This window comes from Megalobrama amblycephala, linkage group LG23, assembly GCF_018812025.1.
Source record: "Megalobrama amblycephala isolate DHTTF-2021 linkage group LG23, ASM1881202v1, whole genome shotgun sequence".
NCBI lineage: Eukaryota > Metazoa > Chordata > Actinopteri > Cypriniformes > Xenocyprididae > Megalobrama > Megalobrama amblycephala.
In genome coordinates, this window is record NC_063066.1 from 24,427,903 (window position 1) to 24,572,081 (window position 144,179).

Genomic DNA, 144,179 nt, shown 5'->3' on the forward strand with positions numbered 1-144,179 from the left:
CCGTGGAAAGACGTCAATAAAACAGCTTTTAAATAATGTCAAATAGCGTCACATTTACCTCAGAAAAGCCATTCACGGTCCAAAAACTTGTTAGTCAGCTAGAAAAAGAAACTATTTTTAGCATTTTGACTAAATACATGCACTATGTTGCCTAATAATTATATTTTTTACTTAACCTGTTCTTCAATATTTAATGTATGTTTTCAATAAATTTGAATGTTTTATGATACCTAATGCATTAACAAATCTTAACAAACTGAACTTTAATGTAAAGCTCATCAATACTGTATTTCAAATGGAAGCTCTGGCAGTGTCTTTTAAACTTTTTCTCTCCATTATGCTGTTTAAAGCCTGTATGATTTTCTGCACATTATGCATAAAGTCTTCCATAAAAGTAGTCCACTCTCTTTGTGCACTATATTCTTAGCCTTCAGAAAGCCATACAATCGCTCCATGTGGGACATTTAAGTAATTATTCCTTGAATATCATTGAAAAACTTGCCCTCCACCATATTGCTTAAATCTCATTCCCAGTTTGAAGCCAGTAATGTCACATGCCATTGACTCTCGGATGTTTTGTTATGGATTGCAACACACACAACACAAGTATGAATGAGTCTTTTTTACATATGAATTAGTCTTTTTAGATTTAAAAGCCTTGAAGTTGGGGGAGATTCAGAAAAAACAATCAAAATTTCAGTTTTGTTCCTTACACAAAGCTGTCATATGGTACAATATTTATGTCTCACACTCCACACCCATTCTGATCTTCTCTCCATGCATCCATTAACACGTCCTACAACCCCCTTCTCCCTCCCTCCTGTACTTCAGGCCTGTGAAAAGGATGTGTGTTGGGTCTTCCGGAAACAGAAGACAAGGAAAGCACCAGGCCCAGACTGTTACACCAGCCTGTCTGAAATCCTGTGCTGACCAGCAGACCCCCACCTTCACAAAGATCCTCAACAGATCACTGGAGCTATTTGAAGTTCCTTCCTGCTTCAGATGCTCCACCATCATCCCCATCCCAAAGAAAACCCAAATCGCAGGACTTAATGAAGCCCTTAAGTCCTTAATGAAGTCCTTAAGTCCTTAAGTCCTTAATGACTTAATGTTAAGGACCTGATGCCTTAACATCTGTGGTCATGAAGCTTTGAGAAAAAAAGAGGAAAAAAAAGACTGGGGTTACACAACCTGTACTTACTAGAGAATTACAGTTAGAGTTTGGTTTAGGGTTAGTTACTTGCAATTATGCATAATTTACTGTTATTACTACAGTAAGTATACATATAGTAACGTGTTACTGCAGCACTGTAAAATTAAGCGTTACCAAGACTGGCGTTGGCCTACCTGAAGAACATTACTGGACCCTTGCTGGACCCTGTGCAGTTTGCTTATTGAGCAAAAAGGTTTGTGGATGATGCGGTCAACCCGCTCTCTGTGCCCTCCTCCATCTGTCAGTGGATCACCAACTTCAGACAGGCAGCAGCTAGTGAGGCTGGGAAAATTCTGATCCAACACCCGCACTGGCACCCCCCAGGGATGTGTACTTTCCTTACTGCTCTATTACAAGCTCCTGAAGATTGAGGACGACACTACCCTCATTGGCCTCATCCAGGACAGTGATGAGTCTGCTTACAGAAGGAGGTTAAGAGCTGGCTGTCTGTTGCAGTTATAACAACCTGAAGCTGAACACGCTCAAAACAGTGAAGATGATTGTAGACTTTAGGAGACACACCCCAGCACTCCCTCTACTCACCATCATGAGCAGCACTGTGGCAGCAGTGGAGTTATTTAGGTTCCTGGACACCACCATCTCACAGGTCCTGAAGTGGGAGTTAAAAAGGCCCAGCAGAAGTTGTACTTTTTTCACCAGCTGAGGAAGTTCAACCTTCCACAGGAGGTCCTGATGCAGTCATACTCTGCAGTCATTGAATCTGTCCTCTGCACTTCTATAACTGTCTGGTTCAGCTCAGCTACCAAATCAGAACTTAGAAAACTACAGCAGATAGTCCAGACTGCTGGAAGAATCATCGACACACCCCTCCCCTCTCCAAGAACTGACCGCTCACACCCAAGCCACTTTCTCTTTGAACTGTTGCCATCTGGTCAGCGCTACTGAGCACCGAGCAACAGAACAGCCAGATAAAGTTTCTTTCCTCAGGCCATAAATTGCCCAATAAACACAGGTCAATAAACATGAAATAAACAACACTGCTTATTCTCATATTATTTAGCACACCAAACCTCTTATTTACATTCCCTTGCATTTGTATATAACATATCTGCACATACATACAGTATATTATCTATTGTCTGTTTTGTATATTATGTATTTAGGGCCTGAGTACTGATGGTGTGAGGAGCCTATTGTTATTGTTCGGTCAATTCTTCTTCTTCTCAGAAATGAATTGCATTTTTGAGGACTTAAACATGCTTGAAAACTCATGAAACTTTGCACAAGTGTCAGAAGTGGTGAAAATGTATGTCTGATATGGGTTTCAGAATTAGTTGTGGCAAAATGGCTCGATAGCACCACCTACAAAATTTCAATTAAGCGCCCTTCGCGCTACGTTTCACAAACAAGTATGAAATTTGGTAGACACATGTAACAACCCAAAGCCTACAAAAAAGTCCCTGTGTGTAAAATCTGAAAACCCAACAGGAAGAGAGATATATAGAATTTTCTCTGCAAAGTTTTTGCAGTTTTTGCCAGTTCCACATGTTGTACTTTAACAAACTCCTCCTAGAGCTTTAATGATATCAACATCATATTTAGTCAGTCTAATCTAAAGTTCTTTGCGATATTAAATTGCGAAGATCTAAAGTTTTCACTTAGGGGCGTGTCCGTGGCAGCCTGACAATATTCAATGTTTCGCCATGAAACAGGAAGTTGTTGTAACTCGGGCATGCAATGTCCGATCTGCCCCAAACTTCATGTTTTATTAGAGTCCTGGCCTGAAGACATCTACATGGCAATATTCAGTTACAGTCATAGCGCCTCCTGTGGGCAACAGGAAATAATGTTTTAAACTGTGATTAACTCCTCACAGAGATTTAACCAGATCAACATCATATTTGGACCGTCTCATCTTAAGGCCTTAGTGATGTTAAATTGCAAAGATCTTGAGTTTCGCTGAAGGGCGTGTCCGTGGCAGCCTGACAAAATTGGATGTTTCACCATGAAATAGGAAACTATTGTAACTCAGGCATACAGTGTCCGATCTGCCCCAAAATTCACATGTGTGATAAGAGTCCTAGCCTAAAGACATCTGGCATGCTTTGCACTGTAATCCACTCCCAGAAACACATTTGTATATGCCATGAAGAGCCAAACATGCTAGTAACACGTTAAATCATGCAACACTTGGCTAAGTGCTAATATATGCGATTAACGCCACGGAACAGGAAGCTGTTGTAACTCAGGCATACAATGTTCGATCTGCTCAAAACTTCACATTTGATAATAGTCCTGGCCTGAACACATCTACATGGCAATATTCAGTTATAGTCAAAACTGTGGTACATCAAAATGACTTTGCCATATTTCTCCTCTATTTATCCACTTAAATCTGTCTTGTCGCTGTCATTCTGTCTGTACTGTAGAAGCTTCTGTCACCAAGACAAATTCACCAAGACATACATGTGTAAACAAAGCTCTTTCTGATTCTGAATATTTCTATATCATGCAATACTAGTATTGCAATGCACTCTTCATTTTCTCTTTTCTATTCTATCTTTTCTTTGCTGTAACATATTTCATTTGAAATTATCACCTTGTAAAGAATTTAAATTCTTTAAAACTTGCATGAGCCATGTAGCTCTGTCAGTGTGTCTGTGTTTGTCATGCTCTGATTAGTACTCTGCTTTTCCTTGATCTAATGAGACTGACCAAATACATGGATCATTTCTGTTCCCTTTAAATGGCACAATTATTTCCAGTCTTCAATAAGCACAGATGACCACATATTGATAAACCTTTCATCTCCAAGGACACATTGGTCAACCTTTCATCTCCCTTTAAATAAATTAAATTATAATTAACATTTTTTTTTAAGGATAAAAAAATCTATTTCAGCTCTGTTCTTGCACAATACTATTAAAGATTATAATTAACAACAGAGCCCAAACTATTAAATTCAGTTGCTATTTAATTTTAGATATAATAATCAACACTCAAATTTAAAAATGTTTTAAGCAAACGTAAACAGTTGACAGAGAAAATGCGTGTGTAACAGTATAATGAATCATTGCATCAGGTCCTAAAGTGACAACACAGAGGCCTAATAAATCTGCTGCCAAATTATAGAATAATACCCATGGTATCGATGTCAAAATTGGCCAGTGAAAATGTTGAGTGGCTAGTTACATTGGAAATTCATGTCAAGCATGTATATAGATTGTGTGTGTGTGTGTGTGTGTGTGTGTGTGTGTGTGTGAGTGTGAGTGTGAGTGTGTATTTTTGTGATTTATGAGGGCACAAATTTGTATGATGCCATGGGTATTACACTGGTATTAAAACGTAAACATGAAATATGAGGACATTTCATGAGTTTTCTGTGATGGGTAGGTTTAGGGGTAGGGGTAGTGGTAGTGTAGGCGGATAGAATGTACAGTTTGTACAGTATAAAAACCATTACGCCTATAGAATGTCCTCACTTTGATAGCAAAACAAACCTGTGTGTGTGTGTGTGAGAGAGAGAGAGAGACCTTTTTTTTAGTGTATGCATGTGCACAGGCCCTAAACACACTTTCCTCTTCTGTATCCAGAGCTCTTACAGTTCCCATTATTTGTTACCGAGTGTGCTTTTGTCACCTCATCCTGGCTGTTTCTTGCTTGGCAAAGGTCTGTTTAGTTGTGGGGGACACGAAGGACCTGTGTACGAGTCACAGATGCTTTGAAATGCTCTGCGGATATGCTTTGAAACCGCCTTCTATCAAAGGTAAACTGACTGAGATCATTCAAGCTCTAAATTGGACTGGCAGTTGCTTGAGTCCCATCAGCTCTCGAATGCTACAGTACATCCGAGAGGAACTCTCACTAGGCACTTGAGGAATGAGAGCTGAATGTAAAGAACTTTATTGTGACATTTCAGCTACCATTCTGGGTTTTTTTTGTGTGTGTCTGTTTAATATCTTATTGTAACTTCTTTGAACAGCGATTTTATAAAAATCATGCAAAATGTCTACGTAATGTCATGTTATGAGTAAGCATTCAGCTTAAGAATATGGGTTTTTTATATGGCTTCTCTCTTAACGTCTATCTCATCAGCAGGAGGCAGGTGGATCTGAGTGGCTGATGATCTGGCAAAATCGTTTTCTTTGTCTCTAGCATGGACTCGCCAAACCCTTCAGGCCTTTAACAGGTAAAGTAGTTTTAGTTCAGCATGATTCACCAGCTGCCAGTCTCCATTTAGATCCTCTACAGAGAGAAAGAGTGAGAGCAGGTGTGTGGATTAATGATGTTTTATACAGGGCTTATATACGCTGTGTTATATGGCTATTTTCTTGTTGGTCTGAGCTAACAGGAAAAGGTGAATAAATAAATGAAAAGAAATCCAATTTACTGGCTTTTACTGTTGCATCTGAATTTGGCAATTTTCTATAATCTCAGGATTCACTATGGTATATCTGGGCTTATAACAGCCGATAATCAGCAGCTTGTTGAGGCCAACAGCAATTACCCATATGTTTACTTACTTTCAGTTGTCCCCACTTATCTATGGCTCTGATTCATCATATTCTCTTCCATACCTTCACTGGCCTCTGTGAGACGTCCTGCTGATCTCTGACGTTCACTTTAGACTCATTCATTGGGTCAAATCTCTAAAAACACACTGGAAATATGTGACATGGCTTTCTGTGAACCATTACAAACAGCATCTGCCATCTGTGTTGGATTCCCCAACAAAAGAAGGGATTTGCCTCACAAACAAGGCTGCAAAATACCAGAAAATCAGAGTATTAGTGGCACAAAGAGCATTTGGAGATGGGCGGGAAAATAGGAAACACATCCACAAAATCCTAACAAAAGATTTCTGGCAGTCATCTGCCCACACAAACTGACAATTTTGAGAATAGCACCTGCAGTGGAATAGAGGAAGGACCTCAGGAGGGATTGGCTCTGGGTTCTGGGTTCCTGTCTGGCTGCCTCATCCCCTTAAAATCTCCTCCTGACCCTTCCAAACGGAAACATTTCAAGCAATTGCAGATATGCTGGAAAGCTAAGAACTGGAGACATATCAGAGCATCTGACTCATCTTGGACCCCTCTTTTCCACTTTTTTAGATTTGCAGTTTGGTCCAGTAATTACCTTTGTCATGATCAGATGTCTGCTATTGAGATAAGCCACACTGAATCATAAAAGCTATCCTTAAAGAGAGGAAAAATAGAATTTATACCAAACAGCATGTCTACATTTTAATGCATATGGATGTTACCCAAGGATTCAATGAATGTGGATGTGGCATATATAATTCACAAAAAGTTGCTGCATTTCATTTCAAAGTCTCTGGATGCGAACTCTAGTCATGTGTAGCCAGAATGTTGATTATTGAGTCTGGACTACTTTTTGGCATATTCTGGCCAAGAATTTGCCCACTTTGCAAGGACGAGACCAACCAAACAAACCAGAAAACAAACCAACCAACCAAACACAGGTCAATTATATGATATTTAAGAGTGTGTTTATTTATCTCAAATGGTTGATTTTACAATAAAAGTCATAGAAATAGGGATAGAGAAACTGGCTTTTAATTTTTGTTTGTTTGTTTGTTTGTTTAGAGAAATTAATACTTTTGCTGAAAACTTGTATTCAGCAAGGATATATTTAGTGAAGACTTATTACAAAATAATCTAATAAATACTGTTTAAAAAAAAAAAAAAATTAAGCAGCACAACTGTTTTCAACATTGATAAAAAACAAGAAATATTTCTTGAGCACCAAATAAATATAACATAATGATTCAGAATTGTCATTACAAGATTAATTTAAATAATTGCATATTGTATTATTTTAAAATTAAAATAAGTAATTATTTTTAATGTATTTTTGATCAAACAAATGCAGCCTTGGTGAACATAATTTCTTATTATTGATGCCTTACTTTTGAATGCTAGAAAATATATCACCGCTAGCAAAATAATATATTTTTTTTTATTTGCATACAAAAGGCGAGTCTGATAATGTATAGTTACTAAGTTACTAAAATGCTGTTGCATGCTGCATGTAATATTGATGAGATAAAAGAATGAAAAATTGAAAGAAATTAATTACTGACTGTGAGTGTTGAGAATGACGTTATTCATGATAAATGTCAATATGCTAAGCACTCAATTTCCAGTCTGAAAGGAGCCTCATTGTACTTTGATCTCTCAATAATTCATTGTCTCATTTATGGAGAACAAACAATTGGCCTCTGTTAAATAAAGAATGGAATAGATTACAGAGTGTAAGGCAGCAGTATTCACAACGATAAACCCAACCCGAGCAAGAAAGTCAAAATGTTTCTCTTTGATGATGATACGTTTCTCAAAAGGACAGTGATTACAACTTGTGTGTGTGTGTGTGTGTGTGTGTGTGTGTGTGTGTGTGTGTGTGTGTGTGTGTGTGCGCGAGAGATCAGAATGTTATAGCAACTATTTAATTTGAAGGCCACAGAACACAGAGGGTTCTTTCTGAAGGGGGCAGTCAAAGCTCTCAGTGGGATTCAAGGCCTTGTATACACAAAGCGGATGTTGCTCTCACTGGTGGAAATCAAGATACATTCACAGTTGACAGATGAGATATTTTCCCCAAAGTCACAATTTCACAGACTCCTTATTGACTCTGCAAAGCTGATGTTTATCATGATATTAGTTTGTGTATTCAGCTCCTCAAACAATTTAACATTGCTTGATAAGTAACTTCAAAGGAACAGCAAGCATTATACCTACCTACTGTAGCACTTTTTGATTTCAGCATGAACAGAACACAATATAAGAAACAAGATCATAGATAATTATATCTGAAGAACCAACATGCTGATAAGCTTATTATTCCGAGACCAAGTTTTCTAGCCAGAGCGTCCACCAAAAATGATACAGACCTTCATACTGTTTTCACTTGGTGTGATTTATATTTTCTAATTAATCTGACTTTCATAATGATGAAAAAACTGTGATCAACCAATCAGAATCAATCATTCCAGAGAGCCGTGTAATATGTTGTTGGATGTATCTGCAGCATCTGATTGTTATAAACAACTACAAACACAAGCAAGGTACAAGAGATGAATATCTTGGGAATGAATATATTCAGTCAGCAATTTACAAAATTGGACAAAAATGAAAGTAGTGAAAAAATGGAATACACTGACAGAGATAGTTGTCAGAACTTTCATGTTAAAGGATTAGTTCACTTTCAAATGAAAATTTCCTGATAATTTACTCACCCCCATGTCATCCAAGATGTTCATGTCTTTCTTTTTTTCATCAGTCGAAAAGAAATTAAGGTTTTTGATAAACATTCCAGGATTATTCTCCTTATAGTGGACTTCAATGGCCTCCAAACGGTTGAAGGTCAAAATTACAGTTTCATTGCAGCTTCAAAGCATTCTACATGATCCCAGATGAGAAATAAGGGTCTTACCTAGAGAAACCATTGCTCATTTTCTAAAAATAAATAAATAACTAAATTATATACGTTTTAACCATAAATGCTCATCTTGAACTCGCTCTCTTCTTCTTCTTCTTCTTCTTCTTCTTCTTCTTCTTCTTCTTCTTCTTCTTCTTCTTCTTCTTCTTCTTCTTCTTTTCTTCTTCTTCTTCTTCTTCTTCATTCTTCTTCTTCTGAATATTTGAACTGGTGGTGGCGCTATTAGAATTCTGGCAGTGTAGACACTGCTAAGTGTATTACTGCCCTCCTCAGGTCAAAGTTTGAACTAAATTGTCATATACAATATGCTAGTGCAAATATATATCAATTAGTTCAAACTTTGACCTGAGGAGGGCAGTAATACACTTAGCAGTGTCTACACTACCAGAATTATAATAGAGAAGGAGAAGAGAGCTAGTTCAAGATAACCCTTTATGGTTAAAATGTATATAATTTTTATTTTTTTTTAGAAAATGAATGATGGTTTCTCTAGATAAGACCCTTATTTCTCGTCTGGTATCGTTTAAATCGCTTTGAAGCTGCAATGAAGCTTTATTTTTGACCTTCAACCATTTGGAGGCCACTGAAGTTCACTATAAGGAGAAAAATCCTGGAATGTTTTCATCAAAAACCTTAATTTCTTTTCAACTGAAGAAAGAAAGACATGGACATCTTGGATGACATGGGGGTGAGTAAATTATCAGGACAATTTAATTTGAAAGTTAACTAATCCTTTAACTATTACAGCGACAATTTTTTAGGCATTATAGGATCTGGCATTTGGTAGTCTCAGCCTCAGAACGTTGGCTGCAGGTCAGAACCACTTCAGGAGTTTCAGAGTAGTCATCAGATTGATTGAATTCTTAAGGATTTCTGGGAGACTTTTGTGTCACATTCTTTAACAGTCTACCTGGCAACAAACCCTCTGTGATGCCAAACCACCTCATAGAATAAGAATGCCTTTATGCTTACAAATGTGACAATAAACACGCTGAACAAAATGAACTGTGATTGGTTGATTTACATGTCAGTCAGATGGCCTCTGGGTGGTCTAGGCCAATAAAAGCTGCTATGGAGTCCAGACCTTCTGCTTTTCCATAATTCTTAAATGAAAATATAATTATTACCTTATACAATAATGTAATTTACTGTAGAATCTACAGTATTTTTGTTAAAATTACTAATATATATATTATTTAAAAACAGCTCTTTTTCTGTTTGTTATATTTTTGAGATCTTATGAATTCTAGTCTAATGAGAAATCCCACATGAACACATTTGACCCTGGTTCTGGAGCATGTCTGCTGTGGGACTGTAGCCAGAGTCTCTGTTATTGGGCAGAAATAGAGATGCCTTCAGTTCAAAAGATTAAAAATTATTTCCTGATTCACCAGTGCATTTGAACAGCTGCCTAAATCTGTTAAAAACAGTTGATCTTTGGGCTGCTTCCAGACAAATTCTGCACACGAGCCAGAATCTTTCACCACCAAAACATTCCTTTGTGCCTTATGTTTACCATTTGCATTTTGACACTTGCATGCTCTTTTTATTTAGTAATAATTTCAGCTCTAATAGTGCTATACTCCTGCCTCTGGCACCAGAAACGAATAACCAATCCAACGCTCGATATCTCATAGTCAGAGTCCCATTAACATTGTATTCATCATACTTATTCCCAGACCTCTTGTGTTAATTCAGACAAACGTTGCTGCAAATGCTAAAATGAATATTATTTCTTTAATGCAACTGTAGCGCTGTTGTCTTATATCTAAGAATGATCCAAAATGACAGAGGCAGAGAAAGAGAGAGATTTTAATTTGGCATCAGTGGTCTCCTACCACACATCTGGCTTGGTTTAACAAGCATACAAGAGACAGAAGCGTCTTGTGTCTGCAACCCACAGCATTAGCAATATTTCCCTAATGATAAATATCTGGCATGGGTCCAAGTCTTGTTATGAACGCAGTGTTCTCTCTTCACTCTTATAAACACGCAATCACTCATTCTGTAGCATGTTCAGTAAAACTGGTTTCCTTCTAATATATATAATATATATATTTGAAATTTTCAGTTATAAATATTGGGGTATATATGTATATAAACTACATTGTTTCTTTTTCTTTGAATTTCATTGCATTTAAATTCAATTTTCTGAAATACAAATTGCAATTCTGGATCTTGTTTGCTACCTCAATTCAATTTTAATTTCCATCAAAAGGCATTCTCAGTTCTGTTCTGAATGGTCCACCATGGTGGTCTGTAGAGACACTACTGTATCCTGTCTCTCATATGATAGTGCTATGTGACACACACCCCATCTATCCCATCACATCTGAAAAATAGCGGTGGTTAATAATTCGTAACTGTGACAGAACCCATGAAATGAAATGGCAATAGGAACAGGCCAACAGAGGAGAGGGGTTGTCATAGAAACTGACTAACGTTAACATAAGTCTCCAAGTTGCTGATGTAACTAGCTGAACTTAGACTTCAGAGCATTCCTTTGAACCCATAAAATGTTTGTATGTATTTGAAACCAGTAGATTATTATACAGAGTACATTTTGATTTCCACTATAATTAAAAGGCTTTTAAGCTTATGTCCACTACATTTTAAGTGGTACTGCATTGAATGAAGTGCATGCTTGCTGACTACTATGTTGTTTCCAAATTTAGAAACTAGAAACTGAGGTTGCTTTGAATTTGAACATGATCATGCTGAGAGGAGGTTTGCTATATTCTAACAAAAGATATTCTGCAACCAGCACTTTGTTGTGTTACATGGCACACAGAGACTGTTGACGCGTTTACAATCGTTTTGACTGGGTTTTGACAGGCTGAGCATCCTACATGAGCTCTGCAGCTCTGGTAAACTAAGCAGGTTAGCACCTGTGTGTGTGTGTATCATACACATTGTGTTTTCAGTTCAAGACACATGCTATATCCACACTGGTGACAGTCAAACTCACATAGTCTCTGCAGTATTCAAGTTTGCATAGGGATTTTTGTGTTTTTTATTTTTTAACCAAGCAATACCTATTGTTATTTTGCAGATACAAAGATGGCAGATTGTAACTTAATGTTACAAACTTCTGTACATCTATATAAAATGTAAAATCTATAGCGTTGAACTAGAAATGCAAAATACAGACAAATTTATTAAGACGAAATATTGATTCATGTGATTAGACGTGGTTAATTTGATTTATGAATCAGCACATCATGCAATTAATTCAATTAAAATTCTTCAAACAAGCATTATACCATTGGACCTGTGAAGAGAGGATTACTATTACAAATGCAATTTTACATTAAAATACCATTAAATTTACAGTTTTTGGAAGTGAAAAATAATGTCATTGTATAATTTACAGTAAAAAAACGTAAATTGACATTCCCACAATTCCCTGCGTGACACTTCATATTTGATGAATTTTCACGAATGTTACATCTAATGTTGTTAAATTAACATTTATTGCATTTCATGTGTGTTACCGTGATGGTAGGGCTGGGCGATATATCGCATGCGATTGTCACGCGCATTTCGTCAGTAAAGCCGGTTCCCTGATTACCGCTAAATCGCCATCACCTGCTTTCAAATGGAGCGCCATTTAATAGACAAACCCGTACGTCACTGAAAAGCCACGCAATATCGCGTTCATATCGCAGATGAATCGCCTTCGATAATGAACGCGATATTGCGTGGCTTTTCAGTGATCTATCTGTCTATTAAATGCCGCTCCATTTGAAAGCAGGTGATGGCGATTTAGCGGTAATCAGGGAACCGGCTTTACTGACGAAATGCGCGTGACAATCTCATGCGATATATCGTGCAGCCCTAGCAGCTTACTATGTTCTAGAAAAGAGCCCCTAGATATTTGGTAAAAAGGCTTTGTCAAAAGGCAAACATTATAGAACTGAGCCAAAGCTACTGTAAATGCAACTGTGACTCCTTCTTAACACATTGCAATTAATATAGCCTATCTTAATAAAGAAGCAATGTAGAACAGTCAGGTTACTGTCACATCAGTAAGGTGGAAATAAAATAAAATAATTTGCTTGGAAAGGTCATGTAAGTGGCTAAATTTAGATGTGTTAGATCCCTCAACTTAGCTGGATAGTTTGAGGCTAATTTGGCCACAGCATATTGACAGTGGACTAATTCATTCTCAAGCAAATTTTTAACTCTGCCATTTTGCAAGTAATGCAGTTCTTGTTACATTCCCGCTGTATTATAAAGGTCACAAATGTCCAGAAGTCACAAAAGTTAGCATGCAATTCATCTTGCCAGTATTTTTTTTTTTTTAACGCTTGTCCTTTATAATTAGGTGGGGAAAAAGCCATGTAAATGCAGTTTTTTTTTCTTTTTCTAAAGTTATTTATAAATGTATTTCACTGTGAAGTCAAAATGGTTTGCTTGACAATGAGTAATTAAATAAATACAATACAAGACAAGACAGACTGACAATATAGTTGTCAAGCACACCTCAATAAACAAAACCTAATTCTCCACTTTAAACCAGGACAATATCTCATTACAAAAAACACATAATTTAACAAAAGCATGTTCAAATACTGTAGTTAAAACCACAGGTTTTCAAAATCACTGGAGAGATTCTGTATGGAGGAATGGTCTCTGATTTCTTGTCAGGTGTTCTCCAAACTCATCAGGCATTATAGGTGAAGACTCAGAGCTGTTATCTTGGCAAACGGACGTTGCAATAATTGGGTGCCAATAATTGTGGCCAACGTGAACTAGAGAAAAACATTTATTTCATAATGAGCTTTTCCCCCCATTTTCAATTGTTTTACTTAAATGATAGGTTAGAATTTTGTGATTTAAAAAAAAAAAAAAAAAAAAAAAAAAAAAAAATTTTATGAAAGATCAAAAGGATAAATAATGCAGATTTATTTTCACAGCCACCTTTGCTCATATTTATGGTGACCGGGAGGGGACATGTTCGGTTCATTTAGTTTTGTCGTGGCCACAATATATAAACTCGTGGGAATGTAATAATATGTTGTGGCCACAAGATATTAATTCGTGGGAACGAGATAATAACTCGTGGCCATATCATTTTGTCGAGGTAACAACATCCTTATGTCCTGGCCATGCAATGTAAAGTCATGGCCTTGAGATCATATGGTGAGGGAACGATATATTTTTCTTAATTTTTCTCCTGTTGCCCATAGTGAGAATTTTTCTTTTTTTTTTTTTTTTTTTCTTTTTGCAAATCGATAAGTATTTAGTGTTGAACAAGTTGTTTTTAAATGAGGAGTAAGCTATGTCTCCTGTCTCATAATGTTTCTCATGTGTTTTCAGTTTGCTCGTGCACTCAACTGTGCGTGAGACGGAGTGGAACACGGGAAATGAAGTATACCTTACCCCTTTTCCACCAAGGCAGTTTGAGTGCTGGTTCGGAGCCAGAGCCTAGTTTCAAATCAGTTCTTTGTCTTTCGACACACAAAGCACCAGCTCTGAACCAAGAAAAGTGGTTCGTAAGTAGCACCAAAACGTTGCTGGGCTAGAAGTAAGAACCGCTTGCGTCAGGGGCTGGGGGCGGGGTTACCAAGACCAACAAGAAACTTGTGACCGCCATTTTTGAAATAGCAGCTAATCGAGCTAATAGCAGCTCCATCGTAATCTCCGTCTATATACAAATTACGGCGAGCCGTGTTTGGATGCCGATGCAGCGTGGACCGATTCGGCGGGTGCCGCGGATCCGCGGGAGCTTTTGTAGAGCATATGACTCCTTGTGCTTTTGGATCGTTCTGGCGGAGCATTGATGTCATGCGCCGGTCGCTTTGTGAGAAGCCGATGCATCTCAAACGAGCCTGGTGCATTTGTGTTTGGCGCTGCGGCGCTAGCTTTGCTGTGAAATATGAGACGTATACAGTGACGTAACACCTGGCTCTGTGCTGGCTCTCTAGCCTGTGGAAAAGCAAACCGGTTCTTAGAAGGCTCGTCAGTTGAACCAACTCCGAACTGGCACCAAAACATTGCTGGGCTAGAAGTAAGAACCGCTTACGTCAGGGGCTGGGGGCGGGGTTACCGTGACCAACAAGAAACTTGTGACCGCCATTTTTGAAATAGCAGCACGATTGTAATCTCCGTCTATATACAAATTACGGCGAGCCGTGTTTGGATGCCGATGTAGATTCGCAAAGCCATGAGCATCAACAGTAGTGAAACATCCGCGATTGTTGATAGAAGGCTTGTTCAAGATGCATCGGAGCAGCGCAGACCGATTCGGCCTTTCGGCGGGTGCCGCGGATCCGCGGGAGTGTTTGAAGAGCATACGACTCTTGCTTTTGGATCGTTCTCGCGGTACTTTGATGTCATGCGCCGATCGATCTGCGAGAAGTCGACGCATCTCGAACAAGCCTGGTGTGTTTGTGTTTGGTGCTGTGGCACTAGCTTTGCTGTGAAATATGAGACGTATACAGTGACGTAAGACCTGGCTCTGTGCTGGCTCTCTAGCCCGTGGAATATGAGGGGTGAATTCAACGAAATTTGATGATTGCTAAGCAAACTGAGAGGAGAACTTACGTGTATACGCACGCCAGCCGTCTGTCCAAAATCCCATAGTATTCAGGCGTCAGACGTAAGATATGAGACGTTAGACGTCACGGTCACGTGTTGGAGCTGCGCTCAAAGTGCGCGGCGGCGATGGCGGCGACGTAGTTGAGAAAGTATATTTTTTTTACTTTGCGTCTGGATAACGTACGTGTGGATAAACGTCTGGATAACGTACGTGTGGATAAACGTCTGGATAACGTACGCGTGGACTAACGTCTGGATAATGTATGTGTGGATAACACTAATGATATTAGTTTTATTCCTATTTTGCCCAAAGGAAGCTTTAAGGTGTAAATGTTCATAAGTTGGAGGAAGCATTACAAATCTGTCTCCCTGATTGAAGCTTGGCCATTCCTCCGGCCACCTCTGTTGAGCAAGCACCGAATTAACGGCTGACTTTTCTCCGTTCAAAGGACACACCGGCACAGGGGAATTCCAGCTGAACTAAGGCCTCCACCTCTTAATATGGAAAATAATAATAATAATAATAACAAGCCCAAAAATGCATATAAGTGGCCATGGTAACACTGCAAGTGCGCGCTTGGCTTGAAGCAGCTAAACAAATAAAACACAACAGAGTCGAGCTCGACGGTCAAAACGTGTTTATTTATTTATTTATTTTTTTAAGCGCATGTTTAGGCTACTTGGAAAAATAATGGAAAAGTGCTGCAATGGCATAAACAACCTTAAGGTTAGAACAACAAAATAAACAAATATATTGCATGGTTATACACGCTAGTTTGAGATGTGTTGCATTAATTATTATTGGAAGATTATTTATTTGTTCTCATGTGCTTGCATTCGATTTTTCTAATAAATTGAATTATTATATTTAAGCTTTAGTTATATTTTAGGTGATGTTGCTGGGCAAGTGAATTAAGAACAGTGCTCAGTCATAAAAAAAATAAATAAATAAATAAAATGTGTGTGAGTGTGAGGCGCCGGCGCGATCACTTATATTTTCTTATAAAAGCGGGGAAAAAATTAAAATACTCAGACATTTATGTAACACATTTCGAATCTGTGAAGGGTTAAATAGGCCTATTGTTTTTGTACACTCACAATAAAAAGAAAAATTTGCCTGTAAAATAAAGAAAACAAAAAGAATTTCCTTTCTCTGGACTTCTCAAAAATGAACCGAAACTCAGCATATATAGCAGTCTATTACTTGTCGCATTTTGTTCATTTCATTTTGTTAATATGTTTATTAGGTCAAATAAATTTGCGCATAGGTTATTTATTCCTTTAGGATTTAATCCTGTTTTTCTCCATTCAGAAGCGCTGCTGCCCGATGATGATGATGATGATGATGATGATGAATCCTCATGTTCTGTTGTTTATTCTGCTATTTCTTCATGTATGCTAAAACGAATTAAACCCCTGGGATTTTATTAATGGGTCACAGACAGGTATCCATTGTAATTTCGTTGAATTCTAATTTTATTTTACTTTGTCGGTTAATGAAAAGATAATGATCTCGTCGGTTGAAAGTCAGGGGGGAAAAACGAAATGACATCGACAAGGCGACATTTCTAGTTTTCGTTTAGTTTAAGTTTTTTAACAATTTTTTTTTCTTCTTATATTCAGGTTTATTTCGATTAGCATAAATGTTTTAATAGTTTTAGTTTTTGTTAGTTAAGTATAATAACCCTGCCTGGGAAAAACATCCACAGAACTGCAGTCAATTTTCCAGCTGTTTAAGCCATGAATATTTACAAATATTCACGAACTATTTATTGCCATCTGGGACACAATCTCAGGCCGGGAGTCTCAGACTCGTCGAAGCCAAATACAGTTATTGATGCTCGGGAAGCTAACAGCAATTTCTTAACGATCAGCATTTTATCTGAAAGAGGTTCACCTGAAAATGTTGTCCAATAGAGGGAGCCACAGGATAAGGAATATTTTAAGCTTATATTCCTTATTTTTAAGCTTATTTGTTTCCATACTTTTGAATGTAACCATTAAATTTCTTTAACCATGTTCTGACAATATAGTTTTACTGTACATTGACATATGTGAAATGCTTATCCCATGAATAATTATTTTAATTTATTCTAATATGCTGCCTTAACTAATAGGCTATGAAAGTTTGTTCTGCATGTATATTTATTTTTTCCAGTATTATAGGATAGCTTAAATTAAAATTTCTATTAAAATATTACAGATTAAAGTGTTTGATAAACACTTAAAGGCCATAAAGGCCATAGCTTGCTCTCTGGATTAATCTTTTAATTTCGAATTTGGTCTTTTAATTTAACTGTCTTTAATGAATCATGCATTTTTTATATATATATATATAGGCTAAAGGATTTCTATGGGGGACAAAACTCTGAAACAACATGTTTTACTTGGATAATGCAGTAATATCATTGTAGTGTTTATGACAGGAGAAATGTGTTGATTAGTTGTCTATGGTTGTCATTGTAGGACATTAAACCCAAGCATTTTCAAGTTAAGCAATAGCACATCTTTTAATGTCAGTTGATTGGCTAATAGGCCATGTTTTCGTCAACATATTTAAACAAAATTAGGAATGGAGAAATATTCAGCGATTTTGAGGTGCTAAAATGTTAAATGTGTTTTTTTCTTTTTGCTCAAAACAAAGCAAAAACACCAATTTACAGAACTTCAGACAATATACAAAATAACTGGCAAAAGTTACTTTAGACATCACGGCGCAGACGTCACGTAGCTTCTCACACGGCTTCTCAGGCGAGTAGGGGGGCGACGAAAGTGTCACGCTTCTTATCACGCGTCATTGGTCACGGCTTCTGCTCACGGAAGGTACGCGACGATCGACACGACTGATTGCTTAGTTATTAAGGTAAATAGCAAAACGACACCTTATATTGGAAAGACAAACCGGTTCTTAGAAAGCTCGTCAGTTGAACCAACTCCGAACTGGCACTAGCACTAGCTCTGAACTAGCACCCGGTTCGTGCTGGTGGAAAGGGGGTACCTGAGTATAAGTATGAAGTATAACCACTCCAAATTGTAGTGGACTATTTTCGCAGCTAAAATAGAACAAAAAACAGGCAATATAGCACCTAAAACGTAAGTTATTAATATTAACTACTTGTTTACTGAACTGTTGTATGAAATTAGTGTCAATTTCAATCAAGGTGATATTCAGGAATTCAGCACTTTCGTTCGTGTGTGGCTTAACTTTATCATATGTCATAAATAGCTAGCTATAAAACCTCAGATTGGGAAAATGTTTAATTGTCCCGGGACTGCGGGACAAGTGGATTTTTTTTTTTATGAGAAAGAGAATTTTACTTGCCTGACCAGATAAGTAGCTTGATTAAAATGTCAATAACAACCAAAACGCGAGAATGATTCATTTAGCTAAAGAGCTATAGTGGTAGTGGATAGTAATATAGGCTATGTAGCCTAATATTGCGATGACAGCCAATAGGCATGTAGGCTAACGCACGTTAGCCTGACTACGTCAGACTTCCTACTTCCGCTCAATTTCATTTCGCTTCTGTACTCAGTCTGATACAGCGTCAGAGCTTTCTGTTTACCACCGGTCTGGAAACAGCCGGGCCAATCAACGAACAGAGGGCGGGCTGAGAGCCGTGACGTAGATGCTAAGCGTCGAGTTTTACATTGTAGGTTAGAGAAATCGTTCTTCTCTATTATGCCATTCCAGACTCTGTCTACGAAGCAAAGTGAAGTAGCCGAGTCTGGTATTACCAGGCTAAACGCACGTAACCTCTTGAGGAGAATTCAAAACAAATGAGCTCTGCTCACACAAAGAAACTCAGTTATCATGTTGCAATAAAAATGAAATATGTGGGGGTTTTATAGCTAGCTATTTATGACATATGATAAAGTTAAGCCACACACGAACGAAAGTACTGAATTCCTGAATATCACCTTGATTGAAATTGACACTAATTTCATACAACAGTTCAGTAAACAAGTAGTTAATATTAATAACTTACGTTTTAGGTGCAATATTGCCTGTTTTTTGTTCTATTTTAGCTGCGAAAATAGTTCCAAACAAAGCAGAACCAGCGCATCTCGCAGCAACGCTCAGCCGTTTCGAATGATTCAGCATTTTAAACGAATCGGTTGAGTAAAGATTCAATGGCCCAATCATAAACAACTGCTTCATTCTTGATTCAGCCTTTTGAATGAATCGTTTGAATAAATGAATCAGTGGCTCACTCATTAAGACGGTCACTTTCCGCCATCTACTGGCGGTTTAATTTCGTATTTAAAAGTATAAATTTCCCACCAACATTTCTTATTTGTATGTTCAAAAATATATAAAGAATCTCATAACATTATTGAATGCAGTTGTTCTTTTTCAGTGTAAATTATTTAATTTGGTAACAGCCCTATAGTGTCTTACTATTTTAATTGATCAAATGTAAGAATTTGAAATAAACGATAACATAAAAAACATAAATTTAATTAGATTGGGGGAGGGGGGAAATGCCCTTTATAAAGGTTAATTATTATTAGGGGCCAAGCACCGAAGGTGCTTAGGCACCTATTGTTATTGTTGGCGTTCCGTACGCTTATTATTATTCTTCCGCTTCTTCTTCCGCTCTTGAAGTCTATGGCAGCCCATAGAACCGCTTGCGGGAAAGTTGTGAAATTTGGCACACAGTTAGAGGACAGTCTGACCTTTGTCCATAGCAAATTTGGAGTCTCTAACTCAATCCCTCTAGCGCCACCAGCTGTCCAAATTTGCACTTATGTTTATGTTAATAACTTTTGAACCATAAGGGCTAGAAACAAAATTCTTTTTTCCTCTGATTCCTTGGGGCAAGACGAATCGATTGCACCATATGACGTCATTTTCCGTCATGAAATTTTTTCCGCCATCTTGAATTTTCTGAAAAACGTACTTTTTCGAACTCCTCCTAGGCCGTTACTCCAATTTTCACGAAAATTGAACCAGATCATCTTTAGACCATGCCGACAAAAAGTTATGGAATTCAAGTTGATTTCTCAAACCGTTTTCGAAAAACACACAAACGAATTGTACGTAGTGCTTGCGAAAATAGACATAAGGCTGTATCTCCGCAACGCTTTATCGTATTCAGACCAAACTTGGTAACTGTCATCACAAGCATGACCTGAGGCAACATGCAGCGTTTCGGCGCAGCGCCACCTAGTGGTGCGGAGATATGAAAAATGGCTATTTTTACTTATAACTTCTGATGGGTTTGGCCAAAAATCATGAATTTGGTCTCGTTGGATTCGGGGCATCATGCCGAGTCGAATGATATCAAATTTTCCCATATCGGACATTTTGGCTGTCGGCCATTTTGAATTTTGTGCTAAAATGCTGTATTTTACGAACGCATTAGCGTATCGTTATGAAACTCGGTATGGGTCATCAGCACAATGTCCTGAAGGAGCCTGAGAAGTTTCGGACCAGCGCCACCTTGTGGTCAAAAGTTATAACAAAATTTACAAAAATGCTAATAACTTTTGACTATATTAACCGATTGTAATGAAACTGGTCTTAGTAGATTCCTTGGGTCATGCTGAGAACATAGATATGAAATTTGCTATAGTCAGCTAAACTTCCTGTCCGCCATATTGTTTTTCTTTAAAAACCTACTTTTTCGAACTCCTCCTAGACCGTTGGTCTGATTTTCACCAAAATTGAACCGTGTCATTTTCAGACCATGTCGACAAAAAGTTATGGATTTCAAGTCGATATGTCTAACCGTTTTCGTATACCAGAGCAAAGAATTTGAGGCATGATGCAAAAACGACTCTTGAAGCTGTATCTCTGCAATGCTTTATCATATTCAGACCAAACTTGGTACGTGTCATCACAAGCATGACCTTAGGCATCATACAGTGTTTCGGCGCAGCACCACCTACTGGAGTGGAGATATGAAAAATGGCTATTTTTGCTTATAACTTCTGATGGGTTTGACCAAAATTCATAAATTTGGTATGGGTCATCAGGACAATGCCCTGAAAGAGCCCGAGAAGTTTTGGACCAGCACCACCTTGTGGTCAAAAGTTATAACAAACTTGACAAAAATTCTAATAACTTTATTTTTCTAATTGCTCACAGCTGCTGTTGGTCTGATGCTCCCAGCCATGTTGTCTGGCTTCTTGTGCCGTTTTTGTGCTTGGCCCCGTAATTGCTGCTTGCAGCTATATTTATTATTATTATTATTAATTAAGGAATTATTATTATTATTATTATTATTATTATTATTATTATTATTATTATAATGTAAGGAATATTAATAAAATACCCCCAGGGTAAATAACATAAATATGCAGATTTAAATATGTCATTGCTGATAAAACACTGATGAGAATGTTGCTTGTTTCAGAATAATTTATACTTACAACACACAAAAAAATCCTATTTTTTTCCCCAGGCAAGCTAGTTTTTTACTCTGACAAGTAAATGACCAATTTAGTTGTCCAAGGGACAAGCACAAAACAAGGCTCAATGTCGAACTCTTTATTTTGTATTTATATTCTCTCTTTTAATGGTAGCATCACTCTTATATTTTATACTGACACTAAGGAGAAGGCACAGGCCTACAGAAAGATTTTATTATCATCAGATGTGCACACTACCAGCATCTATAGAACGATTTTGATCAGCATTTTCGTCTCCATAGCAGAGGGCTCTCTCAACTTGTTATATTTTAGTTTGTCAATTTTGTAGTCTTTGCATACACATGCACCCCTCGAAAGCCTGAGACCAGAGAGCCCCCCCACATAACAAATCCCAATTTAACTCGGTGTATATATATAATAAAGACAGACAATGTGTAACTAAAACAAATGAGAAAAAATTACAACAACAGTGCCATCTATGAGGTATTTAAAGCCTATGATTCATGTTTCATAATAATAATAAGTTATTTATTTTCTCATTTGAAATACCTCATATGCTTTGACCTAACCTTTAGCAGTGAACTGATCACAAAAGACTATATGCTACAGTTTTTGTCAGGTTGCTGGATTACTTCAACATTTTCACTCTTCAACAATAACAGCCTTTATAACCGCCATCAATTAAATGTTGAATTCTCTGTAACATTTTATTCCTTTTCTGTGTTCTACTGAGATCAGTTTATTTAAAATTTTTCTTCAGGCTTCTTCAAACATTAAAGCTAACATATGTAGATTTTTTTGCCGCTAGAAGTCAACAAAGGCGTAGCTTGATGACGCCGAGTTTGAGCGCGGAATCTTGGGAGATGTTGTCTTCACCTCACAGCCAGTGGAAATGAATCGGGATGGGACTCGAGCAGAAATCATGTTCATGGATGAGATTATAAACGTTACTGTAGTATGAAGCAGAGCAGGGCCGAGTGATGTTGGAGCTGAACAAGGACGCTGAAGCGATTGCTAATGAGAGACGAATGCGACATGCCTCGCGCGCATTGGAGCTCTTATTATGCTGCAGTCACTGCTTTGTTTCTTCCGATCAAGCGTATGAGGTAACACAGCGCTGTTTATCATATTAGATACATTTGAATGTGTTGAAAATGATGTTATGATGTTACTCTGTGCGTTCGCTTGGTGGTTGCTGTGAGACACTTGTTGCACACTGCAGTAAGACAGATCGATATTAGATTATCATATTAATAAATGCTGGATGGCTTGTGCTGATAAATGGCATGCAATTAATTTTAAAATGTATTGTATGATGGAGAAAATGCTGTATTACTTAGCAACTTGACAAAATTGTGTTTTCTACAAAATAAAACCGGAAATCAAGGGTAATGCAGATGTGACGCCATTGACAGGCGACTCCCGGACAAGTCCTGTATCCTAGGTTAAAATCATGATTTTATATGATTTACATGATTACAAATTGTAGGAAACATTTGGGATATTGTAAGTACTCAACTGAACAAAATATATAACACTGGCCTAGTGGTTTTTGGATATTTTACTGCAAAAATCTTACATATTGTGCCTTTAAACTAACTGGTGAACTGAATTAGATCTGTTTTCAGATCAAAAATATATTATAATAAATAATTAAATAAATGATTCCTCTTCAGTTTAATTTCAAATTATAGTATCACAAAAACAACAACATTTATGTGTTAAAAATGTATTTATATCTACATGGTAAAATTCTCTGGTATTTCCAGGTTGCCTATGAAATGCAAATCCTGTCTTGAGCAAATATGATCCATTAGCTCACAGGCTCTGGTTCATTACGAAACACATCCATACTGCTAGAAGAGCATGACCTTAAGTTAATAGACAGATAGCATCAGCCAATCAATACGGCTCATCATGGGGCTTATAATCCGTTCCACTGGTCTGAGGCAGACGTGCCCTATCAACTAAACTGACAGGAATCTCTTTCTGAAGTGAATAAAAGAAGATGTATGTTCATGAGTGCATCAGGAAAAAAATCAGATTCAATTGATCCTTGTCAGATACTTTTTTCAATATTTTTTTTTTTTTTTTTTATTCTTCCTGAAAATGTGCTTTAAGTGCAAATCATCAGCCTTTTTGTTGTTGTTGTTGTTGTTTTGTGGGGAGGGGATATTTCAGTTTCATAAGTGGAGAAGTGGATTATTTTTTAAGAGAAATACAGGTAGGCCTATGCGATTAAGCATTTGAAAGAGGATGTTTTTCCCTTCAGTTTTCTGAACTACAGTAGGCCGAGATACTGTGATCCCTAAAGGTTTAAAAGTCCCACATTAGACTAGGCCACATTCTAAATCAAATGCTCTCTTCTTAATCTTCTTCTCTTTTGGTTTAAGGAGGGTATTCCAAATATGTCTGGGTGACAAATGACGGTGAAGAAAAGCATATTTTCAATTCAAGCCATTAATCCGTATCCATAAATAAAAACATTTCCCATTTACAACAACAAATTCTCTACCTCTTTATTTTCTACTTATCCACAACAACACTTCTGCTCTATCTTTTGTACTACTCCGTGATTACGCTTGAAATTCAGTGTAGTTCTACGGCTAATATTGTTAGCTTCCGTGAGATATATTGCTTGTGCTTTTCCTCATTTGTAAGTCACTTTGAATGCAATTGTCTGCTAAAAGATTAAATGTAAATGTCAGTTCTGATTCATGGAAAGACACAGGAGAACTTCTATCATATTCACATTTTCTTTTCCAACTCAAAACACATCCCACATCCAGTGGAAAAGTACAGTATGGTCCTAAAACCTGCAGCTAATGATCATGTTCTTCTTGGTTTATTTTATTAGATGTAGCCTAATGGTTGTATGACTCTTTACAGCACCACATTCTCCCACTCAGTTGTAAAGGAATGATGAAAACAGCAGAGAAGCTATATTAGACATTTTTTATGAGCTATAGTATTCCCTTGTGCTATGAAAAGAAAAAAAAAAAAAAAAAAAGTACAAATAAGTAAAAATATATTAAGACAAACATCTGTCTAAATAGTGAATTCTATATTCTATAACCTTTGGTTCACAATTGTCTTTTTACCTATTTGGTTCACAAATGCTATTTTTGACAGAAATCAGACATAAAATGTGTGTCCTTGCAAAACATGACACCCCCCCAAACATAACAATGTATAGCTTTACATTACATTAAGCAACACATCATAAATGATTATGTCAGTGATGATGATGATGATGATGGACTTGATTCTGTCTGCTTTGGTCCTTATCCTTTTCTCAACTAACACCACAGCAACAGTTATTGTGAGCAGACAGATGCAACCATAAAGGGGTAATTTACTACTGGCAAAATGGGCTTTCAATAAAAGTTGGCTGCCTATGCGGTAGAAAGGCAAGAAAAAAAGTGCTACCTCTCTAAAGAAAACAGAGAAAAAGGGCTGATGTCTTCCCTTTTGCCAAATAGGTATAGGAAAACTTAATGCCAACCATAATGCACTGGGCATGTTGCCGTCCGAGGCCACTCCAAGTCTGCTCCTATTGTATAGGCTTGACCAGAATTAAAGCTTGAGTAGGAAATACTTCTTAGCAAACCTAATGATTTTGACTTTTATTGTTCCTCTGTGCAAAAATTCAAAGAGTAGATGTTTAGTGTGAGGTTTGGTCAATTAATTTGGAAAAAGAGGAACAGGGAACACTTTTTTTCACCTTACAGTTTCAATCCAATTCTGATTAAACCAGATCGGAGGTGATACCGTTCAACATTTATGATCTGATGTTTCTTTTTTCCTGAGCTGTGACTACCACTATGCAAATCAAAACCCTTAACTCAGTGTTTTGCTCTGAAAAGGACAAAAAAAGCTCTTCCTTGCTTCTCATGGTTAAACGAATGGATCATTTCTGTGGCAATGAGAAACGTGCGTGTGAACCTGCTGTACTAACAAAGAACTTTGTGTTCTGGGCTCTCAGGGAAGATAAATATTTTTACTTGTGATTTGCCAGACTTTAAATTCGGAACATCCATTATTTACCAGAAGACAATAAGAGGGTCTGATCTTTAACTATGATATAATCAAATAATTTACATTTCTAGGTAGCTTATGCTGTGACATTTATTCATGGATTCAATTCAATGTTCAGGCTTTCAACAGAAGCTAAAAGAAACACAATTTACCCACATTAAATTGAATGGTTTTCAGTTGTAAAATACACTCTGAAAGGGGTTTTAGCTCTAGTTGAAGGGGGGAGGAAGAAGAGAAAATAGAGAAATAGAGAAAATCTTCAATGATGTGATTGATGGTGGTAAGGCTTATGAGAGGAATGAAGACTGGCAGGCTAATCACACAATACACGGAAGAGTCACAAAGTCAACAGGAGGACCATGAAAAATGCTGCTTGTGCTCCCTTTTGAGGAAACTTGTGCTGCGTCAATGACACTTTGGTAATGTCTCTGCATGTTTGCATCTGAAGCATGTGTGTCATCTTGTCTAATGGCGAGACAGAATGTCAAAGGTGAGTGACGTGAGGAAAGCATAAAAGCACATCTGGAATAACCGGTGTTAGCTTCTTTTTCCCTCAGCAAGCACTCTGTGCTCATACCTGTGAGGTTCATCCTATTTTTTGTTGTCTGTCCTGATTTTGTGCAGCACAATCATATATTTCAAAGGGTAAATAAATTAGCATTCAATTGTGTGCAGTTATGTGTTTGGGAGTGGATCATGCTCTGTCAGACTTCTGTCACTCTTCGAAGAGAGTGTTCAAGAGAGGCTGGTGCATGTCTGCAAACGATATCTATTAGGCAGGTATACCAGGCTGATCTGCTGAGGGAATTGGATGATGGCAAGGGGGTGGGGCCCAACACGGTTCGAGAGTTGCGTTGGGCCACAGATTTGTTTCTCAGGGCCACCAAGGAGACCGCTAGAGCTACTGGGCGGTCTTTGGTTAAATCTTTCTGATATAAAGAAGGATAGAGCCTTTTTACTTGACACTTCGCTTTTGCCACCTGGCCTCTTTGTCGACGACATGAATAATGTCGTCAAGAGGTTTCAGGAAAGTAAAAAACAGGCAGAAGTGTTTAAGCATTATCTCCCTCACCGTCCCCAATACTCTGGGGCTGCTGAGTGTGAGCAGCCCCAGTCGTTATTTCCTTAAACAGGACACAGCATAAGGAGAGTGTCGCTTCTCATGTACACCCACAAAGATCATGGGGCCCAGGACGACACTCTCAGCTCTCGAAGAAGGCTTCAGCTTAAAGAAGTCCTGACGCCATCAGTGTAAGACTTCTGAGTGCAGCTCCCTCCAGAGCGGTGTACACCTCATTATATGGTCACTCCGGTGCCCTAAGGGGGCTGTTCTGCCAACCCTGCCACCCTCGGTGCCTCGCACCCTCTGAGGATGGACAAAAAGTCAGGAGGCTGGTTCCCTTAGTAGATTATGTGGCAAAATGGAGGCTTGCTTCTGCCAAACATATCTTGATTTGTAAAAAAAGGTTACAGAATCCAGTTTGGTTCTCATCCACCACATTTCAGCGGGGTGCTACACATGGTAGTACATCCTGAGCAGGCTCTGATGATGGAACAAGAAGTATGGAACAAATGCCTATTAGATAAAGAAGCTATAGAGTGGGTTCCTCCACACAAGATTTCGGGTTGTACAGCCAGTACTTCATTGTTCCCAAACAGGATGGAGTGTTGCATCCTATATTAGATCTTCATCTTCTGAATAGTTTAGTCAAGAAGCTCAAGTTCAAAATGTTGACTTTGAAGTAGATTGTGACTCAAATCAGATCTGAGGACTGGTTTGTCATAATAGATCTAAAGGATGCAAACTTCCATGTCTCCACCCTTCCAAAACACAAAAAGTTCCTAAGATTTGCTTTCAGGGCCAAAGCATACCAGTATTGATTTCTTCCCTTTAGGCCTAGCTCTATGCTCTATCACCCCCCCCCCACCCCACATTCACAAAATGCATGGATGCAGCTCTGGTGCCACTCAGACTGCAAGAAATTCATATTCTGAACTAATATAGACAGGCTTATTCTAGCAGAGTTGGAGCAGATGGCAGTTCGACATCGAGATGTCGTTCTCGCCCACTTGAAAAAGTTGGGGTTGAGACTGAATGCCAAGAAGAGTGTGCTTTCTCCAGTTCAGAGGACCACTTTTCTTGGTGTGGTGTGGAATTCAGTAATAATGCAGGACATCCTATTGCCTGTTCATGTTGCTGCGATCCTCAAAGCCATAAAAGAGATAAAGCTAGGCCAGTTACTCACTGTGAAACAGTTTCCAAGACTGTTGGGTCAGATGGCAGCTGCATCCAACATGATACCTTGCAGTCTAATGTACATGAATTCGGCCTAAAGTAAACCCTTGCAGTGGTGGCTCAAGACCAAGTGGTTTTCCCCGAGGGGCAACCCACTTCGTATGAACAAGATCACGTGCCAGTGTCTCCGTGCCTTGGTTATATGGGGGAAACCTTGGTTCTTGTCCCAGGGTCCTGTGTTAGGAACTCATTGCCATTGCGTCATGCATAGGACAGATGCTTCTCTCACAGGCTGGGGAGTGGTAATGGAAAGTCGCTCAGTTTAGGGTCTGTGGAGGAGTTATCATCTTTTGTGGCACATAAATTGCCTGGAGATGATGGCTGTCTTCATGGCATTGAAGCTCTTCCTCCCAGACCAAAGAGGCCATCATGTGCTTGTTTGCACAGACAATACTATGCAAACTGTCGCACCAGCTCCTCCTGTGGTCCCTAGGAAAGATTCTCTCTCTGAGAGCGGTATACATCCCGGGGTACCAGAATGTAGGAGCAGACATCCTGTCGAGACAGGGGGTGAGGTCTGGGAATGGAGACTTCACCCCGAGGTGGTGAAGCGTATATGGGAGGTTTACTGCAAAGTGGAAGTGGATCTGTTTGCGTCTCAGGATACAATGCACTGTCCACTTTGGTTGTCCTTAACACACCCAACCCCTCTGGGCCTGGATGCATGGTACGGACAGGGCCGAGGCTGCGTCTGTTAGCATTTCCCCCAATTTACTCTGCTCCAAGGAGTTCTGGAGTTCTTCTTCTTCTTCTTTTTTTTTTCTTTTTCTTTTTTTTTTTTTTTTTTACTTTTATGAATCTGTCAAAATTGGTGTATTAAGGGGGACAGGTGTTCCTCTGCTGCATTTACACCAATCATTTGATATGTGTTCCCATAGAGACTGCCTGCTACTGCTTCCATTACTTTGGCATACTCAAAAAAATATTGACAGAAAGACTCACGCTGAGCTGGATCTCCTTTTTTTTTTTTTTATGAAGAAGTACATTGAGAGCAATAGTTAGATTGATATGAATGTTTTGAAAGAGTTTGAAAAAAAAAATGTACTTTAAAAGTTAATGTTTGTAATTTTTAAAATGTTAAAATACTTTCTTTTATACTGAAAAAAAAAGTAACATGCTTGGCCCGATCATAATTAAATCTGACATTGTGTACAAAAGCCCACTGCAACTGGCCTTCACATAATGAAAGCACTTTGTTTCAGTAAAGAAGGGTGGAATGTCTTTCTAAACTTGATTAAGTCTGAATTAAAAAAGGATCGATGACAGTGTCTCTGGTTCAGCAAGTTGGAATAATAGCTTTGTATCCATATCCATTTTCTGGTACTTGGCTGTGGATGTTCCTCACTGAGAGAACAGTCATTCATTCTTTTTTGCAAAAAACAATTTTTTCATAACTCAGTAGAGAGACACAGATACATGTAGAAATAAACAACTCCAACTGTTACATAATCATGCCTCTGCGTGATTACGTTGTGAAGCTCTCGTGAAATCAGTCCAATGCCGTGACGGAACGGGATTATTTGGTGTTGTCTGTCTGCATATATACAGCGATCTCTTTGTTTGAGGACAAGAGTATCACAAGCACCTAATAAATATAATATATATATATATATATATATATATATATATATATATATATATATATATATATATATATATATATATATATATATATATATATATAATTACGGGGTGGAGGCTGGAGATACACTCAAGCTGTGTGTTATGTGTTTAGGAGTGGATCATGCCCAGTCAGCCCTTGAGCAGGCAGCAGCATTTCAGAAGTTTCTTCCATCCTCCTGCTGGGCAGGAGCAGTCTCGGCTGTTTACGAGCTCTTCACACTGAGCACAACAAAAGCAAAGTGTCACTGCCTGTGCTCCCCTGCAGAAAGTTTCTTCGGACCTAGAGTCCCTCATCGACAGCTATCTTCTGGAGATTCCTGTCAGGTAGGACCTTCTGTCTCAAGCGGGTGACACGATACTTCCCGAGTTGTGAAAGCTGTGGGCCTGGCCCCTGAGGGGTCTAGGTACATAGAATTTGGTCTCTCAACCGAGGTTGTGGAGACCTTACTCCAATCCAGAGCTCCCTCCACAAGGAAATCGTATGAAACTAAATGTAAATTGTTTTCTTCTTGGTGTAGAGAACTTCAAATAGATCCTGTCCATTGTCCTGTTAGTTCTGTACTAGAATTTCTGCAGGATCGTTTTTCTGCAGGGCTATCCCCCTCCACATTAAGAGTTTATGTGGCAGCTATATCTGCTTACCATGCTCCTATAGGTGGTTCATCATTGGGGAAAGATCCCCTGGTTGTACGATTTCTTTGTGGTACTCTGAGGTTGAGGCCTGCACAACACACAAGGACCCCGGCCTGGGACTTATCTATTGTTATGGAAGGTCTGGCTCCCTTTGAGCCCCTCAAAGAGGTTTCAGAAAAGTTCCTCACCCTAACGACTATCTTCTTACTTGATGTCTCCTCTCTCAAAAGAATTGGAGATCTACAAGCACTGTCTGTTGCTCCTTCGTGCCTTGAATTTGCACCTGGTATGGTGAAAGCCTTTCTTCATCCTAGACCTGGTTATGTACCCAAGGTCCCCACCAATGTCCCAGGGCCTATTGTGCTGCAGGAACTTCTGTCCTCCACCATTTACTTCTTCAGATCAGGAAAAATTTAATCTGCTATGTCCCATCAGGGCATTAGATGCATATGTCCACAGATCTGCCCTGTGGCGTAAGACAGACCAATTGTTTATCCGTTATGGGTCTCCTAGGAAGGGGAGTCCTGCATCCAAGCAAAGAATGAGCAAGTGGGTGGTTGAGGCTATCTCACTAGCTTACAAGTCTGTCGGACAGCCCTCACCTTTAGCTGTCTGGGCACATTTGACTAGGAGTATGGCTGCTTTGAAAACTTTAATCTCAGGGGTTCCCCTTCATGACATTTGTGATGCGGCAGGCTGGTCCTCACCGCACACTTTTTTTAGGTTTTATAATTTGGACTTTGGCTCCACTCCGGGGTCTGTTGTGCTTTCGTCTTGAGATACTACAGACAGGCACTTGGCAATATGGCGTAGTGGGGATGACGTTCCCAAAGCATCTCGACGCAGCTCGAGTTCAAATGAAAGGGAACGTCTCGGGTTACGTATGTAACCCTGGTATCCTAAATAGGGAACAAGATGCTGCGTCGCCTTGCCATACTCCCTGCATGCCTGTGAGTGACTTGCTTCAGCCTATCAGAAGCTAGCGTTCTTTGTTCTGGGTATGCTTTGTAGTTTCCTGGTCTGTGAAGTCACCTGCCTATGACGTTCTGTCACACCATTGGACCGATTTCATGAGTACTTCACTACGTAATCACGCAGAGGCGTTCCCGAAGCGTCTCGACACAGCGTCTCGTTCCCTATTCAGGGAACCAGGGTTACATACGTAACCCGAGACGTTCTTCTCTTCACTAATCGTTTTAAGAATATCTCGTATTATTTAAGCACTTCTGTATTTTATTTACATAAGCAGTTGTATATCTTAAATGTAAATTAAGCTGCATTAAGGGAGAAGAATCACAAACTCTGCTGTACATGTTTCCTGTTAAATGAAGAGTTTGTTGGCACCAGCTCAAATCTCCATAGGTGAAGTAATCTCGGGGAACAGATGTGCATACTGAATTTCTATCCTACTTCCTACCTTCCCTCCTTCAGAGGATTAAGATAAGTGACTAGAGGAGACTCTTCTCTATAAATACATATTCAAGGTGGACCAGAAACGATGCTTCAGCAAGTTATTTAGTTCACTTATACAGTGGGGTCCAAACATCAGAGAACACATTGAAAATCAAGGGATTCAAAATCGAATTTAAACCTATATATATATTATTATACACACACACACACACACACACACACGCACACACGCACACGAGTATCTCAGAGATGACTAGGTCATTGTTTAAAGCGACTGTGGAAGTCTGCATTATTTTCCTAATTTCCGATACTTCATTGGGATCATAATGGCTCCCGAGAGACAATATGTGTCTTCACAAACTGTGTGGAATGTCTGAGATGAAAGGTGTAGTATAAGCCGGTATCTCTTTGCCACAGCTGGATCAGGTGCCTAATTAGCACTTGCTCATTTGAGTAATGAAACCAAACCTCTAGCTGACCAAATAACGAATGTGTGATGCACGCCAGAGTGATATTATGCATCCCAGGATGCCTAGGTGAGGACTGGCAGCAAGAGTGGCACCAGCTGGTACTCAAAAGGGTGTTCGCTGTGGGAGACAAATGAAAATCTCAATCGAGCACATCAGCCAGACCATTCAATGCACTTGAGCTTGGAACACACAGAGACAAGCCATGATAGAGCAAAGCAATCATGAATAAAGAAAAGCATGACTGCAGGGTAATTCAATTCTCCGAATGTAAGGAACAGAGTCACAGTTGTATCAAGCTCATTAGGATGTCATAACATGTAAGTAGTTCAAATTAATGTATAACAACTTGTGTACACAGTATTTTCTCGTATATTATGTGGTTTGATTAATTATACATGAAAATGTGTTTCTGATGCCTATAAATTACAACCGTTTTACATTTTAGCCAATTTTAAACACTTCCAGAGGCATAGTAAATGAATCGTTTAGAGGAGAGTCATTGAGGTTTACTGGCTAACCTGAAAGTCCTTCTGGGATCAGATGTCTGCAGTTTTCACCCTTGGTCAGCAGTGACAGAGTAGCATGGATAAACTGTTTCTTCATTGGGATTCAGGAAAAAGTATCAAAAGGAGAATTATTATTATTTTTAAATCTACACCCATATTTTCCATAAAACAACAGCTCATAGTCATCACATCTGGTGAATTGGTGAATTGGGGAAAGGAAGGAAGAAAGGGAAGGAAACTGAAGGAAATGAAGGAAAGGAAGACCATAATATGCAACTTGTCTTCTATATTCAATGCCATATGATATTGTGTGCATGTCAAACCAAATATTCTTCTACTTAAGAACTGCTGTGACTGGATCATTGAACGACTTTCATTTGACAACTGGATCATTCTTTTGAGTTTTTTTTTTTTTTTAAATAAACTGATTTGGTTCACAATTTTTTTCCAAATTATTTGTTCGTTCAGAGTTCATCTCACTGCCTTAATCTAGTCTAGATAGACTAGATAAATGGATGGTTGGATGGATGGATGGATGGGACAGTTCATTCCCCTCAAGGTAATGTTCAGCTCTATACTACTTCAGCTTTTACTGCTGAAGTACAATTTCTGGTCTTTTCTTTAGCCGTGGGGCAGCTGGAGGGGCTCTTTCTTAAACCTGAAAATATCCCCATTCCCCAAATGTTTACTCACTTCCCCAAATCACTTAAATTATGGATAACTTGAAAGAAAATGCCAGGCATATTTAAGAAGCTACACCTCTAGATGCCTGAATATATATATTTTACTAAAAGTACAAAAATAACTTTTACAGGCAGTGATAGAAGGCCAACCATTAGTAAACCTGATGCCATGATGACCATAAAGGGGTGCAAATGATTTTAAGTCATCATAGGTCACATCCTATAGAGCAGTTAAATACAATTATGACAATTGGAAGTAATTTATGCAATGCCCTGATTGACTGGTAATGTAGTTTTAATCAGATACATATCTGATATCTAAACATAAAAACATCCGATTCCCTTTGGAATTTCAAGCCACCACAAGGCAAAGACGACATGTTTGCCCAGAAAGACATGCAGACATGCCTGTATGTGCACACTAAAACATTCAGGAGCACAGAAACTGGTTTTCAATCTCTGCCCCATGAATTTTATAAAACAACTTTGCTACTGAAAGCTGCATTATTTCTCAGCAACAAGGTGATAACTTTGCTGTTTTTGTAACTAAACTCACAAGCTTTACTATTACACACAGACTCTATACAGGTGCAAACAGTTTTCGTTAATTCATTAAAATTCGTTAAAATAAATAAATAAATAAATAAATGTAATCTTACAGAGCTACTTTATTTCACTGCAGAATTCTACATCTTACAAGCTGCTGATAAAGTAACAAACGAAAATAACCATTATATTACCACTATAGCCATTCAGTCAGATTTTGTGCTGCATCCATGACAACTTATGTTGGCAAATAATCATGGCCACCCAACATGAATTATATAAATAAATTTAATGCTGCCATTCAAAACCTGAAACACAGATATCAGATACTAGTCGTGTCTAAAGTGAATGCAAACAGGCAGGACAAAAAAAAAAAAAGGTTAAAAGATCTGTACATTCAGACTTGCAGTATAAACGCAGCCTACTTCTTCATTCTATCATTGTGCTAGTGTTAACTGTAAACATAATGAACTGTCTCATAATCACATTAATCTATCAATCCATACCCATCTGAATTTAAATTAGACAGAGGGAAACGTGAAAGTCATATCCCATGAGCAGAACGTAGAAAAAAACACTGCCACAACGTTTTTTCAACGTTCTTCCCCAGAAAGAATTTGCACTGGGGCTTGCCGTTATGGTCTGGCATTTGATTGATGTCCTAATAGAGGCCTGCTGCCTCTCTGGAAGCTGAGAGCTCATGCTCTGCATTCATCGCACAAGAGAGCCGCATAAACACTGCCGTCTCATCAGTGTACACGGCTCTGATGAAACAGCGGGAAAGAGGGAAGTGCCCATTAAAGAACATATGTAAATCTAACATCAGTTTATCAGCAAGATCTCACAAATAATATGTTGCTTCAAGGAAGGATGAAAGCGATGTCAAAAGATGTCAGGAGGAGGAGTCCAAGTAATGACAAGCATTGAAGATCAAACTCCAGACTGCAGCCGCATGGGACTTGCTGTGGGTACAGTAAACATTTATGTCAACGCTAATTAAATAGAGTTGAAATATTGGTCATGTCATAGGAAGAGATGTTTATTTTATTTTTTTTAATGTAAACAAACATAGCTGAGGGGTGAGACATAGACTGGAACTCTTTATAAATGATAAGGTTTTCAGTGCATTCACATACTTGCAGCAACAAAGCGTCTTGAACACATTCATTTTCAATAAGAGTATGCATTTTCTAGAAATCATATTTGAAACTAACATGCTAATAACATGCTAAAAGATATAGAAATAGTTGGGGATCATACATACCTATGCATCCACAAATCAATAATCAGTAATCATATTTTCCCAGGTCTTCTGACAGAGCTCAGTCTACAACACTAAACACTGTTAAATGAACAGATCCCATCAAATTTAGGAATTTGTTATAAGGTGAGGCCAATCGAGGAGGAAACCTGTTATATTTTGTAGACCGAAGATTTAGCAGCTCTCTCTTTTATGAGTCAGCTCCCATGTGAGCCAAGCAACCTCCAGCTGCATTGGATGTGTCAATGGATGTGGCAGGTTACTGTCTGGATGACTTTGGTGGTGTTATTGTACAAGCCAGTAAAATATATGCCTAATCCACAGACTGGAAGCAGTATAGTGGAAGAAACATTCAATTCAGCAAAGCTGGGAACAAAAGGCGACATAAGGATATACAATGTTAATGAGTTATAATTAGCTGCCTATCAGATAAAAGAATCTCTGAAAACAACCAGTGTTCATTTACATAAATTATAGATGCTGAAAGGGTCATTTTCCTTTAAAATTTTTTGAAAAGAGGACATCATATTATATCCTGTACGTTTCAGAACTGAAAACTTCCTTGTTAGCCCAAAAACAGCCTGTAATGTTACAAGCCCTGCGAAAGACTCGCCCTGGAATGTGCCTATTGTAATAGATAGGTAAAAGTCTGTCTGTGCAGAAGAAAATCAACACTTACTTCACCATTGCAGCTTTGGCTTGCCCACTGGCGTTAGTGAGATGAAGAAGAGAGGTGAGCACAGGAACATTCACTGTACTAAAAATAACACCTTCTAAAGGATCCTAATTCTAGGAATGTAGATATTTAATTTATTTTCAACAATGTGATTGCCTCAGTTGAGCATTATTTCTTTTTTATGCAGTACATTTCACTGTGGATACTTTGGAAAATCAGTCACAATTTTGGATCAGGCTTTGCAAACAGATGTTTACAATATGGACTCGACAGTAATGCAACAGCATGTAAGTAACTGTGTTAATTCTAATGACTGATCTGTGATTTTTGATTTGTATGTTTCATGTACAGTCAGATGTTCTTTGTCTATGTGCCAGTAAACCCAACCTGTGATGAATTAATGGTCAACTTCACATTGTTTCTCTTAGTAGGATGAAAATAATCTGTTATATAAACTGTGATTAAATTATACTCAAAGAACGCTCCCTTTGCAATCACTGGAGCTGACAATCAAACAGCACGAGTTTATCAGTGACTGAGTTCTGGACTTGTGCCAAAACTCCCGTAATAATCAACAAATTTCTTATTTATGGTATGTTTGCACTGTTAGTTATGAAAGCATTTGTTAGTGTGCAGAAATTGAGTTGCAATGACGAGATGACTGCATTCATGTGCTCAACATGTCTGTGATTGGCCACATGCTCAACACTGCAACCTTTAATGCCACAATCTAAATGTAATGCCAAAGATCTAAATATAATCAACACTTTACATGATTAGTTAATCTTGAGAGCTGTAATAGTAAAAATATGCTAAAAGTTTTCGAGAGAGTTATAAATATAATACTTAGCTATTTCATATACAAAGATGTTAGCCAATCACAGCAGTGGGCGTTTACACTGAAGTCTCACTGCAGACATGCCCCTTAAAACAAAGCATTCAAATCATAGTAGGAAAATTACCTTTTATTTCTAAATTATGACAGTTTTTGATGTAGTATACAGTATACAGTAAGTACACCACAGGAAACATTCAACAATAAAACAATGCAGTGCATGGATCAAATATTAAAATGGAAATATACTACCTCACTTATTATAAAAAGATGTGTAATAATCCATCCCATAATACCTCAACATAGTACAGACACACGCACATACACACTTCATGTCAGTGCACACTTCTGACATGATGAAGACCTCTCACAAATTACCTGCAGCGTGTTTCCAATTCCTGGTTGTTATTTTTGTGGTTTGCAATGAAAAATTGTTTCATTTGGCCAAAGTGATTATGCTTTGCAACCTGAGGAACTTATTGATTTGATTTACTCACATATGATCAATATAAACAATGTGTAGCTATTTTTCAGCCTACTGAGACACCCACACGTGTGGTTTAAACACTGACATTAACATGCTTTATCAAGCTATAGCATTGTTATTTGTGAATAAAACATTTGGCACCACAGAGTTCAAAATGTTAGTTCACCCAAAAATTAAAATTCTGTCATTAATTATTCACACTCATGAAGTTCCAAACCCGTAAGACATTCAAGGGGTCAGAGAGCTCTTGGATTTCATCAAAAATATCTTAGTTTGTGTTCCAAAGATGAACAATGGTCTTACGGGTTTGTTATTAATGACAAAATTTTCATTTTTTTAGGTGAACTAACCCTTTAACTCTTTAGTTTAACCTTGGTTACAATTCTCCTTACTGCTTATATTAGAATCTTTTTCTGGCGTTGTGCACCATAGGGAACATTTTTGCTTAAATGTGTTTGTTGCCTAGAAACATTCTGTGTCAACTGATTTGAAAAGGAATGGATATACTACAGTATACAGTTCAGACATGTTTTTGTAATTATTTTATTTTCATAAAATCCTTTATCTAGTACTTTTTAGTTAAAAATTATCATTAAAAAATACTAATATTTAAATAAATAAAAGCCTATAAAAGTGTTTGATTAATTTCCTTTTATTGTCACACAGTGTTGCCTCCACACGACATACCATAAGGCTGCCCTGATCGATTATTATTTTTAAAAATTGATCTTACTAATGATTTTAATTTTATATCATAAAAGTGAAACATTTTTAACATCGTTTTTATAATGCATGCAACCGAGGGTTAATTAACAAATACGTCTCATTAGCAAGAACTTTCTTTTACATTAACACCAACAAAGTTATCAGTTTCCATTATCAGCATTAGAATTTGCAGTGAAGATATAACCTCTAAGTGTTCTGTACTTATCTGATTCTTTCTAATTCTGTCTGTGTCTCTCTCACAGCAGCCTGCAAAGCAATCTCCCTCAATTCACCTGCGATTCTAATCTCACACATTCAACTTCCCTTTCTCTTTTTCTCTCTGTCTCCATCTCTTGCACACTCACTTCCAGTACTGCTAAAGACGGAAAAATAAATTACAGTAAAAAAAAAAGTGCGGGTTTAAATTTAATCTTTCAAAAGTGCTTGTTCATGTCCTGCATATGCATTCTTTTTGCACTGAAAGCAAATTGAAAACTTTTATAAGAACACGAACAATGGAAGTGAAGACAATCTTGAAAAGATATAAGACGTAGACTAGCTGGCATCTTTATATTAGGTGCCAGGGGGACTGGGCCTTACTAAACTTGTTTTATGTGCACAAAAAAATGACAAAAGTAGTTTTTTTTTTTCTCTTTTTGATGAAATTCTACTTGTTACATAACGTCTGTTCAATGGAATTGAAATTCAGAGCACACATTGACCACAAAACTGGACTAAAGACTGGATCTAAAAACTTCAGATGATGCAACACATATCTCTATCTCTGAGAGCTATAACTCTGTGTAAAAACAACAACACAAAACTTAATTATGATGCTAACGGATAGAGGCCTCTAACTAAACACACAATCATTCAACAGCCTCAGGATGTAAGACTGAAGACCATTATTGATTAATATTATGTTATTGTTAATATTATGGTTCATAGGATTGACTCTATCCTCCTTTTCTAATTACTGAATCTTACACTCAGTTGCATGTGGATTTCAGTGAAAGTGTTTTAAACTTAAAGGCCCACTGAAGTGCCTTGGAATGCGTAGCATTATTTAATGGATGCATCTGAAAACTGAAAAATCTTGCCTTCAGAGGACGCATTCCAAGGTAGGAAGACATCAAGGCACATCCAAATACAATGTTAGCTTCACTTCCTGTCTCATGAGATACACTATATTGCCAAAAGTTTTGGGATGCCTGCCTTTACTTGCATATGAACTTTAATGACATCCCATTCTTAATCCGTAGGGTTTAACTCCCTCGGTTCGGCGGTCACGCCGGCGTGATCACCGCGTTTTTTTTCTAACTAGTGTGAAAGAGACTCAAAATACTCTGTTAATGTTGCACATACAATTAAGAGCTATACGCCATTTTAATCTGTGGAATATCTTCTTTTATTTGTGTACACTCAGAGTAAAAACAAAATGTTGTGTTTTTTGTAAAATAAAGAAAACTAACATGATGCGTGATCACTCCTCTCCCTCTGAATGAACTCCAATCTGATAGTTCTCAGAAAATTAACTGTAACTTATGAATACTAATGACAAAAAAAAAAAAAAATGACACTTACGTCTAAGGAAACGTTGAAATGTCAGGTTTTAAATCATGCAAGTCAAATCGAAAACAAACATTCTGTGTTTATGTAATCTGTATGAAAAGAGAGCCATGTCAGAAGTCTGTGATTCAGCTCATTATCCACTAATGCGGCCACGCCCACGGAGGGAGCGCTATTCAGACGCAAATTCTGAGTCAATACATGCATTCATCATCTCAATCGTGTATTTATTGTCTTGAAAAGTGTTTTGAATAGCCATAGTTAGTGATCTCTGGCCTCTGTTAGTTCAGTTAGTTCCTGGATTGCCTATTCTTCTTTAGTGCTCAGGCATTTGTGGACTAAAAGTGCACAGAGCGCCCTCCGGCTGCAAGTATGAATTGTAAACACAGTATCCAGCGTTCACAGTGATAACAATAAATATTGAATAAATATTACTCCTCTGTATAGAAAATTGACATAAACATGAGAATCCATCAATATTTCTCCAAATGTGCATGCTTTTAAGCTAAAAGCCTATATGAAATGCCATAGAGGTAACATAACTGTTCAGACACTTTGTATCATAGAAATGCATTATATTTTAATAATAGAATACCATTATTTTAAATTGTAATAATATTTCACAGTATTGCTGTTTTTTCTGTATGTTTGATTTACATTATGATGAGCTGAGACATGATCAACAGGGTTTTTTCACAGCCTATCTGACTGAAAGGCCTCATTATTAATGCAGGTCATTAGAGCTCTTTATCTGATTCTATTGTCTTCTCAGGTGAGAATCATCCATTATTCATGATTATTCACGCCTCCACGCATACTGTGTTTCTTGACCAAAGATGTTTTAGAAAATTTTAATCTCTCTATTGTTTTATATGAAGGAGTAGGAATGATAATTTTTACATAATTTTGAAGCAAAAACTCTAGTCTACAACCTCCAATACCCAGAAGTCTTGTAAACACAGATTTAATATATATTTTTTGGCTTTATTTCAGTGACTTAAGTTTTTTGTTTTTTCAATAACCACGCATAAACGTTATTCCTTCAAAAATACAAACATGTACATACATGTTCCTTACATATTATTGTAGCCTAGTTTGTGCTGAATACAGTGTAATGACACTTTTTCCATTAATATGTTTATGAACAACTGAAAAAAGCACAAATGTCAGGGCATGTCAAAACTTCTCCAGGCCCCAAATCAGCCTCAGACCCCTGAGGGTTAATATAGAGTTAGTCCACCTTTTGCAGCTATAACAGCCTCAACTCTTCTGGGAAGGCTTTCCACAAGGTTTAGGAGTGTGTTTATGGGAATTTTTGACCATTCTTCTAGAAGCGGATTTGTGTGGTCAGGCACTGATGTTGGCGAGAAGGCCTGGATCGCAGTCTTCGCTCTAATTCATCCCAAAGGTGTTCTGTCGGGTTGAGGTCAGGACTCTGTGCAGGCCAGTCAAGTTCCTCCACACCAAACTCGCTCATCCATGTCTTTATGGACCTTGCTTTGTGCACTGATGCGCAGTCATGTTGGAACAGGATGAGGTCATACCCAAACTGTTCCCACAAAGTTAGGAGCATGAAATTGTCCAAAATGTTGGTATGCTGAAGCATTGAGAGTTCCTTTCACCAAAGCTTGCGCTATTGTGCTGTAGATCATTAAACTGTTACTCTGCCTCAGAAATCTGTCAGAAATCAGTTTCGTGAGGTACATTCGTGCGCAATTGCTGCCTGCAAAGTCATTGTCTGAGGCAACAAGTCAGCTGCCTACGTTTTTGGATGCAGCCAATGTGTTGACGTAATTTCCACTGAAACAGGAAGACAGGGCAGGACATATAAAGCAACTCCTCCCCTTTTTTTTAAATAGCCAACAGCGTTTCGTTTATATCACAGCTTGGCCAGAGCCATTGAGCTCGGTAAATCCTCAGTTTCCTTCTAATCTCTAACCGTTTCTCCACCTAATCTCCTCCAGAAATGAGAAGCGTGCAGCGTGATGTCATCATTGATCCAGCTTGGCGGAAGTGAGAGACTGAAAGTTTTGAATGCTTATATCTTCTAAATATGAATTTGTCATTGTTTTGGAGCACACTAGCTTATAGTTAAGAGTAAGGCTAACATATTCATACTAAAAGCCAAAAAACTTCCATTTTGATTTCATGGTGACTTTAACCAATGTAAAGGTCACTTTAGGAATGCCACTCAAATACCATGCAGTGGTTTGTATTTGGTTAGCAAAGAAGTCTTATGTGGGAGATGGTTCTCTGAAGGTTATTTCATGAGTCCTAGCAAATAGAAGATGAAGAGGAGAATGAATATTAACTTTCATCAGCCCAGCAGGGGAGCCGTCCTTGCAGAAAAACCTGAGGGCAGGTCATGACAGAGATAACAGAGGTGGACAGCGGACTGTGCTTCAGAACAGTTGATACTGTATACAGTAGTTGCTCAGTAGGTCAGATCGTCCTCTGTTTTGCTAGTGCTAATGTAGAGCAAAAGATATAAGTGCTCCTGTTTTACCAGCACCAGGTCATGTTATCTTTGGTTCAGCAAAAGGCTGGTTGCACAGAGTGTAACAGGAGCCTCAGAGAGTCAGAACAACTGCAGCTGATATGAGGCATTGCATGTCTATCAAAGCATTTCAAAACCATTAAACTGTTCACTGGATGAGCACGTTACACTACCGAAATCATCTCAATGTGCGTTATGCAAATTTTCCCAGAGGTGCTGTATAATTAAGGGAGTAGATATGATTTAATTAAGACCACTATAATTACTCGTGCAAGCCATCCCATGTGAGAATATGACCCATTTCATAAAGGAGAAAGGAGGTAGTCATGTAGAGCAAAGGCTTATTTATGTATTCATTCATTTATGCAGTCCAAGTCAATATGTATATCTGACATAAGAGTAATTTGTTCATAAATTGAACTACGCTGGTCACTAATTCGAATTCACAACTTGGGTGATTTCTTTTGCTGCGATGCTGAAGAGCAGCAAGGAAGAACCGTTGCTGAAAAGCAGTACAGGAAACACATACTGTAGCACAACATACTGTATGTTAGTGGTGTTTCTTCAACATATTTGCGAAACAATTATTGTAGGCCTGCTTATAACAGGATTACAGGATAAGAGCATATTTGTTTTGAAGTGTTATTTCACTCTAATGCTCAAAGCAGACTTAAACAGTATTGGATCCTAGCTTAATGCCTTCAGCGATGGAACAACACTTCAGAAAGTGACGGGTGCCGAAATAGGCTACTTCAGAAGATGTCCATTCCTATTGTAAGCTGAAAGTTGGAAAACTTTTCTGAAAACCAAGCTGACTTAAGGCTTAGATTGGAGTTGAAAAATTCTTAAGCTTTTCAAAAGTGCCAGTAATTGCTGCCTCAGAGCAGCAATATCCCGCAAAGAGCTGGAATCCCGCTGGAGGACTGCCCACAAAGAGCTCTCTGTCAGATACAGTGCGATTAAGGATAAACTGCCGTTCTCTGGGCTTACCACATAACGTAACCCATAAAAAGCTACATAAACAGTAGAGACAGCAATGCTTCTCAGCTATTCTCAGTGATTGCCAGTTGAACTATGGATTATGGCAGTCTAAAAGAGGTTTCTGCTACCTTTCTTCCCACCCAGTCACAAAACTGTAGACAGAAATGTTAATGAAAAAGACAACATTTTGATTAACATGTTATTAACACGTTAATGTAATATGTTAACGTAGGATAATGACATTGATTTTCCTGTTAAAAAGAAATGGTGGATGCAGACAAAATTTGATGCTGGTCTAGCTGGAGGACCAGCAGTTGTTCATTATCGAAAAATAGTTGACTAAAGCAGTGGTTCCCAAACTGGGGTACGTGAGGTGACAGAGGGGGTACGCAAACAAAATGCTGAGTTTGGTGTTCATTTAATTCTAACATTAAATGTTTTTCTAACAGACACAATGCCGTAAATACATGACATCCAAACAAAATATAATGCCGTTCTCGACAATGTACCGGTAGCACTTACTAACAAATAGCCTGGAACAGAAGGTGCATAGAGATCAATTTAAGATTCAAACTCTTCATTTAGAGCATACCTTTTGTGAGTTCTTGTGTTTAATGTTAATAATATTATATGAACAAGAATGCAAATCCAAATATCCACATGACTGCAAATGTGACAATGATTTTATATGTTTGATTTTACCCCCCAAACCAGCTCAGTGGAAATCCCACCCTGGAGCCGATTCTAAACATTTCATTGGCCATGTCAATTACAGTAATGATTGCCTACACTCAAACCTGATCCCTAAACCTACCCGTCACTGTAACCTCAGCCAATGAAATTGGTTGCAAGGCTGGGATTTACACTGAACCATTTGGGGGGAAAAAAAACACGTATTTATACAACAGTTCAGCAAACAAAAGGGTAATATTAAGAGATGTTCTTCACAGTATTGTCAGTATTTGCTCTATTTTGCAATGAAATAATTCTTCCGTTGAAAGCCACAGCAGAACTATACAAACAGCGGTGTTTCGAATCTGCGGCTTTGAACAAATTATTCGTGAAAGTCATTGATTCAATGATTCATAATACAGCCAGCTTTGTTACTGAATGAATGAAGGAATGAATAAATGACTCGATGACTCACACATTAAAACAATGACTTACCGCCACCTACTGGCGGTTTTAGTATTTGAAAGAATCACTTCACATTTTTAATTTTTTTTATTTAAAACATTATTGATGTTGTAAAGGTATTTATAAAGATAAAAAAATGCACTAGAAAGTCAATTTAGGGGGCAAATATTGACATTTCTCGTCATTGTTTCATGGCACAGTCTTTTTTTCTTTTATCACATTAAATACAAGCTGCTAACTCAAATTCACAACTCAAATATAAAATATAATTTATTTCACTGCAACGCTGAAGAGTAGCAAGGAAGCACTGTTGCTATAAACAGGAACAGAAAACATACTGTAGCACAACATACTGTATGGTAATGGTGTTTCTTCAAAATATTTGCAAAACAATTATTGTAGGCCTGCTTATAAAGGGTAAGAGTGTAAAGACACTTGTTTTGAAGTGTCATTTCATTCTAATGCTTAAAGCAGACTTGAACAGTATTGGAATCCTAGCTTAATGCCCTCAGCGATGGAGCAACACTTCAGAAAGTGACGGGTGCCGAAATAGGCTACTTCAGAAGATGTCCATTCCTGTTGTAGGCTGAAAGTTGGAAAACTTTTCTGAAAACCAACCTGACTTTAGGCTTAGATTGGAGTTGAAAAATTCTTAATGGAAAAGGTTGGTAAATGCCTCAGGGGGTACTCCACTCTAAAAGTTTGGAAACCACTGGACTAAGCTTGCTGATTATGCTAAATAAGAATCCTGATAGCCTCCCAACAAAACATGCTACTAGTTTAACTATGCAATCTGTTGGGATTGGGCCTTACTAAGCTTGTTTTACATAAAAAAGAAAAAAGAAAAGAAAAAGAAAACAGCATTTTTTTTTTTTTTTTTTTTGAATGTTATTAATTTGGATCACAGACACAACAAAAAACAGACAGGACCAGCACCAGAGGAAAGACAAACTAGATTTTAGATGACAGATGACCATTAGATGACACAAAACATAAACACAAAACTCTATTGTGATCCTGCAACAATGCTGTAGAAACATTTGCAGTGACAGTTCTGGCTGTTCAACAACCTAGAATTAGGCTTCATTTATTATAAAGCCCTGTTTAATGATAGTTGTAGGATAGAGTGAACATATTTAAAGTTTAATGAAACACATAGGGTTGCTGCAGACGGTTCTGATTAAGAGGGCAATATGGGAAAACACATTGTTGTGCAGAGTGTTCTACAAGAACACTCTGGACATGATGCTGTGCAACCCAGATGCATTTGTCCTAACACAATCTGGTTTTTAATCCACTTACTTCTAACAGAGAATTGAGCACGTATAGACCAAAGCTCAAATGCGACAAACCAGCTGACTATTGCAAACATCAATAGAACAGCAACATGATTTTTTTTACTTGTTCAAAGCAGGACTTGTTTATCTGACCTCTTAAAATACATTTGGCAGTTTTTATCCCCCAGACATGACAGCTACAAGCTGTCTCTCTCACCTTGAATTGATCAACATGACTACGCTTGAGTGCTTCACATTATCCTGGGCTTTTAGCATACAGTACAACAAAAGTATCTTTGAGGACCAAATGGACTTTAATATTTAATTAGAGGCACAAATGACTTTGAAGACTAATTTATTTCTGCTCTTGTATTAGATTAGGCACTCTCCAAATGATTTAACAGGTGTTTATAGAATGTCAAGTGATACTTAAAACTTTAAGAAAAGAAAAAAAAAAAGAAAAGAAAAACGAGTGTCCCTATGCCCTGTGTTATTTTATCTATAGAAGTCATTCCTGTGAGATCCAGGAGACAACCCATGGGATAATGTCTGACCTTTAAAACTTGAGGAGGAGAGACGGGAGACCAAGATCATTATCATCCCTCAAAGAGTCACCTTTCTTTCTTTGTTACCTGCAGTGTAGCACTGACCACAATTGCTGATGGTCGACCACCAGCATCACCTTGTTTTAGCTCTGAGATGTGATTGCTATACCCCTCTATGACCTTTCAAAAGCTGTAATCTTTAACACTCGCTCAATTACTTCCATGACTTCAATGTCATATCCAAACTGAAGTTTCAATGCTAACAGATCAATAGGCAAATGTATGTGAATACCCTCTTAAATTAACAAATTTGACTATTCCCTTAATATGAATGAAATTAATGAAATTAAATTTTAAAGGGGTGGTTAAGGGGTGGTTAACATGACGGCACATGCTAGTCGAGGAGTTGAATCAACTCCACAGCAACTACATAAAAAAAGTTGTAACTTCTTCCTGAGTCTCTCCATCAGTGTCCGAATCCAGATTGAACAATGTAAGGCTGAACACCATCATTGACAATCATTTTGGCTGCATGAGATTCTCCAGCTTTGTTGTTGTTGAGCAACCGAAGTGCGAGCTGTTAAAGCTCTGCCCTCTTCTGGAAAGCAGCTAGGAGCAGCAGCTCAAAATGGCATGTTTTTGCTCACACCCAAAGAGGGGCAAATTTGATAAGCTATAATAAATGATCTGTAGGGTATTTTGAGCTGAAACTTCTAAAAACTAATTCAGGGGACCTTTAGTCATTACTTAAATATATATATATTGTTGTGAAATAAAAAATCAAGTTCTGAAATGCTGTTAGAATTTTTACTTGTAATTGTTATTTTATTGAGCTTGGATGACACACAATGCCTATTGATTCGATATACTATCAAGACTTGTCATAGTTTAACATTTTCAGTTAATCAAAAATGTATTTAATTTTAAGTTCTGTTAATGTAAAATACAATCTGATGACGTGTAAATGTGTTTCATTGTTTTGAGTTGTATGAACACTACTTTTAATTTAGACGAACTTGTTAAGTGAAACTGGGCTGGGATTTATATTTCCCATCATGCTTTGCCCATGGCACTTGAAAGGGAGAGTAAATGCTAAAATTAAGTGTTATATAATGTTTTTTTGCACAAGATTAATGGTAAGGGAGATTTAGCAGTAATTAGTGTTTTGTTATGCTAATTTAGAAGAGTTTCTATTAATGTAGGTTTTTGGAGATTTACCATCATGGTGACAAGCGGTGCTTGGTAAGTTCATGTTACTTAGAAATGTGTTTTTATTGTGGCAAAAAACATCTTCACCTTACTTAAAACATTATGTTGGATCAACTCAAAATACTGCTTTGAATTAATGTAATTCTTCCAATTGGCTTAAGTTAAAAATTCTAGTAGAAAACGTTAACATATTTTTTTTTTTTTTTTTTGTTGAACCAATGTTTTATTTTTTTAGAGTGCAGACACATTCTGGGGACACCAGAGACTTATATTACATCTTGTAAAAGGGGCATTATAGGTCCCCTTTAAAGGGTTAGTTCACCCAAAAATTAAAATTCTGTCATTAATTACTTCGTTGATCTTCGGAACACAAATTAAGATATTTTGGTTGAAATCGGATAGCTCCGTGAGGCCTCCATAGCCAGCAATGACATTTCCTCTCTCAAAATCCAAAACTAAAAACATATTTAAATCAGTTCATGTGAGTACAGTGGTTTAATATTAATATAAAGCGACAAGAATATTTTTGGTGAAAAAAAAAAACAAAATAACGACTTATTTAGTGATGGCCGATTTCAAAACACTGAATTATTTAGTTTTTTTTGGCGCACCAAAAATATTCTTGTCGCTTTATAATATTAATATTGAACCACTGTACTCACATGAACCGATTTAAATATGTTTTTAGTATCTTTATGGATCTTGAGAGAGGAAATGTCATTGCTCCCTATGCAGGCTTCACGGAGCCATCGGATTTAAAAAAAAAAATCTCAATTTGCGTTCCGAAGATTAACGAAGGTCTTACGGGTCTGGAACGGCATGAGCATGAGAAGTAAATTACAGAATGAATTTTCATTTTTGGGTTAACTAACCCTTTAAGCAAGAACATGAGAATGGTGTACGGGTGTTCGCATACTGTTTTTTTTCAGGAACTTACAAAACCACAAAGAAAACGTTCAAAGATGACAGAAAGCCCTCTCCCAACTCATACTCATAGATATTCTCACTATGTGAATTGTAAACCACTCTGCCATCTTGAATGTAAAAAGATCATACAATATATGACAAAAATGTCTCTGTAGGCTTCAGGTAGTGAGCTGAGATGGTCTGACGGAATCCATGTATTATCCCAGGCTTATGCATTTAGATCTGTCATTAAAGGACTGAGATGTATATTTAAAAAAAAAAAATCCCAGTCGACAGAGTTCTTCTCATCCATTTTGACAATAATCCGGTTGATATCCCAATCCGACACTAGTTCATTCGCTTGGAAGCTTATAGGCTTTAATAAAAGTGCATAACTTAACATTTTGAGAAATATCACAAGGCAAACATCTATCCAAATGAAACAATTTATAATAATAATAATAATTATTATTATTATTATTATTATTATTATATTTATTATTTATTATTAAATCAAAATACATTTTCTCATTTGGGTATATTTTTGCTTTGTGGCAATAATATTGAAATGTAATAAAATAAATAAATATAGTTTATTTTACATACAGTATAAGAACAAAGTAGGGCAAATGCACCAATCACTAACACTCCAGTTCAACCAATGCGAAATGCACTGAACTTAGACTCTGCTGTATTTGAGTTAATGACATTCTTTTTAGCTCAATCAAGTTTCTTTTGTAGTATGCATCCTTCACAGCCTAGCAAAACTGATAAGACCGGGAAGTGCACATTAGCAGACAGCACAAAGCAGACAAATAAACAGCAAGTGCAATTAGTCCTTATAAATTCACCCCCAGCGTATTTCAGGTATCTCTATATAGAGATAATTTCAGTCTGATTGAGGAGCTGAACAAACTGTGTACGAGATGGTCTATGAGTGCTGAACCAGACAGCTGGAGGAGTTCATCTGTCAGAGCAGAGATCAAAGGGTCTGGATGAACTGTAGCCAGAGCTGGAGTGAATCTGAAAAAATACTGTCATCCTTTATGCATGCAGGGATAACACAGACGCTAGCTCAGCAAGGACTTCTAAAGTACCCAGGTAAAGCAATCTGTTAGCAGTGGCGGCTCGTGGGTTTTAAAATAGAGGAGACACACTAAATTGTAGTGGTCTGGGGATCCACTGCTGAGGATTATTGTTATTATTATTATTCTTAGCTTAACTGCTTTAAATTGGCTTTTTGCTCACTTATAGATAGGAAATTTAAAGAAAATATACGATAATATTAAGTAAATATAAATATAAATATAATACAAATATAATTTCACTCACCTAGCCTTTCACTTGAAGCAAACATCCATCCCTTAAAGGGTTAGTTCACTCAAAAATAAAAATTCTGTCATTTATTACTTACCCTCATGCCGTTCCACACCCGTAAGACCTTTGTTAATCTTCAGAACACAAATTAAGACTGTTTTACACAATTTTAGATTAAATCTGATGGCTCCGTGAGGCCTCCATAGGGAGCAATGGACACTTCCTCTCTCAAGATCCATTAATGTACTAAAAACATATTTAAATTGGTTTATGTGAGTACAGTTGTTCAATATTAATATTATAAAGCGACGAGAATATTTTTGGAGAATATATTTTATTTAGTGATGGCCGATTTCAAAACACTGCTTCATGAAGCATCGGAGCATAAATGAATCAGTGTGTTGAATCATGATTCAGATCGCGTGTCAAACTGCCAACGGCTGAAATCATGTGACTTTGGTGCTCCGAACAGCAGATTCGACACACTGATTCATCTGTGCTCCGATGCTTCCTGAAGCAGTGTTTTGAAATCGGCCATCACTAAATAAGTCGTTATTTAGTTTTTTTTGCCGTTCCAAAAATATTCTCGTCGCTTTATAATATTAATATTGAACCACTGTACTCACATGAACTGATTTAAATATGTTTTTAGTACCTTTATGGATCTTGAGAGAGGAAGTGTCTATTGCTCCCTATGCATGCCTCATGGAGCTATCGAATTTCAACTAAAATATCTTAATTTGTGTTCTGAAGATTAACGAAGGTCTTACGGGTGTGGAACGACATGAGGGTAAGTAATAAATGACAGAATTTTAATTTTTGGGTGAACTAATGCTTTAAATGTCTGTGTTAAAAGAGTGCATTGCGCTCTCTAGTGAAGCTGACTGCTGTAGCCAACTTAGGCGTTGAGTCTTCCCCAATTTTTAATTTGTATACTGTTTGAATGATAGCTTGGTAAATTTGTTGCCAGTCAAATATTCAATATTGCTACTCTCCATAATCAAGATACTTGGTACAATATCAGTGCAGCGGTTGCAGTTCAAACTAATATCACATAATTTACATCTCTTCGATGATTGGTTGATTTACCAAGGGAGGCTAGTCTCCCCTGCGATGTATCTTTTCTCAACTCTTGAATGGTGATTGGCTATTTTTTTTCCAACTGAGGCACAAGACAGAGCCTGGTGTCATGAGAAATCAAGCCCCCCACCCCCAAGGAATCGCAAAGCCACTGGAAGGCAAGCCTGCAACCTTTAGCCAAAAAAGCGTAACAGCTAATGCTAACTGGCGATACGGGTGGTAGACATTGGCGGTACGCAGGGAGGAGTTTTGAACAGTGACACGATAGGCTGAGAGGGGCCGGCACGTGATTAAGTTAGCCGTTACTCTTTCTCCAATGGTAAGAGATACAGACCCTCTTATCTCTCTATAATAATACGATCTCTGAAGGAATAGGGTCTCCTTTAGGACCCAGGCAGTAATGCCTGATCAAAAGTTGTTATTGTGATGTCTTGACTAATTGACCTATTTCACTATTGTATAATGTTTATTACATTATGTGCAAAAACAACATGCTTGAAATATAAAATGAATACCTATGTATTGCATAGTAAAACAAACTGGAAACAGATGTTGGAAGTAAAAAACATACCTAATATAATATAAGCTAAGCTAGCAAGCTAATCGAGTAGATGCATGCTATGCTAGTACATAAGCTAACTAAAAAAAAGTAAGAATGAGAAATGCTTGATTTCACAACCTATAGCTTCAGTTATATACTAGTATATGAACCATGTAATTTAAAATAAATTAATGGTGATTATAACACATTTTAAACAATATAAATCATAATGTGATTTTGCAGGAATTATAATCAGGTGTTAAAAATACTAACAATTAAGAGTCTGTTGAACCAATGGGATCACTCGGGGTCCTAAAGGAGACGCGATTCGGCAAGTTTGTTACAGAACAGTGGTGCTTTCGATTTCAGTAACATGTTATGGTGCTACAGCCATGAAATTACAAACAAAAAATACACATTCTGAGACATGAAATGAAACGAATAGCTGGGAACTTTATTAACATTAAATCATCATTCTCTCATTTTCACCTCAAAATTTTGGGTAGGCTGTGCCTCCCCTGCCTCCCCTGACAAGCCGCCGCCACTGACATTCCCATTCATTTTAAAGACAGTTGCTCAGCTGGTGCATACAGTCCTAGAGGGTACATCCCTTTATGCCTTTCAGAATACACAACTATCAGCTATTTCTGAATGGCAGTTAATGGAGAAAAATTAGTATATTTTGCCTATATTCTGTAGTTGAAACATCTACCAGCAGACTCATGTTAAAGGCAGGGTAGGTAAAAAATGTATAAAAAACTTTTTTTTCAAAATTTGTTTAAACTTTATTTATATATCAATACATATTTAAAATGTAAGTACTCTGAAAAAGAAAGTATAAAAATCGAGTGTCTGTAGACCTCTCACGACTGTTTTAAAGACAGCTCATTATTTCCATTCACTCCACCCCCTCCCTTCTGGGCTCCTTCCAAAGCCACGCCCCCAAAACGCATGAACGTGCGACTCCGACCACTGAGCTGGAAGACGCGTTATTTACCTGAGACGAGCGGAGAGGAAGGAGCACAGTGCATGTAGTGACATCATGTCAGAATCACATGTAATAAAAATAACTTTATAATTATGAAGATAAACATAATTTATTTCGCTAACGAGTTAGTTATCTATAAGGCAAAGCTAAAAACAGGTTGCATGATACACGTTTTTCCATTACCATCATTTACACTGTGATGAAGATGAATTTCGTGTAAGATTCATAACATATACGTTGTTCTACAGATAAACAGAGTAACATACACTCAAATATCAACTCACAACTGCATTGCAGACACAAAATAATAACACACACATACAACAAAGTGTGTACGACACACACAGATACAAGATAAAGACATCAGTAAACATAGGTAGAGAATATAAAAACAAAACAAAGGCGAAAAAAAACGTGCAGGTAAACTTACAGGTGAACACGGTAAAAGAGTTAGACAGAGGGTAAATATAGTTCTAAGAAAAGTTCCTAGATGCGGAGTAACGTTAGGCCTACTATCTGTTAAACATGTATTTAGTTATCTAAAGCAAAATTATGCACAATTCAACACTATAGCTATCATCTTGTGCTAGGCCTATAGATTATTTATCGTCTCTACTACGGCTCGCTAAGTAATGTTATGTTAGCTATATTACGCAGCTAAGTGTGCTAATGACACATGCTTCATGAACAAATAAACAAAAAAATATGTATGATCAAAATACAAAAAGAAAGATTTACCTGTCCAGCAGAAATAAAGCCATCAAGGAGTCACTTTTCAGCCCCTTGAGTTCCCTCAGTTCTCGCCATCGCTGGAAAGCCACGCCGATATTAACTCGCGTTTTATTTCTTTGTTTATCCAAAGACTTTTTGTTCATTGCCTTTTCTTGTACTGTTACTGTCTTCCTTTTTTGCCTGGTTTGCCTTCACTAACTGCATAGGCCGGTACTGTGAATTTTGCTTGCTGTTTCTCTGCCATTGTTTTTGTATTCCTAGGATCCATGCCTCTTGAATTCCCCAAATCAAACGTGCGCGCGCAAGTGGGCAGGTCATGTGTGGCAAAAGGGTGGTTGCCATGGTTGCGAGAGAGTGACAGCCGCCTAAGCCAATCCTATGTTTCGTCCCGGATGGAAATAATGAGCTGTGTTTAATACAGATTAAACGGTCTAGAGTCACTCGATTTTTATACTCTTTTTATCAGAGTTCTTACATTTTAATTATGCATGTATATATATAGAAAGTTTAAACAAATTTGGAACAAAATTTCTTACCTACCCTGCCTTTAAGTATTCAAACCTTGACATCCACTTAATTACAAAAAACACTTTTTTTTCTTTTTTTTTTTCTTTTTTTTGTCTGTCAGTGGACTACATATCCCAACAGTCTGACAGATAACAATTAATGTGTCATGTGATTGTAGGGTAGCCTGAACCTGTAATGTCATTTTCCATCAGACCACTAGGACTCATGCTCAATCACTATATTTTGCCGTATCTGACACTAAAGACTGTTGTACATGAAAAAGTAAGCTATAATTTTAGATGTAAATGCTGTGGAAAGAACAGATCCTATCACTTGCTGTGGAAAGAACAGATCCTATCACTTGTGAACCAAAGAAACCTTGATGTGAGTGTGTGGGGGTGGCATGCATTTAAGGTGCGAGTCTTCCTTCCTTTTTCCAACAAAGGAAATGTCAAAATAAAGGAATGATCTAACATGATCTAAATCTATGCTAATGCCATGTTTCATTTGGTTTTGAATGTAGAATGTAAATCCTCCAGAGTTGGCTTCTTGCCATCTGTGGCCCTTATTGTTGAGTAGTGTGAAATTATTTGCTTGTTATACTCTACATGAATAATTCATTCTCCAGCTACATGTTTTGAAGGCTTGGTTAATATTAACCTCGTTATGGTCATAATAAAGTTCAGATTCAACCCTCCTTGTTATTAGAGTATTTTAAGCAGTATCTCAAGAGTCATTATTTGTAAATATCAATGTGAGATCTCCGATCAGTAATATGCATGTTTCTTTAAAAAGCCATGAAAAGAAGAGTAGCTATTTTATGCTTCAAATTCAAAATATTGCCAATAAATGATGGAAAAGATTCACTTTAACATTCCAACATTTTTATAGCTAACACTAAAAACACTTTAGACTCCTAAATTTATTTAAATTACAACAATGATTGAATCAGAAATGTACCTTTTCAACAAGTGTGAATTTTATTTGCGATCAGAACATACATTATTGGCAAATGTATTTATACAGGTGCTCTTCAGTTTTGCTCTAATGGTTATGTGAGATGGAGGATAACTACATGTGTCCTAAAATATTCAACATTTAAACGTCTCTGCACTAAATGGAATCAGTAAATTTCAGTACTTGACATGAACTAATGGGCTCATATCCTCCAAACTGCTGTACTCATCTTTGGGATGTCAGCTGTATACCAATGAGCTGCAAATCTTATGGAATGTCATAACATCTTCTCTTAATTAGGTGGTCATGAGAGAAGCTTCTACAGGGTAGCTGCCACTGGACCTTTAAGTGCTTTGAAGAATAAAAGTGTTGTAGTGTTTCTATACCATAGAAACCACATTAAAAAAAAAAAAAAAAACTTCCAATTAACCCCTCCAAAAAAATCATGAACAATGTGCTTATATATATAAAGTGTGTGTGTGTGTGCCTGCATACCCTTTAGCCATGACTGTATTCACAATACAGCACACCTAGAGTACCTTACAGCTTTTATAAAACGGTTACCAAACAAGAGATATACAATACATTGTTTGTGTTTCTGCTGACAGTGACAGCAAATGACAAGAAAAACGCTGTGTCCGAATGTATGTACTTTCATACTATATAGCAGGTGAAAAATGAGCCAAGTATTAATTCATAGTATTCATAAAACCATATGTGAAAAGTACCCTGATGACCTACCACTTCTGGCGAGATTATGATGTGTGCATTTGATGGACACTTTACTATCCCACGAGGCCAAGGGAGAGGATTTTTTTCTACCAGACCACCTTCTGTATTAAATTTAATTATAAAAAAAGGTGTAATGCCACTCGCAGTTCAAGACACGTACACTACGCCCTACATCTTCCATATTCAATGTACGAAAAAAGCGTAACTGTTACTTTTTCGTAAGATGAATACGGAAGGCGGTCTGGCCAAAGCTAGATATTTTACATTATAACTTGTTAAATATGGCTATATTTCTTACACAAACGCATCGCTTCGCTTCAGAAGGTCTTTATGAACCCCCGGAGCTGTGTGGAGTACATTTATGATGGATGGATGCACTTTCTTGAGCTTCATACTCATTGGTCCCATTCACTGCCATTATAAAGTCTGGTTGTGTCAGATAATTTATTAAAGGTGTCCAAGAATGCTTTTTCACAAGATGTAATATCAGTCTAAGGTGTCTCCTGAATGTGTCTGTGAAGTGTCAGCTCAAAATACCCCATAGATTTTTTTTTAAATTATTTTTTATTATTTAACTGCCTATTTTGGGGCATCATTAACTATACACTGATTTTGGCAGCGCCGCCCCTTTAAATCGCGTGCTCCCTGCCACACGAGCTCTCGACTATATTACAGTGCATTTACAAAGTTCACACAGCTAATATAACCCTCAAATGGATCTTTACAAGATGTTCGTCATGCATGCTGTATGCATGCTTCGAATTATGTGAGTAAAGTATTTATTTTGATGTTTACGTTTGATTCTGAATGAGTTTGAGGCTGTGCTTCGTGGCTAAAGCTAACATTACACACTGTTGGAGAGATTTATAAAGAATGAAGATGTGTTTATGCATTATACAGACTGCACGTTTAAAAATGAAAATAGCGGCGGCTCTCTTGTCTCCGTGAATACAGTAAGAAAAGATGGTAACTTTAACCACATTTAACAGTACATTAGCAACATGCTAATGAAACATTTAGAAAGACAATTTACAAATATCACTAAAAATATCATGCTATCATGGATCATGTCAGTTATTGTTGCTCCATCTGCCATTTTTCGCTGTTGTTCTTGCTGGCTTACCTTGTCTGTGCACAGATCCAGACGTTAATACTGCCTTTCCTTGTCTAATGCCTTGAACATGGGCTGGCATATATGCAAATATTGGGGTCATACATATTAATGATCCCGACTGTTACGTAACAGTCGGTGTTATGTTGAGATCCGCGTGTTTTCCCGAAGTCTTTTAAACAAATGAGATTTATATAAGGAGGAAGAAGCAATGGGGTTTGAAACTCAATGTATGTCTTTTCCATGTACTGAACTCTTGCTATTTAACTATGCCAATATAAATTCAATTTTTGATTCTAGGGCACCTTTAATATAACTCAGATTGTGTTCATCAGAAAGAAGAAAGTCACCTAGGGGTTGAGGGTGAGTAAATCTTGGATCAATTGTCATTTTTAGGTGAACTAATCCTTTAAATAACTGTTCCAGCAAAAACAAACCATTACTAAACCAGTTATCATAATACATTCATAGATTTGTTCTTAAATAAAATGTTCTTATTGTCCCAAATAAAACACCTCTGTGGTGAGAAATTAGGCTTATAAATTAGAGCCCAAGCTAAAAGAACTTGTCGATGAAACTTGGAAAGTTTTATAGGGAGTTTGGATATATCATAATTACACATTAATAGAAAATGAATACCACCAAGTTGTGAACAAATTATTTGAGGAAAAACAATCCAAATAGAAGCTGGTTTTGATAGGTATTGATTCAACCAATTAATTTTAAATGTATTGGTGAGGGAGTAAAAATCAATGAAGTTCAAACCACCATTATAATAAGGGTTTAATATGAACGACTTTCTCATATAGTGAGATTTATTTTTCCATAAAAATTTTATTAAGTGCGACTTTGCAGTCAGCATTTTCGCACAAAGGTACCTCACAAAACTGATTAAGGACAGACTTCTGAGACAGTGTGGTTTAATGATCTAAAACAAAATAGAGAGATCTTTGGTGATATCTAAGGGAATATTTAATTGACAACTACTAATTTTTCAGTAGAAATGACATCAAAAGTGGAAAATGTTGGTAAAAAATGTACATTTACACACAAACTGACCACCATGCTCACCTTTCAGACACCATCTTTATTTTTTAGTATAACCGCCACAAAAAGGAAGTTTGGGTTTGTGGGATATCAAAGGCAGCAAAGGATACATCTATGCTGCCTTCAAAATTCGATCAGATGAAGGTCTCTCAGGAGACAGGATGTGATGCTAACATTGGATTCGGACGTGCCTTGATGCTTTCTTACTTTAGCATCCTCCGAAGGCAGCATTTTTAAGCTTTCGGACACAGCCATCGACGTATCTCCTGCATGTGAAAACTGGGGGAAGGGTGTGGCCTCAAAATTAAAGGTAAATGATGCAGAAATTACGCCAGCAGGGGTCAATTATACTTCATTACATCAGTAATAAACGGTTACTTTTGCTGCAATACATAACACATAGAACAGTTCTGACAGTATATTGATCGTTTATTTTGCTACGGGTGTTGTGCAGTGTATATAGAGTTCAGATTTGAAATCCAGTAAATAAGTATTTTTTGATTTGGTGATTTATCTGAGATTTGAGTTTTCTCTCTATATTTGAACTTTTGATATTTACAGAGCCTCACCATGCTTCTGTCAGTGATTACCACCTGCTCAGCACTGCTTTAGGCCACATAAAAGAGAATATGAGATCACTGAGGCTTTTCTTCCATTATTTGAACCCTGCTCATTCTATTATTACATCTGAAGTTTATAAACTATTAACGTACAGCTTAATGAATAATGCATTGAAATGGGAAGAACAGCTCCATCATAAGAAAAGATGGGCTGCACATCATGACTAATGTAGTACATATGTGTTTTCTGTGCAAACAGAGAGGATGATGCCATTTCCAGCCTTGTTACAAGAGAAGCATGCTCAGCTTCCTCAGTGTGAATATTACTGTCTTATTTCCAATTAGCTGAACTTGTGAAAAGAACTGTAAAGAAGTAAATATGTTGATGTTTTCAAACATCTGGATCTTAAATTGTAGTAACATTAATATAAGCATTTAAATTAGAATATTATTAGACAAACCATATTTAGTCTAAATGGCTAGCTTTGGAATGGAGGAATGTTAAATGAGAATTAAAGAGAAATGACATCAAGCAAAACCTCTCGGATGTCAATGTTGTACAGTTGTGTACACTTGCAGAATCTGTGAAAATGTGCAAAATTTTAATAAAATAAGTGAGATAATACAAAATGCATGTTATTTCTTATTTTGTACTGTCCTTAGTAAGATATTTTACATAAAAGATGTGAAAAAAAAATAGCTGAATTTATTAAAATAACCCCATTCATAAGTATGTGAACCATTGGTTCTTAATATTGTGTGTGGTTACCTGGATGATCTACTACTTTTTTTTTTTGTTTTGTGATGGTTCTTCATGAGTTTGTTCTGAGCAGTTAAACTGAGCTCTGTTCATCAGAAAAAAATCAACAGGTCCTGCAGATTCCTCAGTTTTCCAGCATTTTTTGCATATTTGAACCCTTTCCAGCAGTGACTGAATGATTTTGAGATCCATCTTTTCACACTGAGGACAACTGAGGGACTCAAACTCAACTATTAAAAAAGGTGCAAACATTCACTGATGCTCCAGAAGGAAACACGATTCATTAATAGATGGGGGGGTGAAAACATTTGGAATGTGAAGATCAAAGTAAATTGTATTTAATTTGTTAAGTATTGTTTGATTCCTTCAGTTGTACTCAGTGTGAAAAGATGGATCTCAAAATCATTCAGTCACTGCTGAAAAGGGTTCAAATATGCAAAAAATGCTGGAAAACTGAAGAATCTGCGGGACCTGTTGAATTTTTCTGAAGAACAGAGCTCAGTTTAACTGCTCAGGGGGACTCATGAAATACCATCACAAAACAAACAAACAAAAAAAAGTAGTAGATCATCCAGGTAACCATTAAGAACCAATGGTTCACATACTTATGAATGGGGTTATTTTAATAAATTCAGCTTTTTTTTTTTTTTTGTCTTGTGGATTATATCTAAACATCTTTTATGTAAAATATCTTACTCAGGACAGTACCAAATAAAAAATAACATGCATTTTTTATGATCTCTCTTATTTTGTTAAAATTTTGCACATTTTCACAGATTCAATAAAATGACTATACTTAACAGAATAGATCAAATATAATGAGTATATTTTTTCTAAATTTCAGTTATCAGTTATTGTCAGTTAGCTGTGTCCCAGCACTGGGGTTTCAGCAGGAAGGGCAGTTGATGTAAAAACGCACTCTGCAAGATACTTTTAAAAATATTGCTTTACAATATTGTGTTTTTCCCTAAAAAAGTAACTTACTGTGTTACTTAATTACTTCTAATGTAAAGTAATATGTTACATTACTTTTGCTTTGCTTTTTCATACCTGGGCTGCTTGCTCGTTTTGCAAACCTGAGTACAGTTTTCAAAACTGTGTGAATGGATTGCGAAAACGTGCGCACATAATATGAATTTGTGGGTACAGATTGAAAAACTAAAGGTACAGTTTATAAATCTGAGCGCACAATTAATCTGTGGGCACAATTTGTTAAACTGAGGGAACAATTTAAGAATCTGTGAGTGCGGTTTATAAACTGAGGGGATGGATTGCAAAACTGTGACCACGGATTTGCAGGTCTTATTTTTTCTTTTCCTCGAGGTGACTTCCCGGGCTCCGTATAAAGGCCCTTTCTAACCAAACTGAAATAAATAAGTTGAAGGAAATTAAAATTCACAGAAAAAAATATCCATATTTAACAAGTTATGAAGTAAAATATGTAGCTTCTGCCAGACCGCCTTCCGTATTCAAATTATGAAAAAAACGGAACTGGCGTCACGCCAGTTTCGTAAATTGAAAAGGGAAGGCGTAGGACGTACAGCATAAGACCGAAGGCAGTCTGGCAGAAGCTACATATTTTACTTAATAACTTGTTAAATATGGATTTTTTTTTTTTTTTTACACAAATGCATCGCTTCGCTTCAAAAGGCCTTTATTAACCCTCCGGAGCCGTGTGGAATATGTTAGCGATGGATCGATGTGGATGGAGACACTTTCTTCAGCTCATACGCATTTGGTAGCGCATTACTGCCATTATACAGCTCGAATGCGTCAGGATATTTATTAATATTTCTCAGATTGTGTTTGTCAGAAACAAGAAAATCATATACACTAGGATGGCTTGAGGGTGAGTAAAGCTTGGGGTAATTTTCATTTGAAAGTGAACTAATCCTTTAAGCTGTGCTTCCATTCTGGATTGCAGAAGAATATGACAGAAGAAAGTTCAACATTTTTGTTTCAGCAATAAAAAAGTGAAACGCAGATGTGATGTTTATCTAAAGTCATTTTTGCTTATTAGTATGATTGAATTGGATCACCAAGGGTAAGCAGGAAAGACATTGGTTAATAAAGTGAGACTAAATACATAAAGTATATTTGTATTACTTAACATTTAATTATTGCAGGTTTGCATAATATTCTGAGTTTTCATTTCCCTGTTATTTTGAGAAATACTGGGTATGAGATGAGTAAACGCAAACGTTTATACAGTGCACAAACGCCTCTGCACCTTACGATTTCTCTCAACATGGGGACTGGAGAGGTATCAGTCAATACATGTTAAAACAAAGTAACTTACGGCACTTTTTGAAAAGGTAACTACAATAAAGTTCACTAAAAAGATATTTTGTAAGTAATGTGTTACTATATTAGTTACATTAAAAAAGTAATCTCACTATATAACATTATAATTCCTTATAATGTGTTACCCCCAACATTGTATATTTATCAAATACATTTTTCCGTCTTCATTTGATATCACATCTCATGCACTAGCCTGGAGCAAGAGTTTATATACTACTAGTGCTTGCGACTAAAATTGAGATGAATTGGAATGCTAAATGAAAAGCTCTCTCCAGGTATGCTAGACCTCCTTGGTTGCATTAAGTCTCAGTGGGATTTACGACTGATCTTTTCACAGATTTGAGGGATAAAGAAAGGGGTTTTTTTTAAAAAAAGCAAGTTTGTGGACCTAAGCAACAGCTGCATCCAAGCACATCATCTGGATAAACAGAGAAGACTGCTGCTGAGCTGCCACTGATCTCTAAATTGTGATCCATTGATTTTACGCGCTCTCACTCAGGAACTGAGATATGAAGATGTAGCAGAATTGAGAAAAATAAATCAAGTTTTCCTTTATTTAATCAGCTCAGTTTAGCTTTTTGTAGAGTATTTGAATGATAGGCCTCTTCAGTGTATGACACCCTACAGGCAACTTGCATTGACATAATGTAATGCTTCACATAAATTCTGAAGACTCTAATAGTCATTCTGATCTCCAGCAGCTGATAAATATAATATAGGAAATAGGATTCTAATCAGTGATTTCATTTCAGTTCTATCTATTGTAATCTCTCTTTCTTATGTTAACAATAAGTCACAGGAGAAAATCAAATGTTTGAATCATATCTGTTTCCTTGAATTTATACTCAGGCTTGACACTATGGGCCCTATAATACACCCGGCGCAATCCGACGCAAGGTGCAGCGCAAGTGTGTTTGCTAGTTTGCGTCCGGCGCCGTTCGCGTTTTCCCGTTCAGCGCCACGTCCTTAAATTAGTAAATGCATTTGCGCCAGTTAGTGCGCCCATGGCGTGCTGGTCTAAAAAAGAGGTGTGTTCAGGCGCATTGCCGGCGCATTGCTATTTTAAGGAGCTGAAAATAGACTGCGCCATAGACCAACTCAAACCTGGTCTAAAGTCTAAAGTCAATGGCACAATATTTTTTTGTTAGAGCGCGTTGGTAGAAACTGCGCCTCTGGGCTCGTCCACAGTGCGCGTTGACTTTGCTTATTACACACAGGGATGCGCATCACACAAACATGCCAAATATTAAAAACAAAAGGATTACAGTGTAAAATAATATTATTGTGTAGGCTACATAAATATAAAAATGTAACTTCGTTTAACTTCTAACTAAATGTTTAACTTCATGCACGAGCAGATCGGTTTCTTCGCTTGAAAAGCATTCAGCTTTTCCGCCAACAAATTCCGCCATGTAAATAGCAATCTGCCATGGCGCGAGCGCATCTCGCTCTTAAAGGGAATGGGAGATGACACTCTGATTGGTTTATTGAACGTTACGCCCATTACTCATTAAGAGAATAGGGACAACCCATTTCAAAAATGCGCCCCGGCGCACGGACCATTTTTCCGTCGTTAAAATAGCAAAAGTGGATTTGGACACGCCCTGAGTGCACCTGCGCCGTGCGCTTTACACTTTGCGTTTAGATCGTTAAAATAGGGCCCTATAATTCCTGCATCGCTACTTGGCAGCAGGGCTGAATCACTACCAAACTTTATATCCCACTGGCAAAACAATTTCACATTTTAGCTTATTTGTGAACTTAAAGTCTGAATTTAATATAATAAAACAGGAAGACTGGCCATCATTAAATAATAAACAGAGAAAAAAAAATCAGGGATGAACTAGTCATAGAGAGCACCCAGATTTCTTGAGATGAGCAAGTTGGCTGTCGAAACCAGAATTTATATAGTGTAATTTCTTTAACTTGTTTTACCGCCTAAACACACTGTTGATTTTTTTATTTACTGTGTTCAAGTGTGCTGCCTTTCCAGTGTGCAAAATAACTATTATGAAAATTTAACAATACAGCAGACAACAGACTCAACTGCATTGTCCTCACCCATTGCACGCAACAATGACCATAAAATTTGATGTCAAATTTGATTTGATTTGCAGACAAATAGTGCTTTTGAGTTGATTATTTTTAAAGGTGTCGTAGAACGTCTTTTAAAAAGATGTAATATAAGTCTAAGGTGTCCCCTGAATGTGTCTGTGAAGTTTCAGCTCAAAATACCCCATAGAATTTTTTTTTTTTTTTCATTTTTTTAATTGCCTATTTTGGGGCATCATTAAATATGCGCCGATTCAGGCTGCACGGCCCCTTTAAATCTCGTGCTCCCCTCCCCCGGAGCTTGCACTTGTCTTAAACAGCATAAACAAAGTTTACACAGCTAATATAACCCTCAAAATAGATGTTTACAAAGTGTTCATCATGCAGCATGTCTAATCGCGTAAGTATGGTATTTATTTGGATGTTTCTGAATGAGTTTGATAGTGCTCCGTGGCTAAAGCTAACATTACACACTGTTGTTGTGTTTATGAATTATACAGACTGCAAGTGTTAAAAAAATGAAAATAACGACAGTCTTGTCTCCGTGAATATAGTAATAAACGATGGTAACTTTAACCACATTTAACAGTACATTAGCAACATGCTAACGAAACATTTAGAAAGGCTATTTACAAATATCACTAAAAAATATCATGATATCATGGATCATGTCAGTTATTATTGCTCCATCTGCCATTTTTCGCTATTGTCCTTGCTTGATTACCTAGTCTGTTGATTCAGCTGTGCACAGATCCAGACGTTAATACTGCCTTCCCTTGTCTAATGCCTTGAACATGGGCTGGCATATGCAAATATTGGGGGCGTACATATTAATGATCCCGACTGTTACGTAACAGTCGGTGTTGTGTTGAGATTTGCCTGTTTTCCGGAGGTCTTTTAAACAAATGAGGTTTATATAAGAAGGAGGAAACAATGGTGTTTGAGACTCACTGTATGTCATTTCCATGTACTGAACTCTTGTTATTTAACTATGCCAAGGTAAATTAAATTTTTAATGCTAGGGCACCTTTAACGAATCTATCAAATAAATCAGTCAGTCTATAATGAACAACATAGCATAAAATTAAAGCATTATATTTCCTTTATAAATTAAATTAACAGCAGGGTCACTGTCTAGCATGTGACTGAAGGCTTGAAAAATACCTTATGCTTATACATGTATATAAAATACTCTTTCTAAGGGGCTAAAAGTGTAAAACTAAAAAAGTAAAAAGTACATTGTTGTTGTGTAAACGTACCCTAAACCTAAATCTCTTTCAAGAAAAACTGACCAGCTGTAACCTGCCATTTCACTGTGTAGGAGGAAACATGTATATCTGTGTTTAGCTGCTTTAAATGTCTCCAATGTTAAAACCAAACTTACAATCTTGCTGATTGTTTGTATATGCCGTGAGGTGCTCAACTACAGAAGATGCAGTGATGATATACAGGTGGCATTTGAAACACTTCTGAATAAAGTGAAAGTCAGGTGCAGTGATGACTGAAGGAAGGGACGTTTGGAGGAGAATGTGTGTCTGTGTATAGAAGACAGAAACAGTGGGCTACATCCTACACCATCTGTTTCCTCTCCTTCTGTCCCAAAGGGATGTGTCTGGGAGTGTGCGTGTGTGTGTGTTTTAATGAGCACACAGGTGAGAGAGATGCGATGGAAGAGCTTTAAAGTCCGTGTAAAGTCAATTCTGAGAATTGTTTCCAAACACGTTATAAATGTTACAAATGTATTGCTGAAACACATTACAAAGACTGTGTACTAGGGCTGTGCGATTTATCACACAATATGAAAAATAACATTGACATTGCACTTAAATGCGATTCATAGTGCGATTATGAAATCGCAAAGGCTGCAATTATTTTTTTTTTTAATGCGCAGCTTGTCAGTGAATTATGGCTCCAAATGCTAATCCATCTGAAAGCACTGTGAGTTTGAGTCGCTTATACTGTACATTTAAAAAAAAAGCAACACGTGTCAAACATCTTTCTAGACACGAGAAGCATTTATTAACATCTTGTCCAACAAAAGACAACATTTAATAACATGCTTTTACTCCAAACTCACTTCATAACAGTTGAGCGTCCTGAGAGATGATATGGCTTCTTACACAGAACAAGGCTAATCGTGTGTTTATTAGTCATGTTTAATCAATCAAAGCATTTCAATCTTCTGTATATTCAGGATTTCCTGGAATGACATGTGTTATCTACTTCTACGACAGGGCATATTTAGAGTTTCTGCGCAAGAGCGCCCTCTGGCTTTCAGATGGAGAAGCATTTACTACTGATCACAGAGCCGTACAGCTCTGACAAGCTGCGCATGAAATAATTGCAGCCTTTGCCAAATCACATGCGGATCAATCGTGATCTTTAGGTTAGGTTTATTCAGTGATATTATTGTAAATATTTTGATTTGAATAAGAGTTAACTCAGAGATTACCTTTTTTCAGTATAGTTTTGCACCATAGCATTGCAGATCAGAGGCACATGTTTGCTCTTACAGGCCAAGATAACCCATCATAATAAAAAAATACTATCTATGAATAAACAAAGAACACCACCTTAACCTTAGAAAACCTCTTAGTGGCTAAAGTCTTGTGTTTGAAAATAAGTACATAAAAATGGTATTGCTGCTAGAAAAAAAAAGAAAGAAAAAAAAAAGTATAATTTTGTAATCTATTATTTGCCTGCACATGAGCTGCAGGTTCAAATCACTGAGCTTTTGTGATTAACTCCCTCATGTAAATCTAGCAGGTCTAACTTTAGGTTTAACTTTATTTTATTCATTTATATATTTATTTATTTTATAGAAGAGCATATTTTAACCTTAATGTCATTAAACCTCCATTTTATCATTCACAATTGCCTGGCAGTTAATTGAAATCTTTTCCCTTTAAAGCTTTTGATCAAAGGTCACTGTTGATGAGAAAATGGACAATATGCAACTGAATAAAAAAACAATATGCAACTGGATAAAGAAGAAACAATGATCTGTAGGACCAATATGAATGAATAAATGTAATTCTGCTGTCAATGGGTTCAGTAAAAGAGTATGATAAAGAGAGGGCACAATCTCTAAAATCAAAGAACAAAAACTGCTGTTCTCTACGAGTAACAGGCCAATATCTTATAATCCACCTTTCTCGAATGCTAATAAAGCAAAACCCTGTTTATGTGGGAGCGAGGAGAACAAATATTTACACATTAATGTCAATATGCTTTCTGCAGATATGTCTGTGATGAAAGCAAATGGATGGCAGTTCTCAGACTCGAGAGCTAAGCTCCTTGCCGAAGTATTTTATGAATCAAATGAAGGGGCAAAATTTAATCCACTTCAAGCCATAAATTCACAAGCTCATAGGAATAAATCCATTTACCAGCAGCATCCTTTGTGTAAACACAAGCAGAAAAGTGTTTGGTTGAAGTGATAACTAGATCAAGAGCAAAATTAGCATTACAACATTATTCTGGTAAAGTAAGACATATTTTTCTGTGCACTGGCTAAATGGAGCCAAATGTGTTTACTGGAACAAACAAAAAATGGACTAGAGCATTCATATGTAGAAATAAAATGACAAACAAACTGTCAATTATTTCTTTCTCTTTTTGAAACAGATTGGAGAAAGTCATTCTGGACTGTTCCCTTCAAATGTAATGGTTGTTTTAAGTCACTGTGGAGTGCCCACTACCATTCAAAAGTTTGGGGTCAGTAAGATGGGGTCATGTTTCAATTTAAAACTATTACCTTTTGAACAAGACTTTAGATATAGATATAGAGGCTATAACATGAGCAATATTATATGGCTGTATATCAACATGGCTGTGATTCGGCCATAGCAATCACAGTGTGCTGATATACAGCCATGTCGCATGGCTATTCATGTGATATTGCGTTTATACAACAGTTCAATGGCACAAATGGGTAAATAAATAAGAACAACAACAGAGTGTCTTTAAAAACCCTCTTTTGTGAGGAACTACTTCCTTCCACCATCGATTCAAATCTCAAGTTGACAGTTTAACAGTTGAGCCCAAGCCTTCATTACTAATTCTAAATTGTCACTTTATAACTAGTAACGAAGGAATGTTGAGTCGCTTCATTGAAACTCACTGTAATATGTAGAGTATTATGAGAGAGAGATCACCTAAGTGAGTGGATTACCTGTATCTAGCTGATATTCTTCAGGTCAATCTATTTATAATCACAAAAGGAGTTTGAATGTCTTTGTCCTTTTAACATTTAAGACATTCCCATGACAGTGCTAGTCAATGCATTTGTCAGGTGCGTCTCATAAGATGTTAAAAGTAATGCTGCCTTCGCGTGCTCTCGGAATTATTGTAAATACAAGTTTCCTAGGTAAAAATTGCACATGAACGCCATCCCATTTCGAAACTTGAATGCGATGAGTTCGTAATCATGACTTCAGAAGTAGGAATTATAAAATTTCCAATAGCATGTGAAGGCATAAAAAAAAACAACGTCCTTGTTTGCTTGTTTCAGTCCATTTCAATATAAAAGTCTTTGTGACTGACTGTCTCACTCATAAAGACAGTCTTTGCCGCCATCTCATGGCGTATTAATGTAACTTCATTTTTATTGTACAATAATATTTAAATTAACAACAATAGCCATTATAACAGTATAAGAAGTAAAATAGGAAATAAGCACAAGCAAACAGTTCAGTCAAACATACAAAAGCAGCACTCTAGTTAGTACAGGACTTAATCAATGTAAATATAAAGTTATTAAACTTAATATAGCCCTTAAACCAAATCTATTAGCTCTTAGATTAATAAGACCAAAAATTGCCCATTTGATATACCAAAAATAAATTGCCTCATGTTTAAACACTATCTACATAAGAGCCAGCAGCAAAATCCTGAAGGACTGGCCGAGATGAAGCTGTTCTCTGCGGGTACTTGTGCGCTGAACGGCCTGGATCTCGTATCTCTGAAAGCATCTAAACAAATTTTAGGCATTATGTTTGCATACAAATCAATATATCTGAGGTCTAAACAACTATATTCTCACCTAAAAATAACTCTTAAAACTACATTATGTTACAAAATACAGTAGTATCTATACAAATATGGTGGGTTTGCTCGTCCGCCATGACACTCACTGTAAGAATGCTGACAGCGGAGTGATTCAAACGGTAAAACAGTTCCTGTGGCGATACTGGTAGAATATTGCATGGCTGGAAAGACCTCTCAGCCAATCATATATATATGGGGCCTGCATGGTTAAAAAAGGTATGTGGAGATGATGGTTCAATCATCTACTCAGAATATTCAATGTCACATTTTCAATAAAAACAAGGAGGAAAAATGAATCTCAGTGATTGGAAAAGGAGGCAATTGGAGGCTACTAACGCATCTCCACTCCTACCTTCTCCTACAGCCTACAGTAATAAGTGAGACGAACTCAGAATAGAAAAGTTAACTGAATATTAATAGATATTCACTGGAGAGTCAGTATGCCCTCTGGCCTTCCTCTCTAACCACTCTCCTCTGTCTAACCTCCTCAACTCTCAAATCTACCTGTGTGCTGCATGACTGGTCATTAAGCTCCAGAGAACAGAAGCAAGCAGAGGAGAAGAGAAGGACAAAGGCATCACTTGAACACACAGCCCAGCAGACTACACCTTAATTCTCTACATTTGTGAGTCACAAACTGATTCAGAGCTCATTAGCTTCAACAATCTCAATGGTGGAAGGTCAAATGAACGCAGGTCTTGAGGTCTGGAGGTGATCTGTACTGAGGGAAACTGGTTCATACCTCAGGTGATTCATTTAAGAGCAATATGACACAGCTCCACATGCTTTTTTTGACAGTTATATGGCAGTTAAAAATACTTAACGTGTTTTGGGAAAAGTGCTTGTAAATGTACTTGAAATTAGTATGCAATTTTGTTCTGCTGTGTTTTATAATGTAAGAAGCTATTCTATGCTATGCAAGTCATTTTAACCCTCTATGGCATAGTGTTGCCCTCAGGCAACAAACCACTTTTTTGGACTGTTCAGTAAAATGATGGGCTGAAGTGGGTGTAGCCTTTTGTTTGGGGATAAAGCAGTCATTTAGGAAGCAAAGCTTCATGGGACACAGTGCCACAAACCACATTTTGTTAAATAAATACAAACTCTACATTTCAAAATGCTAAATATCTTTTTCTACATTTACTAACTCTATCTAAACAAAACACAGCAAACCTGACTCAAAATTGAATCAAATCATCAAAAGTTTTCTATCCAACATGAACATGTAGTCAATCATTGGGCAATGACTGTCAAAGTACTAATAATTGATGGCATTATGAAAACTGCATTACTTGTCACACTGTAAAAAACCCAACTTGAAAAAGTGCAAATGACTGGTTTTATTGTGTTGGTTCAAGCAGGTGTTAACAGTGATCAACAACTAAAAAAGGTCATTTGGTTAGAGAGAATAGCCATGCTACCGTCAATCACTATTACACCCCCAACCTGACCTCGACCACACTCCACCACTCGAGTCGGGACCCTCTTGGCCCCTGTGCAGATATTTATTTATTTACTTATTTATTTTTATTTATTTATTTTTACTTCCTTTTTAATTTCTTTTTTGTGCCTAAGTCCTTGTTATATTGTTGAGTAAACTGACTGTAAATTGATTGCCATCTTGTTCTTTTATTTTTGGTTTTCTTAATCTCTTCAGCACTGGTTTATCTGGTTTCACACCCTGGGGTTTTAGGGGGACCTTTTAGTTTAGATTAGAACTGGGACATTTTGCACTAGGGACCCCAGCAAATGGCCGAAATAGAATATTCATGAAAGAAAAGACAGCATGATGTGGGCAATAATCAAGAGGAACTTTATGGTGAGTGTGCTTAACATTAATTATAATTAATTATTGATTATTGTTGTTCTTTCTTTAAGTCACAGTTTTCCTATAAGTCGATATTGGTCGATTAGTCGATACACCACTTCCTTCTGAATGATACTGAATGCTTATATTGTGCAGCAGTAGCTATAAACTAAAAATAATACAATCCATTCGCCGGACGCTTCGCACGTGAGCTCGCCGGTTGCAACGCACTCAAATTCGCCGGTTGCTACGCACTCAAATTCGCCGGTTACAACGCATTCAAGTTCACCGGTCGCAACGCACTCAAGTGCCCTGGACGAGATGGACAAGATGGCTGCTTTGCCAGTGCCCACGAGCAGGATGGCTGTCCCCTGCGGTGCTTAAGGATGTAGGGGGCGTTCCAGCCATTGAGTCTGTTCCAGAACCCGCTCCAACCGGTGAACCATCGCCTCATCCTCGGAGGAGGAGGAGGAGGAAGAAGGCTTCTTCTGTTCTCCAAGGCTCAGAAGCCTTTCAAGAGCCCGCTGTGGGTCCGGAGACCACTCCAGAGGTCTGTCCTGCTCCGCCTAAGCTCCTTGCTCTGCCAGCGCCGCCCAAGCTCCTTGCTCTGCTAGCACCGCCCAAGCTCCTAGCCCTGCCAGCGTCGCCTAAGCTACTTGCTCTGCCAGCGCCGCCCAAGCTCCTCGCTCTGCCAGCGCCACTCAAGCGTCTTGCCCTGCCGGCGCCGCCCACACGCCTTGCCCTGCCGGAGCCACCCAAACTCCTTGCCCACGAGCCCGCAACGGACCCCGTTGAAATCCCCAAGAACTTTTTTTTTGGGGGGGGGATTCATGGCACTCCTGACCTGAACTGGCTGCCTGTGGCACCTGACCCGCCATGGCTGCCTGTAGCACCTGACCCGCCATGGTTACCCATGGCACCTGATCCACTGTGGCTGCCCTGGAATCTGCATTGGAGACCATGTTCCCACCGTAGCTCCAATGCACCCCCCCCCCCCCCCCCCCCCCCCCCCCCCCTCCCTATTCGTGCCATTTACGTCACGAGGACGCGCCTTCCGGAAGGGGGGCGTTATGTCACGATCACCGTCAGTTCCTGTCACTTCCCGGACTCCAATTCCCATCATCCCCCTCAGCCAGTCACATGCTCACACTCCACACCAATCACCTATCGCCACATACAGCTTTGCACATCACTTGGACTATAAAGGACTGTCACACACACCACCTCACCGCGAAGTCTTGTTTACCTTGTGTGCAATTCCGAGCATTTATATCCTGTCTGCCTGTAGTTACCATTCCTGTCTGTTACCCGTTATTGACCCATTGCTGCCTGTCCTGACCCTTGCCTTGTCTGCTGTTCTGTGAATGATATCTGCCTGTCCTGATCTTTGCCTGTTTCCTAACTATGACTCTGCCTGTCCCTTGCTGTTCCTGTTTGCCCCTGATCGACCCAGCCTGTACAACTATGCTCACTTTAAATAAAAGCTTGCAAATGGATCTCTGCCTGAGTCCCAATTCGTTACAGATTTCTTCTTGTTGTACGGGCTTACAATTTTTTACAGTGCATGTTTATATATATATATATAATTAAATTTCCTTTTACTGTAAGCCATTCTATATTTATTAAAGTGTTGGATGTGTGCATTCTTGATAACATGGCAACATACTCTAAAAGTGAAAGAGGAATTACTTTATAGAATGTACAGTAGAAAAAACAGAATTGTTCAGGGCTGCCACTGGTCAAATGGGACCCATATGCAGAACTTCAGTTGAAATTGCTTTCTGAGGGTGGCGTTGTGTGTTGATGCTGCCCCCTTAGTTAGTGCCGTAAGCAGACCACATATTCTGTGTATATGGAATAGTGGTACTGGAATTGTTGTAATGAAAGCTTTTCATGAAGCTTTTACTGAAATGAAAACATGAAATTGCTGCCATTGATCAACAACAAATCCAACGGCTTTGGTTACTATATGGAAGCTTTTTTCTGCCACAGAATAAAAAAGTATGTTGTGACTTTATATCTCAATTCTGACTTTTTCTTGCAATTGCAAGTTTACATCTCACAATTCTTACTTTTCTTTTTCTCAGAATTGTGAGATATAAACTAGGAATTGAGAGAGAAAAAAGTCATAGGTTCCACATGCAAGGGGGGAAATCATAAAGATGCAATCCAGCACACATTCTTCTTCCTCACCCCTACCTCTCCTTCTCCCTTGTCCTGATCAAACTACTCCTCTCCTCCTTCAACTATTCATCTCCCTCACTCAGACTTTTTTTTTTTGTTGTTCGGTATTGAACAAAACCAATTCAAAGGTTTTTTTTTTTTTTTTTTTTTTTTTTGGTTTATTTTTTTACCGTGTATGTCAAAGTAACGGAAAGAACTTCAACAGCTATGCCTCAGACTGAGGTTGGATCCAGCTATTTCTCAATATTTCAGTGATCTGTTACCTAAAAATGCTTATCAGTTTTCAATATATTTACTGTATTTTTTTTCTCAATACTTTCGAGCTGCTATTGTTGATGAGTAAGTGTCACAGCTGGTGGTGTAGTGTTCAATGCATGACAAAGAAGATATCTTCAAATAACATTTAATGGAATACTTGGAACAAAGATCAGAAAAATCATCAGGAAATACAACACCATATAACTTAAACAATACAAAGACTGAACTGAAACTAAGAGCATATATACACAGTGAACTGAGGAGTTAACAAGACTAATTAACAAGAAACACCTGAACTGAAGACACTAATTAATCAGTAATTAAGACAACAAACAAGTGGTGGGAAACTAAGAACAAAGGAGAACATGTGACAAACAGAACATGGTGCATAAACAGACATACATGTGACAGTAAGAGGCTTTATACTATATTTAAGGTTTGGAACATTAGGTCCTAATTTCTGTCATGCTGTGTTTAAGCATTTGTAAATAAGACCAGAAAGATCCATGATTTTGGTATTAGGTAAGCTTGTCTGAAAAGAAAATGTAAGCATTTTAGATATGTGTTAATTGACCATATATTGTGTGAAAACAACATGAATTGTGTTCATGTTATGGTCACAACAGATGGATGTTGTGCTAATTGTGTTTAGTGTTTTGAAAATGTGACTACGGATTGGACAAAAGGTAAATTTGTAAGCCTCTTGTATGCTGTGTTTATTATTTAAAGTAAACGTATCAAGAGAATATTAATAGTTTCCATTTTGTTTCCAACGGTGTGGCTATTAAAGCCAACATGTCATTCCAAGAAAATACAGATATAATTATCATATTAATTTCCTTACATCCAGTGAATACTCTGTATTAATTCTCCCTAAGAGAGTTTAAATGCATCTAGCTACACAATGTGATGCAACCTTCAGCAAGCGTCCTCAATTTCAGCACATTAATACGCATAAGCTACTTTCTTTAAATGTGGACTGGGTCCGTTGATACTCATACAAGCTTTTGTTCATCTGGGATTTACAGCACAGAACAGCCAATTAAAAAAAAAAAAAAAAAAAAAATGCTACAGAATGTTTGGCACAGCCCTTCTGTCCAGTCTTTGTAGACATGCTGTTTACTTTTTAAAAAGATGACCAAACGTTTTGGAATTCAGAAGCAGAGACCCTCTGTAGGATAGACACATCAAACGGATGGTGGAAAGGTTGAGGGCATAAACACACTAAAACACAGGAAACTGCACAGAGTAGCTGCTCACTGAATGGAGAGACTTAGACACCTTTATATAGTTCAACTTCTGCTTAAAACAAAAACACTGGCAATATAGTCTATGTAGTGCTCAATAATGCAATAATTAATTCCAGCTTAAACGTTATTTATTTATTTAGTATAAATTTGCATAAAAGTGGCAAAGGTTTAATTACATACAGCATATGAAGCAAAAGTCTTCAAAACACATTAAATAAACAGAGAAGCAGAACCAAAATATGCCAAGATGATTTTAATGATATTGTATAAAGCTCCAAGTGGGTGAACATAAGCTCAAGGTGCAGTTATTTTTTGTCCACTAAATAAAACACACAAACAAGTTCAAGAAACTATGCATTATTAGTGAGGATGTTTCAGTGATTCTGGAAGTTACCTCAGTTACCTGGATTGTTACCTCATTCAGTCAACTGATTTATAGTCACTGATTTCATTCTTGTTTTTAAACAGATCGATTGAGTGAATGATTTAGACACATAAAGGCCATCAACTGTTTTGTTCCTGAATGAATCTGTGACAGTCTTTATTAGTAAGTCACTGAATCTTTCACTCAGTCGATTAGTTCAAAAACACTGATTCTTTTAAGAACGAAACACCATTAGGCTACTGTGTGCTGCTTGGAGACAAAAAAATTACATTTTGAAACTTGTTTCGGCTGCAAAAATAGACAAGTAACTAGCAATATTCTGTCTAAATGTGACTGAATCATTCACTCAGTCGATTAGTTCAAAAACACTGATTCTTTTAAGAACGAAACACCATTAGGCTACTGTGTGTTGGTTGGAGACAAAAAAATTACATTTTGAAACTTGTTTCGGCTGCAAAAATAGACAAGTAACTAGCAATATTCTGTCTAAATGTGACTCAATATGAATCATTTATAGAACTGTGGTATAAAAGCAATATCTGACAAAGCTTAATCAAACAGGTAATAAGATCCCAAGCAGAACTAATAGGGAGTTGTCATAGCAGCGCCTACTACTGTCATCATTGACTTAGTTATAATAAAGTATTTAAATAATAAACAGGGCATATGGAATCTGAATATGCAGAAAGCTAAACAGAATTAGGAGTTGTACATAATTCTACTAAACATCCTTCCAGCCCTTATGTTTATTTATTAAATATATTGGCTAATGTAATAATGCTTTCAGCAATATGAATGCACATTTTACCATATGAAAAACCATTCCACAGAATTCCAGTGTATCCACCTAAATTGTCTGAAATAATATGGTTTATAGTGTCCTTAAATGAATCATCTGAAAAAGAATGTTGCTGTTTACAAATAACATTTGGTTGTCTGGTCTTGTCAGAGAATTTACTGAAAAGAGAGAAAAATCAAACAATCTGCAGTCACAGGTAGAGCACACGGCCTTCATGCCTGAATTGAGGGATCTATAAAGCTTGCATGATGATGTTAAGTGCTCTGGCAAGTCCCAATACCGCTGGGATATGACAGCACAGCTTGTCTGAGAAGACAACTTCTGAATCGCTCCTCAATTTAATGGTAAAGCCAGCCAATTCACCAGCCTCTCTTCTTTTTGTAACTAATGGGACATGGTGTTTGAAGAACACAGCTTAATATAGCAGAAATACATAGCAAGTGAGTGTTTGTGTGTATGTGTTATCTGTGTGGCCACTGTTGACAAGGAACAGAGGGTAAGAAGCCTTTAAGGGAGCCTAAGGCTAAGGTTCTAAAAGAGGATCTTGGCAACCCTAAGCGCCTTACAAACTTTAAAAGCTCATAAACATTTAATGTATCGAGGTAGGACTGAGGCTAGTGTTATCACGGACCTGTGTTGACTCATTTACGGAGAGCCCAGAGTGAGTCAAGCTTTCAGCTTGACAAACACAAACAGCTCAACTGGCATAAGGCCCCACGCACTAAAACACAATCATCAGGCACAGAAACATAAATCAAAACCACACAACTTAATTCTCAAAACACAGCTTTGGAGAAGACGAATAGGTGCTATTGCCATCAACATGTTATCTCACCATATAGTGCTTGCAGTTTCATTATCTCTTTCATCCTCTTCTCTGTGATGTTTGAATAACCCTCAGCCATCTCACAAGCAGCCCTGCTCCTCTGAAGCACCTCATTTCATTCATACAGATGTGTTTTTACTGAGCTGTGAGGTACTGCCATGTTGAATTCCAGTGTATAGCAGAGCAAGAGTTTCACTGCAACTCCCAAATATAGTTTAAACCATAAAATCCTGTCAGAATATATTTTGGACTTTATTTAAACAGTGTTTGCCACAGGGCAGTCAGCTTGCATTTTAAAATGGTTCACAGTGCACTTTGAGAGGTTCTCCAAAACCACATAACTGCATGTCAAAGACCTCAAAATCTGACTCAAAATGTCAGATTTCAACAAAAGTACCCCAGAGAAGTAAATTTGTAAGTTCTGCACTATAAAAGGAATTACAGACACACACACACACACACACATACACACACACACACATATATATATATATTATATATATATATATATATATATATATATATACATATACATACATAATGTATATAATGTCAGATTTCAACAACTGTGTGTGTCTGTAATTCCTTTTATAGATCTTATTTAGCCCCGCCCCTTTTCAGCGTTGCGCTCGTTGTCTTTTGACTTCCGGTTTGTATTTCCACAGCGATATTACATTTATGAATGAACTGCTCGTTTTAAAATCTTGCCGATCTACTGACATTTGTTAAGACATCTGCTTTAAACACAACAATGCTCATGTTAACTTTCATTAACTCTACAACAAGTAAATCCACTTAACCAACTAATTCTTCTTTGACAGTAATGCCATAGAAATGTACAGAGCTAACGCAAAACGGAAGGTTCAAAGACAATTTTATAAAGATGGCGGCGCGCTTGTTTCTCTGGTAAATAAGGTCTATAGTGCAGAACTTACGAATTTACTTCTCTGGGGTACTTTTGTTGAAATCTGACATTATATACATTATGTATATATATAATATATATAAACGAGATAACTCCGTTTTTAACATTTTTGTCAAAACATGTTTATTATTATGTTATTATGTTATTATTTTGTTTTATGGTGCTACTTAGCTGTATTTTTTAAGTTATGAAAGTTTAAATCAAAACAAACCAACTGCAGTTGAATTGATATTAATTGGAATGCACAACCAAAAAACAAGATTTTTGAAAAATTAAAAAAAACGTAGTTATCTCGTTTTGCAACGAAACTCTTCATATATATATGTATATATGTATACGTATATATGTGTATATATATATATATATCAACATGTTATCTCACCATATGTTCATATATTACATGTTATCTCACCATATGTTATAGATATTACGCTGTAGCCACATTGGACCAGCACGGTTTGGAAAATGGATGGATGAATGATTCAGCTGTGGGCCATCTTCTGACGAGACGCAGGAATTAATTCAGCAGTGCATTATGGGTATTCTCTAGCCATTGAGTGTGCATCAGTTGTACGCTTGTTATTGCAGTGCATTGTGGGATTGAATGAGTGCACTCCATATCGTTCACTATGGTTTCAGACACCACTACAAATGGCTGTCCCCTCAAAAATTTCAGACAAACGATGGGCAAACATGACAGAACCAAAAACATAGTGAAACAGAGAACTCGCGTTACAATACTGTAGCATATATAAAAACTATTCATGCCGCAATGCATGCCGGGTACTCGCATACCCTTATTGTTCTCTATAAAAAGTGTTCAGTATCAAAGTGTTCATTTATTGTGAATATTGTTTGTCTAACATGTAGTTGAATTAAAATTATCATCATATCGCATGAACATCATTGAGCATGTGCAGGTTGTCTGTCTCAGTATACAAATAAGAGGCTTGTTTTGTGGAAATTGTAATAATTGTTAGTCAAAATAGATGGATGAATTTGTTATCTGAACCAGCAGTTGTAAGTCAAAACTCGGAAATGCTCCTAGAGTAAGTAAAACAATATTTGATAGATTTTTACTGTCAATCTGTAAAATAAAAATCAGCGACAAATATCCAATTCAAAGTACAAATATAAAAACATCTATGTACAAAAAATTTGGGGGGACCAAAACTAATCAGAGTTGCATTGATGGATACGTTTAACGCAATTTGTTTTTTCTTTTCTTTTTCCTTTGCTTCTTCATAGATTCCTCAGAAAGTGAGCTGAACCATTACTAAACAACTACACAAAGATGATCAGACTAATCAAAGATGTACTAAATGTAAGGAAGTTCGTGAAAGCAATGACTAATCTGTGATGCAATGGCCAAATAAATGTAACCAAAATAAATGGAAACCATAACTACTGAAGGTATGGAATAATAAACAAAAAGACTAATAAGACTAATAAGTCCCGCCTTCTAAATAAGAGCCAATTGCCGATTGGTAAAGTCATCGCGTCACTGCAGTGGCCGCTAGAAGCTCCTGTTCCTATAGAAAGTCAGACGCGCACTTCCTATAAAGACGCGCACGTAGGACTGCGCATGCGCGTTAGCTTGATCCAGCCTGTTTTTTTTGGTCATGATTCGAGCTTTTAGAAACAAACATATACATTTGAATTGGATTACTGAACATTTATACAAAACACCTTACATGCTATATCACTATAACATGCTCATAAATGCCTCATACTGAACGCCCATGATGTCAAATTAAATTACAGACACTGCAGAGTAGAGTGAGCAGCATCATTCAGCAGCATGATTGCAAAATCATTGCAAATGCAAATAAGAAAAGCATAAAACTATTAACACCCAAATTATGGTACAAGGCCGTTATACAAAGCCCATTTCAAACTAACTGCACAAACCAACTTCAGAATAAATCAGCAAGAGGAGCTAATATGGCTATATAACATGGCTTATTATAGCAGTGTTCTAAACTCATTTATTACATTCATGACATAGGGCTCTGTAATAAAAAAAAATTGTAACCTAACAAAGACAATAAATGCTGGCCGATATAGAACCTCCTGGGAGCACAGACTCACAGCATATACTGTAGATCCCACTAAAAATATCAACCGTACAATAAGAACAACCATAATGAAAAGTTCAACTTACCCAGCAAATGTTCTCCCAGTAGCAACCACGCCAAACAGTTCTGGACTGAGGTATGTGGAATGAACGTATCCTGTGGAATGAACGTATCCTGTGGATGTTTGATAAGTCTTATTAAATTGGTAATGTTTAACAACTCATGCTAACCCCTCTGCCATTTTTACAAATAAATGTCATTTCCAGTCAACCTGTTAATATGCAGATGTACTGTATATGTGTCACAAATGGCTGTAGTTTTTATTGCGCACAAAGACAAATAGTTCAAAAGGAAATGGGTTTTAATAGAATAACCCACAGACAACAAGAGAATCACAACCACGTTTCATAGACGACACGGAACACAGAACTGAGCAAACTGAGGGCTTGAGAACACACTGAGATTGTTAATATAACAGACAACACCTGGATAGCTCAGTTAGTGACTATGGTAACAAGGAGGAACTGACAACTGGAAAAACAATGAGGACTGAAATCAAAACTCAAAAGTAAACTAGACAGTGCACAACCCTGACAGTAGCTCCCCCTCCTGGAAGGCGCGTCCTCGCACCACAAAAGAGTACTAGGAGGGAGGATGGGAGGGGCTCCTGGAGGACATGAAGCTTGAGAGAAACGAAATAACAGTCCAGGGTGGAGCAGAAGGAGGGAGGAGCCATGGTGTAGTAGACCTGGGGTGCAGAGACAGAACCAGGGGGACTACTGACTGAGGTGGAGACAGTAAAAAAGGGAACCAGGGCAAAGCCAATCAGCCAAAGAGCCAGGGTGATGCCGAAGTTCCGGAGGGCCAAGGTTGAACCGCAGGTGGACATGACTGAGGCGAAGGCATGGGCTTGGCAGACCGGGGTGGAGACAGAGCGAGCGAGGACAATGGCCGAACTGGAGGGAAGGAGGAGCCTAGTGAAGCCAGAGGGGTGGAGGATCAAGGCAAGGCTGCTGACCCGGAAGTCCGAGGCGGAGACAGAGTGACAATTGACTGAGGTGAGGTCAGGTGAAACCACAGGGTTGGAAAGCTGAGGTAGAGCCCGGTGCTCGATGGCTAGAGGCAGAGACAAGGGATCCTCTGATCGAGAGCAAGCTGGGGTCTGGAAGACCTGAAGTGGATCAGCAGCATATGATGGAGCCAACTGAGGAAGCGCTGAGGGGCTGACAGAAACCAGCGAAGGTAGGACTGGAGGACTGGTAGACACAGGTGGGAGAGGGAGGCTGGGTGGGCACACAGGAGATTTTAGACTGGAAGGAACCAGCAGGGACATGAGACTTTGGGGGAACTCCTCTTCCAATCAGTCCCCACAATATTCAGACACCAGTGGTAGCTTTTCCTCAGTGGCGGGCATGTGGGCTGGGTTCTACTCCATCCCCACAAACTCCACCAATAATCCCTTGACTGATTCGAGCTCTGGGATAACATCAGCCTCTGGTGTTCGCTCTGTCTCAATATTCGTGGGGGGCTCAGCTTGCTGTTCCGACACGGGCATGGCTGGTGGCAGGCTGGGCTCTGGTTCGACAGGCTGTGAACAGGGATCCTCCGTGCTGGAGCGTCCAAAACAAATATTCTAAATATGGTCTCAGTTCTGGGCCGAGGAGCAGATCAATTTAAGTTGTATCCATGTTGAAATATCTTTTTCTTTGTTGGTTCCGTGTTCTGTCACAAATGGCTGTAGTTAAATAGCGCACAAAGACAAATAGTTCAAAAGGAAACAGGTTTTGATAGAATAATCCACAGATGACAGCAGGAGAATCACAACCACGTTTCATAGAAGACAGAACACAGAACTGAGCAAACTGAGGGCTTAAGAACACACTGAGATTGTTAACACACACAGACCACACCTGGATAGCTCAATTAGTGACTATGGTAACAGATAAGGCAAGGAGGAACTGACAAAGGGAAAAACAATGAGGACTGAAATCAAAACTCAAAAGTAAACTAGACTGCATAACCCTGACAATATGACATTTATCAGTGTTCAACAAATAAGGGTTTTTAGATTCACACGTTTCTGCAAATGAGTTTGCTTTAATGAATGAGATAAAAAAAAAAAATAAAGATTTAGGGATTCTTTTACGGCATATTGAATGCAAACAAGCTCAAACAAGCTGAATGTTTCCAAAAAGAAAGTAATGCCACTGCATTAACCAGTTTAGTTCAGCTGTATACACACTACATGTATTTAATAATCTGGTTGTCATACCTGAATATTTCAGGAGTAAATTACACAACCAATCTCTGTACAGATCAGCTCAAGCACTCAGAAGAGAAATGACTGCCATATTTAGCTGCAGTGTGTACATGGCCTATGTGTCAGCTCTATGTTTGTGTGGCCTTTTCAAAAAGGATATTTAAAGTGCTGTCTACCAAAGGTCATGCTCAAAAGATTTTTTAAACAGCCTGAGAAAGCCAATAATGCTTTATAATTCTTTTTCATATTGTATAAAGGCATAAACAGTGCTTAAAGTTTTGGCATAATTTTTTTCTTAAATTAATGTTATTAAATTAATGTGGAAGAGTTTCTTTCAAGTTTTGGTTTTCTTTCCTCTCTGTTTCCGTTTGCTGGTGTTCCATATCATTAGTTAATTAACCCTACACCTGTTTCAGTTCCTGATAATTATCCTGTCTATTCAACGCTATCGACCAATTTGTACGTATTTTACGAGGTGGCTAATTCATACGAATTGTGACGTTGTACGAATTCATGTCGGCTCTAATTCACGTCGTATGAATTTGTCTAAACCCCAGTGACAGGTAGGTTTAGGGCCGGGGTTAGGGGTAGGTCATTTGTACGAATTCATATGAATTTGGTAAGATTTAGCAAAAAACTTACAAATTAGCCACCTCGTAAAATATGTATGAATTGCTGTGAGAACGGGTTGGTCTATTTGTACTCTGAGTGCCATTTGTGTTTGTGAGATTGTAGCTCATGAGTATTCAGTATTTTTGGATTAAAACTAATTTGGCTAAGTCAATGAAACCTTTGATAAGTATGATCACAGCGAACATGTCCGCACTGCCGCTGACCCAAAAAGAGCAGTTGTCATGTTATAGGTATGAAAGAGCTTCAACTGCACAGAATCATAATTTCTGTGTTAAAATAATTCAAATGATCACAGAAGTACTGGGATAAAAGCTAAGCTCGAGTATATTGTAAACACTGATGTCTATGGTAGCGATCAAAATATCATATTATACAAGTAAAGATTCTCAATTTATCCAAAATTGTGCAGCTTTAGTGTTATTTGCACACATTTTGCAATATAACATAATATATATTGTAATTGTATTTGAAATTAACAATTCAGCAACACTTTAGAATACTGTTCCATCATTAATGAATAACTACACAGGAACAAATGAGTAACGCATTATTAACACTCTAGTAACTACTATTAATAATAGTGTTAATAATGCTTAACTCATTTGTTCCTGTGTAGTTATTCATTAATGATGGAACATTATTCTAAAGTGTTACCCAATTCTTTATTATTATATAGTGTTTCTATCTTGATTCTCAGGTTTCATTTTAGATACTCATTCAACAATTCATCATTGTCAAATTGCAGAGACACATATGCTATAGGATTGTGTTATTGTGAAAGATATAACAGCAGATAATAAATGCATACTGTCAAGTGCAATGCGTAAACAACAGACTAGAAAACAAGCTGCAAAAACACATCATGTAACAAAGATTACCTCTGTGAACTTCACTCATCTCCACTGTTATCTCTGAATTTATTCTGGTGCACGTTGAGATTCCCTGAACTGGACACAAATAGCCTGGAACACATTTGTGTCCTTGATTGAATTCATTTTGTAAATAGTTTCTGTTTTTGTTGTATAACTTTATATGTTGTCAGGAAACAAATATTAACTAGATGATTTGAATCACATGGACCACTAGATCTGAGAACATTAGAAACTATGGCCATGAGTTTCCTGTTCTGTTGTTTCATAGACCGTTAAATGAAGGCAATGAGACAGCTCTTCATCTAATACATATGGATATAAGAACACACACACACTGTAAAATTAGACAAAAGATAGAAATGTAGGAAATTTCATCTGGAAAAAAGATGCCTCTTATTCTCTAAGCACCACATTTTTTTTGCATGCAGATTTAGATATGTATTAACATCATATATATATATATATATATATATATTTTATATAAATATAACTCTATTCAAATGTGATACCTGGCTGAAATTCTTTATTCAGTAATGGTCATTTAAAAGATGTTTTACAGTGCACAATTTTTTTAACGATGAGTTAATTTGTATAAAATTAAAGATGAATGGAAGTGTTAACTGACAAGTGTATTCTTAACCATCTACCGCATAGTGTTGCCATATGGCAACATACACTTTGTGTTCATTTCCTTGCCACTGTCTCTTTAACAGAACATTCTCGTTTTTTTTGTTGGTAAGAGAAGACCTTAGTTTAGCCAATGATGTGCTTTGGTTAAGTCACATGACATGCAATTTTTTTCTGTGGCGCGATTTTCTGACAGACTGCCATCTCTTGTATGTAGTTGCTGAAAGCAAATTTGTCACGGTTCATGAATCCGCTGTCTCATTCTGGTGTCTGTGTGTTCTGTAGTGTGTCACCTGATTGTTCGTGTGGGCGTCGCCTGTTTGCAATTACACCTGCCTATATAACGCCTTGTCTTTCGTCTCATGTTTGTCAGATCGTTGTTTGGAGTCCTGGTGTTGTTGTCTCGTGTTTGCTCGTGTTGTTTGTTCCTTGGACTGGATTTCTCGTCGTTGTTTCCTGTTTCCTGTTTCCTCGTTTGGATTGTTCTCTGGGGGTGCTTCTCAATATCCCTCCTCGTCTCCTCGCTCCTCCGTCCTCCATCCTATGACCCGGAAAACAATCGAGCTCAGCCATCTTGAAGGACATCTCAATTCTCTAATTGCACCGTGAGGAGGCGAGGAACGAGGAGTGAGGAGGCTTCCTGAGGAGTTATGAGCGAGGATACACAGGTGCATCCTTTGCGGAAGTCTTTCTCATTGAGAAACGTGACGCACGCAAATTCTCCTCCCCCTTCTTATCTGTCACAATAATTTAAATGTATGCTTTACTTTTACAGATTAAATAAACTTTATATCTCATATATTTCAACGGGGCATCTTGCTTTATTAATATTTATTATATTTTTTTAAATAACCAAACTTTAACAACATGTGGGTAGATCCCTCGCGTGCAGCTAATGGCGCTTTGAAGTGACGCTAAAGGGAGCGAGGATTTATCATTTCACTTGATTCAATTCCTCCGTCCTCTCGTCATTTCCTTGTGTCCTTCCCTCGCATCCTGGAGGGGTGGAGCTAAGACGCGAGGAAAGGAAGCGAGGACAGGAAACGAGGATGCACAAATAAGAATTGAGAAGCACCCCTCATTTCACCCACGGATTACACGGCACTGTTTCACGGACGCACTTCACCAGTCACCATTCATCTGATTAATAATTAAAATTAAAACGTCAGTAACAAACAAGGACCCGCCCATGTCACGTTCACAAAAAAATTGTTAACATCATCTCAGGTAAGTTATGATGACATATTCACAACTCAAATTTTTTTTTATGAAATTAGTTTTTGGTAAATCGATAAAATGTCTGTGTTGCCATATGGCAACACTGCACAATAATGGAATGGCATTATTATAATAGGTTAGATAGCTAGCAAAGGCCAGCTGCAGTCTGTTAAACTGTAACAATAACAACATTAATGCTAGTGATATAATGTTGATTAGTCGTATGTCAAGGACTGCCATGGCATTTATATTATGGATTAAATCAACATCAGAGACCTGCCACCACAGCCAGTATACTGGCCCAGACCAACCACTGGCCTACCATGGTGTCTCAAAAAGGTACAAGTGGCTGTAAGTGTATTGTTAGGGTGAAGTGCACCAAATGTGATGTGTACATGTGTCTCACCTCTGAAAAAAAATGCTTTTTGAAGTTTCATACAGAAAAAAGGTGACGTTTCAAGGATTATGGGGTGTTCATGTTCATAACCTTCCTCTCATAAGATTGCGTAATGTTGAATTTTCATGAACTACAATATTTTTGGTTTTATGTCAATGTTTTATGATACATGATGAACAGTTTTAGATTTGTTTTTAACTGTCTACATTTGCAATTTAAATAATATTCACGAAAAACGTAATGAAATTCAAAGAATATAAAGCATTATTCAGCAAAAGAATAAATTCCATAAATAAAAGCACAAGATGTTGGAAAATAAGTATAAGGTGTTATTTATATTTACTGCTAAAGCTTATAATAGCACCAATTTATTCAATATAAACATTTCTGAGGAAAAATATTAACTATATACACTTAAACTTATTTTAAGTTATTTCCACTATTGCACGTTGTTGCCATATGGCAACATATCATAAAGTACCTTAAAATAATATTTTTTTACAGCACTTCAAGTTAAGCCATTCTAAGAAAAGAAAAAGAGTCAAATATTTTTTTATATAAATTTATCATAATGCGTGCGGTAGAGGGTTAATAAAGGCCTTCTGAAGCGAAGCGATGCGTTTGTGTAAAAAAAAATCCATATTTAAACAAGTTATGAAATTAAATGTCAAGCATCCGCCAGACCACCTTCCTTATTCAACGTACGCAGAAAGTGTAAACCTTGTGCTGTTCACAAAGTTTACACTACGTCATGCGCATTCCCTTTCATTCGGTCACTTTGACATTACGTCAGAGACTGACGAAATGGGGTCTCGCCCGAGAGCCCAATCACCTTTGAGTGTTAACAAAACGAGCCAATGATATGAAGAGTATCTTGGTCTGTGGAATTTGCATGGGCAAGCTCCGCCCCACTCTGTGTGTATATAAGGAGCAGCGCGAGCAACTCGCATTCAAGCTTTTGCTTCGGAGCCGAGCACATTGTTGCCTTCACCGGAATTTTCTACAGGACGAGTCTCTGCAGTACTGGTGTGACGCCTCTTGACAGCCATGATCGCTGTCTCAAGTGTTTGGGTTTCCAGCACGCTGAGGCGGCTTTCGTGGATGGCTCATGTTCTCATTGTGGGAACATGACCATCAAGATGCTTAGATTGAGACTCGATTACCTCAAACAGTATCGAGTCCCCTCTGCCACACCCTGACCTAGTTCCTCTTCTCGTGAGGGGGTATCTCAGTTGGTGGCCAGGGTGATCTGAGGGTAACGGTGTGGAACAACCCGACGAGTCAGCCTCCTCGGGCCACGCCCCCCTCCCAGGCATCTCAGCCGGTGGAGCTTCCGGATGGGCCTGCTGCCTCCCCTTCTGGGGGACCCAGCGTCTCATTCGGGGCCCCGGAGGATGATCGTATGTCAATCGCTGCATCTCAAGGCGGGTTTGAGTCCTCGGGAGATGAAGATTCGGCTGCGGTGCCTCCCTCTGGGAGAGCAGCGTTGTCCGAATCAGATCCCGAGCTGATGGCCATGCATGCCCAGGCAGCTGAGAGCATTGGGTTGGAGTGGAATCCTCCAACCCGTCCCGAATGCTCGAGGCTGGATGTTTGGTTCCTGGGGGCTGCACGCTCTGGTGAACGCCACGGCCCCCCACCGGTTCCTTTCTTCCCGGAAGTGCATGAGGAGGTTACCAGTTCATGGAGGGCACCTTTAACTGCCCGAAACCGTTCTGGTGCTTCCTCCGCCTTCACCTCCCTTGATGGTGGGGCGGCTAATGGGTATGCAGGGGTAACCCCTGTGGAGCGTTCGGTTGCGACGAAATTGTGTCCTCCGAGCGCTTCTACGTGGTGCAGTGATCCCAAGCTCCCATCCAAGGCCTGTAAGTTCTCGTCCACGCTTGTGGCCAAGGCTTACAGAGCTGCGGGTCAGGCCGCTTCCGCCCTGCACGCCATGGCCACCTTGCAGGTCTGTCAGGCTAAGGTGCTCAAAGGCCTGCACGAGGCGGGTGCTGACCAAGTGGCCCTTCAGGAGGCTCGCACAGCCGCCTATCTTGCCCTTCGGGTGACTAAGGTCACGGTGCGCTCATTCCCAGTTGGTCCAGCTGATTTGGGAACGGTTTGGGGATGCTCAGGTAGACCTGTTTGCCTCTCCAGACAATGCCCATTGCCAGCTGTTTTACTCCCTGACCGAGGGCACTCTCGGGTCAGATGCGCTGGCGCACAGCTGGCCGTGGGGTCTACGCAAGTATGTGTTTCCCCCAGTGAGCCTCCTTGCACAGACTTTGTGCAAGATCAGGGAGGACAAGGAGCAGGTCCTGATGGTCACCCCCTATTGGTTTGGCCGGACCTGGTTCTCCGAACTGATGCTCCTTGTGACAGTCCCTCCCTGGCCGATCCCTCTGAGGAAGGACCTTCTTTCTCAGAGACAGGGCACTCTCTGGCACCCGCGTCCAGATCTGTGGAGACTACATGTGTGGTCCCTGGACGGGACGCAGCCGGGTTAGGTACCTTACCGCCGCAGGTGGTAGCTACCATCACTTCAGCACGAGCTTAGTCTACTACCATCATGACCTTGTTGAAGGTAGGTCTTTGGGGAAGCACGACCTGGTCGTTAGGTTCCTGAGGGGGGGCGAGGAGACTTTTTCCTCCCCCGCCCTTCACAGATTCCCTCTTGGGACCTCTCTTTAGTGTTATCTGCACTTCAGAGAGCTGCCTTTGAACCTTTGCTTTCAGTTGAGCTAAAGTTTCTATCTTTGAAAACTCCTGGTAGCTTTGGCTTCTATTAAGAGGGTTGGGGACCTACAGGCTTTCTCTGTTGACGAAGCATGCCTAGAATTCGGGCCGGATGACTCTCACGTGAGACCCCGGCTCGGATATGTGCCCAAAGTTCCCATCACTCCGTTCAGGGATCAGGTGGTGAACTTGCAAGCGCTGTCCCTGTAGGAGGCAGACCCAGCCCTGGCACTGCTCTGTCCAGTACGTGCTCTCCACACTCACGTAGCCAGAACTCAGTGCTTCAGGACTTCAGACCAGCACTTTGTCTGTTATGGAGGTTAGCAGAAGGGGAAGGCTGTCTCCAAGCAGAGGCTAGCCCACTGGTTAGTGGATGCTATTGTCTTATGCTGCGTTCACACCAAACGCGTCTGGGGCGTCTGAGGCGTCTGATTTACATGTTAAGTCAATGTAAACGCGCGTCTAGGTGTCCTGCGGCGCGGATCAAGCGTCTAACGCGGCGCGAATCGGCCGTTGACGCTCGAATGGCGCGGCACGAATTGAGCGTTCATGCGGCTGACGCGCAAATTGAGCGTCTGACGCCCAAACGCCTGAGTTGAAAAATCTGAACTTTGGTGTAAATTTGCGGCGTGTTAACCAATCAGCTGCTTTGGTAGTAACGTGTTTATGATGTGATCAGCGGTGGAGACCAGAACAAAGATGTTGCTGTGTGTGGCCACCCTGAGCTCTATGATGTGTCATTATATTTTTATCAAGACAGGAATAAAAAGGACCTTGCCTGGAAGAGAATAAGCGAAGAAATCGGACAATCTGGTTAGTTGTAAAACTTTTTGCATGATTTTAGCCGTTGGTACTAGCCCACCTTCTAGCTAGCAAAAGCCGACCGGCATAACCGAGTTAAATTGCCGCTACAGGTTTCCAACTGACGAGATTATGTGTTTATTCAGAAGATCTGTGCAGAAAGAGATGAAAGCCCCTCCCATGACGCGAATTCACGTCTGAACACACTTTGTTTAGACGCGCAAATTGAGCGAATTTTACGCGCGTCCGAAGCGCCTGACTTCAAAATGTTCAAGCGTCCAACTAGACGCGTCTGCCGCAAATTTGACGCCCCAGACGCGTTCGGTGTGAACGCAGCATTAGCCTACCAGGCTCAAGACCTGCCATGCCCCCTGAGAGTGAGGGCTCACTCAACCAGGAGTGTTGCCTCCTCTTGGGCGTTGGCGCGTGGCGCCTCGCTGACAGATATTTGTAGAGCTGCGGGCTGGGCGACACCTTACACATTTGCGAGATTTTATAATCTCCATGTCGAGCCGTTATCCTCTCGTATACTCGCCCCTTTGGGCCAGTGGCTGGATCTGCTCGGTGTCATTCGCTTGCTGCACCATTCCACTCTACGGATTGGATGCGTGCGCTCTCTCTCAGTAAGTTCCTTATCAGAACCCTGGGTTCCTCCAGCACTGTCGATGTCTACATTTGCGTGCTTGCCCCTTCGGTCAGCCCTTATGTTAGACTAGGTGCTTCCATGTGTTGTGATTCCCTGTGGGTAATGCCACATGTGTATTCCACTTTAAGTCTCCTTGGGGCATGTGTCTTCCCCTAGCAAGCCACTTGCTATTCTGACGTGTAATTCCACCCTGCAGGTTGGTTACCTCAGTTATCACCGATATGCGGGTATTCTGTAAGTCCTCCACGAGTAGGCAGCCTGTTAGCATACTCCTCGGGTATGCTACCCAGTGTACTCTGTGTGTATGGCCCTTCTATCGTGCTCTCACAGCAAGGTACTATTCTCACACTGTTCACTGGAAGACAGCTATTGTGGCGTTTTAGTAGGGACCCCATTTCGTCAGTCTCTGACGTAATGTCAAAGTGACCGACTGAAAGGGAACGTCTAGGTTACGTATGTAACCCTCGTTCCCTGAAGGAGGGAACAGAGACGTTACATCCCCTTGCCACAATTGCTGTTCCACTGAACAGCCGGGTCCCCTGGCTCAGCTCCTCAGCGAAGACTTGAATGCGAGTTGCTCGCCCTGCTCCTTATATACCCACAGAGTGGGGCGGAGCTTGCGCATGCAAATTCCGCAGACCAAGATACTCTTCATATCATTGGCTCGTTTTGTTAACACTCGAAGGTGATTGGGCTCTCGGGCGAGACCCCATTTCGTCAGTCTCTGACGTAACGTCTCTGTTCCCTCCTTCAGGGAACGAGGGTTACATATGTAACCTAGACGTTTCCTATTTAACTTACGGTAAAAGTGTAACTGACGTGACACCAGTTTACGTTTTCTTTGCAACGTGTAGCCTATGTGGAAGGCGGTCTGGTGGAAGCTCGATATTTGACTCGATTCATTGCCATTATAAAGCTCAGATGCGTCAGGATAATTATTAATATTTCTTCAATTATGTTCATCAGGAACAAGAAAGTCATATACACCTAGGATGGCTTGAGGGTGAGTAAAGCTTGGGCTAATTTTCATTTGAAAGTGAACTAATCCTTTAAGAACCAGAATCTAAAAGGATACTGAGATATCTTTAATACTTCTTTACTTACAGGCATGCAAACTTGAGGCAAAAAACACAAGAAGTGCTTTTTGCCATTTTTCGACTGTGTGTTGGAATATAATGAAACAAAGATTGCTACAGTCAACAGATTTTACTAATAGACCTACCAATCTCTGTGTAAAAATAAAATAATGATGCTGCCATCTTTCTAAAGTCATTATTACACCCCTCTTATTTGGCTCCAAATCTCAGGTGAAAACTGTAAAAAAAATTGAGCCAGGGAAGATTCCGAATCACACTGATTGATGTGACACGGAATGACCCTTTGGTCAATATTATGTTCTATATTATGTTTTTTTTTTTTTTTTTCAAAACAACCTTCAGAGCTGATTAATATCTGTGACTTATTGCTGTGTTAGGCTTGTATGATGGGACAGAAACAGCATCTAATAAGTACAGACTGCTAAATTATTAACCAGCCTAATATTACTATGTGTGTAAGTGAAAGATAATCTGTGACAGTAGATTAGTATGGCTCTGATTTTATATCCTCCTTGACCATTCAATTACTCTTCTTTGTATTTAAATAGGCTTTGAATACTCCTTAGAGCAAACCAGTCCATTAATATGGCAAGACAGAATATATCAAGTAAAGTTAGGGGACGTTAAAGAGGCAAGAATAAAAGAAATAGAGAGGGAAAAGGAGATGTATTTAACCCATAATGTGGACTTTTTTAATCAACATCAATGTTTTAGACTAATAAAAAAAAAAAACAACCCACAAACGTATACATTTTTTAACTAGTCATTCCCTTTTTACCATTTTAAACAGCTTTTCACTGATTTTTTTTTTTTTTTTTTTTTTTTGTAAAAGTCCTGGAATGTGACTGGGATGTTTTTAAAATATCTAGTTCAGTTATGAAACTCTAGAGGGCACAGGCTGATAGGTCCTTTACATGCAATCTGCAAGTAATCACATCATTACCAGCCTTTGCTGATCCTGCAGTCAATAAAAGTGCTTTCTTAACTTTTAAATAGTCTGGTTCATTGTTTACTGTAAGCTAGTCCTGCAGAACGCTATCAGAGTTAGTCTGAAACCCTCCACCTACCCCAGCTCCACCTGCCTAGATCTTCTACAGGATCTATAGCCTCTTTTCCACTGTCGGGCTGAACAATTCTTATTGCGTAACCATTCCATTCCGTGCCGATCCGGACCAGCTGGTACGGTTTCATTTTCCACTGTGGGGCTGATAATGGCTACTCTTTGGAATGTAATACAAAAGCGTCAGTCGTTGCCTTGGTAACGCAACAATTTACTTATGATATGAGATGTAATAATGGCCGCGTTATGGAGGATGATTAGATATTTCTTTTAATTTTATTATTAATTTGTGTTTATGTCACTCAAATAGTGAGCTTAGCCAGTTATGGAGAAACTGGTAGCCAGGCAACAAACAAGTGAATAATCCTGTGTGGCAACGTCAGTTCACAGGTTCTACCAACACGGTTAGACAACAGTGCCGAGAATGGTTTGTAATCATGCCGTGCCGTACCAGGCTCCAGTGGAAACACAAGTGGAACCGTTCCTTACCATTCTAAGAACCGTTCGGCCCGACGGTGGAAAAGCAGCTTATGTATGTCTATTCATGCAGCAGCATCTTACATGCTCACAGCAGCGTTTCTATGTATCAGTTAGCAGCAGTAGCAAGTCCATGCTTGCTCTGCAGCAGCGCAAAAGTAGCAGAATACTGCCATATTCGGTAACACTTTAGAATACTGATCCTTCATTAATAAATAACTACACAGGAACAAATGAATAATGCATTATTAACACTCTAGTAACTACTATTAACTAACAATAAACTCTGATTAATGAATTAGTAAGTAATAGTGCTCAGTTGTAGGTGGTAGTTCACTATTAACTAATCAGTAACTACTGTTTCCCTTTCGATACTTCACTCGTACTGCGTATGGGGGAAAAGTCTCCCTTTTTCCCCGTCACTGAAGCCTTTTTCAATAACGCAGTGTAACTGCATCGTCATTGGTTCACTCATGAGAAGTTGTTGAACCAATGACGGCGCGGCATAGCTGCGCGCCCTATGGCGAGAAAGCGCGCAAATTTTCCCGCCGAAAGGGGCGGGGTTGAGTGCTATATAAGCGGGCGTTTCGCCATAGGAATTCAGTCCTTTCTCCTTCAGCGACGACTACACATCTCTTCGCTGATCTCCGTGCTGAAGCTGAAGAAGCTCGCCGCCTGGAATAAGCAGCTCTCGCCGCCGTTGAAGAGGCCCCGCAGCGGACCCAGCTGAGCCGCCGGACTTCCACAGCGCCGGCGCCCTCGTGGACTACTGCCCCGAGCGCCGTCTTAAAGACGCCCGCCGCCTGCTTCCTGTTCCGGCCGCCGTCTCAGCCGTCTCCTGCCACCATCCGGCGCCCCCTCTGAGAGCGTTTTCCTCGCGGTTTATTACCGCTCTAAGAGCATTTTTCCTAGCGGATTCGTCCGCTCTAAAAGAGCTTCCGCGGTCCTCGCCGCTCATAAAGAGCCCCCCAATCGCCGTTTTCACGGCGCCGGCGTTGTTACAAATGCCGCGTCACTTCTGTGACACCTGCAGAGCCCCTCTGCAGGACAACGATGGACACGATGAGTGCGTTGGATGCCTGGGTAAGCCCCATGCGGAAGCCGCGCTCACCGACACTTCATGCCCGCACTGCGAGTGCATGAGTCTGGCCTCTCTGCGCTCGCGGGTTGCTTTCTTTGCCGGAAGCAGTCCCGCCGCTCGCGCCCTCCCGTCCCCTTCCCGCCGCGAGCCTGCGAGGAAGAGACAGCGGGGTAGAGCGACTCAGCGCCCGGAGATGAGCGAGCTCACGTCGGCCCAGCCCCCGCGTGCCTCGCCCTCTCCCACCAGAGAGCAGTCGCCCGTCAGGTTCTCCCAACCTGAGCAGCGTCCCTCAGCACATGCAAGTGACCTCGTCTCATTTGGTGGATCCGACGAAGAGCCGCTGGATGAGTCCATGTCTCTCGCGGCTTCTGAAGCAGAAGGCTGGGTTGGCGAGTTGGACGACACCCCCCCCCGCCTCCGCTGGAGCCCATCGAACACGGCTCGGGTATGGACGCCGAACTTCTCCGCGTCCTCTCAAAAGCTGTGGAGGAACTGGACCTGGATTGGGCTCCGCCGGAAGAGCCGTCTCGAAGCCGTCTAGATGAGTGGTTCCTGCCGGGAAGACGCCAGGCCCCTCGTCAATGTGCTGCCCCGTTCTTCCCCGAGGTACACGAAGAGCTGACCAAGTCATGGCACGCTCCTTACTCTGCCCGCCTGCACACCACGCACCGTTCAGCCCTCACCACTGTAGACGGCGCTGAAGAAAAGGGTTACGAGCACCCGCCACCCCTGGATGAAGCAGTGGCAGCTCACCTCTGTCCTCCCACGGCCGTGGGCTGGAAATCTAAGAGAGCCCTTCCTTCGAAGCCCTGCAGAACTACCTCCACCCTGGCTTCGCGAGCCTACGCCTCAGCTGGCCAAGCTGCCTCGGCGCTCCACACTATGGCCATCTTCCAAGTGTTTCAAGCCAAGCTTCTCCGCTCTATGGACGAGTCCGGCTTTGATGCACCCGCCTTCAGGGACCTCCGCAGCGCCACTGACTTAGCCCTGCGAGCCACGAAGGCCACAGCCCAGGCCATTGGAAGGTCCATGGCCAGCCTGGTGGTTTTAGAGCGCCACTTATGGCTCAACTTGACCGAGATCAAGGATGCAGATAAGATGGCCTTTTTAGACGCCCCTGTCTCGCCTTCCGGTCTCTTTGGGACATCAGTAGAGGGTCTCACCGAGCAATTCACCGCAGCGCAGAAGTCGTCTCAGGCCATGAGACACTTCCTGCCAAAACGCTCCAGCTCCGCATCTGCTTCAAGCCGACCCAGGCCTGCGCCGGCTCAGCAGAGCAAGCCTACCCCCTCTGCCTCCCAGGCAGCACCGCCAAAGGAGCAACGCCACCGCTCGCGCTCTGCCAGACGCTCCAAGATTGCGCTGGACCCTGTGACGCCCAAGTCATCCTGATCCAAGAAGGAAGAGGACGGGGGAATGTCTCGCTGCGGCCGGACCACCCCCAAAGCTCCTTTGTGCAGTTTCCCCTCCGCCTCGTTTACATCCGGGCGCGGGAATAATGCTCAGTGTTACAGATGGGCCCACAAATGTTGCGTCCACTCAAACCGCCGTTTTCACGGCGAACACATTTTTACCTTCTCTAATAAAGGGCAAATTTCCTCTTCCACTCCCCTCGGTGCACAGCCCCCCCTCTGGCGGGCTGTCAGCCGATGTTATTCAACCTCTTGCCGCCCGGGTCGAGGCTTGGCGTGCCATCCCCGGGCTGTCAGAGTGGATCCTAGGGATCATAAGTCAGGGCTACTCGCTCCAGTTCGCCCGAAGACCCCCACGCTTCGGCGGGGTGCTTCAGACTTCGGTGAATTCGGACAGCACTCACGTTCTCCGAACCGAAGTCTTGGCGCTGCTCAAGAAAGGGGCTATAGAAATAGTTTCTCCTCCAGAGAGCGAGTCGGGCTTTTACAGCCGTTACTTTCTGGTCCCCAAGAAAGACGGCGGTCTCAGACCCATCCTAGACCTCAGGATCTTGAACCGCTCCCTCATGAGACGGAAGTTCAAGATGCTGACGCTGAAGCAGATCCTTGCACAAATTTGTCACGAGGACTGGTTCTGCTCACTGGACCTGAAAGATGCTTACTTTCACATTCAGATAGCCCCCCACCACAGGCGGTTCTTGAGATTCGCCTTCGAGGGTGTGGCTTACCAATACACGGTCCTGCCCTTCGGGCTGTCCCTGGCTCCTCGCACTTTTACCAAGTGCATGAATGCGGCTCTTTCCCCGCTCAGACAGATGGGAATCCGTGTTCTGAACTATCTCGACGATTGGCTCATTCTGGCCCACTCGCGAGCAGAGCTAGAACTTCACAGATCCGTGCTCCTCAGCCATCTAGAATGCCTGGGACTCAGGGTCAACCTATCCAAGAGCTCGCTGCTTCCCAGCCAACGCATCTCGTTCCTGGGAGCGGTTTTCGACTCTGTCCGCATGACGGCAGTAGTCTCGCCAGAGCGCGCTCTGGCCATTCAGCAGCTCGCGGCTTCCGTCACAAACAAAGCCTACCTTCCTCTGAAGTCCTTCCAGAGGCTATTAGGGCTGATGGCTTCTGCCTCTCCAGTTCTTCAGCTCGGCCTTCTTCGGATGCGGCCTCTGCAGTACTGGCTGAAGTTTCGGGTCCCCCCCACGCCTGGCGGCACGGCCGCTTCTGTCTCAAGGTCAATCAGGCCTGTCTATCAGCCCTGAAGCCCTGGTTGAACCCCGAGTGGTTCAAGCGTGGTGTACCCCTTCAGGCGGCGTCGCGAAGGACGGTGCTCTCGACGGACGCATCCAACTCGGGTTGGGGCGCTCTTTGCGAGGGCAGACCGGCCTTCGGCTCGTGGTCACACGAAGAGAGCCATCTCCATATCAACTGCCTAGAGATGCTGGCAGTGATACGTGCCCTTCACTTCTTTCAGGCTCACCTGACGGGTCGCCACGTCCTAGTCCAATCGGACAGCATGACGGTGATGTCGTACATAAATCACCAGGGAGGTCTTTCGTCCAGCCGCTTATGCGCACTGGCAAAGCGCCTACTGGAATGGGCTCTACCCAGATTTCTGTCGCTCAGGGCGACACACATTCCTGGGAAAACCAATCTGGGTGCAGATATGTTGTCCCGGAGCAATGTTCCCTCAGACGAGTGGACGCTCCACCCCCAGACGGTTCTCACAATATGAGAATTCTTCGGGAAGGCAGAGGTCGACCTCTTCGCCTCAGAAGACAACTCTCATTGCCCAACTTATTTCTCGAGGAAGGACGACGCGCTGGCCCACCATTGGCCCAGCTCCCTTCTCTACGCATTCCCCCGATCGCTCTGATCCCTCAGGTTATCAGACGAATCAAGGAAGACAAGCACAGAGTCCTCCTGGTGGCCCCGCTCTGGAGGAGCCAGATTTGGTCCTCGGAGCTGTTCAGGCTCTCCACGAGAGCCCCGTGGCCCATTCCCCTGAGACGGGACCTTCTCTCTCAGGCGAACAGGACAATTTGGCACCCACAGCCAGAACTTTGGGCTCTGCACCTATGGTCCCTCGATGGGAGCCGGTCAGCCTCCCCGGGGACGTGTTGAACACCATCTCTCAGGCGAGAGCTCCGTCTACGAGACGTCTCTACGCCCAGAAATAGTCGATCTTTGTTGACTGGTGCTCTGCACGCAACATAGATCCAGTAGAGTGTGACGTATCTCAGATACTGTCCTTTCTCCAAGAGCGTTTGAATGCAGGACGAGCTCCTTCAACGCTCAAGGTTTACGTAGCAGCCATCGCAGCGTTTCACTCTCCTATCGCTGGCCAATCGGTAGGAAAAAACGGCCTAGTGGTGCGTTTCTTGAGGGGTGCTAGGCGATTGAATCCTCCTCGCCCCCTCACTGTTCCCACCTGGGACCTATCTATGGTCCTTAGGGCTCTCAAAGGGCGTCCCTTTGAGCCGCTGTGCTCAGCTGTGCTCAGCTGACCTCAAGCCCCTGACACTACTGGCTCTAGCATCGGTTAAACGTGTCGGCGATCTGCAGGCCCTCTCTGTGAGCCCTGCTTGCCTTGAGTTTGGACCCAACGACTCTAAAGTCGTATTGAAACCCAGGCATGGCTACGTCCCCAAGGTGCTCTCGACCCCGTTCAGAGCACAGGTCATCTCCCTCTCTGCGCTCCCTGTCTCGTCAGAAGAGCAAGAGTTGGGGTTGCTCTGCCCTGTTAGGGCATTGAGAACTTATGTAGAGCGATCGCAGCCTTTTCGGCTATCAGATCAATTCTTTGTTTGCTTTGGCGGCCGCACCAAAGGGTCTCCGGTCTCAAAGCAACGTCTCTCGCGTTGGATTGTCGACGCCATAGCTCTCTGTTACTCCTCCATGGGCTCGGAATGCCCCATAGGAGTTAGAGCTCACTCCACTAGGAGTATGGCCTCTTCTTGGGCCTGGTCCAGTGGAGTTTCTATCAAAGACATCTGTGAGGCGGCCGGCTGGTCCTCGCCGTCCACCTTTGTCAGGTTTTACCAGTTGGACGTTCCGGCTTTGCAAGCTCGGGTCCTATCGGTCTGATGCAGCGGCCTCTTCGAGCTCCGCCTCAACCGGTTTAGGAGTGATCTCCTCTTGTAGTGTAACTAGGGTTCGACGGCTTCGGCCCTCTCTTTAGTTTCGTGGACCCCTTCTAGGTGCCCCAAACATGTCCAGTCGTTCCCTTCCGTGGCACGGCGCGGTTGAATTCGTTCCCCATACGCAGTACGAGTGAAGTATCGAAAGGGAACGTACTCGGTTACTAACGTAACCTCGGTTCCCTGAGATACGGAACGAGTACTGCGTTTCTTGCCGTGCCACGAGGCTGCGGCTTCAGGGTCGTCGCTTCAGTCGATATGGCCTGAATTCCTATGGCGAAACGCCCGCTTATATAGCACTCAACCCCGCCCCTTTCGGCGGGAAAATTCGCGCGCTTTCTCACCATAGGGCGCGCAGCTATGCCGCGCCGTCATTGGTTCAACAACTTCTCATGAGTGAACCAATGACGATGCAGTTACACTGCGTTATTGAAAAAGGCTTCAGTGACGGGGAAAAAGGGAGACTTTTCCCCCATACGCAGTACTCGTTCCGTATCTCAGGGAACCGAGGTTACGTTAGTAACCGAGTACGTTTTTCATACCTCTAAGAGAACTACTAAGAACTACTATATACAGGTTTATAATTAACATGAATGATGCATAATGTATAATTAATTCTAAAGTAAAGGCCTTGGTAACCCACTAGTAATGACCGAAATATTACTAAATACTTAAGAAGGAATTACTAATTATTTGGATCAGTATTCTAAAGTGAGAAACATGATAACTCTCTAGTAACTACTGAAGTCTTTGTAAACCTTTGATGTTTTTGTATGTTTTTGTACAGTAATTCCTTATGATATATTTGGTAACACTTAAGTAATTACTAGTGGGTTACCATGATCTTCACTTTAGAATACTGATCCAAATATTTAGTAGTTCCTTTAGAAGGATGTAGTAACACTTAAGTAATTACTAGTGGGTTACTATGATCTTCACTTTAGAATACTGATCCAAACAAGAAGTAGTTACTTTTATTAATATCCAATACTTTACAAAAACCTCAAAAGTTTACAATGACTACAGTAGTTACTAGAGAGTTATCATGCTTTTCACTTTAGAATACTGATCCAAATAATTAGTAATTCCTTCTTAAGTATTTGGTAATACTTCAGTCATTACTAGTGGGTTACCAAGGCCTTTACTCTAGAATTAATTATACATTATTCATTATTCACATTAATTACGAACCTGTATATAGTAGTTCTTAGTAGTTCTCTGGGAGGTATGAAAAAAACAGTAGTTACTGATTAGTTAATAGTGAACTACCACCTTTAACTGAGCACTATTACTTTTATCCATATTCCTATTACTAATTCATTCATCAGAGTTACTTGTTAGTTAATAGTAGTTACTAGAGTGTTAATAATGCATTACTCATTTGTTCCTGTGTAGTTATTCATTAATGAAGGATCAGTATTCTAAAGTGTTACCCCATATTCAATAACACGGCAAAACTATTCTGAGAATTGCCATTGAAATAATAATATCCCATGCATTCTCTCAATGAATATGACCTCAAAAGACGCGTACACAATAATAATTAGTTCACAAAATGCTGTTTAAAATGGTCAAGCTGTCAAATTCCCATTTGATAATTTCTTACCCACTACCCATACATAAAAGTATGAGACAGTTACAAATGCGGATCTAGCAAGAGTGATGATCTATTAAAAATGGAGAAATTAATGGCAAGGCAGGAGCTGTCAAGACTTTTAATGCTGAGTCAAAGTTTGTGATTAATGACAGTAAAATAAGTGGAGGTTTTGCCCCCTCATTTAGGGCACGTGTAGCAGATGAGCAGACTCTTCCTTGTTTGACTGCAGTTTTGATTTAGTTCACACTTTTTCCCATTACAGAGTAGTGATGCTTCAACTGCAAGAGGAGCTAAATCAAACTCATTGGAGAGGTGGAATAAGCAAGGCTGCCTTTATGTGCTGTTGCAGTATTAGTTTCTGGTCGTTTGATTGAATTGACCTACTTGTCACTGCTGTATGATTCCTAACAGGAAACAGATTGCATCAATTTCTATCTGATTTGATGGAGACTAATCAAGCTGTACAATGGACCTACTTGGAACAAACACCTTATCGTGACCCAGTTAAGATGCGAGATGGCAATAATACAAGCTTTGCAAATGCTGATTTCTTTAAGAATAACAGTAATCCCAGTTAGCCACTGCTAGTTAAAGTGGCTATACAGGTGATGGTCATATAATTAGAATATCATCAAAAAGTTGATTTATTTCACTAATTCCATTCAAAAAGTGAAACTTGTATATTATATTCATTCATTACACACAGACTGATATATTTCAAATGTTTATTTCTTTTAATTTTGATGATTATAACTGACAACAAAGGAAAATCCCAAATTCAGTATCTCAGAAAATTAGAATATTACTTAAGACCAATACAAAGAAAGGATTTTTAGAAATCTTGGCCAACTGAAAAGTATGAACATGAAAAGTATGAGCATGTACAGCATTCAATACTTAGTTGGGACTCCTTTTGCCTGAATTACTGCAGTAATGCGGCATGGCATGGAGTCGATCAGTCTGTGGCACTGCTCAGGTGTTATGAGAGCCCAGGTTGCTCTGATAGTGGCCTTCAGCTCTTCTGCAATTCTGCTCTTCTTGTTGGGTCTGGCATATCGCATCATCCTCTTCACAATACCCTGTAAATTTTCTATGGGGTTAAGGTCAGGCAAGTTTGCTGGCCAATTAAGAACAGGGATACCATGGTCCTTAAACCAGGTACTGGTAGCTTTGGCACTGTATGCAGGTGCCAAGTCCTGTTGGAAAATGAAATCTGCATCTCCATAAAGTTGGTCAGCAGCAGGAAGCATGAAGTGCTCTAAAACTTCCTGGTATACGGCTGTGTTGACCTTGGACCTCAGAAAACACAGTGGACCAACACCAGCAGATGACATGGCACCCCAAACCATCACTGACTGTGGAAACTTTACACTCGACCTCAAGCAATGTGGATTGTGTGCCTCTCCTCTCTTCCTCTAGACTCTGGGACCCTGATTTCCAAAGGAAATGCAAAATTTACTTTCATCAGAGAACATAACTTTGGACCACTCAGCAGCAGTCCAGTCCTTTTTGTCTTTAGCCCAGGCGAGACGCTTCTGACGCTGTCTGTTGTTCAAGAGTGGCTTGACACAAGGAATGCGACAGCTGAAACCCATGTCTTGCATACATCTGTGCGTAGTGGTTCTTGAAGCACTGACTCCAGCTGCAGTACACTCTTTGTGAATCTTGCCCACATTTTTGAATGGGTTTTGTTTCACAATCCTTGCCAGGGTGCGGTTATCCTTATTGCTTGTACACTTTTTTCTACCACATCTTTTCCTTCCCTTTCGCCTCTCTATTAATGTGCTTGGACACAGAGCTCTGTGAACAGCCAGCCTCTTTTGCAATGCACTTTTGTCTCTTGCCCTCCTTGTGCAAGGTGTCAATGGTCGTCTTTTGGACAACTGTCAAGTCAGCAGTCTTCCCCATGATTGTGTAGCCGACAGAACTAGACTGAGAGTCCATTTAAAGGCCTTTGCAGGTATTGTGAGTTAATTAGCTGATTAGAGTGTGGCACGAGGTGTCTTCAATATTGAACCTTTTCACAATATTCTAATTTTCTGAGATACTGAATTTAGGATTTTCCTTAGTTGTCAGTTCAAATCATCAAAATGAAAAGAAATAAACATTTGAAAAATATCAGTCTGTGTGTAATGAATGAATATAATATACAAGTTTCACTTTTTGAATGTAATTTGTGAAATAAATCAACTTTTTGATGATATTCTAATTATATGACCAGCACCTGTATGTAGAATTCAGAAACCCTTGTTTTTAGTTCACTGTAAAGTGAACTGCAGCCAGCAGCTTATTGGTCGTGTTCGTACTTGAGAACATAACGTTAAAGAGATTGAATGTGTTCACACATTGGCAATAAAAAAAGCAGTTAATACATGAAAATTCAGGCATATAGCCCCTTTAATGTTTCAAGTCGTAATTGAATCTGAACTAAGAAAACATCTTTGTCAGTTCATGACTAATATGTATATTGAAATTTTAGATTGTGTAAATGGAAAAGAAATGGTGACAAAATGTATACATTTATGTAACTTTTGACCTAATATCTTGATGTTGATAAAAAGAAAGCCATCATGCATTATGCATCATCTACATCTCTCTTTCAATCTCTTCCTTTTGTTGTTCTCCCTTTCATGTACTTTACTAGAGATATTCACACATTAACTTGTACAGATATTCTCAATTGCCAACACACTATAACTGATTCATTTGGCACAATTTCCCAATCCATTCATTCAGTTCTCAAAACAAAGACACATTTCTCTTAAACACATTTCTCCTGTTTTCACACATGTTCCAATTTTCTTAATGATTTCTGTAATACTCTACACAAAAGTGCCCTCAATTTACACATGACCATGTTATAACCATGTTTTCATTCATAAAACACACTAATTAACACATTCATTAATCTCAATGCAATCTCAAAAAACACATATTTATCCATGAGTTAACATTAAAGGATTAGTTCACTTCAAAATTAAAATTTCCTGATAATTTACTCCCCCACATGTCATCCAAGATGTTCATGTATTTCAACCACAAATGCTCATCTTGCACTGCTCTGCAATCCGCCACACATTACGTTAGAAAGTACCATGGTAGGGCGAAAAACTCCATCTAATTTTCTCCTCCAGCTTCAAAATCATCCCATATTGTAGTTTTAGTAGTAAAGTGTTTTAGTTTTTTATTGTTATTTTGTTCTGTAAATTTGTGATTGCAACTACTGCCGATTCTGGAAGAGATTTTTAGAGATTATCCTGGTTAAATAAAGGTCAAATAAAAAAAAAATAAATAATAAAAAATAAAACACGTTCGTGGGTCATATCCGATCTGTGCCACATGTGAGGAAAAAATCGGAATTGGGTCAACTGAACCATGCAGTGTAAATGCCGCCTTAGTGTCACAAGCTATGAGAAAAGATGGCACATTTTTACAACACGTACCTCCTACACCAACTGCCATTGAGATAAATGGGAATGCTAACAGATAGCTCTCTCTAGGTATTATAGACCTCCATGGAGAGTAATCATGGCATTTGTTAGCCTGGACCCAAGTGACATGCACATATTAGCATGCTAGCTTAGTGTAATTGGATTAATTAGAGAGGTATAACTCTCTTGATTGAGATTTATAAACTGCTGTGCAAATCTTTAACAGCCTGCAGTGCATATCTTTCTTTCTTTCCACACACTCTGTGTAGGTGTAGTTTCTATTTTCAAAGTTTCTCTAATCCAATCTTTTGGGCTTTTTTAGACAAATTATTAACTGATTACACAAATTTAAAGTCTTGTTTTAGTTTCACTTTTTATAAAAAAGCAATTTCAGATGTCCTTGTATAACCACTCTAAATTTATTGCAAATAAACTAGATTAAAACTAGCTCCCTTGTGGAAAAAAAAAAAAAAAGTTGTATACACCATTATTCAGTAGACACAAAATCACATTTGCACTCTCAAACACCTATTAGCATCTGCAGTGCAAAACCACTTTCCTAGTTTCGCAGTCAACAGGGAACCTATGAAAATCTCCCTTTAATTGAAATTCAAATCCAGAAAATTACTAAACAGCTTCTAAAGAATACATACGTATGGCATTAGTAGTCCATTTTTCCAGGGCTCCCTAAAGCTAGCAAGGCTCAAGCACAACGGGAGCTGAACCTGATTAAAAAAAAACAAAAAACAATCACACACACAAGCACATTAATTGTCACCACATCTATGAAGAAACGAGCCAGAAATCAAGCCTTAAAAATGAGAGCTACTCTACTCTAACCCCTGAGGAGAAATAGAAAATGGTCTCTAGAGTCACAGGCAAGGGCCAGAATTTAAATAAACAGATTTAGTATGTCTCAAAAGCTTCTCATATACCATATTCAAAATGCTATAACAAGAAAAGAAAAAAACACATGACTGCATAAAAAGGATGTAGAAAATATATAGTCCTTGCACTGTTAGCTAAAGAAATCATAAGGTACCTTGCAATGTTCTATTTTCATGCAAAACCTCAACCCTGCATCTTTCCCAAAGCTCTCGGGAGACTTTGCAAAACAAAACTGCATGTATTTCCCGCTCTCATGGTCTGTCACCCCCCATCAGATGTACACATGGGGTGTTCATATACTTGCAGAGTGGTACAGTTTGAGCAGTGCAAGCCAGTATTGACAACCTCCGTTGACTTTTTACAGCCAGAGTGGCTTAAACTCCATCAGTTTGGAGCATTAACCTCCATAAAATTGAACCTTCAGAAACAGAGCTGTTTGTGACCTCATAGGCACCGAGATTATAGCAGTTATTGTTCTGATACTGTCAGATGTCAATTTGATAAATTATTACTATTTTATGCCTTTACTTGTGTATGTGACTGTATATAATTAAACTGCCAATCCACAGAGTGTTTTTTTTTTTTTTATTATTATTGACAGAGAGCGAGAGTTAGCACAGTAACAAGAATGAATAATTCATTGGCACAGTGTGTTATTTAAACAATAACAAACAATGCTGTGAGAGCCTGCATTTTTAATGAAAGTATTGGTAATAATGACAATCATAAAAAAATATTGTGTTACTATAGGTTACTAAAGTGTTAGCTTAGCAGTATGCTAACAACAACCTTTTTGGAATCAATTTTCAGGATATTAGGAGGCTACATTAGAAAGAGCCTCAGTGTCAAAATGTCACATTTGGCTTATTATTGCATTAAAATGGAAAGCCTTTGTGCAGAGCAGGCTGGTTCTTTTTGAAAAGATAGCTTAACATGTCATTGTGAAGTACATACAAAAAGATTCAAGCTTCACCACAGCCTTGTTTTCTTTCAGTAAGAATTCTGTAGAATACAGCTTCATAGGAGCCTATCATTATTCAATAAGAAATGTTAACAACAAGAGAAGAAATGATGGAATACACAAATACAAGGAATAAAGCAGAACAGGACCAACTCCTCAAGGAGAAGAAGCTGCACTCAGGTTTGTCATATTTGCATTGATTTGACAACATAACCCCCCCTCCCCATCCTTCTATGAGATAGCAGACATGAGAAAGAAGATTTGCACTCTAAACCATTCCTCAAATGTCGACTTTTCTCTAAAAAATATATATTTTCCACACAACAACAGATGAGTAACAGAGAAACTCACAAATCCAGGAAGAGAGCTTAATTAAGGATTGTTGTTGTTGTTATTTTCTCCAACTCAAGACATTTGAAAAATTACAATGCGTCTTGTTGAATGTCAGTGGAAACTGAGTGGATCTTGAATGTCAGAGCATGGTAAGGCTCATGAAAGAAAATACAAGAAGAGTTGACATTAAAGGGTTAGTTCACCGAAAAATGGAAATTCTGTCATTTATTACTTACCCTTATGCCTTTCCACACCCTTAAGACCTTCGTTAATCTTCGGAACACAAATTAAGATATTTTATTTGGTGATGGCCGATTTCAAAACACTGCTTCAGGAAGATTCTGAGCATAATGAATCAGCGTGTCGAATCTTCTGTTCGGAGCACCAAAGTCACGTGATTTGGCAGTTTGACACGCAATCTAATTCATTATTCGATACACTGATTCATTATGGTCCGATGCTTCATGAAGCAGTGTTTTGAAATCAGCTATCACTAAATAAGTCATTATTTTGTTTTTTTGGCGCACCAAAAATATTCTCGTCGCTTTATAATATTAATATTGAACCACTGTACTCACATGAACTGATTTAGATATGTTTTTAGTACCTTTATGGATCTTGAGAGAGGAAATGTCATTGCTCCCTATGCAGGCCTCACAGAGCCATCGGATTTCAACAAAAATATCTTAATTTGTGTTCCGAAGATTAACGAAGGTTTTACGGGTGTGGAACGGCATGAGGGTGAGTAATAAATGACCTAAATGAACTAACCCTTTAAAGGCAGCATTAGTGCAAAACAAGTTATGAAACATAAATATCGTGAAGTATCCATTGCATGGCATTAACACATTATCAGCCTGTCTGGAAGTCACGTTCAGAAGATAATTGTTCAGAACAGTGAATACTTTTGAGGAAGAACTAATCAATGGATTTGCAAGTTTGCCAAGTTAGCGACACCAAATCTATGAAAAATGTCAGTCTTTGGTTTGGGGCATTCAAATTATTACATATCGTGGTATAATCAATTTCAGAATTGACAAAAACTGTAGTTGATCACATTATATGTCAGTCAGATAGTGCCCAGAATAAGCTGCAATAAGGGACACATATTAATTTGAAGAGTTTCGTTGCAAAACGAGATAACTCAGTTTTTTTAATTTTTCAAAAATCTTGTTTTTTGGTTGTGCATTCCAATTAATATAAATTCAACTGCAGCTGGTTTGTTTTGATTTAAACCTTCATAACTTAAAAAATACAGCTAAGTAGCACCATAAAACAAAATAATAACATGATAATATAATAATAAACATGTTTTGACAAAAATGTTAAAAACGGAGAATCTCGTTTTGCAATGAAACTCTTCATTGCAGGTCAAAGGTCTGTCTGCAAGATGTCTAAAAATCAGTAACAGGAAGTCAATAATGTGCATTTCTTCACACATTCATTTCTGTATGTTATAATTTCTCTACACAGTCATTCAATCTACTTCAGCATTTAAATATCTCATATGGTGCTAAAAAAAGTCCAGCAGATATAGATCTTGATCTTGGACCATAACATTAATTAATGTACCTTGTCTTTTTCCACAACCCCTAATGAGCATGTGATAAGCAGAGTTTTTTTAGGCTGTCACTGTTCAGTGATCTTTTAGAAGATATCACTTCAGACTTCAATTAAAGCTTAATTAGACTTGGTTCACCTTTAAAGTGTCTGCAAGGTCTTTGCAGGACCTGTCTGCTTCAAAGATCCACTAACTTTATTTCAATGACTCATTACATATTTACAGCTGCATCTCCATTACATGTTATGCTTCACTGGATTCACTGAATCCTCCCAGTAAATGAATTACCCACAAAATGTGGAGATCTAGCAGGTCTTTAATTTCTCATGGAAATTAATGACTAAAATGAAAATCATTTTAGTTTATAGTTCACTTTGCAGACCTAAAATTCTGAGTATATGCATCTGACCATATTTTGTGAATGTGTTCTTGGTTTTTATGCGTTTACTCACAGATGTTGACTGTAAACATTAGCAGCAAAGTCATAAATTAAACGCATACAAGAATAATGTGCAGTTTGGTCTCTGTTATTATGATTTTCTTCCCACTTCTTCTGTTTCTTATTGGCAAACTAGAGAAAAACAGAAGACTCACAGAGATAAGAAATATAAGTGTAAAATATTCATATTCAGGTAGTGTGTTGTTTCACAAACATAAGAAAACAATCAAGTAGCAACCAACTGACAACAAGCTGACCAAAAGTCCGAGACCAAAATTTGGGATTTAAAAGTGTTGTTACTTTTATATTATTTATTGCATAAAATGAGGTCAGTAATCAAATTAGCAAATTTGTGACTGATCATGTGAACTCCTTTGTATAGATGATCAGTTGCTTCCACCATAAGATGCTCTTTGAATTATTCTCAAATTGTGATTTTTTATTTTATTTTTTTTTTTTTTTCAGTTTCAGCTCAAATTTTTACTCATATTGTATGCTAGTAATACTTATTAAAATATTATTATTTATATTTAATAATAATATTAAACGAGAAAAAAAGCAAAAAGATAAAATTTCACTAGTGGTCTCAGACTTTTGGACCCCAGTATATGTCAGGAACACCATTCCTTCCATGTAAATTCTTCCAAAAACTTTTAAAAGAACAAGAAAACAAAATAAGATTAATAGTATGCAGTGCATATATGTTTAGACAAAATAATGATTTAATAATTATAATAAATTGCAATAGGTTTCAAATTAAATGCATGATCAATGGTTTTTGTTTTGCTTCTACAGTAATCCAAGGTTCAAGAAGAGGCAATAAATCTTCATTACTGACACATTAGAGCCTCTAAAGACTTAATGACACACCTGAAGAGACGCGGTACAAATTGAAAATTCAAACTCTAACAAAATACGGATATTGCACTCCATTCAACCAAAACAGCAAAATCTAATTGTGAATGCCTGCCTCTCTTCCATATATAAATCAATAATCCAAGAGAAGCTGGAAATACGTCTGTGCCTTAATCCTTGAAAATCATCCACTAAAAGCCTCACTGAGATGGAATAACAATCCACTTTAATTGCATTATGAAACCAATGGCTATTTCCTTGTGCTCAATCACCTTTTTGCCTGCTGTAGCAGCTGAAAATCTTTAATGGTCCATCTACGATTTTCAGCAACGAGAAATCTATTTGAAAAGATTGAAGCTTTTACAGAGATTCAAAGAATGTACAATGCTATGAAAACTGAGCATCATTCTTAGTAAAACATGATTTCAAAGATGAAAACATTCAGCAAATGATGCATCTGTGCAAGCAGAGACCAGTTTACATGAGTTTTAATCTTCAAATGATGCAACGCTTTCTTAATCTCCAAATATTGCATTGTTACCATACACTATTAAAAATAAAGGTTCTTTACTGGCTTGTAAGGTTCTATGAAGAACCTTTAAAGGGTTAGTTCACCCAAAAATGAAAATTATCCCATGATTTACTCACCCTCAAGCTATCCTAGGTGTATATGACTATCTTCTTTCAGACTAACGCAATCGGAGATTTATTTTAAAAAATATCCTTAGTGCTCAAAGGTTTATAATGGTTGTGAATGGGGGCCCGCATTTTGAACAAAATAAAAAAAAAAGCATCCATCCATAATCAAAGTAATCCATATGACTCCAATGGGTTAATAAAGGCCTTTTGATGAGTTTTTGTAAGAAAAATATCCATATTTAAAACCTTTATAAATTCAAATAACTAGCTTTCGGCGGACGTCCATACGCATACTGCGCAAATCATTTTGGGCGGAAGAGCAACTTTGACCCAAACACAATGATGCAATGACGCAATGACGAATGCAGAGAACACCGGTCATGATTTAGAAATTTTAAAGAGAAATGAAAAATGTTTTGATATAAAAGAAGCGGAGCTTGAGTTTGTTGCCCAGCCCTATTTGTTTGAACCGCAAGAGGTGTCTAAGCTTGCAATACTCCTACATCCTACGTCATACATCGTGTCAGTGGGTTGCTCATTTGGGGCAAGTCGAGTTGCACAGTATGCATGCGGTCATCCGCCGGAAGCTAGCTATTTGAATTTATTTGATTATGGATGGATGAATTTCTCTTTTTTTTTTTCAAAATTTCAAAATTTTCATTTTTGGGTGAACTATCTCTTTAACATCCATGGAACCTTCCATTGCACAAAACTTTCTATATAGTGGAAAAAGTTTCTTTAGATGATTAAAATGTTGGTAACACTTTATTTTGATGCCCCCCTTTAGACACTTTGTTGACTAAAAAGTAATTTGGCGACTACATACCTTTATTTTTAAGAGTGTAAAGGGATTTTAAGTTTTGTTTCTCAGTCATTTTCAAAATGTGTACAATATACAGTGGGTACGGAAAGTATTCAGACCCCCTTAAATTTGTCACTCTTTGTTATGTTGCAGCCATTTGCTAAAATCATTTAAGTTCATTTTTTTCCCTCATTAATGTACACACAGCACCCCATATTGACAGAAAAACACAGAATTGTTGACATTTTTGCAGATTTATTAAAAAAGAAAAACTGAAATATCACATGGTCCTAAGTATTCAGACCCTTTGCTCAGTATTTAGTAGATGCACCCTTTTGATCTAATACAGCCATGAGTCTTTTTGGGAAAGATGCAACAAGTTTTTCACACCTGGATTTGGAGATCCTCTGCCATTCCTCCTTGCAGATCCTCTCCAGTTCTGTCAGGTTGGATGGTAAATGTTGGTGGACAGCCATTTTTAGGTCTCTCCAGAGATGCTCAATTGGTTTTAAGTCAGGGCTCTGGCTGGGCCATTCAAGGACAGTCATGGAGTTGTTGTGAATTTTAGGAAATGGCTGCAATATAACAAAGAGTGTAAAATTTAAGGGGTTCTGAATACTTTCCGTACCCACTGTATGTGTATGTGTGTGACCTCTGGATCTTTGAATCTTGAAAATGCCTGAGAAGCAATTGCCTTAAAGAAAATAATAACAAAAATGTACTATATTTACACATATTATTATGCTAATAGTCAATGTGTGCAGCAAGCTGTCAAATTGTGAACAATTCAGCTCAATAAGATGTGAATAACAACTGCTTCTCATATTTGTAGAAGTATATTGCTGTATCAAACATCGATACATGATTCATGAGTTTTCCTTTCGACAGGCTTCTTTCCACTAATGTAAACAAAGATGAATCATAATGCATATCACAGAATGACAAAAACACACATCAGAGTTAACACAGCGATGCTGGTGAGCAAAAGCATTGCACGGTGTCAAGGAAACAGGGAAGGATTATTCGAGTAATCATGTCAGAGAGAACACATGAAAGTGTAAGGCACTTGAAACAATCCTTACAGCTGCCAAAAATAACGATCTGAACAACTTGTCAAGCCTACTTCAAAAGCAATGATTTTGTCAGTTAGTGTAGTATACGATTTCTTGCAGGGGGGAAAAATACTGACTGGTGTCCTTTCATAGTTACTACTCTGTCTGTGTGTCATAAAGAAGAGAATGTGTAGAAAGGAAGTGTAAACGACAGGAAAGACTGAAAAGAAGTTAGTTTCTATGGCATGTCTGAATGGATATACTGTGTATGCAAATTTTTTTTTTTTTTTTTTTTTTTTTTATCTACAGATTTGTATACAATGTGTACATGAGGCAAGTTTGTATGCATTAAGCAATAGAGCTCCTCACATCACAAAATGGCCTCTACTTTGAAAAGCCACAATGGCAGAAAAGCTGCCTCCTCAGAAATGGCAGAATGAATAAAAGATAAATGTCTGTCTACACTGCCCAGGGGAGATGAAGGTCAGTGTTCTCAAAACTGAGTGTGTTTGTGTGTACCAGAAATAAACTGTTATGCCTACTTCAGTAATGGTTGGAAAACGGATGTCATATATTTTTTAGCATAACTTCAATTGAACATTATGTAAAAATCTACCTAAGATAATTGAGCCAAATATCAGCCAATCGGGTTTATCATTACATCATTTTTCTGCAGCTCCAGAGGCACCAATAATGGCTTAGCTTTATGGAAAGCAGTTTATGGTTTTATTAATGATTTTGTTCTATTACAAACTAGTGGCCATTAAAAATTGTGGTATCATAATTTATATTTCAATCAGCATAATAATTAATTATAATGATAATTACCATAATAAAAAAGACAAAGTGCATACAGTTAATATAAAAACTATATGGAACAGAAATTATATTGCAGAGTGATTCATATTTGTCTATCCTGACAAATAAATAAATCACAATAAACAGACAAACCAATTCAATATAGGGGATTGATTCTGGAAGCAGAGCCAGTGTCTCTTTATATATTTTGGACGCATTTGAATTTAAATGTTTCCCGCTGGGAGTATTTAAAATGTTGGCATTTGATGATCTAAGAGCTCTCCCTGGGGTGGAAGAGACTAGACCATCAACAATATATGCAAATGCTAAACCACTGAGAACTTCAAAAGGCAAATAAATGGACGATTCTAAAAGACAGAGTATTTTTAATTACATGTGGTCTTTCAAATGAAGCCCTCTTTGCTGATCTTATGAAACGAGAAATATTTAAAAAGGTGGTCAGGGAATAATGTCTCATTCTTGCTAGAGGCCTTTTCTGATGGGAAATGTTAATGCAATTAACCATACTATCCTAATTTACATAATAGAATCTATGTCCATGTTTCTTTGTTTTAATCACAGTGGCCAAAAACTCAGTTAACTTGCAGTTCTTCATTTTGCTGAGCTCGAGTTAAAAAAAAGGGGGAAAAAAAGCCTGTTCAGCATTAAAGTTTGAGAAAATTACTTTCAAACTATTCAGTTATGGCAGAAGGACGTAATATCAGATTATTCGGTTATCAGACTCGGTAGAAATGCAGTTGTGCATAATCTTTTAAAGGTGCTGTAAGCATTTTTTTTTTTAAAAATAATATGCATAAAATGTCTACTACCTGACAGATATTAGTGAAATAGATTTTCTGAGAAAGCTCTAATGTCTGTAAACAGAAAAAAAGAAACAACACCAAGGCAATCAGAAAACATGTAAAACGCCTCTGCCAAACGGTTTCGAATAGAGTAATCAGAGGGAGTCGAGATGGAGAAGAAGTGGCCAGGTGGAGCAGAAAGGGAAAGGTCTTCAAGAAGATGCAGCAAAATGTTGCAAAATTACGGACATGTTCAGGGCTTCAAGTGCAGGTCAGTTTGATCTGTAAATAGGCTACTGTAGTTTTGTCTTCATTAACTAAGCATTAAACTGCTAGCAAATATTAGCAGTATAGCACCCTATTACAATAGTCACTCAAACTACTGTATGCTAAAGGACATCATTATTATCTTCTGTAAAGTTACAGTAACAATTTTGCAGACAGATATTCACATCGATTTATAGTATACTAGGCCAGACAGGGAACTAGGGCAGTCAACAACACAAAAATATGAGTCATAATAATGCAATAACATGGTCAGTATTAGGCGTTTTTTCTATAAATATATTTCCATGATGTAGTTATTGTACTATTTTTGACATTTAGGTATTTTAGAAAATTTGTTTGTGTGAAATATAATTTTGTTAAATCTTGAGTATTTACAGTAAGTCATTTTGAATTAAGTAACACATTGTCTTTAAGTGACACATTGTCCTAATGTAATACTTTGAATTTATAGGGTTAGTTCACCCAAAAATGAAAATTTTGTCATTAATTACTTACCCTCTTGTCGTTCCACACCCGTAAGACTTTCGTTCATCTTTGGAACACAAATGAAGACGTTTTAATGAAATCTGAGAGCTTTCTGTCCCTCCATTGACAGCTATTTTGACACTTCAAAAAGTTCATAAAGAGAACTTAAAACTAATCTATATGAACTTGAGTGGTTTAGTCCAAATTTTCTGAAGAGACTCGATCGCTTTATATGATAAACAGATTTAATTTAGGTTTTTATTAACATAAACATTGATCAGCAAACATAAACAGAATCTCAGTCGTACCTGCTTGATGCGTGAGAACAAACCTCAAACATGCTGCTTAACACGAGAATGAACCTCATTGGTTCTTGCACATCAGGCAAACATGCTTGAGCTTCCGTTTACCACAACTGATGTGTGAGTTGATTAATGTGTACAGTATGTGTGCTTAAAAGCCTATCTGCTCATCATATAAAGAGACTGTGTATCTTCAGAAAATTTGGACTAAACCACTCAAATTTATGGATTATTTTTACGATCTCTTTATGAACTTTCTGAAGTGTCAATGTGTCAGTTGCATGTCTGTCAACAGAGGGACATAAAGCTCTCAGATTTCATCAAAAATATCTTCATTTGTGTTCCGTAGATGAACGAGAGTCTTACGGGTTTAAAACGACACGAGAGTGAGTAAATAATTTTTGGTCGAACTAACCCTTTAACTAAAATAAATTTAGATAATGAGCAAAAAAATAAAAAATAAAAAATACAATAAGGTGGAGACAGTTAGCAGTAGACCTGCTGATGAAGTGACAGGTACAAGAAAATAGCTACAAAAGTACACACACACATGCACACACAAGGGAGAAACAGAGCAATATCAAGGAAAATGAAGAAAAGGAAAATGGAAGTGAAGGTTTTTTATTTTTTTTTATGTGATGATGACCTTGTTGTGGCTGTATGGGATGGCCTGGATGAGTGTGAGATTTCCCAGTATGAAATTTTGTCCCAGTCTGGCCCTGCACCAAATTGTGCCCTGTAATACCCCACTTTGCATGTCATACTCAATAGAATTTTTATTGGGATCAGTAGAGCTCAAACTGTCACTCTGCTGTAGATTAAATTAATTCTCAACAATTCCCAGAGATTAAATCTGACTCAATATTGTGCTGTCAATCATGTCAAGAACTGACCTTAAAGCTGAAAGGTGTCATTTTTTTCAATGATAAAACTCTTTCCCACAGCTTAATATGCATAGACAGAGACATATGTATAGATTTCCCCAAAATTTGTAAACACTATGGCAACATTTAAATATTTTCCAACAAATGGCAGACAGGCAATTAATTGTTCAGGAAACCATTTTCATTTACATTTGTGCATTTATCCAAAGCACCTAACAATGCATTCAAGGTACACTTTTTTTTTTCTTAAGAAGAAGAAAAAAAAAAAAAAATCAGTTTATGCATTCACTGGCGCCATTCTCTACTTTTGAATTACAGGAACTTTCAAACCATAATTTTAAAATTAATTTTAATTTAAAAAAATATATACAATAGTATATTAAAACAGTATTTTATCAAAGTGCATACTAAATATGTATTTTATTATATTACATAAAGCTTGTACTGCCTTTGAATGTAAAAACTGCAAAGACAGTACAATAACAGTTTAGTTTGGTGATGCTTGTATGGCAGAAATGGCTCAGTTTATCAGTTTATGTTTTGAAGTAGAGGGATTTACTTGTATTTACATTCATGAAAATAATACACAAAACCAGACAAATGAGAAGTGCTCCATACCTGGCAATCTTCCTACAGTGTCTATCAAGGTAAAAGCCGCCCATTGCTCATCTACTTCAAAATAATAAAGCTTGAGTGATGCTCTGTTCAGTGATTGTATCTTTTCAAGAGTAAATGTACATTAACATAAGCTGATATTAAATGCACTTGAAGCCGTTTAGTATCAAGCTTCATGAAAGACCTGTGAACAAGCATGTCACCTCTTTCCCATCTCAATAAACATGCAGGAGATGAAGCAACCCTAATAATCATGCCACTCAGCCCATGTTCAACTAGAGACCTGCCTCACCCTGGGGTCTGTTCCTGCATAAGAATGTCACTCAGAGAGGACACATGTGCTTGTCTTTTATTGACCCATGCTGTAGGTTGGCTGTCCTGATGCGAATACTGTCATCATGTTGCTTAGAAAGGATTCGGTGGGACGTACAAGCTTGCAGGAGGTGATTTAAATTTCCCATTACACTCCATCACAACCCACAGAGGAAGAAATCCCCATATGCACTATAATAGACGTATGATGAGGCTCATTTTATTATAGTATCTCTTAAGTTTTTCTGAGGCTTATATATATATATATATATATATATATATATATATATATATATATATATATATATATATATATATATATATATATATATATATATATATATACATTTTATTTAATTAAAAATACAGTAAAAAACAGTAATATTGTGAAATATTATTACAATTTAAAATAACTGTTTTCTATTTGAATATATTTCACAAAGTAATTTATTCCTGTGATGGCAAAGCTGAATTTTCAGCATCATTACTCCAGTCTTCAGTGTCACATGATCCTTCAGAAATCATTCTAATATGCTGATCTGCTGCTCAAGAAACATTTAATGTGTACAATTGTACAAAATATTTGTGTACAATATTTTTTTTCAGGATTATTTGATGAATAGAAAGTTCAAAAGAACAGTTTATCTGAAATCTAATCTTTTGTAACATTATAAATGTCTTTACTGCCACTTTTGATTGATTTAATGCATCCTTGCTGAATAAAAGTATTCATTTCTTTAATTTCTTTTCAAAAAAATAAAAATTCTTACTGACCCCAAACTTTTGAATGGTAGTGTATAATGCTACAGAAGCTTTGTATTTCAGATAAATGCTGTTCTTTTGAACTTTCTATTCATCAAGGAATCCTGAAAAAAAAAAGTACACAACTGTTTTCAACATTGAAAATAATCATAAATGTTTATTGAGCAGCAGATCAGCATATTAGAATGATTTCTGAAGGATCATGTGACACTGAGTAACAGAGTAACGATGCTGAAAATTCAGCTTTGCATCACAGGAATAAATTACTTTGTCAAATATATTTAAATAGTACACAGTTATTTTAAATTGTAATAATATTTTTTTACTGTATTTTTAATTAAATAAATGTAGCCTTGGTGAGCAGACGAAATTTCTTTTAAAAACATAAAAAATCTTAGTGGTTCCAAACTTTTGGACTGTACTGTATATATATATAATTTATATATATATATATATATATATATATATATATATATATATATATATATATATATATATATATATATAATATGGGGTGTGACGCGAGACTAAACTGTGACGAGATTTCTCGTCGAGGCGAAAAGTAGTCTCGTGATGTTGCCATGACAGAGTGTTAGGATGATTAGGAAGGAATATGCCACCGCTACGTTTACATTATGCCTCCACTGTCGTTTTGCTTTGTATTTAAATAAAATAAAAACACATTTAATTCAGTCGGATAACGGTCGCCGCCGCTCCATATTTACAGAGTACGCGCGACCGTTGAAAGTGAAAGTAAACGCGAGCGCGCATTCAAACGTGATTTCAATTCCCCGCATTTGACAGCGGCTCCCCGATGAATACAGTACAAATCATGTACAGTATAAGGTCTGAAGAGACTGAAATCATACAGAAGAGAAGTCAGTCAGTTGAGTTAGTAGCAAAACCTTTTACAGTACTTGAGTATTGTTGTCTTTTACTGCTGATAATTCAGTCTCAGAAAGTAGAACTGAAATGACATTCATTACAAGATGATTAGTTAAAACATTTCAAATGCACCTGCAGAATATTTTTTCTAGTCATGTATTTCGCCATCTTGTCTCGTCTCGTGAACTCAATCTCGAGTCTCCTCTCGTCTCGTGAGATACCGGTCTCGTCACACCCCTAATATATATATATATATATATATATATATATATATATATATATATATATATAGATAATACAATAGATACCGGTCTCGTCACACCCCTAATATATATATATATATTAGGGGTGTGACGAGACCGGTATCTATTGTATTATCTTACTAATATATATATATATATATATATATATATATATATATATATATATATATATATATATATATATATATATTAGGGGTGTGACGAGACCGGTATCTATTGTATTATCTTACTAATATATATATATTAGAGCTGCACGATTAATCATATCGCAATCGCAATCGCGATGTCAAGCTTGTGCGATTATATGACGCAAAATGCTGCGATTTTATGAAATAAAATAATAATAAGTTAATAAAAAAATAAAAAAATAAAAAAAAATACATGTGTGGACACAACAACCCATTATCTGAGAGCTGTTTGCCCATTTTATACACCGCTAATAAAAAGAAGACCAGTCAGTTTCAGTTTAGGCAGTGGCATGTGTGGCGCGCGGTCATGACTTTTCTGGTGTGCAGCGCAGAGAACGGGTAAAGATGGATGCGGAGCAAACTGTCACTGAACTGGTGGCAAGAAAAAACGCTACCTCTGTTAATATGGCGATATTTTGGCTATAAGATTATAAACCCAGATTAGTAGTGGTTGAAGAGGAAAGAGGATTTAATTCGGTATCGCACGCAGCGCTGTTATCGGTGCGCACATGACGCACATACATACAAGGCTCGCGCGCACAGAGAGAGAGAGAGGCGCGTTATAGCTCGCGAACTCCAAATTGATTTCTCTTTCGCGTCCTCAGTGCACTTGGATGGTCACATACACGCATTATGTCAGTCAAAATACCCCTCTCAGCAAGTATTCATGTAAACACATTCAGTTATGTCTTAATTGAACGAGGTGAGAATTCGGATGTATCTGTCCGATGTGTGCGTGCATGTCTTACTCTTAAAGTGACAGCAACCTATAAATACCTGCTGTTGTCTGTCATGTAAATCAAACAACAAAACACAGCTTTAACAAAGATTAATCTATATTAAATTTATACAATGAACAGTGTCATTTTACATTTAATTATTACATTTCTGTGCATGAAAATTAATACTACAGTTAGACCTTATACTTTATTTGTAACTTTATGTAGTGTTTATCTATGCTTGTTGTAATTGGTGTACAGTATTTGTTCTTTTTACAGTCTGTTCACTTGCCTTTAATAATGTATTATTTAGGCTAGCAGTTTATGCTATGGTATCAGAATAGTTTAAGTGGGCTAAGTAATAAATGCAAAGTTAAGTTACCCCCATCCAATTTTTTTTTTTTTTTTTTGTGCTGATCCGAAAAATGATCCGATCTGTGACGTCATAACCGTGATGTGATCCGAACCGTGAGTTTTGTGATCCGTTGAACCACTACAGATTAGTAAAGAAACAAATATCTTAAATGGGATTATAACAAGTTTGCAGTAATGCAAAGATGTTATTTAATTTCATAAAAATATTTTAATTTGAAAACGCTGTGCATTTGTTTGCTGTTGTTGATAGTTTGAGTTGAGAAATACACATTTCAGCATTATCAGTAATCTGTGTGTGTATTTTCATTGAGAACCAAGCAAGATGACTCATGATACTATTTGTTTATTATATCGCTATCGCAAATCGCAATCGCAATATTGACCTCAATAATCGCAATATGACATTTTCCCCAAATCGTGCAGCCCTAATATATATATATATATATATATATATATATATATATATATATATATATATATATATATATATATAGTAAGATACATACAGTAAGATAATACAATTCTAAATATATCTAAAAAATAAATCTAAAAATTAAGCTAAAATTAATCATTTCAAATGCTACATTTAAATTAGGCATAAAACCATTAGTATTGAATATTTTTTTTTTTTTACATTTGACAATATTATTAAATTAAAGATTAACTTTAGGTGAAAATTAGATGATGGCAAGGGAAATTGGCCAATAATAATAAAAAATAATAATAAATAAACTGTAATATTGACAGGTATATTAAGCAACCCTGATGCTAATTGATGATCAAGAGGTAAGAATCTCTCAGTGTGATTATAGTGACCCAAGTTCAAGCCCTATGTCATTAGATTAACTTTTTCAGTAAACAAAGAAGTGTGGGTGCGTGAGTTGCCTGTATTTATTTAGTGATTTTACTGACTTGATTAACTTGACCTTTATTGTACGGCACTATTAAAATCCAACCTACATGTTTGGATTCTAGCAGATGAAGACACTCATGTGCAGACAGATAGCACAGGGGAATAAACCACCCACAGGGAACACAAAATCACAGTGTCACAGAACAGAAAAAAAAAAAGAAAAAAAACAACAACACTAACACTAGCAAATATGAGTGTCTCTGCACAACTTTGACTGCTGAACCATGCAACAGAAAAAAAAACAAAAAACAACAACCCACAATTGTGTCTGCAAAATAAACTTTAAAATAAGATCATCCTCATAACAGACATCAATAACTGTTGCTTATACTGTAGCATGACCCATCACAAACACATTGACACATTCAGTAAGCCCAAAAAAAGAATGCAACAGAAGAACAGAAGCTTGATCTTCTTCTGCTTGGACGAGGCTGCTCTCTTATGTAATTAATATAATATGCTCCAAACAGAAAGGATGCCAGTAATACCCCTTGATATCAAATTCCTCCCCATCTGCAACACCACGTCAGCTTGCTTCACAACTTTATGCTCATCTACATGACAGAAGTTATTAAAATAATATCAAAAAGACGGTCCTTCTATTAGTGTTTTTAGTGGTTTTACATATATATATATATATATATATATATATATATATATATATATATATATATATATATATATATATATATATATAGCATAAATGAGTACACCCCCTTTGAAAAGTAACATTTTAAACAAAATCTCAGTGAACACAAAAACAATTTCCAAAATGTTGACAAGACTAAGTTTTATATCTGTTAAACTTATAACAGTAAATTTTCAAATTAGGTTGATGCAAAAATGAGTACACCCCACTGAAAGTCTCTGGAGCAAAGTTACATTTTAGACTACAAATGTCTAATTTAACAAGAATTCAACCACAGGTGAGTCTAATTATTCATTACACAGGTGTCCAGCAGACAGCTGACTATAAAAGGGTGTTAAAACCCCTTCCAATTTCATGCTGTCAGCAATGCCACCACATGGAAGAGAAATGTCACAAAATAATTTCTTTACACCAGAAAGGTGAAGGCTACAAGAAGATCAGCAAAGCTTTACTTATCAGTCAGAATACTGTAGTAAACATGGTACAAATATTTTAAAAAGATGGAACCGCAACCATCTCACAGAGACGTCCAGGTCGTCCAAGGAAGTTAACAGGAGTGTCTTCTGATGAGAAGAGCTGAAGAAAATCGGCATGCATGTCCAATGCAGTTACCTAAAGAAGTAGAAAGCCGGAGGAATGGCATGCATGGGTGCCGTCCACGATAGAAGCCTCTCCTAAAGCCCAGGTACAAAAAAGCCTGCCTAGAGTTTGCCAGGGCCCATGCTGACAAAGATGAAGACTACTGGGACTCTATACTCTGGAGTGATGAGACCAAGATAAATGTTTTTTGGAACTGATGGCTTCAAAACTGTATGGTGTCACAAAGGTGAGGAATACAAAGAAAAACGCATGTGCCTTCAGTGAAACATGGTGGTGGCAGTGTCCTTATGTGGGGCTGCATGAGTGCTGCTGGTGTCGGGGAGCTGCATTTCATTGATGGCATCATGAATTCACAGATGTACTGCTCTATACTGAAAGAGAAGATGCAACCATCACTCCGTGCCCTTGGTCGTCATGCACTTTTCCAACATGACAATGATCCTAAACACACATCTAAGGCCACTGTTGGATTTCTGAAGGAGATCAGAGTGAAAGTGATTCAGTGGCTCCTGATCTGAACCCAATCGAACACCTATGGGGAATTCTGAAGAGACAAGTTGAGCATCACTCTCAATCCAGCATCCAGTCTCTAAAAGAGGTCATTTTTGAAGAATAGAAAAAGATAGATTGCAAAATGTTGCCAACTTGTTCATTCCATGCCTAGAAGAGTTGGTGCCATACAAAAATAATGCCATACAAATTACTAGATGTAGTAGTTTTTGTTGTGGGGTGTACTCATTTTTGCATCACCCTAATTTATTTGAGTAAAACTGAAAAACGTGTAATCTAAGTTATATACTTACTTTCATGTTATAAGTTAAACAGATGTTATATTAAACTCTTGTTAACATTTTGGATTTTTTTTGTGTGTTAATTGAGATTGTTTAAAATGTTATTTTCAAAGGGGGTATACTCATATACGCTGAGCACTGTATAATATATATATATATATAAAACACACAAATTCTGTCTGGCTCTCGAATCTGATTGGCTGATAGCCGTGCAATATGCAATATTTCAGTGATTTGTATCACTCCGCTAGAAGTTACCGTCATGGCGGACGAGCAAATCCCCCGTAATTTTTGAGAATACTACTTGTTGTACCACAAACTGTAGTTTTAATAGTTTTTTTTAGGCGAGAATGTAGTTGTTTAGACCTGACATATTTGACTCATATTTAATAATAGCGCCTATTTTACAATTTGTTTTGACGTTTTCGGAGATGTGAGCTCCAGGGCATCAGCGGCCGTTCAGTGCTCGTGTACGCGCCGAGAACAGCTTCATCTCGGCCAGTGCTTCGGGGATTTGCCGCTGGCTCTTATAGTGGTTAAACATGAGACATAATTCAATTTGAGTACATTAAACGGACAAACTTATTAATCTATTTTTTGTTCCAGAGCAAGTAGAATTGTGCTTTGTTAAATTTGATAATAATTAACGTTACCTTACATTTATATAGCATAGCATATTGGCTACAACTAGACGGGACATATAAAACATTAAACTTTATAAACATAGTGTTTTTTGAGTAAAGAAAACGCTTTACATTTTTTTTTCAAACATCAGATCTTTATTTACCTTTGCATTGCATAGACAAGATGACCAAACTGCGGACGCACTTCAGTCACGACAGAGGTGAGGCGGATTTATGAGGTTTGACTGACAGTTTGAGGATCAAATGGAGTTTTGTCACAAGCTCTTTAAAATCCTTTTCAAAACCCACATACAAGCGTAAAGGGTGACCTATTGTTTGTTTTTGTTTTTTTAATAACTATGCTTTACGTTTGACTGAACAGTACAATTGTGTTTATTTGTTGTTCAATAAATATTATTTTAAATAATTATGTCCATTAGTGTGTAATATGGATTGAGTGAAAGTTACATTAAAACGCCATTAGATGGCGGCAACACTTTACAGGTGAATGGGTCAGTGAGTCACAAGAGACTTTTAAATTGAAAGGAACTTTTGCAAAGGAAGTTGTTTTAGCGCTGTGGTGTTATGGAAAATTCCCATAGCTGTAAAAAGGACAAATACAAGATCGCTTTCCTCAGCGGACATTCAAACGGACTTTTATAATGGATATAATATTATGGACATCGACTTGAAAAATAAATGTTATGCAGCATATTAGACAGGTAATAGCCTACTCTCTCTCTCTCTCTCTCTCTCTCTCTTAATACTGTACAAAATTCAATGAGTTTCAACGGAGGGACTCAATGTTTCTTCGTTATTAGTTCTAAAGTGACGTTTTAGAATTAGTAATGGAGGCTTGGTCCAACTGTCAACTTGAGATTTGAATCCGTGGCGTAAGGAAGTAGTGCTGCACAAAAGAGGGTTTTAAAGACACTCCGTTGTTTTTATTTATTTACACACTCGTGCCGTCGAACTGTTGTATAAACTCAATATCACGCTGTGATTACCTACGATAAAGGTGCGGTCACACTGTACTTTTCGTTCCATTGACTTCCATTCAAACGCATGCGAATGCGTCAGACCGGAAACGCAAGCTCGTGCGAAAAATTTCGCATTTCGCTGCGTTCCAAAGTTCAAGTTTGGTGAACTCTGACCTGCGAATTCGCATCACGTGAAGACGTGCGACCAGTAGAAGATCGATTCGTCACGGCATGACCTCTTGGCTGAATGAAAAGAATTATATTTTTGCAGTAAAGTCGAGTAAGTTCTATATTTTTACAATTTAAATGTATTACTTTAAGTTATGTGTTGAATTCATGTTTATAAAAAAGACGGTGTAGACCGTGACGTCATATCACGACCGTTACAGCATCCGAAAAAAAAAATCGCACGTTCAAAGTCTAGTGTGACCGCGGCTTAACTCGGCCTGCGTCCTCGTGCCTACGAACGAATCACAGCCGTGCTGATATACAGCCATATCACACGGCTACGAGTGAATATATATGTATATGTGTGTGTTTATTTATATTATTTAAAGTCGTGTCAAGTCGTAATATATTACAGCCCATTCTTGCTTTTGTTTCTAGGTTGCCAGGGTTTTACATGGTGTTGTGTGTCCTGTTATTCCTATCTGTGACGCTACCGTTGGAATTCAGATATTTTTACCTATATGTCTTGTGGACTATATGTAAACATATTTTATTTAAAATATCTTACTCAGGACAGTACTAAATAAAAAATAACAAGCATTTTGTATGATCTCTTTGTATGATCTTTTGTATGATTTAGTTAAAATTAATCACATTTTCACAGATTCTGCAAGTGGTTCACATACTTTTTCTTGAAACTATATATACTTTTGTTTATTTTTTGTTTTATAAAGCACAATTTAAATTAGACGTAATGATAAATAATAACACCATAAATGACACATACCATCAACGACAGACATATTCATATACTTAAAATAAATGAGAGTCCTTTGCTTAATTAACCTTCACACACACACACGCACACACACACACACACACATAAACAAAAGGCCTTTAACACAAGTCATTCATTGCATCTGTCATTGGTACCAGGTTTTGGTGCTGCAGAAATACTGTAGAAGTTCGATTGTTACTTGCTGTGGAGATTCATTCAATGTTGTGAAGAAGAATACTGAAGAAAGTAGAATTTCCACATTAATCTCCCCATATTTACACTGCAAATGAACATGACAAAACCAGAATGTTCCCATTGTTAGCAGATGCAGCCTCCCCTTCCATAACAAATGCTTTTTATTTGGAATTAAGAGGTTACTTTCACCCACTCCTGTAATCTCACTGCTCCTGTAGCATCTCTAATTTGAGTTCTGCACAGTTTTCTTACTTGTCTCACATTCTTTCTTTTTTCTTTTTTACTCTTCTCCTGTCTCCTTATCTAAAGTTCCTCGCTTTCTCAGACTTTGATGCAGCTTGGTGGATCTCATTAGATGAGAACATGGCTTCTTTCCAGACCTGAGGTGACAATGACGATAAACAGCACCTTATTATTCCTGTCCAGAATCCAGAGGTGAACAATATGTCTTTCACATAGGCTTGAATGCCATTTTTTTTTTTTTTTTTTACCTATTTTTTTTCCCCACACATAAACACTGGTTCTCCTTACAATCTGAAGTTTTCAGGACATATGTCTACAAAATACTGCAGATGTCAGAGTGGCCACATAAAAACACACAAAAAAACATGAGAAAAATATAAAAATTCAGAAATAACCCATAAATCAATAAGCATGCGTTGTCCCTCTGAGAAGTTGTGAAGTATGCGTCATCTCAGTTTCTGGTGTTTCTCGTTAGTCAAATGCCACTTGACACACTTGAAGTCCTTAATGTACAAAAATAGATACATAGCCAATAGACTGGACATGCAAAGAGATGATTCACAGAATCAGAGAGGATTAAACTATCACTTTTGTACTATTTTAATTCACTAATTTAACTAGCAATATCATAAGTACAGTACAGTACAGTACTCTGTTCAAAAGTTTAGTTTGAAAATAAATTATTTTTTTATTATAATTAATAATTATAATTTTATTATAATGAATACTCTTATACTATGCAATACTGACAATAGCTTTTTTAATTCTTATTTAAAGACAGAAGGGCACACAACAGTGCTCTTCTGGAGAATGAGACAGTGATTCTGCAGTGACATGACGCAGGACAAATGACCAGGCAGTTCTGGAAATAAGTTAAGTGATTAGATCAACAGAGAAAGAGTTAACAACTGTAAGTGAGGGTAAAAAAACAAAACAAAACAAAACAAAACAGAAGTGACGGTAGGGTAGTAAAACATAATAGGTATCCCTTATTTTTAGATAGTACTACAAAGACAATGAAAATATACATGGCCTGGACCAAAAAACAACAAAAACAACAAAAATTTGGTCAGTGAGAAAGAAGACTGGCTTAAAAAAAAAAAAGGAAAAAGATCAGAGCAGTGGAACTAGAGGAGAGAGGCTATCGGAAAGCGATTCTGTAGACCTGGTGAACATTGATTTGTGACAGGATGGGGGGAAAAAAAGCCGACAAGAGCAGACAGCACTTTGTAAAAGCCACTGTAAACATGACACAGCTCCGTTTAAGTCCAATAGATTTCAAGAAAAGTGCCATTACAAAAAAAAAATAAATAAATAAAAAGCTGCATTCAAGTAGACTGATTGAACATTTGCATTCAACAGAACTGAATAATTGGATTCACATCGTCACATCCATTGTGAATTCACATATAATATGATCACAATGAAGCAATTAGGCTGTTGAATTATTATTGTGTTGAATTATGTAACTCTAATGGTTTCATGTGAAAGGTGTTTGCTCTTTTCTGTCTAAAATCTATCAAACATACAGCTCTCAAAAATGTAATTACATGCACTGAGAACTACCGAAGTAGGCTATTTTAAAACATGTGACATTGGATAAACTCCAATCACCTACAATTGTTTTGATTGATTGTTTTTTCCCCCATTCACAAACTGAATGTGGTGTTGTATGACCAGTTCCATGGAATGTTAGGCAATCAGGCAATGTATTGGCAGTGGTTGAGGGGAAAAATAAAAACAAATCAATGGCAATTTCAGTGTTGTTACTAAGGCTTCAGTGGACTATAGTGGTTAAGAATTCAGCATGTTTGTCTATGTCATATACTGAATGAGTTTTGGCCTTGTGTTTCTTGTACAAATCTCTCTCTTTCCTTGTTCCTTATTTTCTCTCACCAAAAAGTGTTACAATTTATGTGCACAAACTGGGAAATGAGCAAAACAGAGACCAAAGGAAATACTTGCAAGCAAGAAACCGAAACAAACACTCGCAAACCACCAAATGTGAGTAAAATTAGAAACGTTGTATCACCAGCTCTAACTTTATAGTAAATATAGTTTAACACCAATCCAAAGATATAAGAACCATCTACTTCTAAAAAAGTCATATGTCACTACTTGTGCCTCTGGAAATTTACCAACAGAGAATATCTAGGATGATCGTTACTCCTGTTTTCCTCCAGAAATCCATGTGTAAACACATACTGTATATGCAATATTCCTCGCATTAAACCATCAGCAGGAAAATATGAGCAGTAAAATCACATTTTGTAACAGGTGGCTTTTCACTGAGAGACAGAGACTGACTCATCTTGTATAAGTGACACGACGACCTGAAATATTAGTCACAAATAAACAAGGAAAAACTGCTAAATAATTGCATTGGGACAAAATCTATATTTTTAATAAAAATAGTGGCCTGTTTGTATTAATCACCGTTCTATAAATAATGCCATTATTTAGAAGGCAAATAAAAGGAAACTATATTTTGAAGTTTTTAAGAAAATGTCAATGGGCTGGTGCTGTAGGGCTGGTTTGCATCAAAATATCATTTAATACATGATTTATCAAATGTCTGCCTTGCTCATTCGGTAAAATGAAAGTAAGGGCATTTGATATCTGACACAATTTCTGTAAATAGCTTTGCACATCAAAATGTATTTTGTCACAGATGATCTGTCATATATCACACTGTCTAATATCTCAAAGCTATCTCAAAGGGCTCAGCTGTCATGTGGCTATTAAACCCAGACATTTAATATTCAGCTAGCCATAATATGCAGAACGCTGTCTCTTTGATGGATAAAAGAGAGGGGTGACACAGTGAATGACTGCCATTACAAAGTGACATAGAGGCCATGATGAAAGAACAAAGACAAACCCCCTGTAAAAGATTATTCTTGCACAGTTTCTTTTAAAGCACAGTCCTCCCCAGATTGGTCTTATTTTATTTATTTATTTTGTATTTGGCTCTTGCACAGAACAGAAGTTTATATATGAAAATGTACGGTGGCCGTTTGCCCGACACTAGTTAAAGATGTCGTCTGAGACAGAAGAGAGTAGCTAGTCAAGCAATGAGTTTTCTTCTTACTTCTAACAAAGAACGGTCTCTGCTTCTAATAAACCAGACGACTACTACTACTGCTTCTTCTTTGTGAGTATTCAACAAAGTGACGATGCAAGCTGCCTCTAAAAACAAGAACAATTTAGAAGAAGAACAACATAGTGACTAAACGCGCTCTGTAGAGTGTGTGTCCGTTTAGGGCTGCTGTAGAAACATGCCGGCACAAAATGATGACTTGACATGGAGGGGGGACCTGTGGTGTATATAGATATAAATGGCTCATTGTAAGGTAATAAAAACATAATGGTTCATTATGTACGGTCTTTATATACCACTGAAACATATATATATATTATAGTTATATAGTTATGTATATTATTTTATATATACTGTACATATATTTTATGTATATTATATTGCATTTTTTATCAATAGATCCTCCCAAATTTTACACATTGCACCTTTAAAGGATCAGTTCACTTCTGAATTAAAATTTCCTTAGATTTACTCACCCCCAAGTCATCCAAAATGTTCATGTCATTTTTTCTTCAGTCGAAAAGAAATTAAGGTTTCTGAGAAAAACATTCCAAGATTGTTCTTCATATAGTGGACTTCAGTGGGGTTCAATGGGTGGAAGGTCCAAATTGCAGTTTCAGTGCAGCTTCAAAGCACTCTACACAATCCCAAAAGAGGAAATCTTATCTAGCGAAACAATCGTCATTTTCTAAAAAATAAAATTAAATTTTTTTTTATGCTTTTTAACCAAAACTGCTCATCTTGCACTGCTCTGCGTTCTGCCACGCATGAAGTAATCACGTTAGAAAGGTCACATGTGAAGTACAGTAGGTGACAGTACAGATCCAGTGTCTACAAAGCGAACGTGCAAAGACTTAGCCAAACGGCCTTTACAAAAAAAGGTAAAACAACGCCAGATGATTGTGAAGTTGGAGGAGAAAATGAGATGGATTTTTTCGCCCTAACGCGATATTTCCTCCTACCTTGATCTTTCTAATGTGATTACATAATGCGTGGTAGATCGCAGAGCAGTGCAATACGAGCATTTGTGTTTAAAAAGTATATACATTTTTATTTTTTTTAATTTCGCTAGACAAGACCTTTTTCTTTGTCTGGGATTGTGTAGAGTGCTCTGAAACTGCAATTTGTACCTTCAACCAGTTGTACCCCAGTGAAGTCCACTATATGAAGAAAAATCTTGGAATGTTTTCATCAAAAAACCTTCATTTCTTTTTGACTGAAGAAAGAAAGACATGAACATCTTGGATGACATGGGGGTGAGTAAATGATCAGGAAATTTTAATTCTGAAGTGAACTAATTTCTATTCATTTGTCTTCGAAAACTGCAGTTTCGTATAACAGAGAAGTCCGATTCACTCACTAAGTGATTCTTATGAAACGGTTCTTTTTAGTCAATCAAAAACATACAGCACAACCAGTGTAGCTCTATTCACAAAGAAATCACTGTTTTGAACCAGTCGTTTTAACACATCATTCAAAAAGACTCACAAACTTCATTTGAATTACTGAAAGAATTATGGAATACTTTAATATATTACATGATAAATGAAATATATTTGATTTATATATATATATATATATATATATATATATATATATAAAATTAAAGTCACCATGAAATCAAAATGATTATTTTGTATGAAATATTGCCATAATTATTAAATGATTTATCCGTGCACATCATCATTATTATTATTTATTTATTTATTTATTTTCAAAAATTCATGTTCCCTCATAATCAAAATAACCTCCCCTCCCTCTTGTAACAACCTCTTCTCTGATGACGTTTACTGGCGTGAGAGCAGAACAAAATGTCACTCACATAAGATCACAGCAGTAGCAAACAATAACCATTCTGTTTGTTCATCCATGTAATATCAGTGTAACTGTTGTTCTCATGTTTGGATGCACAGACACAAACACCTTGTGAAGAAAGAAAAAAAGAGCGAGAGGGAGAGAGTTTTTCAGTTATCTGCAGCACAGAAAATGGACATAAATTCAGCTGAATCTCCTTGAGGATTTGCCCGAGTGGACAGTGGGCGTCTCTGGGCATTTAACAAGCGGTTTGTATCAGGGGAAGTGATGGGAAAGATCACTTCACCTAAAGAGCTAAAGAAATAGAGTCATCTGAGAGAACATTTGATCTCAAGAGCATCTGTCAACCGCAAGACTTTAATTTGAATTTTAAAACACTTTCAGCTCTTTTGTCTTATTCCTAAGAACACTCCACTGAAACAAAAGATATCATGGTTTTAACACGTTCGATTAATAATCCTCCACAAATATCTAGAGGTGCTAACGTAACACCCGATAATATCAGTGAGATTAAACGAGTCTTCCTCCAGCCATTTTCACTGCTTTGCTAAGGCTGATGACAGCAGCCGTCGGGGTCTGGACGAAAAGATCCATGATTCAATTTGCTACTTCAGGTCCCCATGTGACATCAATTCTACACAAAATGAGGCATTCAAACAGTAAAATTCCACCAAATAGCACTATGGCTAAATGCCCAGAATTCATCTTTATTCCATGGCAATAGAGAGGACGAGATATTCCATCTATCTATAGGTTTATGAAGGCGGTGACACATAAACGGCTAGGCTAACACTATATGGGATTTTAAAAATGGGGAAAAGCATCTCCATTAAGGAAATAAATCAATTATTTCAATAGTACAATGATATGCTTTCTCTCACCATGTCATCCATCTTCACTCCTGTTATCTGTTGGATTGAATAAGTAACAGACCAGGCTCTCCTCATTTCCTTATAAATTCAGTTACAATAGGTCTCTCATGGTCCATGATATGGAATGTTTTGGGCTATTCCTGCCATTCAATATTTCTAATGTAGTTCATTTTTATACCAAAAATATAATATATCATCAATTACTCACCCTCATGTCGTTCCAAACCATAAGACTTTCGTTCATCTTCGTAACACCAATGAATATATATATTTTTTTATAATTCAAGTTTTTATTATTTTCATCCGGTACACGAGAAATTCCTACAAAACACAGATTACAGATGTGTATATACACATAAGGCCAAGATATATATACAGTGATTGCAATCAACAAAAATAAACAAATACTAAATGAGGGAAAAGGGACAGAGAGGAGAAAAAAACAACAAAAAACAAAAACAAAAAAAAAAAAACACTGAACTTGCATACACGTAGTACAAAATAATAAGAAGTCAAAGTTATTGTGTCACATAGGACCAAAAATCTTCCCAAACAGGGATACCCACTGGGACAGATGCTCTGTTCTTATTATGTAGTTTGCAAAGCAAATATTCATACGAGGCAGTCTTTGTCATTATGTTGACCCATTCTTTTAACTCTGGGGTTTTGGGAGTTTTCCAGTGTTTCAAAATGACTAGCCGTCACAGAGACCCCCACCATAATCACTGCGAACTCTCCATTTGAAATATTTGGCATCTGCTCCCTATCTCCCAATAGACACAGTTTTGGTGATAATGGTATTGTTGTTCCAAGCCATTTACTTAAAATATTTAGAGTTTGGTCCCATAAAGGCTGAATAATTGGACACTCTCAGATACAGTGGATAAAAGTACCTCTGTCTTTTTGACATTTCCAACAAGCATTATTATTTGTCAAACCCATTCTATTTAGTCTAAGAGGTGTCAGATAAAACCTGTGTATAATTTTGTACTGTGTAAATTGCCCTCTGGCTTCTCTTACATATTTACCTGCATTTGACAAAATATTTTTCCAATCTTCGTCCCCAATAACAGCCCCAATGTCCTTTTCCCATATTGTCTTTAAATTTGTCCAGACATTGCTGAGCACATGGTTGGTCGTCCTGTAGAATATAGAGGCTTTTTGTTGGGAATGAGGCAGTGTCAGGAAGTCCAAGATATGGTTTCCGTCCGTGTACTGGATTTTTGTAGAAACACAATTTCTAATTTGCAGGTATTTCCAGAAATGTTCTTTTCCCTTCAGATTATACTTCTGTACAAGGTTATTATAGGACATAAACACACCCTGTTCAAATAGATCTGCCACAGTGCATAATCCATTCATATGAATATATATTTTAATGAAATCAACAGTCCATTGACAGTCTAAACAACACTTTGATGCTTCAAAAAAAGTGAACTGTACATGCCTGATGCGTGAAAACAAACCTCATTGGCTCAAACATGATGTGTAACACACGAGAATGAACCTCATTGGTTCTTGCATGTCAAGCAAGCATGCTTGATCTTGCATTTACCATATCTGATTTGTGCATTGAATGTTTATAGGTGAATAAAAGCAAACAAATTTAATCTGTTCATCATATAAAACCAGCCCAGGCTCATTAGAAAAACGTACCTGTGGGAACATTTTTGCAAAAAAGAAAATATGTTGCGCCATGAACGTTTCGTGACAGTTTCAATGTGAAATGTCCACTGAGTGGCACTACAAGCGTGTTCAGTTTTTTCCGAAACAGATGAATGTGAATTTATGGTACATTTTTATTACATTGGTTTTATATGTATCACCGCATTTCTGATTTGAAATGTCCGGTGATTAGCGCTAAGATTAATTCTCCATTACATTTTAAAATAACGTACCACCAACACTACACCTAAATCTACCCGATAGTGTTAACAAAAGCAAATGTGACATTAAAAGGTTTTGTTATAATGCCATTTTAGCCTGTTTTGTTATCTCTCAACTTTGATCTCTTTTATCGTGAGTCATGTTTCTTACCAGCTGAGCTACCGAGCAAGCTTGTTACATCAGAAAAGCATGCAAAGTGATGCAGAGTCCAAAATGTATTTGTTTACAAATCATGCACTTTCGTAAAAAACATTTTGAGATCATAACATAATATTGTGCAAGGAGACGTGAAAAGTCTTTATTAATCCATAATCTGACCCTGTGGTCATAACTGTGTATGAAAACGAGTTAAAGTACTTGCTGTTTTACTGCCTCTAGTGTTCATTTCTGTTGGAAACTGCAGTGATATGTACATATTCTTAGGTATTTTGCATTTTGCAAAAATGTTCCCACAGGAACATTTTAAAACGATCGTGCCTCTTCAGAAAATTTGGACTAAACTGCTCAATTCATATGGATTAGTTTCACGATCTTTTTACGTCAAAGTGGTAGTTGCATGGACAGTCAATGGAGAAACAGAAATCTCTCAGATTTCATTAAAATATCTATCTTTGGGTTTAGAAGATGAACAAAAGTCCTACTGGTTTGGAATGACATGAGGGCGAGTAGATGACAGCACAGCACAGACATAAACAATTGATAGATTTTAAGAAATCCATGATGTTTATCTTACTATAAAATGTTGTTTTAAAAACATATGACAGAAATCTGTAAGATATCAACATTTTAAAAGATGGCTAAAAATAATCTAAATGAACAAGCTGGCACAGTCATGCAGTAGCTAACATTAGCTTTGTCCATCCTGTTAAATTTCTTTCCATCTTAATGATTTAAGTTTAAGTGCTCATGCTTGAAGAGAGCCCGTTTATACCCTTTTACAGAAATAAATTGGAAATAAGCTATTTTTGATTGTTATTTTAAGTTAGAGATTTAAGTACTGAATAACAATAAAGCTCATTTTCTCTCATACAGTATTATAGATTTTATCATTCAATAGTGATCCATTGCCCACCTTCTTACAGAAGCCTGAGGGAAGATTTCTACTACATGATTTTATGATCTCTTCTCATGTTTACTGAAAACTGCAGCTGTAGTGAACTCTCAGAGATCATCTAAATCCTCCCCTTACCAGTCGTTAAACAAACTTTAAAGGTCATTATAATAAATAATATCCTCCTCTCTAGTCAGTGAGAGGCCCTTGCATAGTTGAGAACACAACTGTCTCTATCTGTGATTTCCTCTCCACTGCAGACAGTGAAATAAAAGTATATGTATTTCAAACAAATGCACCCAACTGGTATAGATCTATTGACTAAAAGCCTGATCACACCAAGGACGATAACTAATGATATTGATAATGATAATAAATATATGATTTAAAAAAAATGTAAAAGAATAGTCCACACAATCTACTTTTTTTTTCAAGCTGAACATTTGACAGCCAATCAGTATCCATCCTGCTTTAAAGAGCTCAAGTATTTGAAGTGGCAGATGACATAACGGCAGTCTCTGCTTATAATAAACAGAACGATAGGTTTGGACGCTATTGTTATAGTCATCTTTATGGTTTGATCGATTTTGGTGTCAATTGTCCTTTTTTTATGCAGTTTTATATGGTTTATTCAAAAATGTCAGTAAAGCAAATTTTGTTCCCATGACCTCAGTTGACAAGACGCAAGAGGTCACAGGATCAAAATATGCTGACAAACTTGTTTTTCAGCTGGAAACCATATTGTTAGCAGGAAGAGGGCTTGGTAAAATCATTGCTTTACAGTTAGTAAGCGTTAGTGCTTTACAGCACAAACAGTTCATTAAGCTCTGAAGCCCCCAAGCTGATTGCAAAGTGGAAATTAAAAGCAAAAACTGCTAGACAAAGGAGTGTCTCTCTTTATTTTCAAGCATTATCTCAGCATCTCACAGGTAGCGCACAGGAGGGATGGGCAGGGTGGTTCTCTCTCAGAGGACACCACAGCTGTCTCTACAGGGAGAGAGCTTTAATTAGATGTCAACATGGCTGAGGAGATGCAGACTTTACAATACTCTGCGGTACAGGGCTTGGCTGAGTTTCTACAAAACTGACGTGACTGGTCATTGGTGGCAAGTCCTGTGGGTGGTTATATTTCCATGTGTGAATATAAATACGAGTCAACAAAAAAATATTTTCTTAAAACATGTTGACTGTGTTCCTACCAAAAATGTCAGCAGAAACGTGACCTGTATTACTGCATCAAACAAACTGGTTTAAGGTTATACTTAATTTTCAGCTGCGAGCACTCGTGTGTGTATATATTATATATATTTTACATATATATGCATATATTACACAATTGTACACAATCGTATAAATATTAATAGATATCCTGACGCATTCAAGCTTTATAATGGCAGTATGCGTTACCAAACGAGTATGAACTGAAAAAAGTGTATCCATCCACATCCATCCATCATAAACACAGCTCAGGGGGGTTAAAGGTGATAAAGAGGATCTTTTCGTCGACTGAGAAACCAAAGACTGTTACTGAGTTTTTGAAATGAGCGCATGCGTAAGAACAACCCCCCCTCCTTTCGAGGGAACACCTCCCAAAACTCGTGCACGAGTATTGGAACACGAGTGTTTACCACCGGCATTCGCTGTATCGTGTTAGTGGATTCATTATGTCGGACTCACTGCAGGTAACTCATAATCTGCAGTTGTTACTCCTGTCTCCGGACAAAAACATCGCATGTGGCGCCTGTGGAGTGTGGAAAGTTACTGGAGAGCGCAGCCGCGCTCGTCTCTCACAAGGAACGTCATGGCAGTGACTGACAAGCCAGAGAGCCAATCCGCAAACGTCTCTCACAAGGAATGTCACGGCAGTGATTGACAAGCCAGAGGGCCAATCGTTTACGCGATCATCGGCTGATGTTTTTAAGGCCCTACCTCGTGCACAGATGATGTATATTAATTTTATTCCTTTCAGTGCACCTAATCAATAGTCTTTTATCAGTTAGTAAAGACAGTTTCAAGTAATATTGCAAAAATGTATAAAACAAAACATCCTCTTTAGCACCTTTAATAAAGGATGAGCGATCCGTTTGTGTAAAAAAAAAAAAAAAAACATATTTAACAAGTTATGAAGTAAAATATCTGGCTTCTGCCAGACCGCCTTCCGTATTCTTCACAAAGCTTACGCTGTATGTCCTACGCCTTCCCTATTCAACTTACGGAATTGATGCGATGCCAGTACCGTTTTTTCTGTAATTTGAATATGAAAGGCGGTCTGGCGGAGACTAGATATTTTACTTCATAACTTGTTAAATATGTATATTTTTTTACACAAACACGCTTTGCTTCAGAAGGCCTTTATTTACCCTCCGTGGAATATGTTTATGATGGATGGATGTGAATGGAGACACTTTCTTCAGCTCATACTCGTTTGGTAACGCATACTGCCATTATAAAGCTCGGATTATTTATTAATATTTCTACGATTGTGTTTGTCAGAAAGAAGAAAGTCATATACACCTAGTGGCTTGAGCGTGAGTAAAGCTTTGGGTAATTTTCATTTGAAAGTGAACCAATCCTTAAGTGCAACTATATTTATTTATTAAAAATCATGGCAACACGTTACATTAAAGTCTCATTTGTTAACAGTAGTTAACTAACTAATATAAACTGACAATAAGCAATAATTTTATAGCATTTATTAATCTTTGTTAATGTTAGCTAATAGGGGTGTGACGAGACAGGTATCTCACGAGACGAGACTCGAGATGGAGTTCACGAGACGAGACAAGATTTTTACACACTATTTTTAAGAAATCCTCAATGGCGAAATACATGACTAGAAAAATATTCTGCAGGTGTATTTGAAATGTTTTAACTAATCATCTTGTAATGAATGTCATTTCAGTTCTACTTTCTGAGACTGAATTATCATATGCAGTAAAAGACAACAACACTCAAGTACTGTAAAAGGTTTTGCCACTAACTCAACTGACTGACTTTTCTTCTGTATGATTTCAGTCTCTTCAGACCTTGCTGTACATGATTTATGAGCTTCTACAACTTTTGACCTCCTAACTGAACTCCTTTCCACAAACTGATCATAGAAATAAAAACAGTATAAATAAAAATGGTAAAACTTTACAGTAAGGTCTCATTTATTAACATTAATGTATTAACCAACATCAACTAACAATGAGCAATATATTTGCTACAGTATTTATTTATCTTTGTTTATGTTAGTTGATCAAAATAGTCATTCATTGTTAGTTCATGATAGTTCACTGTGCATTAACTAATGTTAACAAATGAAACCTTACTGTTTGTGCTTAATAAGATTAAGAGAAAACTGTTATTCATTTTTATGGTAACACTTTACAATAAGTGCAACCATAATCGCACTCTCTCAATATTCAAAGTTAAAAAAAGATCAAATTTTTCTTCGACAAAGAGCTAAGAGATGGTTACAACTACACAGCCCAGCCTAAAATAGCTTTCATACTGAGAGATATCTGTATTCATCAGGGAGCCGCTTTCAAAATGCAGGGTATTGACATTGCGTAGGTTTGAAACCGCCCTCGCGTTTACTTTCACTTTCACGATCGCGAGTAACTCTGTAAATATGGAGCTGCGGCGACCGTTATCCAACTGAATTAAATGTTTTTTATTTAAATACAAAGCAAAACGACAGTGGAAGTGTAATGTAAACAAAGCGGTGGCATATTCTTTCCTAATCATCCTAACACTGGCGACATCACCAGACTACTTTTCACCTCGACGAAAAAACTCTCACATATTAGTCTCGCGAGATCTCGTGCCACTAGATCTCGTCACACCCCTATTAGCTAATAAAAATATTTATGTTCATGTTAGTGTATTAACTAACGTTAGATGCAACTTTTGATCTTAATGTATTAGTAAAATTAATGTTGCACTGTTTATTGTTAGTTCAGATGAACTAATGTATAATTAATGTTAACAAATTAAACCTTATTATCAATTTTTACCAAAATTATATATACAAAATTATTATTATTATTAAATTAGACTACTTCTATTGTCTAGTCACATTATTTTTAACAGCAGATAACTTATATCTCATGTCTGGTAAATACTTTTCTGGTAAATTCTATTTTCTACCTTATATCCTCATCCAATAACACATTAAAAACAAAAATGTGTGTGTGGTATGAAGAATACAGGCCTTGCTGACTCCATAAGGGAGAAAAAAAGGAAGTAATTGAAGAAAAATGAGGGGATGCAATGGTTTGTTGTTCCCATGACTTATGACCTCTCCTCGAAACAACAGGCACAACCTCCTTATTTCTGTAGAGAAGAAGAAAAAATCTCCCAACTGCAGTGTGCTAGATCCTGAAAAGACAGAGATGCACTTACAGCGAATAGATCATCCAAAAATATCGAGCGCATACTAGCTTATGTTGTAGTTTATTTCCATAGAATGATTTTTAAACAACATAACTGACTGCAGCTATTTTCCTACTGTGCAAGTTTCAGGTCTCTCATACCACCCTATGGTCTCTTTCTTCTCACATAATAGAATAATTTAAACTCAAATCAATATTACATGTCATTTATTTATTTTTTCATTCATTTGGTAAGTAGCTGTGTATTAATGATAATGTACAATCAGCTAAACATTATCGGTAAACAATACGCCTCTGGCTTTATTTTGCGATAATGACTGACTGACTGCAGTTTATCCCTTAAATAAGTATTCTCTCTGCCAACAACATGAGTTCACAGCTTGTTACTATTCAAACCCTGGCTCTAATACCAAACCAAACATGCAAGTAAAAATATGAATTCTTAACATTCTCTCCTTGCAGTGAGAGAATGTTGCTTTTCCCCACCAAGGTTAAAAGTGGAACAGTCTACAGCCAATTTTTAATATGTCAGGCCATTGGAGCTTATACCGTGTTGCTCTTTGATGTGCCAGCATGCAGTCTAGGAAAGTTTGGTTTTATCTCTCCGTTCTCCGAAGCTTCCATCCTGCTTTTGGTTAATTTGCTCTGCCATATTCAAGGACCTCAGAATGCTGAACACTGTCAATATCAATATTTGCACACACCGGCTGGCCATACAATCGAATGCCTCTAGAGACACTGGTAAACACAAATGAGACAGAGAGTTGAATGACTGAAGTGAGAGATGGTTGTTGCATCAGCGAGGGCTGTTTAGTATGCTGCGGTTCAACTCTTAATTGTCTACTGCGGTGTCAGTTGACTGAAATAGAAATCTCTGACTTCTATAATGGGAAAGAGTCTGTCACTTACATTGGCAAACAGCTGTATACCACTTAATTTCCCATCTGGTTTAACTCTAAAAACAGCAGCTATGAACCTGCTTGAATGTAGATAAGAAACAAAAAACTGGTTAAAAATATAGAGAGAGATAGTGAGAGAGAGAGAGAGAGAGAGAAGCACAGTGATAAGGAAGGCAGCTTGAAGTTGCATTACATTGGTGCTCATTTGCATAAAGTTCAACTTTTCTGAACTTTGTCACATCGCAGAACATGCCCGCATGCCAACAGTCACTGTAATTCTCATTGAAAATTAATTACTTCCAATTAGAACCAAACATCAACAGTTTTGCAGCCTCGTGCCATGGGAGAACCTTTTCTACAACAACTTTTTATTTTCTAGTTCTTTAGAAAGGCATCACTGTGTTGCAGGGATGTACACAGACGTTATGGGGGGCAGGGGCTCAAGTAAAAAAAGGGCACTTCTCATAATTATTTATTTTTAAAAAATAATAAAACGGTTAACATATTAAAACAACTGACTTCCTTACCAATTTATTTTAATTCCCTCACACTCACGCAATTGTTTCATACTCCACAGATTTCTACAAAATAATCAGTTCACACAGAGACCATTGCCTTCTTTAGTATTCATTAGGTTTATCACAAGAGCAGACAGAAACTATCATAGCAAAGGAAACTATGCCACAATGTGCATGTTTTCTACACTACTATTTTCAAGTAGCTATATATTTAGAATAAATGACTGCACCAAGGAGAGGGACATAGTTTCACTAATAATTTGTTTATTTTGCACAAATCAGTAAATTGTTTTAATTCTTTTAGTGTTATTGGAATACTACTTTCATGTAGTGGACAATTTTAAGATTTTCTTTTACTCTAATGGAAAGAAAACTTCCAAAATACACATTTAGAAGGTGTTTGTTTTAAGCCTACTACCATCCGTCTGTGTACATCTGTAGATTTCTTCTAAATTAACCAAAACAAGCTAATCTGCATATTTAAACACATCAAGGGTCTATTCCCCTGAAATGTTACAAGTAGGTCTATAATATATATTTTAACAAATGCCTGCAGAGGGCACCGAAAGCCGGATGATTGTTGTTGTTACACAGCACTATCAAAACCTTGTTTTTGGCCAACCAGTATAATTAACCCTTAGGGGCCTGAGAATTTTTGGGATTCTGGAGAAGTTTTGACATGCCCTGACATTTGTGCTTTTTTCAGTTGTTCATAAACATATTAATGGAAAAAGTGTCATTATACTGTATTCAGCACAAACTGTGTGTCTGAACAATTATGTTACCTCTATGGCATTTCATATAGGCTTTTAGCTTAAAAGCATGCACATTTGGAGAAATATTGATGGATTCTCATATGTTTGTCAATTTTCTATACAGAAGAGTAATATTTATTCAGGATTTATTGTCATTACTATGAGTGCTGGATACTGTGTTTTCAATTCATACTTGCAGCCGGAGGGCGCTCTGTACACCTTTAGTCCACAAATGCCTGAGCACTAAAGAAGAATAGGCAATCCAGGAACTAACCGAACTAACAGAGGACAGAGATCGCTAACTATGGCTATTCAAAACACTTTTCAAGACAATAAATACACGATTGAGACGATGAATGCATGTATTGACTGAATTTGCGTCTGAATAGCGCTCCCTCCGTGGGCATGGCCGCATTAGCGGATAATGAGCTGAATCACAGATTTCTGACATGGCTCTCTTTTCATACAGATTACATAAACACAGAATGTTTGTTTTCGATTTGACTTACACGATTTAAAACCTGACTGTAGTACAAACAATGTTCGTTAGTGTAGGAAGGAAGGGGACAGGGTCGGCGGTTAACTGCTGACTGAGCTTTATTTCAAAATTCAGAAATGTCAAACAAAAACTGTGCAAGGCACAAAACAAAACAATCCCCAAAGGGCTTCACTCCAGTCACGGCATATACAATCCACAAAGGGCTTCACTCCTGGTCACGGCATATACAATCCACAAAGGGCTTCACTCCAAGTTGTCGTGCACCAGCGGCTCAGTCAGCAGTCCCCCTCTCTCTCACCGACTCCTGCTTCTCGCGGCGTTTTAACCTGTCTCCGCGCCAATTACTGAAACGAGAAACAGGTGTTCGTGATTTGCATTTAACTCGCTCACTCACCAAAGATCTCCCGATGCTCTCTCCCGCTGCAGACCTCGCTGAACCACGCCCCCCTCGCCACATACCCCCACCGCCCGACTCAGGCCGGGGAGCTGCATATGCCGCTGCCAGTCATTACTGAAGATGATAATATCGTCCAGATAGGCAGCAGCATATGCACCATGGGGCCGCAAAATTTTATCCATGAGACGCTGAAAGGTAGCCGGTGCCCCGAACAGCCCGAACGGAAGGGTAACGAATTGGTGTAATCCGAACGGCGTCGTGAAAGCTGTCTTTTCTTTGGATAATGGCGACAAGGGGATCTGCCAATACCCTTTCGTTAAGTCCAGTGTCGAATAAAATCGAGCCGTACCAGCCGGTCAAGCAACTCGTCCACCCGAGGCATTGGATACGCGTCGAACTTCGACACTGCGTTCACCTTGCGGTAGTCCACACAGAACTGAACTGAGCCGTCCGTCTTGGGAACCAAAACTATCGGGCTCGCCCAGTTACTGCTGGACTCTTCTATTACTCCCATTTCAAGCATAGCCTCTAATTCTGCCTGAACTACATTTTTCTTGTGTTCAGGCAATCTATACGGCCGGCTGCGAACCACCACGCCCGGCTCTGTCTCGATGTGGTGCTGAATGAGGTTTGTACGGCCCGGTAGGGGAGAAAACACGTCTGCAAATTCTGCTTGTAACTTGGATAAATCAGTGAGCTGTGAGGGCGAGAGGTGATCTCCCCCCGGGGCCAGAGCGAGGGACTGTTTTCTGATATTCGCCTCTGGCCCGAGATCATCCTCTCCGCTAATCACCGTCGCCAGCATCACTGACTCCGCCTCATTCCATTTTTTAAGAAGATTGAGGTGGTAAATCTGACGTGCTCCTCTCCTATCGGAACGCACAACCTCATAATCGAGCTCACCGACTTGCCGCGTCACCACAAATGATCCTTGCCACTTTGCAAGTAATTTTGAGTTTGAAGTGGGAAGCAGTACAAGCACTTTATCTCCCGGTGCAAATTTGCGCAAGTTAGCTCGTCTGTCATACAGTTGGCTCTGTCTGTGCTGGGCTTGTAACAAATTCTCCATAGACAGCCGCCCCAATGTGTGGAGTTTTGCTCTCAAGTCCAGCACATACTGAATTTCATTTTTGGCCTGAGATGGACCGTCCTCCCAAGTCTCTCTTAGGACGTCTAACACCCCACGGGGCTGGCGTCCAAAGAGAAGCTCGAAGGGGGAAAACCCTGTGGAGGCTTGCGGGACCTCTCGCACTGCAAATAACAGAGGTTCCAACCACTTATCCCAATTTTTGGCATCCTCTTGAACGAATTTATGAATCATGGATTTAAGCGTGCGATTAAACCGTTCGACCAGCCCGTCCGTTTGTGGGTGAAAGACGCTGGTACGCACGGATTTAATGCCCAACAATTCGTAAAGTTCGCGTAACGTGCGTGACATAAACGCCGTGCCTTGATCAGTGAGGATTTCTTTCGGAATCCCCACTCGGGAGATTAAACTAAACAGTGGCACTGCTTCAGGATATCGCGTTGCATAATCCACAATGACTAATGCAAAGCGATGCCCTCTTGCTGATCGCTCTAATGGCCCGATGAGGTCCATACCAATTCTGTCGAAGGGGACCTGCATTAATGGGAGGGGGCGCAACGGCGCTTTTGGGGTGGCCGGTGGGTTAACCAACTGACATTCTCGACAAGACGCGCACCACCTGCGCACATTCTCGTGAATGCCCGGCCAAAAGAATCGGGTCATGAGACGATTTAGTGTCGCCGTTTGTCCTAGATGCCCAGCCATCGGGTTAGAATGAGCCGCGTGGAAAAGCATTTCCCTGCGGCTCTTTGGAACTACTAATTGGGTCGTATCTTCTTTTGTTTGAGTGTCTTGGGTCACTCGATACAACCTATCTTTTATGATCGCAAAATACGGATAAGAAAGTGGGCGTCCAGGCTGGAGAGGCTGACCATCGATAGTGCTGACCTTTTCAAACGCGTTTTTTAACGTCTCATCGTGAGACTGCTCCAGGGGAAAGTCATCGCGATTTGAAAGAATAAGTCTTCCAATTTCGCTCTGTTCCCCTGAAGCTGAACTCACTGGTCCCTGATCAGTCTCTCCTGCCTGTACTGGCACCTCCTTATCCCGCGATTTTTTCTCCCAAGAGGCATCCGAGCATAAACACCCCAATAATTTGTTACTGACATTTCAACGTTTTTTTAGACATAAGTCTAATTTTTTTGTGATTAGTATTCACTAAGTTACAGTTCATTTTCTGAGAACTATGAGATTGGACTTCCTTCAGAGGGAGACGAGAGATCACGCATCATGTTAGTTTTCTTTATTTTACAAAAAGCACAACATTTTGTTTTTACTCTGAGTGTACACAAATAAAAGAAGATATTCCACAGATTAAAATGGTGTATAACTCTTAATTGTATGTGCAACATTAACGGAGTATTTTAAGTCTCTTTCACACTGGTAAGAAAAAAAACGCGGTGGTATCGCCGGCGATACCCTCATATAATATTAGTAAAATAATACAGTAATAATAATATTCGTCCACTTCTTTATGATAGAAATGCTACAGCCACTGTAATTTCTTCAACAAGAATATGTGGACATCAAAACATGCACATTCAGAGCAAGGGTTTAAACTTTTATTGATGTTTTCTCCTGTGTAAGCATATAAGAATGATTTAAGAATGATAGCATCATGCAATGCTGTATTATGGGTTTTAATAAATTGTGTATCCTTAGAAAACTGTCTAATAATGTGGTTCATGGATGCGCGTCTGTGGAATGCTCCACTTCTGATATTGACAGACCTACAGATCTTTACCATGGTTCAAAACGCAATGCATAGCACTTTAAAATAATTTAAATTATAATATGACGCCTATCAAATCAGGCAAATGCGTTGCTGGTGGTCAAATTATTAATGCGCCGTTAAACGTATAAATAATTTCACCCTTAAATAGGAATAACTTTAACATGTTTGTGAACATACATAGGCTAACTGAAAGAAATGCACAGGATTCATCTAGGGCTTTTCTTTTTTGCTTCTCATTGCAGTTGTATTTTCCCGGACATAGTTGTCAAAAGTTGTCAGCCAGCAGCAAACACGAGGTGGGGCGTGCGTGCGTGCGGGAATGAATAGCGTGTCACGGAGGGAGGGCATCTGAACTCGACAAAGCCGACCTGATATACAGTATTTTTTGTTTTATTCAGTAAATATTTGTTTAACAGAGAAGCTGTGCGCAAACAGGAATATATATTCATTCATAAAAAAAAATGAAATAAAAAAAAACACCCCAGAAAAAAGGGCACTTTCTCTCAAGGAAGAAAAAGGGCAGGTGCTCAAGCCCCCTTTTATGTCTATGTGTGCACGTGCCTGCTGTGTTGGTATTTAAAAATACAACTAATTTACACCAAACAAAGTTGTTCAACATATACTTTGCACAATCCATATATTTTCTGAAGCTGGAAAAAAAAAAAAAAAATAATAGAATGACATTGCTCACATAGACTTAATACGTTCCAATGACAAGTGGGTCAATCAGATAAAATATTAAATTTACAATTATAGAGGGGGTGAATTTTAATTTCACTTCAAAGGTTTTAGAGGACAGCTTCATTATGCCATCTCTCCAGCAAACAAACCTGAAACAAACAAAATGCTGCCTGTGGTGCAGATGTGATGTCATAACCAATGACACTTGATAGATGTCCAACAACCTGCGCCATAAACACATTAATCTGTTTTAGAGCTGTACCAAAGGTGAAACTTATCAGAGAATAATGAACTTAATGTAATAACCCTAAATAAATAAATAATAGCATTTATATGTAGAGATATTGAATTCCTGAACTCCTCCCTGACACTAATTCTGTCCTTGACCTTTGGCCTACACTAACCAAAGCTAGTCAGTATTACCTTCGTTCCTTCATGTTTCTGATTGATTTTAGACTTCCAGCTGAGTGTGGCTTGAGCATGAAAAGGTTGCATGCAGATTCACTGATTACAGAGTCAAAATGTGAACTGACTGATAGCATGGCAGTTGCTTTAATAAGGATGTGAGCTACTGTATAGCTTAATGATTGTTGACTCTCTGTTTGTAGACATCTGCTATATTCAACCCGCTGCTTTGAATACATTAATCTGTCAACTTTCTGCTTACGAGGTTCATATTACTTGTCAGCTTTCATTGGCAAATGCATGGCAGTGCCAAAAAAAAGCTGCTCTGGTCAAAAATCTTTCAAATAAAATATCACAATACAGCAGCAATGCTTCTGGCATACCTATTTTTTGACATTCTGCTTTCAAAACATCCCTAGCGGAAAGAAAAAAAAAAAAACTATAATAAAACATATTTAAAATACATTTGTTTCAAATATACTACAAATCCATTAACATATACTGACATATCACTTGAGACTTACTTTATTTGGAGTACTTCTTTATTTCTTAATGTTGAACTTAAAATGTGTCACTCTTATTATTTAAATGCAAGATATTTAAAGTGTACCTAAAGTATACTTGTAATAAGTCCATTTTAGCACAATCAAGTATACTTAAGTGTATCTTTAGTTGGACCTCAGCACTACTTCTGGATAACTAAAATGCATTAAGTACAAAATTAGTTGATCCAATTTAGCAGACTTTCACACACAGGGCTTAGATTAAGCATTAGTTCAATTAGGACATTTAAGTAGCTTTTATAAACATGCCTAAAAAAAAAAAAAAAAAAGTGTGCATTTTGAGTCAAAACAATGGCACTGATATATTTTAAGATATGTCAGTGCAAATTGCTTGCACTTAAAACAGCTCAAACGTGCATTTTATTCTGGGACTAGCTTTAAGCCTTTTCTGTAAAACCGGGGTTAAAGTATATCAATTTAGTATACCAATTGCAGGGTATTGTCACGGTTGTGACTGTAACGAAGGAGATAAACTCAATACTGACTTTTAATCTAATAATAAACACAATAAACAGGAGAACGACTTGAGAAATCACAACCATGTTAGACTGACATTAACAATGCAGAAAAAAGGAACAGACTGAAACTGAAGGCTTAAATATGAGGGCAAACAAAGGAGTTCATTAACAAGACACACCTGAAAAGAATACTCACAAACCATGGTGACAAAAAGAGGATGACAGAACTAATTAACAACCTGGGAATCTAACTAAACTCAGGCACGAACAGAACAGAAAAAAACAGATCAAAAACAAACTCAAAATGTGACAGGTATTTCTAATAAGTAAATAAATTTGTAGTATACTTAGCATAAAAAAATGTATTCCAAATACATTTTGGTGTAT